The sequence below is a fragment of the Sinohyriopsis cumingii genome, chromosome 18 (assembly GCF_028554795.1).
Source record: "Sinohyriopsis cumingii isolate HCF-2022 chromosome 18, ASM2855479v2, whole genome shotgun sequence".
Taxonomy (NCBI): Eukaryota; Metazoa; Mollusca; class Bivalvia; order Unionida; family Unionidae; genus Sinohyriopsis; species Sinohyriopsis cumingii.
The window spans coordinates 70,937,218-71,081,396 of NC_142978.1; the positions used below are offsets into that span (position 1 = coordinate 70,937,218).

At 36.6% G+C, this 144,179-nt stretch overlaps 1 protein-coding gene, 2 long non-coding RNA genes and 1 pseudogene across 5 annotated transcripts; 3 read left to right on the forward strand and 1 right to left on the reverse strand.

The window, feature by feature from the left end:
- Positions 1-4,935: 4,935 nt before the first annotated feature.
- LOC149776935 (uncharacterized) lies at positions 4,936-7,639 on the reverse strand. The gene is made up of 3 exons (XR_016416141.1): positions 7,501-7,639; positions 6,781-6,877; positions 4,936-5,922 (listed from the first exon to the last, which is right to left on the reverse strand). It is a non-coding gene; the product is annotated as an uncharacterized LOC149776935 (long non-coding RNA).
- A 466-nt stretch (positions 7,640-8,105) lies between these two features.
- On the forward strand, positions 8,106-11,549 carry LOC149776936 (uncharacterized). The gene is made up of 3 exons (XR_016416140.1): positions 8,106-8,244; positions 8,935-9,029; positions 10,993-11,549. It is a non-coding gene; the product is annotated as an uncharacterized LOC149776936 (long non-coding RNA).
- Positions 11,550-30,587: 19,038 nt separating this feature from the next.
- Positions 30,588-31,950, forward strand: LOC149776937 (uncharacterized; annotated as a pseudogene).
- A 19,544-nt stretch (positions 31,951-51,494) lies between these two features.
- On the forward strand, positions 51,495-98,990 carry LOC149776938 (uncharacterized). 3 transcript variants are annotated; one of them, XM_089941657.1, is made up of 6 exons: positions 51,495-51,625; positions 57,453-57,552; positions 77,796-78,249; positions 92,552-92,767; positions 95,063-95,153; positions 97,576-98,990. In XM_089941657.1, exons 4-6 carry the CDS (start codon positions 92,612-92,614, stop codon positions 98,016-98,018), a joined length of 690 nt encoding a protein of 229 aa, XP_089797783.1. In that variant the 5' UTR covers positions 51,495-51,625; positions 57,453-57,552; positions 77,796-78,249; positions 92,552-92,611; the 3' UTR covers positions 98,019-98,990. The 3 variants fall into 3 exon arrangements, with proteins under 3 accessions (XP_089797783.1, XP_089797784.1, XP_089797782.1); XM_089941658.1 differs by lacking the exon at positions 77,796-78,249; XM_089941656.1 differs by lacking the exons at positions 51,495-51,625; positions 57,453-57,552; positions 77,796-78,249 and adding an exon at positions 80,147-80,217.
- Positions 98,991-144,179: the final 45,189 nt, after the last annotated feature.

The following is a 144,179-nucleotide window of genomic DNA, read 5'->3' on the forward strand; positions in this document are numbered from 1 at the left end:
ATCATTGTTTCTAATGCAGTAATTCATAAAACAAAGTTTTAATCTGATGTAAGCCTGGTTTATTTATAGTCTAATAACCACATCTGAAGGTACTGAGAGATACCAAGTAGTCGATAGCCAAAACTTTTGTTATACAAATATTTAACCACAATAATACTGTTGTCTTGATGCTAAACATGCAAGTTAAACAGAGCAGTCAATAGCCAAATATTCACTAACCATTCATTTAGATGAAATTTTATTTATTTCTTAGAGCCATACCCAATGATTATGATGACAGACCTTGCATTCATTGGCCTGGATTAAGAGATTATGAAAATGAACATTACATTAGCTAGCCAGATTTGACTATTTAGACAAAATGAGCTTTGTACAAGTCAAACCTGTTGGTTATGCAGAAGAGACTTTTGTAGCCAGTAGCCAAATTTGGGTTCAGCCTACATTTAGTGGACAGCCAAACTTGGCTAAACATGCACTGAGCCAAAATTTGGTTTCTGCCAAAAAGTTGTACATGTACCTTGTGAAAAAAAGACAATGAAGTGGATAGCCAAATTTGGCTTATCATACAGTTAGCCAGATTTGGTTTCTAAGAGCCATACATGCATGTTATACAAAAAGGCATTGAAGACACTAGCCACATTTTGGCTAAGCATACACAGAGCCACAATTATAGTCTTTTGCCTCGGAGTAATACATGTGGACTGTTAAGATAGAAATTACAGCCAACAGCCAAATTTTCACTAACACACATTTGACCCAAGTTTGGTGCCTGTCTTGGAGCTAAAATTAATGGTTACAAGAGCAACTTCATAGTAGATAGCTAAATTTTGAATAACTATACATTACTTGTGAACTAGCAACACTAAGTATGGTGATATGGATCCTTAGCCAGAATTTGGTTTATTTAAAGCCTGCCTGGCTCCTCCAGCAGACAGTAAAATTATGATATAATTATTTATAGGGATTTAACCAGACATTGGTCAAAAGAATTACAAAGATTCTTATGATAAGCATTTACTACTTTGGGCTAAGCAGAGGCCTGATTTGATTGAAAGGAAAAACTCAGATAAAATTGGAAGCTTAATGTCTGTCAACACCATGCACTAAGCTGACAAGGAAATGATAACAATCACCAGTCAACAATTAATACTATTATGCTGAAAGTTCAAGTAATTGAATCTCAAAAGCATTTGAAAAATATTTTGGAGATCAATTGTCTCTGTATTGGTGATCTGAGAAATTATAGAATTAAAATGGAATAAATATATAAATGCACATGCATTTGTATTACAATTTGTCATGTCAAACCTTGCTAACATGATATAATATAATTCTATGTATTTGTTGTCTATCTCTGTTACTAATGTATAAAAGAAAGCTTTATTGTATAAATCTTTCTTTTTCTTTATGGGGGAGGTAATGTGTTGCTGGAATTGTTTACTGTTATGTTCTGATAGATATAATTTTAGATGAATCATTTATTTAAATAATTCATTGGAATTACAAATCACTCAATAGCGTTTTGGACTAAAACACTGCTTTGGGATTATTGAGTACTCATTCAGAAACATTCTGGATCATATCACTGTGGTTCATCAATATTATTGGTACATCAACTCAAGCCTGGTTCATTAGCACATTTCAAGACTTTGAATTCATTCTGAATATTCTTTACTATTGAATTTGTGATCCAACAGGCTTATTTGGGATTTAATTCACAGTACTGTAAGTTGCTTTTAAAATTTCACTTTGTAACTTAGACAATTAAACTGCTTGTTTTTGAATTTTACAAAACTTTTGCTTTTGTTCTGTTACCTAGTTTAGATCATGCCATCATTAAAGTGTATATATATATATATATATATATATATATATATATATATATATATATATATATATATATATACACACACACACATATGCTGGGTGCTAAAAGCCAAGCCCTAATATTAAAATCACCTGGTCAATAAGAAAACCACTATCCTGAAGTCCCACAAAATAGCCACTAATACCACATTCCCGAAGTCCCACAAAATGGCTAATAAGACCAATCTCTTGAAGTCTGAAAAAATGACAAGTTACCAAACACACCCTTCTTTCAAGTATAAATTGGAAAATATGAAGTAATAAATAATGAATGCTGATTTAATTCAAGGCATTGTATAATAATAACTACATTGAAGTTTCTTGTTCTCAAGGCCTTGATGTTGAAGTGATTCTTACTTCACAACATTTATGACATGAAGTTATTGTGCTATTCTAACAAAGTTTTGTATAAAATTAAAAAAGTTTACATAAGTATACCTTGATTAGCAGAATACTAATTCTGCGCTGATGAAAAGGCACAAACATTTCTATTGTTGTGGTTGGTTAGTAAAACTGTAGCCTGACACAGAACACTGGAAGATTGTTTGAAGTAATATGTCATTGCACACAGCTTATGCAGTAGTATCAGATTTGCTTCCAGGGTACTATCGGTAATAAACTAAAACCAAAATGACCAACATTTTTCAATTACAAAATAATCTCTCTTTTTCAGATTCAAATGCTGGACTGTAGGCGGAAGCTTTCCAGGTTTTTGTATGACAAGTACAAGAATCGCTTCCAGGATTTTAAAGCTGTTTTTCAAGGTCTTCTGAAGCAATTTATCATAGAAGCGAATCCGGATGATATACATTTTTTTCTAGTTGCTTTAGAAGAAGAGAACATGTTACAGGATGAAAAGTTTAAGGTCCTTCTAGAAAGCATCAGGTCTCTTGAAACGGATCAGATTTTCAGCGAGATCAATGCAAAGCTGAGTACAGTGAAGAAAATCTTTGACAGGACATTTGCAATTGCAAGTAAGACAATCTTTATGAAATTCTGCATACCTTCCATAACTACTGAAAAGTGATTACATTTAAAGGTGTATTCATTTAAAAGAGATTACATTTAAGGTGTATTCATTTAAAAGAGATTACATTTAAGGTGTATTCATTTAAAAGAGATTACAGTTTAATGATATATTATTCACTTGGATAGTATTAGCATCCAGCTGTAAACATTATTTACCCTGATATACAAACACAAATTGTGCTTACAGATCAGGGTCTATGCTGATTATTTAAGTAATTATTTTAAGCAAGCATCAGAGACACTGATCTGCTGATATATTATTTAATGGCAGGTCTTGGGCTATAATGACAGTAGTTGGATACATGTTATAACAAACAAAATCAAGTACTGTACCCTAACAGAATCCCCTATCCCATTTTCAAAACAGAACCCATTTACATGTTATGTCTATATCAGAGATTCTTATATTTTCTCTCATGTGAAAATACTGTTCATGTGCATGTTGCAATATTGTAATGTTTTCAGCATTAATGGTTATGTTTAAAATTTTGGGCATCAACTTTTATTCCTGGAGTGAATTCATTTATAGAGACTTTCAAAACATTACAGCAGTTAAACAGAAATTATGTTAAGATCTTAACACCTTATTGTTAATACAGTTGATAATATTATATTTCATATTTTTCAGGTGATATTAAGTATGACGTTTTGATTTTACATTGTGAGGCTGACATATCCAAAGCAAAGGATTTTCAGCAAAAGAAGCTTGGTGTGCTTAGAGGTTTCAATCCCCCAGTAAAGACCATCCTATATGATGAATTTGTTGTACCGGGGACTCGTTTTGTATCTGCATTAGACTATGTGCTTGAAGATTGCAGATTAGTTTTCATAGTTTGTACACAAAAATTCATGCAGCAAAATGCAGCAAAATTTCAGTCAGAAGTTGTAAAGGCTACAGGTTCACGATTCTATCCTGTTTACTTGACAAAGAAAGATCAGAAAAGTGCACCCGTTTGGCTGAAGAAAAGGCCTTCAATTTGGGCCTGGAACAGATCACAATTTTTCTTGATGAAAATTATAAGGAGAGGAAGGAATAGATACCCCTTTACCTCATAGAGTGTATGGCTTTTTATCCCTTCGATATACATGTAGCAAAGTTACCCAGTGCAGTATGCTATAAATAGAATACCTGTTACCTATATGACACCATACACATAGGCCTGCCTGTTAACTGTTAAGCAATGTAGTGTATGTTACATTTAACAGCAGTTTTAACCATTTTGCATTTTTGGTACACATATATTATGTCTGGAAAATTTTTAGAGTAGAATCTAATCGTTACAGTTGTATAATTATTTTTCATGGAAGAATTTTTTATGTACTTTAAAATCTTGAGAGAACTTGTTCACCCTCAAGTCAGTGGAGCCACATTCCCGGCTGTACTTTTTCCATCGTATGCTCTGGAAAAGGATGGAATACGATGGAAAAACATGGAAAACCCTGGAAAACGATGGAAAAATGAAATATTCTGCAGAATTTAGCATGGAAAGCCTGGACATTGTGCATGGAAAATGCTGGACATGCCTGGAAAATGCTGGACATTTTGGACTTTGAAATTTTTCAGCATGGAAAACCCTGGAAAACGATGGACATTTTGGACTTTGATTTTTTTCAGCATGGAAAACCCTGGAAAATGATGGACATTTTGGACTCTGAATTTTTTTCAGCATGGAAAACCCTGGAAAAGCATGGACAGTTTAGACTTAGAATTTTTTGGATAAATTTCAGCATGGAAAACCCTGGAAAAGGATGGACAGTTTGGACTTAGAATTTTTGGGATAAATTTCAGCATGGAAAACCCTGGAAAAGAACTTAGTCAATTTTCAAGATTGGTACAAAGAATTATTTTGAATTACCTAAAGAAAGAGCAATCATGACTAAACTGCGCTGTAACACAGATTTTTGAACTTGAAACTAAACTATTATTTCAAACCTATGATAAATATATACTGAGAAATAGAGGACACAAGTCAAATAAACAAACTAAACCATACACACACACACACTTGACCCCTGCTTTAAAAAAACAAACTACAAGTGTTGAAGTAGTACATCATTTATTGTAAGTACCACATATGTAATTAAATGTTCATTATCAAAAGAACATCACTATACAAAAATGTTGGTGTAACACAAACTATACATGTATGAAAAGATATCCTGAAAAATTAGTTAAATCCTGACCAGAAAATATCTGGTGCATATAAAATCATAAATATGTCCAAATCTGTTCACCACATGAGCTTGACACTACAGTGTATAAGTATGAAATTCTGCTGTGCAGTGGTGAAAGCCATTTTAGTCCTTTTCATGATGATTGGGGAGAACAGTACCATAAATGGCATTTCCAATTTCAACAACAATAATAGGTTCTCGAAGACACTTGATCCTATTTTTGATGATGAAAGGAAGTCTTCTTTCTTGTCAGAGCCAACTTCATTCCAAAGAGATGTTTGCTCATGATTATTAGTTATGTACACCTGTACAGCCCCCAGTTTCACACATTTCTTCTTTATCGGAGTACAATTTTTTGCAGATCTCACAATAAAAATTGTGTTTGAGATACTCCTTACTGAATTCACATTTTTCCTTCAAATCTTTGACAATTGTCAATCCTGTGTTTGCTGAAGGAAGATGCAACTGAATTAAGTCCAAAAAGTCACATATTTAGCATCTGACAAATTATGTCTTGTTGGCAAAGCCCCATGGACAATAACATGTTCAGACTTTGTGATTTCACTACAATATATATCTTGTTATGGGGCTATGACATAAAGTGGGGGATCTGTGACATGGGGTGGGTAAGACTGAGTTGCTTCATTCACCTGATGATACTGTTCATCATCTGAACTTGATTAAAACTCTATACTTTCTTCTGAGTCAGATGAAAAACTCATGTCACTGTCACCATATCTAGTTGGTTCATCTGTTGATATTCTCATTATATTTGAAGATTAGTATTACGTACTGTCACCAATTTCATAATATCCAAGACCAACAGAACTGGATTCACCTAGATCAACAACACTGTAATGAGAAATACAAATTTTAGTGAACATGTATAATTCATATTAAAATCTTAACATTCAAACATTATTGTTTTGTTGTGGGAATTGAATATGTACAGTTAATATTACACTGTTACAGTAGTTTAGTTTAACAAATCCAATGTTAATGCATGCATCATTTAAACATGGGTAATGCAAATATGATACACAATGAATGCATGTAAATGACAAGTAATTGATACACAATAATATACTCAATCATACAAAGTACATGTGATACAACATACACTTCATAAATGTATGTGATGTTTTCAGAAAAACAACTAAAGTTTCATAACGTTTTAGGGCATTATAACAAAAATGAAAGTAAAAATTATATTTAACATTTTAAATAATTAAAAACTGAAGTGTGACAATGCATAACAATAAATTATTATATCTTGTACTGCAAGAATCAATACTGATCAGATATTTCCTGGAATTTCTGTAATTGGCTGATTTGGTTAAATATGGTGTACATTGTGCATATATTGTGTATGGTGTGTTGGATAACCCATACAGAGTGAATGTTCTGTTCAAACACGTACATTGAATATTCTGTTTGTAAATACTGAATGATTTCACCATATACTCAGAATTTGTTGAACTCTGAAAATTCCACTTAGTGTTGTACAGTGAAATTTGTTTATTCCTTAAATTATTGATATGGTAATGAAACTGTGTTTAAGATATGAGCCATGTTAAGCTGTGAATGTACTAGGTAAGAACAAATGTATAAAGAATAATGCTTATCTTCACACAAATAAACATTGTTGTGGGAGACAGCTGCAGACATTATTTAAAATGTAAAAAAACTCTCTATTACTCCTGGAATTACCATTGTTTTCTCTTCCTCCAGTACATGGTGCTTTTAGGAATGGACTTTGTGGAATTAACTTCAAGCTGCTTATATATTTTGTCCTGAACACCAGTACCTGTAATACACAAACAGCATTAAAATGTTTACAGACTGTACAGTCAGACTGATTAAAACATTAACATATCGTTCAAATATCATCTTCATGGTAAAACTTGTGTACATTTTAATCTTGCTAAGATTAATGTGAAATTTTTCAAAATTTCTTTTTCCAGGACTTAAGTTACTTAAGTTATCATTTTACTTATATATGTAGCAGTCTGAAAATTTAGCAGTAACCTAAAGACCTATTTGGACTAGATCTATAAATACTTTAGAAATTCACAACTTTATCATAATACCAGAGCAAACCCTGTTTGGGCTTACATGTATCACTGGAGTTAACATTTCCAAGACTGACAATTACAAGGTTATGGCTGTTAAAATAAAATTCCACAAATTAGGTTGCTTTGAAAGTTATATATACATATATATTGAAAAACAAAAAGACCTACTCTAATTTTAAAACTGGTGCAAAAGGAAACTTGTTTTTCACCTTGTATATCTTTTCACATTTATTTAAATACTTGCTTACAATTTAATTATCAGTCATACATATATAGTGTTGGGCGGTTAATCATATAGTCAGTTTATACTTGGGCAAACGAGATAAAGTCGAGACTCCGTTTATTTCATACTCACCTATAATATTTGGGTGTCCAATTTGTGTTGTCTTTCCATTTGTGTTCCACACCTCGACACGATATTGCCTCTTGGTCGTAAACTTTGTCTTCTAAAACCACTTTACTGTAAACCAATCATTCCCCAACATATCCAAATCACGGCGTTGGTATCCGATGTATAGATATTAACTCTTTAGATAAATCATAAATCAAAAGAGAACAAAATGTCTGATTTTTCTGTCAAGTATTCGCCTTCACGTATCGGAGTCACGTTTTTGTCACGCAGAAATAGCCGAGGTTGTTCCGTATGATGATGGCTGATGAAGCTGACTATGATGGGATATAAAATTATGTGCTTATTTTTTTTAACCAATTACTACATTGAAAAAGCTGGCATATTTCGATTTCATGCGTTAGAACCAAATTTTCTGTAAAAAGAAAAAACAAAAAAAAAAAAACCGTTTCTGTAAACTTTGGTTCCAAATTTGGCACCGTAAAACGCTGTGGATAACCAGTCTAGAATTTGGGCGCAATTTTCGATTGGAGTGTCATTGAAATCGTAAAATATAAAATATCCCAGGATTTTTAGATGACCACTGAACCAGAAATATCACTGGTTATATGGGTGAATGAGGCATAATCTGTATGGCTAATGTACACTCGCCACGAAAAGAAATGAAGGAATATCGCTCGGGAGAGAAAGTGATGGCGGTTTGTCGTGGATTCAAGGGATACCATGAGTGTATTATTGCGAAAATAGCAGGTAAGTCATTACTCAGGCCAGTTGTAGCAAAATTATTTGCACGGCCGCCAAGTATCTTAGCTGCAAAAGACTTCGCGTGACGTAAATTTATTGAAAGCTATTACGAAATATATCCTATGGAACAATTTCTTTTTTTTATGCTGTTTGAAGACTGATAAATTAAACGTCAAACTTGTAAGGATATTGAAAGGTATGTGTTATGTTTTAAGCTTTGTTTACATAATTGGCAACATTTTTTACTTATCCTAATGCACAATGACCAGTCATCTCGTGTCTGTCTTTCAAAAAAGTTGGTACGTGCCGGCCTTGCGAATATAAATTTCCAAATTGTAAATTTCACTTTAAATTTTATTCACCCTTGATATTATTAATGATCTGACTGGTATTTGTATTTTTTACATTTTCATTATTATTTTCCAGACAGTGTGCTATTTGTAGCAATAAGTTATATTTGTTTTAATTAATTTTAGACTGTGACTCGGAAATATACCGGTAGATCTCTTTTCCAATTAATCTTCAATTCAGATTATGGCTTGTTTCTGTCTATCCAATTTATATTCAGCCATTTCAGTAATATTTAATAGTAACTTACTGTATAATTAATAAGAATGTACAGTTGTAAACTGTTGGAAATGATTATCAATTTTCCTCACCAAAAATACTTGTTTAGTTTGTGTCCTTTAATTTCAGAAAAAAGTGGCAAGGCACAGTTATGTAAACAACTTGATGGCGACAGCTTCATTGAAATTCTTCGATCTTTTAATTTTGAATTAAGCAAGCGAGAGGTAATACCACATTTGTTTCAAATTCAAATGTCTAGAACATTAGCTGTAACCTGGAGTCGTGTATATAGATAAGTAAATATATCAGGAACTTAGTGCATATGAATCATCATGGTGAAAATTTGGATGAAATTTTTTTTCACACCCAGCATGAGGCAGAAATATGTCAGATTTTGGATTTTAACAAAGCTGCTAGATAAATATTCAGAATGCTGTACAGCTCTGTTGAATATATTGGCAAGACACTAACTGGGGCAAGAGCCAATAATAAGCACACACAAGGCCACCTCACCAAGACCAGTCCAGAATTCAAATAATTTATGGTATATTTTAAATTATTAACCATGCATTTTAAACTTTGTTAACCTATGACAAAATATATGCCAAATTGTAACAAAATTTTTTTATGAACTAAGGCTGGAACATTATTATGAAATTTAAATGTATCCACAACTACTACTTGAAACATTATAGTGTAGACAGGCAATATTCAAATGGACAATGTAAATCTACTTTCAGTTTAAATGGTATAATCACAACTGCATGTATATGGTAGCCAGTTTGTGTGTGCGTGATTCAGATGTTTAGTAACGTAGCTTTAACAAATGTTTAGTCACATCACTACGATGTCTGCAGTGTGGCAATTTATAGTGATGTCTAGCACTGGGATATCATGCCATAGATGTGTAGCATAATGTCTTCTACCCAGTCACATTATCTTGACACCAGGTTGACCAGTCCTAACACTAACCTTTTAACCGTTTACCTTATAGAGCATAATTACAAAGTGCAGCATGCTATAAATAGAGCACCTGTTACCTATACGACTCCATACGCATAGGCCTGCCTGTTAACTGTTAAGCATTGTAGTGTATTTTATGTTAAACAGCAATTGTAACCATTTTACATTTTTGGTACACATCTATTATGTGTGGAAAAATTTAAGATTAAAAGTCTGATTGTTATAGCTGCGTAAATTTTTTTCACTGAAGAATTTTTTACGTGCTTTAAAATCTTGAGAGGACTCATTCACTGTCATGTCAGTGAGGCCGTGTGACCAATCGTAGCTGCCATTTCTCATACTTGAAATTTACAATTTGTCGTCTGCATCTACATCACTAAGTCATCTGAATTTGATAATTTATGAAAACTAATTGCTGCCTGCATCAATATCAGAGCCTTTACCTAAGTTATTGAATCTTTCGTAGTTCTGATTCTAGTCGTGAAAACTTTCTAAGTACTGAATGAAATCTGCGACCTCCATTTTGGAGAGTGGAGATTATGACCCAGTTACTTTAAATAGCAGATATCGACCAGGGCATAAACAGTGACCACGTGATCCGATGTAATTGTCATTCACAGAAATGAATGTAGTATCTAAATGGGGGTTTTCTCCGAAGGTGGCGCTATGAAAACCAGCTTAAAATGGCTGATGTTTACAGCAGGCGTCAAAAGGCGCTTCCACGTGAATGGAGTAGAGGTGTCAAAAGACGCTTGCATGAGGTAAAGGGTTAATGCTGAGCACCAGGCAAGGCAGCTAATAGTACCATTTTTTTAATAAGTCTTTAGTATGACTCGGTTAAGGGTTCAAACCTGTGACCTCTCACACCAGTAGCAGGCGCTCTAACCACTTAGACTTAGGCCACAGGAGCAGTTAGGTAGCCAGTTTAATTTGTGATGGAAACCACGGGTTTTTAAGCCTATTAAGTTAGTCATCAAGCCAAGTGCCTCATTACAATTACCAACCTCAGGTATTGTAAAATTACTGTAATTGCATGAAATGTTTCAGGCATAACTCATTCTCTCACTCCTCTCTCTCTCTCTCTCTCTATATATATATATATATATATATATATATATATATATATATATATATATATATATATATATATATATATATGGGATTGAAATAAATTTGAAATCTTGCTTGATTCTATTCATTAATATACAATGATTTGTATTTCAGAAATCATGAAGGAGAAGTATAACATTGGGGAGGTGATGGTGAGATAGAAGCTTTGCGATTTGGTTAAACCATCAAGAGTACCATCACTTCCACAGACTCCAGTGGTGACAACAGAAAAATAAGAAATGTGGTTAATGAACTATGAAACAACACGTGTAAAAAAAAATATTTTAAATTTTTTTAATTAAAATTGAGATAGAAATTAATGTGAATTTCTGTTATTTTGTTGTTAAGATTGCTTCAGAATAAATTCAAACTATAACTAGAGTAAGAGAACATATTTTTAGAAACTTGGATGATGTTAAGGAGCCAGTAATCTGGATTTTATGACACACCAGTAGAAGTGTAGCGATATTTATGACAACTTAAGCCATGTTGTCTACTGAATACTAGTGCACAACCTATTAAGCTACCAGTGACAAGTATAGTTTTTAATTTTTGTTTCCTTGTTTAAAAGTTACTAAACATCACAGTCAATACAAGGAGTTGGTTGGGGTAATTTGGATCATGTTCTTCTTGAAATTATCATCAAATAAAAGTTGCATCACTGTTAAAAATCTCGTTTTCATAAAATATTTCAACAATTTTCAGCTAAATTTTAGTGTTGTCCAGGGTTTTCCAGCCTACCCTGGATAAAGACTGGAATATTAGTCCAAATGCTCCAGCATTTTCCATGCTAGAATTGTCCAGGGTTTTCCATCGTTTTCCATGCTAGAATTGTCCAGGGTTTTCCAGCCTACCCTGGACATAGCCTGGAATATAGTCCAAATACTCCAGCGTTTTCCATGCAAGAATTGTCCAGGGTTTTCCAGCCTACCCTGGACAGAGGCTGGAATATTAGTCCAAATACTCCAGCATTTTCCATGCTAGAATTTTCCAGCGTTTTCCATGCTAGAATTGTCCAGGGTTTTCCAGCCTACCCTGGACATAGGCTGGAATATTAGTCCAAATACTCCAGCGTTTTCCATGCTAGAATTTTCCAGCATTTTCCATGCTAGAATTGTCCAGGGTTTTCCAGCCTACCCTGGACATATCCTGGAATAATAGTCCAAATACTCCAGCGTTTTCCATGCTAGAATTGTCCAGCGTTTTCCATGCAAGAATTGTTCAGGGTTTTCCAGCCTACCCTGGACAGAGGCTGGAATATTAGTCCAAATACTCCAGCGTTTTCCATGCTAGAATTTTCCAGCGTTTTCCATCGTTTTTCATGGAATATGATGGACATTCTACAGCCGGGTGACCAGCCAAAGCTGCCATTTCTCATACTCGAAATTTACAAGTTCTTTGTCTGCGTCTACATCACTAAATCATCTGAATTTGACAATTTATAAAAACTAAATGCTGCCTACATCATTATCAGAGCCTTTACCTAAGTTATTGAAGCTTTCATAGTTGTGATTCTAATCGTGAAAGCTTGAGTAAGTACTGAACCAAATCCGCAACCTCCATTTTTGAGAGTGGAGAATACGACCCAGTTACTTTAAATAGCAGATTTCGACCAGAGCATAAACAGCAACCATGTGATCTGACGTAATGGTCATTCACACCAATGATTGTAGTATCTAATAGGTGGTTTTCCCCAAAATGGCTAATGTTTAAAGCAGGCGTCAAAAGGTGCTTCCATGAGAATCGGGTAGAGGCATCATAAGGTGCTTCCATGCAAATGGAGTAGAGGCGTCCAAAGGCGCTTGCATGAGGTAAAGAGATACCTAACATGAGCCATTCATAATATTTATTTAAAATAAACAACACCAGAACTTTTTGTTGTATTTTAATAAGCAATTACACTCTGATATACACCTCTCCCTCAATAACTCATGCATAATGGGGTCCACAAACATAGGCCACGCTATAAGCGAGGACGCAAGTTATTGAGGGACCTCCAAAAATTAAAAAAATCTGCTTATACATCGAGGAAACCGTTGGGGGTTGGGAACTGGGCTGTATAATGAGTGAATCCTCTTTTTGCAATCACGTCGATAATATTTGTTAATAGCTTGCTTTTTCTAATGAAGTAGTTTGTTATTCTGTATAAATAACATTTATTTTCAAAATTTCCAACGTGAAAGATCGTTCAAACTGGTTTCAACAACCATCACAAGTATACGAAAACGTGTATTATGTAACTGCTTTTTCTTTTGTTGATTAGTCTGGTTCCCAGAGTGGAATTAAATAGTATACTAGCAAGTCAGGAGTCAAAGTAGCTTGAAACTAGACTTTCAGTTGATATACCGCCAAACAAGATTCCTTTTTAAAAAAAACTAGCAACATTTGTTTCATGAGTCAATTGCCTATGTTGAAACTCAATTTTATATTGTTAAATTAGTACCATACTGATGTTGTGATTTCACTGAAAGTAAGAGTGAAACTTCTTATCATCCTTGAGGATATCTCTAAGTGCTAGTTCAGAAATTCTCTGAAAATCGCTTGCCCATAATGGTCCATATCTGTGAAATCAAGCTCTTTATTTTACGAAGTATTCGTTTCGCTTGGTTGCCTTGCTATCTTTGATCACAGTTATGAAAGAGTTGGTTAATTTAAGGTAGTTTATGTTACATAGTAAAATTTATAACAGTGTTTGATTGATCAACAGAAGTGAGTTCACCCGACATATGACCGTGGCCACTAGATTTTAAGTATGTAGGATTTATGTACCTTTTAACTTTTGTTTTATATTCCACTTCTTTTATATGATTCAAAAGACATAATTAATACAAAGGAAGCCGTCTTTTAATTCAGTGCCACAATACAACAAATACTTCCGCAAGTCAGTTATAAAAAAAAAGCACTTTATTAGGTTCTCAGAGAAACACTTGCATACATAGCTGTTACGGTAGATTGACACATTTTACACTTAAATGCACATTGCATTATGATGATTATGCTTAAGTGGAACTAAAAGATTGAATTAAAAGACAAATTTCACTTAATAAAAATTATTTAATTGGCATTTAAATATTAATGTACTGCCTACACTAGGCATAAGTGACATTTCATTGATTGAAATTTCCTTGAATATCTTTAAATATGGTGTATTAAGAATGTTGTTTGGGAAAGATAATGTACCAACTATATGACTTCTTATTAAAAGTTGATAATTTAAAAATGTTAATTAAAGTTTCCAGGTCATATCTACCGTTTCAACCATAAAACAATCGATATATCAACGTTTCAGTTACCAATTTTGATCGCAATTTTTTTCAAGTTCAGGAATCAGGGATCATTTTTTGGGGTTTTATTTTCTGATTTAAAAAAAAGGGATTTTCTGGTTTTAAAAAAAAGGAATCCACATGACCCCATGTTATAACCGCATTTGCGAGTTATCAAGGGAGTGGTTTAATCAAATGATCCAAATAGTAATAGTGATTTCACCAAGGTTGATGGAGAAACAGTTGATGTATGGACTTCACATATGCTTTCTTGAAAATTATATTCAAGATTGACTTGTATCAAGAGACTTAAATTTATAGTGAAATTTCAGATATAAGGATATATTTTGGGATTGTATTATTGTGATCCAACAAAATATTGTTGGCACATGACCACTAAATGGGCCACCACAGGCACATCAACACTTCCATTGTTTGATTTAATTTGGATTTCCACAAAAGTTCAGAACTTTAATCATTAGGACTTGCGTCTGTATTTATTTGGGATTTAATTTGCAATACCATGAGTTCCTTTTTTTTTTTAATTTGTACTTTGTATGCTAGGGAAATAAATTATGTTTATTTGTTTTAAGGTCATAAAGTCATAATTTGTCAGATTGGATTCTTACTGACAGCAGGGTTATATTATAAAAGTAAAGATCTTCATATTGTCCTAGGACTAAAGCTCACAATATATAAAAGCAACCAAAGTACAAGAAAATTAAGATTGAAAAAAAATTTCATTAACATTCACAGTCATCAAAATAAGTAAAGCATGAAAGTAAGTCAGTTATACAAAATAAACCCATTTCTAACAAAAAGGAACCATTTACGCCATTTAGTGAGTCTATATTTACCTGGACTTTAATATTGAAGCAACTATGCAAGAAATTTTAAATAAAAGTCCCACAAGGAAACACATTACTAACATTTCCAGAGAAGAACTGGATTCTTTACATATATTATCACAAGATGAAGGAATAATTATTAAAAAGCTGGCATGTTTACCACTATAATAATAACAAATGGTGTGGGGTTGCATTAAAGGGATAAAAAGGCAATTAAATGAAAAACATATTGCACAAAACTTTATGATGATCCTGCTCAGCAAATGAAAGAAACAATTGGCCAGTGTATCAGTGAATATCCAGAAACAAGCTACTCTGTACACAATGAATTTCCCCACAATATGTGTTCCTCAGTTTTACAAAGTACCCAAAACACACAAGGCTTATGATTTTTTACTTCCATTATGGTAACCAGGTAGACTTATAATTTCTGCATATAACTGTAACAATATTGATCATATTTTACAGCCTTGAATGAAATCTCTTCCTTCATATGTCAAAGATGCTGCAGATTTCATTTGTACATTGAAATCAGTTCAGATATTGGAGAAATCTTGAATTATTATAATGGTAAATTTGATTTTGTTTTGTCTGAAATGTTTCCTTTACAGCTGACAAGTTGAAAGAAATGGGGGATAAATGGGTGCATAGGAAGACCCATGAGACACACACTCTGCCTGCCATTCTTGTAAAATTGCTGATGGACAGACAGGTATCTGTTCTGCTGCCTTTGACCTAACAAGGTGTGAGACCTTTCCAGAGCAAACACACCTATAAAAAGAGGAGGGAAAATCCCTCCTCCTCATCTCAGCTCTCAGGTTCCTTCTTTGAGTATCTTGGGACTCAGAAAGGAAAGATAAACTCTTCAGTGCAGAAGGACACTCCTAATCACTGGAGCACATAAGGCCTGTGGACCCTTAAAAGTTGATCCAACCCAGTGAGAGCCTGTTAGAGTCTATTACAGAGGAGGGAATACCTGGGTGGCAAGTGAGTCATGCACCCCCCCCCCATGAGGGAGGAACATTCTCTCCACTCAGAACAGCACTCTCTTCAAGACCAAAACCTGTTGATGCTACAGAGTTGCTAAACTCAGTTCATGTATTGATCATTAGTACAGCTGGATCAGGAAAAACTCAATTGTTGTTGAATATGATTTGGAGGTGGTTGACACAGGGTCATTTGTATGTGCTTGCACTGTTGGCTGAAGATCAGCTGTGTTATGATGTACTCTGGATTTTAATGACGCGATTCAATCATCATTGAGTGGCAAAGCATGCATGGTTGACTTCTTTTCCACAATCGATGAAGCTCCTACCATTGATGACCTTGATTCCTGTGTGAATGATATTGTACACGATGATTCTTGAACACCAAAATTAATCCTGCAAGACTATTTTCACCAAATTGACACAAAACACATATATAACAATATATATAACCCACACATGCCTAGAGTGATCTGTGACTACTGTAACATGTTCATATGGCGTTGATGCACATGGTCCCTAAAACATTCATTGGACTTAGTGTACCACCGACCACGTGTGGGATATGTTTGCTGAGGTCGCAAAGGACCTATATAATTTTTTCACGATAAACATAAATTGGTAAATGAGAAAGCTCTGTTTTCTGCCATAGATGTCGTAGAGGAGTATGGTAAGCAATGCCATAAAAGTACTTGTGAACACACAGGAATTAATTTGTAATGTTATAGCTAGTTGTAAAAGTGTCAGAGATATGTTACAGCCAAGATAAATTGTACAAGAAAATCTCACAATGGGTTTCAAAAAATATTTACACTACTGATTTTACAAACAAATTGTTGCCAGGACCGCGAAAGCCATGGATCAAACAAAGCTAAGTCGCAAAAACCACTGTAGCTATGATGGGAACACGACAATCTGGTCTGATCAGTGCAATTCGAAATAATTCAGAAAAGGTTAGATGGCATGCAAGAGGGTTTCGGAGAAGGACTTGCAAATGTTCTGCAACAAGAACCATCTGAGACAATAATTGTAGGGTTATAGATCATTTGATTTCTCACCAACAGCAGAACCAGGTGATTTGTTATCAACTATTCCCGTGTCACTAGTGTATCTTCATGCCATAATATTCAGTTGACTAATATTGGTTGTAGTCTTGTGGATTTAGATGGGCACATTGTTGATCTCCACAGATTGACCTGACATTTAAATATAATGACTGTCATACATGGACATATAATACCAAGTGTGTGTTGTTAACTCTTGAAACCAGCTTGCATGACGTATTGTAAAACTGGCCTTGGTGATGTTGTCCAGGAATTGTTTGCATGTATGTTTTCCGAAAGTATGTGTGAATGAGGTTGGCTTAAAGTAGCCATTAAATGTTATGATCTCAATTTTCATTTGGCAGCATTCCCATCAGAGTCTTTTCAGGACTGAATAGGGTTTTGGGGGGTCAGTTCAAAAGCTTAGGATAATGATTTAGCTCTTTATTGTGCCACTCCATGTTGTGTCGAAGTTTTCCTAGTTACCTATCTTCGGGCTATCCTTACTTACAAAATGCGAAAGTTGCATGTGAACTTAGGTTGTTGAATTTTTCTGTTTCGGTACTGAACATACATATGGTTTTAAAGAAATGGAAGTATCGAATGTTGGGCATAAATTGCTGTTTTGTTGTTTTGGTTATCTTAATCAGTTTCTGATGGTCATTTGTGGCAATCCCATGTCTAGTAGCAGTTTTCTGTCTGGGACACATTCCTCTTCCCCTCCTCTATCTCCTCCTTCTCTACAGGTTTGTAGTCAAGTTTGTAGTCACCATCTGATTCAGAGCCATTGTCTGGTTCTGGGTCTTCTTTAGTTTGCACTTCTTGGTCAGTCTGCCGGAGTGTTGTGGTGGTGTGAGGGAGAAGCCCTCATCATGTCGGAGTGGTGGTGACTGGAGACTTGTGGAGTGGAAATGGCTTCCTTTATATAGCATGTGTAACAAGACTTCATTGATCTTTAAGGTATCACGGTACCAATTGTTTCTCCATATACCTCAGTGCTAATGTTCTGTGAAATAAATATACTTTCTGTCCTACTTGGGCATGCATGTCACACACTGCCATATAGAACAATGCTAGATTGTCAATTTGACAATGACATAACCAGGTACTCCATTGCATTTAAGAGAGATAACTCTACTGGAACTAGACAGTGGTTAGAGTTATCTAGTCACAACAAGCACATTTTCAGCCATGTGTACCATATTTTAAAAAAATCATAAAAAGTACAAAATATGATCTAGATAGAAATTAACACAAACTCACATGTTGCCAAGAGGCTCAACATTTTTTTTAAGCCAAACAGAAAGTACAACTCTTACATAATGCACCAATCACAGCTAGAGTTGTTCTTTAATTCTGAATACAATGTTCCATACACCTTAAGCTCCGCCCACCTGGACTTGTGCAATTGGTACCGTTATACCTTAAAGAGTACCTCTCAGGCAAGCGTTATGGTGAAAATGCTAATTTATTCACATGAGGCCAAAGGCTTGCAAAAATAATGGTGTTCATCTAATCTACAACTTGGCATTGAAAAGGTCATCTAAAAAATCTTATCACCACCTCTTTAACATGAATGTTGGCATTTACATGTAACCTTTAACTAAAAAAATTCTTGGTAATCATTTAAATATGCAGATATTGAAAAAAACTTGATGCTTCCATGTTTTTTGTAGAGTTACTGCAATGTTTTACAGGATGCAATATATTTATGTTTTGTATGAATGCAACTACTGTATATACTCAAGTCCAAACTGTAGACGAAGATTTGCCATTGATCTCTTTAGGAGTAATCAGTAGAACAAACAACATAGCCCTGATCTGCCAGTGCAATATATGATAGCAGATTAGGGTCAATGCTGTTTATAGTTGGACTTGACATATACATGAGTGTACTCTGTAATCTCCCAGTTTTGTTTGACTGGCTGATGTCAAATCATTGACCAATTGGACATCAGAATCTTTCCTTAGTAAGAGTTAGAGTGTAAGAATTTTTCATGTAATCCAGGGACCAGACATAGAGATTGAGTTTGAGTTTCTACTCTCATCCAATCAAAAGTTACATTTTGATATTAAAGTTGTTTGAGACTGGGTTTTGAAAATATATTAAGCTCAAGCTAAAACTCACTTTAAGACCTAGCTGTATCTAAAATCACATAGTAATGTTTTAATTAAATGGGTGGATTTACCTTGAGGTTATATAGTCTTTGAAAATTAGGTCACTATTTCAGGATTATTTGGCCACTCAGATCTCAGATCATGCAATAATGAAAACCAACAAGACATAAAAGTCTGCGATATTTTGCATGATTGAGTGACCTTATATATTTTTCTTTCTTGTTAAATAGACATGCCTTTATTTTTCAGAGATACTGTGTATGTGTTACATAATGAAGGGTACTTTAGGTATTTTAGAGATCACTACTTTACACGAAGAATCCATTACATTGACGTTTGCAATTAGAAATGAAAACTTACATAAAAAAAGTTTTGAAAGAGACAAAAATAGCAAAGTTCAAACATGGAAGCAATAAAGTAAAGGCAGATATACTTATATCCAGAAATATTTGAAATCCAAAGTTGATGAAAGCAACAAATTGTATACATATATTATCAACACAGAAGAATGGGACTTCAAGCCATGAGAAAGAGGTAAATGTTTTATGTTTTCTGGACAGAAGAAGGAAAACAATGGTCTAGAAACCTCAGCTCTCATGAGTCTTCTCAAGCTCATCTTTACTTGCAATCCATTTAACGGCTGGATGAAAGTAGAGAAGGGCGACGATTTTGGACATACACAAAATCAAGAGAAAGTTCATTATAAGTTTCTGCCCTTTTTAAGTGAGTGTAAACATTTTTTAAAAAAAAGTGATTTTTCAGCTCAATAAAAGTTCTTTCTTTTTAAAATTTGAGTTTGTTTTGAATTCACATCTGTTACTTCATCAATAAATATGCATTATATCTAGAATCAATTAACCAGAAAAGAATGTACTAATAGCTTATAAACATATTTCCTTGCAGAAAGATAAGTGTGCCAAGGAACCTATGATAATGCTTTCTGGCTGCCATAAAGCTTTCCTTATAATCTTCATCTCAGACTCTAAGGATAATAATTCATAATAACTTTAAGTTGTTATGTATATTGAATTTGTATTGTTTGTTCGCTTTTCTCAAGGAATATATCTTGTGTATATTTGATGTTTGTAACTGACCTTAGTCCAAAATCAAATTAGTGGTCTACCTGGCTACTGACATTTGTTTTGTAAAGAACATAATACATGGCTATTTTTGCTCTTTGCAGAAGTTAAAAATAGAAATTGATTTTAAATAAAATGTAATTTATTTGATAGGAAAAGCATGTGATACAACTACTAGTACCAATAATAATTTTAATTCTAATGATAATTAATTGATCCCATATGACAGTGGTATTGGTGATGTCCAATATGCCAGCCATGGCAGTCATCTTGCAAAACTTGTTATTGATAACCCTGCAAACAAATGATCATATCGACAGGGTATTTATACTTACACCTGAAAACTTCTTACGATGTGTAGTTGGTCCCAAACAAAAATAATGCCACACGTACATCCATTATGGCTGATGCATCGGACAGCTTCCAACTCTTGTTATTGCTTCCTCTTCTGAATGGCTGGTCATCTCAACAAGGTGTTTTCATTGAATTATATTTTTATTATGGTAATTAGTTAGTCCTAAATGAAAATGATGCCAATCTGAGGTCCAGTATAGCTTCTATGGTAGCCATCTTGAAAATCATTATCACTATTCCAGAACAGAACGTCATATTGACATGAGGATTTAACGAGAAGACTTATGTTGACGTCTAACTGGTCTAAATGAAAATGGCACTGATTTGACAGCCTCTATAGCCACCATGGCAGTCATCCTGAAAATCATGTTGTGCTCCTCCTAAATGGAAAGTCATATTGACATGGGGTTATACCAGATGACATCTTGTGTCTTGTTTGTCCCATATGGAAATGGTACTGATTTGATCTCAAGTATGTGTTCCACAGAGGCTGTCTCCTTTTAGATGGTTGGTCATATGAACATGAAGTTTTCTAAAAAATATAACTTCTTGTGATATCAGGTTGGTTGTAAATAAAAATATTGTTGATCTGACAGCCAGTAGAGCCACCATGGCAGTCATATGACAACAATAGTATCCCCACTGAAGATCTTGTTTTCAGTACTTCTCCTGTAAAGATGGTGATATCTCCAGGTTTTTTTTACATAAAAATGTCTAATGTCTAGTTTGTTCTAAACGAAAATGGTGCTTATCTTTTATCCAATATGGATGTCACACTCTCGCTATTGCAAAATCATATTGTCTTGAATTCCTGGAAAATTGTGTGGTCCATTTGAACATCAATCCCTTGTAGTGACTACTGTTTATATTTAGAATATTAATATCATGAATATCATGTGATACGAGAGAAATGAGTACAAGATATCTGACAAGTGCACACATGTAGTTGTGATATATAAAATAATCATTTGAACCCTTGATGTGAAAATTATAGCCCCAGGTGGTTTACTATTGAGGTTGGTATTTCATAATCAGAGTACTGCACATATATGATTTATTCTTTCATAACTATAGGGTAGACTCATAAAAGGACATGCAACAAAACGTAAATTTTGCTAAACTGGAGAATAAGTGTTCTCATAAATGATTCTGAATCTCAGACATATTTGCAGTTGGAAGATTAGTATATAAGGTATAGATAGATATAGAGGAGTATGCCTTGCGGCAGACATTTAGCATGATGTCCCACCAAGTCACATTATCCTGACACCAGGCTGACCAGTCCTAACACTAACATAAGTACCTGGCGAGGCAGCTGCTAGTACCATTTTTATAAGTCTTTGGTATGACTCAGCTGGGGATTAAACCAGCGTCCGCCTCAGATGCGGGAGGTCGTGGGTTTGATCCACGGCCGAGTCATACCAAAGACTTACAAAAATGGTACTAACAACTACCTCGCTTGGCACTCGGCATTTACAGGTTAGTGTTAGGACTGGTCGACCTGGTGTCAGAATAATGTGACTGGGTGGGACATCATGCCACATGCCTGGGGCATGATGCCCCAGTGCTAGACATCACTATAAACTGCCACACTGCAGACATCGTAACAATATGACTGAAAAATTGTTAAAAGCTACATTAAAAATCCAAATCACACACACACAACCTCCTTCATCTGAGGCGGACACTCTAACCACTTGGCCGCCAGAGCAGTCAGTTCATGGAGTAACGCCGACTTATGTAACATATCATGTAATATTAAGATCAGTCAGTAACTTAAATAAAACAATGCATATCCTCGAGGCTCTGCAAGATGGGATGGGGCTATGTAAGCATGTGCTTCAGCGACTCAGAAACTTGCATTTATGCATAGTAAACAAGAAATAGTGAAACAATGAATTTCTGCAGAGAACCGTGCTCTGCTACTTTCTGATAAAAGAAAATTAGCAACTGAATATTATGAATTTTTTACTTTTATATGTATTTATCAACTCATCACATATCATCGATAGCAGTTAATCAGTAATAATTCCATCAAATGTTTCCACAAAGCATAATGTTTCATCACCTCAGCATACGTTATGATACAAAAATAACCTAATTTGATGAAAACAATGAAAGAAAGATATAGTGCATAAAACTTTGTGTGCATGTGTGCATGTCTCAAGGTCATTAGGCATTGTCTCTTTTGATTTCAGAGAATTAAAAGTTTCTCTTAATATATTCCGATAAAAAATCGGAATACCTAATTTCTTGCCAATAAACTCAAACACCTATCAAGCACTTTAAACAAACAAAATACATGTATCTTGTACCACTTATTTTGGGACAGTTTATTGTTTTCCAAAAAATATTGATTTTCAGCAGTCAGTTGATCAATCATGTAACTTTTGTCTATCAATATAGCCAAGCCATGTGTTCATGAATGTAGCTTTAATTTTATAATTTTTTTTTCCCTGATTGAAGTTGATAGGGAATTAAGCAATATTGATGTCTGTGTATACATGCTGTCCGTCCATAGACAAGTTGTTTTCCTCAACATACTGTGGTTTGTTCTTCAAATCTGTTACCCGATTATGATATAGTAATGGAGAACTGCTACGCAAATCTAGCCTTCCCAGGATAAAACTTGTTAGCTAAAAAGCTGTTTTCTGCCCACCTAGCTGCAAGTTAGATGTGATCTGCCCTAGCTACATGGCTTGGCGCCAAATCCAGTGAATTCTACATTTACTATGCCTGATTGTACATGATCTCTACAGACAGAAAGTCGTCACAGTCAACATCAAATCATTTTGGAAGTTTTCTTATTTAAAGCAAGTTGAAGGAGTGTTGTCTTCGAAGGGATAAATACTCCATCCTTACATTTCCAACTTTTCAATTCTTCTGGCTTTTCAGTATCATCACTTCGCTATCCTCAAACACTTAGGTGCCCTTGGACAATATACCTGCATGGGTCATAATGACATTCTTTCACACTGCTATAACTGTTTTTAAACAGGTGCAGGTCTGGTGTGTGATATACAAAAGTCGTGCAATATTGCTGTATAATTTCTGCTATGACAGGATACATACAAGGAAACTTTTCTATACTAATCTGGTCTTAGCATCCTTTGTAACTGTTTATGAATGACGCTCTACTGATTTTACCTGTATAGGCTGGTAATTCGGCCTTTCCTACAGGTAACAATGTTTACAAAAGATTTTATTGCATCCACATTTTAAGTATCACTAATGAAGCTTCATTGCATTTTTATGTGCATATATGGTGGATACTATAAAACAAATCCTCAGATATATTGCTGTAAAGTTTCTGCAGCTTTTCATTGCATTGCTTAGTCCTAGTGTCCACTTCATAGTTACTATAGCAATGCTTCGGCTATTTTACTTGCATAAGTTGACTTCTCATACAGGTAACGTTTATTAAAATTTATATTTTTGCCTCCACTTTGTAAGTATTAATAGTGACATTACAATACTATACCTGTATGGGCCACGAGCGCCCTTTTACAAGTAATTGTCAGTGTGTAGCTCTGCACGTACACTCTGAACTTGAAAAGCAGGACATGTGCTATGCTACACCTGCACTATTTTATCTTAAAAATTTAGAACATGGACAAGACCAGACTGACAACCACTCTATGTGTTGCTTACTCTCGTTGTTAGTTTCAGAATACATATCAGACTTGCATATTATGCAAAAGTCAATGAGCAGCCTGACTGGGGATCCTAAAAGAGAAGGAGCAGAAGCGCATTATGAAGGACGAGGGTGTTATCAGTTTGCAACAATGATTAAACACCATATGACTTGCTTATGACCAAGATAGCAAACAACTGTTTCAGTTGCCATCTTGCATATCAGTTTCACTTACCGCCTATGTGGATCAATATCCTGTACCATGTTCCAACCCCCAAAACTGGACAACATCATACCAGCCAAGATGGCCCTATTCCATTACAATGGGATATTCTGCTATGACCACAACTGATCATACAGTATCAGCCGCCAGAGGAATGAGCTTTGTTTAGTTTCATGAACGTGATTTATACTGGCACTCTCATGTATAAGTTATGTAAGGCACTTCCTATATATAATGCCCAGCTCCGTACCCAAATATCCAAGATATGTTGCATCACCTGTTCTCTAGCCTTTGCCACTCAGAATGGATCATCAACATTCATCTCCAGCTACTTTGCAGGTATCACGAAGATGACAGATTCACCACCTTTATCAAAAAGGAGCGAAACTTTAGTCTGTGGTCATACAAGTCCCAAACACCAGTGTTCAGTTGAGATATCCCACAGTCAATCGAGATATTACACTTTTGGGGATGAAAAAACAATCCTCTATATGGATGGATTGGAAGTCTCTTAACGTCAAACAGTTTACAACATCGTGGACATGGGCCCTGTGCTGGATCTAGCATTTGTGGTGATCTTTTCAACAGGTGGAATACAGCTTATCTTCTCAAATCCAGAATCCTACAAGGCAGACTTGGGATTATGTTTCTTGAATGGTTCTGGTCTTAAACACAACTGCCCAGCATAATCTGGCTAATGCTGTAACAGCATCTATGAACTTGCAACTGGTGGAACTAGATGCAGTGCTTCCTACCACAACCTTAACAACCATCATAAGGGCAAGCCAAGATCACAACCTGTATCATCTTATCTCCTCTTTAATGATCGTTTTGACAAAATCCGCAAACAAGCCAACAATGCTCCTCCCTCTCAGTCTCAACTATAGTTGAGGGATTTGCAAGGCAATCAACAAACTGATCACAGGCATGTCCTTAGAACAGATGCCACTTGGAAGCAGCCTTACCGAATTACAATTGTCGAAAGCCACAGTTCTCCCATAGTAGACAATAAGCAGGATGAAAGTGATCATTTTTGCCTGGTGACTCTCCAATAGAGCATCCCTATCTAAAAAAAATCAAACCATTTTCTTGCCTCCCTTTTCACAGATCATGGTAGGGGTAAAACTCCAATATGCTCTGTAATAATTGGGAAAAGATTGGCCATAATGACCTTTGATCCAACAAGTAGTTTCCGAGGGACTCATCGTTTTCAGTGCAGCTCCTCCTTCTTTGTCCAGGGTTCCCTCAGCTACAAATGCAGCACTCTTCACCACGCTATAGACGTAAAGAGTACTCAATCAACTCATTTGCGCCCCTAAGTTCACAATGGACACCACGAAAGGTTCTAAATGTCATCCTGTAGGGTTACCACACAACCACTGTGGACTTGCAAGATGCATAGTTACACGTCCCTATTCACGTGGCTTCGAGGATGTTCCTGCATTTCACCTACAAAGAATACATTCTACCAAAACAAAACAGCAGGTGAGTTATATGTTTGAACAAGACATGATATCCTTTGCTACTCACTTTATTAGCTACAGTTTCCTTGTTAACAAGACCATATCCAACTTCATTCCATCTCAAGCTTTTGGTAATGTAGCAATGGAGTTCAACACTCAATAACGAGAATTGAAATCAATACACGGCTGGCTTCCTTACTTTAATGGGACAATACAACTACCATATCTCAAATGGCAAGGTGGGACCAAGGACTGAGACCTTTGCATTCTTCTTTGTGTTCTTTTACAAGTCCTATTCCAGGCCAGCTAAGTGAATTAACAGACAAAGGGAATGGTCACCTAATCCCTCAATTTTCTCTCAAACATCTGCCAGATGGGATCAGCTGTTGAAGAGCGAATTCACAACAAGATTGAATAAATCTCATTCTTTGTTTCCCTGATCGAAAGGCCTTGGCAGTCTATACACTTTCTATTGATTGGAGCGGCCTTGATGCATGCACTTTCCAGCCAATACCTCGCTGTTTCCAAAGGTGAAACAGAAAGCAAGAGGATCAGATTGTCACTTAGTTCTGATTTCCTGACTCAAAAAGAAGAAAATTATTGGATCAATGACTACATCAATCTGGCAAAAGAAACCTACATGAAAATTGAGATATTTCATCATCTGCTTAAGAAACCACCTCTGTATTGTAATAAACAAACACTCTGGAATGGAGAAATCAATCAAGTGAGGTGGTCCTAAACTCCAAAGGCACACAAAGACAAATGAAAATTTTCACACATCGGTATACTCAGAAACATTTTATACTACTGCAGACATCAAATAGCTAAATTCTCGTTTTAGCTTCTACGGCGAGAAATTGTGTGCACCAAACCTAATTAAAGGATACAATATTACGATCTCTGGCACCGTGCATCATCGTGGAAGAAATTATATTGAGCAAAACAAAGATCTACCCTGATCTTTTAATTCTGAGTATCCACATCCAATGACGTTGGCTCTTTTCCCAAGTGGAATTAATTATGGGTACTAATCTGGGTAAACAATACAACATTTTAACTGCTCTCAAGAACATTCATCTCTCATATACACTACATTAACGAACGTCATGCAGAATCCACGAAATGCAGACTGTCAGTGTATCCGAATTACATGCAGCTCAGACAAGTTGGGTCAGTCTGGCTCATGCTGGCATCTGCATCTGTTGTTAAGAACGGACTCCAGTTCAAGGGGAATCATACTTTTGTAATGTAATTCCTGTATACTCAGAACACTTTATCTCGAGTCATTCAACAGGATCCAGTACGAGTTCTGAGGTGTTACTTAAGAAGGACCGAACCTTTCCGTCAATGGCGATCACGCCACTTCTTAAAGCTCAGGATGAAATATCAGCACATATGCATTCATCCTGGATAAATTGGAGTATTCGTTCGGCATATCAGAAAATAACTACGGACCAAACGAATTTTGTTAGAATCACGGCTCATGAAATTAAGACAGAGGTCACCAACATTGCATTTGGACGAAACAGATTCTAAAGTCCTATTATCCATGCCATGGGATGGAGATCCGAGTTCACTTCTCCAGCTTTTATCTCAGAGATATTTCACCCTCAATGGCTAAACTCGATCTGGTGGGACCTAAAGCCTTGACGCAACAGGCTACCTTCCCGGGTCGTTCGACAGTTTCAGTAGGATGTGGTTTTATGTCTTCTACTGGATTTTGCTAGTGGGAAATTTTCTTCTTTCAATGCCTCTCCCCAACATATAGAATCTACTCTCCATATGAGTTATCTAGAAGCTCTACCACATACTTCATGGGACAGGAGATGGTCTATCTGATGGAAGTGGGTGTATATCCCTCCATTTCCTAAATAATCTCCTACTGAATTATGATCAGGCAACGTATTTGAAGAAGAAATCAATTTTTCTAGAAAATATTTTTCTTCAATAACGTCGTGTATACTCTCTTATACGTTAATCCTCTTTTTCATTGCTACAAAAGCCAATTTATCTTTGATAATATAATTTGGGGTGTATTCTCTAAGTAAAATCAATAATTTGTCGTCAGTGAGTTAGAGTTGCACTTTCAAAAAATTAAGAAGTCAAACTCTAAAGTTAGATAGAAAAAAATAAAACCAGTATAATTTTCAGATATTATTCTTGGGTGAAACATGTAACAAATAAATTGACAAGTTACAATTTGTTCTAATTAAATCAAATAAAATGTACAATGTTGACATTTTAAATTCATTATTTGATAAATACCAGAGTTCAATTGTAAGTCACATACCGGGATAAAAAAAAATCCAGAACCATCTGAGTCAAAATACCCTTAATATGTTAATTCCACATCTCTTACAAATCAATAATGATAGTTAAGTAAACATTTTTGTGATTCACGGTATCATTTAAATGTCACTATCTGATGACATCTGGTTCAAAGTCCCAGAATTCATCCTCATTGTCTGATAAAATTCTAAAATCCTCTTTCGTCGTCTAGACATTGAAAATTGTCGTCCAGTCGTCGTAAATATCGTCCATCTCCGTGTCCTTGTCATCACTGTAAAAATCGGGTGCTCGTTTAGAGACAGAGCTTGAGCCCTGTAAGTAAATGCTGGATCTTATAGTCTTTGAAATCTATTAAATGGTGCAACTGATAAAGTATCAATTATGCGGCAAGGTCACCGAGAGTTCTAATAACCACTCTGTTAATTGGCACTTAACAAGTATCAAACTTAAGTGACAAAACAAAGAGGGTTCTGCCATTACAGACTGTGGAATTACGGTGAAACCTTCACAGGAAGACGTAGAAATCTATCTGGCAGTGAATAAGTGCACATATTAAATCCGTGGTTCGATCAAAAGGATTATCCCTTAAAAACAACGTTTTGATGGTCTTTTAAAAATTTCTGTTTCATGACCTATTTAATCTAAATTACAATTTTGTAAAAACAATTTCATCATTTAAATTATTTATGGAAAATAATGAATTTAACATGCTTCATGTATAATAAAATTATTTGATTTTGATAAACAAGTGTACAAAATATATCTAGCAATCATAAAATTATTCGTCCCATTATGTTTTCAATAACTTTTGATTGGATATTTTGTTCTGAATAAAACAATCTTAAGTTTTTCCATCTAAACATTCTTAGATTGCAATTAAATGTTCAAGACTCGCATTTCCTTAAATTAAGATGTGCTTTACTTACTTTCTGATCAAACTTCATTCTTGTATGAAACAAATTTTTTAACTTGTAAATGAGTCAAGCGGCAAATAAGAGCTTTTGGTCCGATTGGTTAGATAATAAAGTTGTATTCAAGCTGAAATAAAATATACTGTTCTTGCAAAGAAGATAACAAATTCAAAAGGAAAAAGTAGTGAAAGCTGACATACATACAATACATCACACAAAATCTCATTCAGATTGCAATACAGGCTGCAAGTACTGTGAATCCGGAGAAGAAACATCTGAAGAAAGTAAAGCCATTTTTAGTAAGAAGTCCCTAGGTTACCATCATAGTCCAGCTGATATGGATGCTGAATCAGAAACGGATATTTCTCTTGCAGAATTGAAAAGAAAAGCTTCGTAGAGCCAACAGAAGGAATGATGACACTAATTCAGACTCAAACGTTTATGAGGAGATCAGAAAAGTAAACAAAAAATCCAACAATCATGTAACGAAATAGATGAAGATGGTTTCAAGCAGAATGGACAATACATGAGAGTACATGTTGACAATAGAGTTGTGGAACACTGCAACATTATTGCTGCTTTTGGCCAAGTTGAGAAACGCCAACAAATGTCCACAGCAGCAGCTTATATAAACCTGTATATGTTCAGTATATATGACATATTCTGCATCAGTCCTGAAGTTGAAGTTTCGGTAACTTTAGAATCATTGATTTTAAAGAAGGTTGGTCGAACAACAGAAGTAGTTGATTTTTCAAAACTAATGGAATCTTACCTCTAAAATGCGAATAGCACATAAGGAAAGACAAATACAAAATCAGTGACAGTGACTACACTCCATCAAAATGTGATCTTCGTGCTACCACTTCAAATACAAATAATGCAAAAAAGACAGTGATTATGTCCTATTAAATGAAGATGTTTCCAATTCTAACACAGATGACTATATATTGATTGATTACGAAGTAAAAATGGAAATTGGTTGGAAAGAGAAGAAATAAAAAGCCGCAACCGCATATCTCAGATTGAAACTGGAAAAAGCAATGAAGACATAAAAAGACAACCAATGAAAAAAAGTTTTACAAAAATAAGACAAAATGCAGCAGAATAAAGAACAATCCTTTGATTAGCTCTCACAATGATAAACCAACGGAACTATCAAATGCAGGGGATATCGGTGACATATCACACTTTGGAAATAATACAAATATACTGAGATAAAAATGAAAGACAACTCTGGTCTTTCAAAAGCAGTAATATGCTGCATAAACATCACACCATTCTTCTGGGCGAGCTCTAAGCAAGCAATATGATAGAAAGAAAGACGATTGACCCAGATGACAACAGTTTAATGGCTGATGTTTTAGAACATTTGGACCATTATATGTCAACGAATGGTCTGAGAGCTAACATAGATAAGCATCTGGAGAATATTATGCGCTTTGTTACTTTTACGGAGAAGCTTACACGTGAGGAAGAATAAAACAGTTTGATTAAAATGATCAACGCAGTAAAGAAAGATGGACAGTGGAATTCAGATATGTTGGATTTTGTTCCACTGTGCATGGCGAATATCTTGAATCGTCAACCAATCAACCAGATCTGATATCGCCATCCCATACAGAACGAATTGCTATTGCACATATTCAAATAAAGTGTAGAGATCAGTATAATTACGTGTAAAGGAAAGAATTATGCAAGACAAACAAACAAGACTGATGTCCAAATAGCGTGATGTGCAAGACATATTATCAACAATCAGCTGCTACTGATCTAAATGTTCCTGCAGTCGATGAAGTCCAAATAGATGGTATTCACTTGAAGACATATTACCCAAGCTACAGGATGAAATGTGCACACCTTCCAAACATTAACCTATAGGTTACAACAGGATGCTAATTATCAAAGTCCGAATCTAAAGAAGCCTTCTCAAGAAAAGGTCTAGAGAAGTGGTAGGCAAATGTACGTAAACAAAGGAAGTTAAAAGGCGATGATTTTGTTAAGAAGTATGGAAAAACAACTACAAGAACAGTAAAATATGTGGACTGCTAACGTTGCATATTCAAGTAATCAGGACAAATAACATGATCAGCGAATGGAAATTGTGCATACTTACTTGAGTTTAGGTGATTATGAGAAGCAGAGAAGTTTTGTTTGTCGGCATGTGGAGCAGACAGAACCTGAACGAATTTAGGAGAAGAAATGTGTATCAGGCATTTTACACAATTGTTGGTCAGGACAAATTTCATGTGTGCTAAATACTTAATCCTAAGTAAATCAGACATTTGCAATACAATCGTCGAATATGCAATGAGGAGTAAAGAACATTGAATTTTTGCTGGTATAGATGGTGGGAGCTTATACCCTCCCCAGTAAAACACCAGAAACGTTTGTTCATCACCACATCAATAGTTTTGCTACAGCTGAACCGCATTACACAAGAAAAGACACAAAACGGAAATACCTTTCACATGACTTAAATATTAGACGAATGTACTCACTTTACGTACAAAAGTACAAAGAAGCTGGGAAAAATCTCCGTTCAGGAAAAACTTGCACAGAGACATTTTCTTCAATGATTACAAAATGTCGTTTTCCTTCCCAAGAATGACCAGTGTCCAATTTGCAGTGTCTAAGAGTACCTTAAAACAGAAGGAAAATTGGAAGAAATAAACAGAAAGAAATATAATGACTACCAAACTAGAAAGAAAATTCCCCGGTAAGAAAATGAGAAAGACAAGAAAAGCTCCAAATCTGATGCAACTTCACATCTTTTAACATCTGACTTGAAAGCTGTTCTACCTACTCCTTGCTTTGTAGGAGACTTGTATTATAAGTGAAAACTTTACTGCTACAGGTAACATTCTCAATACTTAGAGATGGTAATGCAACTTGCTTTCTTTGCAGTCAAAAACAAGGGGGTAGAAGTTCTTGCGACATTGGGATCTGTCTTATCTTGCATCTAACCTTTCGTACGAGCAGGATTTCAAAGAACAAGAAAGTCACTGATTATTCTGTGGAGGACAAATTCAAAACCAATTTGTATCATGTGTATTGCTAAACTGAATTCGAAAGGTTGAAAACATGACCTGCATTATTCAGAAATTTTTGCTCTCTTTAATGGACTCGGGTGGTAAATCAACATTATCATGGTTGACGATGGCCACAAATAGTGTTCAAAGTACTGTTAATGGTTTATTCACATGGCATATAGCATCACAGCAAGGTGTTTCTGCACGCGACATATATTTGTTGCTTTTCAAAATGCTGAACGAATAAATTCACACATGCACAGTATAATGATATTTGAAAAAAACTGGATTTAGTGAAGTTTCATTAAGGATAAGTGGACAACAAGAACCATCTGAAGATATATTATTGAATTTTGATCAAAATCATGTTGCAAGTGAATATCATCGTTTGATGACATTCATTGGACGTGATCAAAATGTGGATACTGGTTTGCAAATATCACAACTAGATTACACAACTTTATATCCGATCTGTTACTTTTTGCTGGAACACCTGGATTTAGTCAGACAATCTGTCGTTGATATACGCTTTCGAGCTCGTGTGACAACATAAGCTATTGCTAATTACAGTACAATCGCTGCCATCATCTCAGGCAAAACAACGTTAATTGAAGGTTTTGGTGGATGAATGAGAGTTATTGATGCTCCAGTAGAAAACATGTAATTAAATCACTAATGATATTATAATTGCAAATCATCATGTTAGTGTCAGTCTGACTCCTGGACAGATTGAAAATCTACTATCAGTATCAAAAATGAATTCTGGAACAAAAATAACACTAAGAAAGATCAGATCACAGGTGGTCAAAATAAAATATCACTGACTGAACGTCAACTCAAGCACTTCACTAACGCCAAGCGATCAAATACCGGTGTTAAATTTGATCTTTCTCTGGATGCCATTAAAGACGCAGTTAAAACAGGTGGTATATTTCTACTTCTTATAGCTATACCAGCGTTGATAGACCATGCAGCCCCAGCTGTTGCAAAAGCAGCTGCATTTGGCGCGGTTGGAATTGCTGCTGGAATGGCATTCATGAAAGCAACAGGAAAAAGAATAAGAACTTCTAACAAGGGTGAAGTAGTCTAAGGTTACCAGGAACCCCTCATTGGTATGGAAAAGGTCTGAGACTTCCAGGAACACTTCGCTGATTCTTCCTATGTCCAATTTTGATTTACTCGATGCTGCTAAAAAAATATATAACGTTTTAGAGGTGTTTTATGCGTGATCAATTACCAAATCAACCAAACAATATTGACGCAGGTATCATTAATCTCGATGGAAGTTCTGGCCCAGGTACTCATTGGGTTTCATACGCAATTGATCCACGTGTGATTGTTTATTTTGATTCGTATGGATTAGCGCCAACAGTTGAATTTCTGAAATATACAAACACGATAAAAATATTCAAATTTGGTATTCAAAATTACCAATATAAACAATAACAGATCCGCCAATATGTGGCCGTGAATTAAATGCTTTACTCGACGATGTATCATCATCAACAATATTATCCAGAACGTCGTGCACGATTATACAAGTGGACGGTATAACAATCCATCGTTGTTTCAAACAGATCTGACAATATAATGGTTGATATTTACGGCAGACCTTCTTCTCAACAAAAACGAAAAACGAACGGAATTACTCATGAAAATGTAAGTAAACAGATTAGTGATGAAATATCTGAATTATTAAATCTTGCAAATGTAGATCCAAACAAAGTGGTTGTATTTCAAGATAAGCAAGGAAAATTAAAAACAAGTAAACGGACGCTGCCATAACTTTCACTTTCACAAACATTACAGTCACTAACACTGCTTTCATTTTCACGATCAGACATAATCTTTCTCAACTGCCTCACACGTGTGTTTATAATGTTTTTGTTTCTTATTCGCGAGCAAATTCTGATCTATTTTTTTTTCTCAATCACGCGGGAAAGTGATGCGAATTTTTTAACTTCTGATCCTTTGACCGAAGCCAAGGATTGGAACATAGTTTGTTGGTTGATCTTAATGAACCCGTATTCTGCTGGCAGTGTATATCTATCTTCAAATTTTCGTTGCTATATTGATTCAAAATCGCAAATAATTGTTTCAGGATTTAGTTCATCTGATATTTATATACCGCCATGTTTGATTTTTTAATTGCAGGGATAAAAGCGTTAATATTTTCGTAGTTCATTATATTATAAATATATGTTTCTATTATATTTCTCAGCCAACACGGCATAATGCAATTGTGTATTATAGCGCAAACACAACCCCTAGATTACTAAATGAACGTTTTACTTACCTGTTCATTCCCACGAACACACTTCCAGAATCACTGGGAGAGAGAAATTCTGGTGTCTTTTATAATCATGAATAACGCTTATGCAGAATGTTCACAAAAAAATCACGTGATTGAGTCATTCTGGAACTCAGGTTATTCTGCCAATCAGTTATTCTGGAACTCAGTTATTCTGGAACTCAATTATTCTGGAACACATGTTATTCTTGAACTCAGGTTATTCTAAAACTCAATCACGTGACCCAGTTAGTCTGGAAGTGCATTCGGGAGTGAACAAGTTGTTGTTGTTGTTGTTGTAGGGTTTAACGCCATTTTCAGCACAAGATAGGCTATATATGGCGGCCAGTATTAATGGTGGAGGAAGAACCCGGGAAAACCCCATAAAGGACCACCGACCCACGAGAAGCTACTGAGAAACTTTCTCACATACCCACATTGGCCGAATCCTAGACTCGAACTCACGCAGACAGAGGTGAGATGGCAGTGATCCGTAACGGAAAACGCTTTATACCGCTCGGCCACTTGGGGCCCCGATTTAACAAGTAAGTAAAACATTTTCTTGCACTGTGTGTGTTAATTGCCACACATTATTGTATTAATGATGACAAAAATAATCTCAATTAGTCATATAAATAGTATGGAGTAACAAGCCCGATAACTACATAATTACTCTACCGGAGATAGCTTTGCTTGACAGACTTATCTCCCTTCATCTGTTTATGTCTAACATAATCGGGAGCTACTGAAATGTTTAAAAAAAATCTAATTGATACGCAGTAACAAGCAGGGTAACTACTTAATCTACCGGAGAAATCTTAGTTCTCTCCCTTCATCTGTTTGTATCTAACACAATCGGGAGATACTGAAATCGTATTTTTTGTTTATATTTCTTCGAAAATGCTGATCTGATAATATTGTCTATGACATATTGCACCAAACGTGGGTGAATATCAAAATGTCTGCCAGCTGCATTTATAGAAGTAAATATTATTTCTTCGCCAGTTTCTGTATTTACAGATGTAACCACACTAATTTTTTTCATTTCCCTGTATCTCCAAATTTGTAATTTTGACTTTGTGTAACAGCTTGTAAATTATCAAAGGAATTATTGAGATTACTGTCGTTGACCATCTTCGATTACTCCGTGATAACACTCGCAGACGAATTTATGGCAGAAATTATTTTTCTTCCCCAGCAGAAAATTTGAATTAACCAGCCTTTATGACAGAACCGACGGTTTTTTTCAGTCGACAGTGCCTGATTACACCATCTCGAGATGCCTCATAATTCTTGATGATGGGATGTTTTAAAAACTCCATTTTATGTAAAAAAAATTGTCTAAGTAATTATTTTGATAAATCTGGCGAGATAGTCTTTTGCATTTTTTATAACTGTCAATATTGTCTGTGTTATTTTTTTAAATCATAATGTCTTTTCAGCTCTCTGTATTTTTTACCACTACGTTGCACACACAACTGCGTTTTCCCTCTAACCCCAACACCACACTTTAAACACGGATTCGGTCCTAAACTCCCTCTTCGTACACTTTGTAATTGAAGTCCACAAAATCCGTTTTCGCAGGTTTTGTTACAGGAAGTTGTAGAACCTATCATTAACCACCTGCATTTATTATTTGTTTGAACCTTCTAAATCTAGATTCGACCTTGACAGAATAACCCCTGACCCAGGTAGAGGAATTTTAGCTAGTCCATCAAATAATAATTAATTAAAAGTGTTCGTTATGCTAAGGAAGATGGTGCATCTCATGTGAGGTCAACATTTAGAATCATGCACAATAACGAAGTCATCGATGCCACAATGAACGACCAATGAGCGGCGACGATTATTAATTATCTCGACAATCAAAGATATTTTTCAGAGTAACATTTATTAAAGAAGTCGACGATACTTGGATTGTCAGTGACAAACGAGACTCTGTTCGATTACAGCAAGGTATTGGCGATACTGTAAAATTAAATAAAAATTCCAAACAAGAAATGTTGACTGGTATTGGCAAACCGTATTATAAAAGAGCGTATCCTGTGACCGCCATTATTTATGCAATATATCAGCTGAATGATAAACCCAGCGTTCATCATCTCAAACCAATGAAAATTTCGAAAATAAATTCTGTAGCCGAACGAGTAATGGAACGTTTTACAAACGCGATACGTGGAAATGGTTTAACGGATGTAAGACGTAAAAAATAAGTAGGCAGAATCAGTCAAGGATAAAGGAACTAAAATAAATGATGTTGCTAAATTAGGAAAGAATTCAAGATTCATAATAAAAGTAAGAACAATAACAGAAGAGATTTTGTACGAATCGAAATAGAAATCGAAAGGAGCTTCGATTGAAATTATTGATCATAATGCGCATGCGTAGACTAATGCTATAACAATATATCCACGAAATCGAACTTTTCAAATTTACAACGGTGATATGTTTGATTTTATTAACGAAATAAGTAAGAATGATCCAGTATCAGTATAGTTATTTCAGAGTTCCGATGATGGAAACTATGATCAGTTTGAACGACCTAATGGAGATATTTCTCGTACAACATCGCTCCACAAAGAAATGAAAGATCTTGAGTCAAAGTACAACAACGACCACGAAAAGTTACTCAGTAATTATTTTACGATTCCATCAATCGCTGATTCATTTTGCTAGCGAGAGATTTTTCTGGAAGCCAACGAGGTTTGATTTTCTCGATGATATAATATCGAGTTATGTCGAATATGGACATGGTGGATTATGGAAAACCAGAAACGATTATAAAGATGCTATTTTGGTTGATATGGTTGCATGCTATTCCGGAACCTTTCTTGAAATGGGAGAGTGTTCGAAATATTATGAGCGATTTGGACATCCAACACACGAGATAACCAGAGTTTCGCTAAATGGATCCTTACCAGATTTAGACCTGACTGGATTCGCTTGTATCGAGTCATTTAAGTTTGCCGAAGATCTTCATCCGAGTTGTTATGTCTGGTTTGGCAAACATTTTTCAGAAAAAATGTGGGCACCAACTGTATTATTACGGTATATGCTCGATGTAAAAATACTATTATCGTTAATAGTAAGTGAATCAATTATATCATATAGTCCGCAGAAACAAGTTTGGTTACCACAGCAAAAGAAATATTCTGATGATGAAAGTCCTGATGTAACCGATTTTGAAAATAAAAACGCAAAAGATCTTGGCAGAACTATAACTGGCTAATTTTGCCCAAGGAGGATCATATGATCATAAACGACATTGTATAAGATTAATTGTAGATGTTGCTGAACTAGATTTTATTATTACTGATACAACGAAGAGAAATATATTTGTAAGTCGAGAAACAGTTTTCTTGCCAAATGGAGCTAAATTAGGTACAATTATGAATTATATTGATGGTGATTCACGCAGTTTTCTCATTTAAGATCTTCAATGCTCGCGTATGTTTCGATAAATTTATTATCGATGATAAACATATTTCCAGATACTGCGGTTCGAGTCACTACAGGTTCATTTTATATCAATAAAAACCATAGAGCAAATGGAGAATAAAACAAGAAAAGATACTTAGTAATTCTGAATCTACCGACGTTGAAATCAAAAATATTTATTACAAAAATAATCATATATCGAAACTGTCATCAGCACCATCCGTGTATGATCCTATAGCTAGACATACGACAGTTTATCTCAATGGGCCTGGAGTTCTGGTAAAACAACACGTGCGATTGAATTTTTTCGTCAGAGTTCTTCAAAGTATGTTGATATGGTTATTTTAACACCTACACACAGATTCGCCAGAGAAATGAACGAATGAGGAGTTAAACCTTGTACTTATCACATCTTTTTTCAGTGAAGAGAGATACATGGACTCCTGATCGAATGGGTGAGAAATATATTCTAAAGATTATTGTTTGGGATGAAATATGTACAGTGCCACTAGAAACACTAAAAACATTTCTTGATTGGTTGTTGACAAAAAATACTGCTGTAATAATGTACGGCGATCATGGTCAACCATCGCCTTTTGCTTGATTGTTTCCACATAAATGGCTAAAAAAGTTCGTCGATTATTTTGAAATGACCGATGATCATAGAGCGCTTGATCCAGAATTAAGAGAGATTAAGAACTTTAATCAGACGACAACCAAATAAAATTCAGTGTGAAATAATGCGGGAGATAATTTCAGAAATACATATAAACAATTTTTGAAATTTATGGAGACCAGATGATTTGATAGTTGCAAGTAGAAAGATAGCTCGTGATACACTTCAACAACAATTATGTATGTTACATAAAGAAAAAATTTCAAATATACCTGTACCATTGTGTTATCGACCAGCAGATACGCGACGACAAACAATTGAAGTTGATATACCAGAATCTTCAAAGAAACAAAATCTTGTGTTAAATGATGTTGTTTTAGTTCCTGACAGTGTTGTTGAGGGCACGTTAACACCTGACGGAGTGAGGGACAAAACTCCGTGGATTCTAAGATATGCTATAACGATTCACTCGTCGCAAGGATTAACTATTTCTGAAACTAATATTTGGATTATTGATGATCGCATTCAATGGTCAAATTTAGTTTATCTCTCAGTGTCTCAAGTCTGAATATCTCAGCTGCGGAGGGTTATCATATTGTGGCAGTATTGAAATAATAATCCAAGACAATTTACCGTACACAGAATTAATAGTAGTCTTGGTCACATACGCGAAAATGTGATGCTGACCTGCCTTACCCTTCCCTTAGATACCGTCTTCTGGCAAACATCGCACTAGCGACAGAACCTCGCTACGTCGCTATTGACACCAGGTCAATATAATTCTCCTAATACCCTATCTGTTGTTTTCTTCATACCTAAATGACCCACCATACTCGACTCGTGCGCAACCTTCAACACATGGGACCTGAATTTCTGGGGACCACTAGTTGCAAGAACTTCCTATCAAGTGAAGAGTTTTACCTGTACATTAAACCTTTTCGACGTAGAAATTTAGAGGAACCCCCGTTCTTACACTTCTTCATGGTTCCAGATAATGCTAAAGATGCGTCACGTTCTTGTTCATTCAAAAATTCTGCGCGGGAGATATCGGTAATGGCTTCCGGTACTTTTAATTTACGTAGCAGTTTTATATCCTCCTTTACCTGAGCTCTGGTTTGCACTGCTTGCATGATCAGGAATTGCCAATCATAAGTTCATAGATCGGGTTGGCAATGCACAACGCATCCACGGTCCTGGTTGAAAAAGGTGTTTCGATATCTATCCTTTCAATAGGGACGTGGTCGATTGTTTGGTCCAGTAGCATACAAGGCGATTTAAGCCCAAGCAATTGGTCATCGCGGACGAGGCTCAGTTTCACGACTACATTAGTGCAACGTGTGTCTCGTAAAACGGTTACTTCTTGTCCGTTGACAGTGCCATTTGCGCTCGGTACCCTTGCCTCGGGGAAAATACACGTGCCGATCAATTGGGTAGCATAGCAACTGAACTCTGCATGCACCACTGGCTCGTACACTGCTTCCCGCTTAGCCTGCTGAAAATATCGAGTTTTCCATCTACCTACCGTCTGCCTCCAATTGCCATCGTGACTCTCTGGACTGGTCCCTTCCACTCAGGACAATTGGGGGAGATATGTCCCAACTCCTTGCAAGTGAAATACTGCTTGTCCTTATGTCTTCCTTTGTTATCCCTACCAGGTTCTTCAGGTTCCTTGGGTTTTTGGTCCTTGACCTGATTCCCAGCTTTGCTGTCTCTCGAGATGACATTCTGAGAACCACTCCAACCTTCAGCCAATAAATCCACCTGTGCGGCCATGTCATATATATTTGTGAAGGACTTTTTCCTCAAGAACAAATATAACATCTTGCCACAAGCTGTCAATAGTTTGTCCCGAAGCAAGAAATCAATAAGACCCCCAAATGTCCCAACGACTTTATCACATTCCACCCATCACAGCAAGTAATTGTACGTCCTACTAATTGAGTGAATGTCTAGCCTCCCTCGGGTTTGCTATACTTAAACTTCTTGCGAAACACTTGCTCGATTAGACTGTATTTCTTCAGAAGTGCTTGTTTCAATGTGATGTAATTCAGTGAATCGGCCGCGGATAAACGCGAATACACGTGGAATGCTTTACCATTGAACAACACGCTAAGATGAAGTGACCAACCGTCTTTTTTCCATATTTGTACAGTGGTGTACATTTCAAACCTGTTTAGATAACTATCCATGTTATCTTTGTCAGTTTAGAATCATGTTCCCCCTCCCTTTTAGTTTGCAATAGCTCAGAATATCTTTGATACTCCCTCACCCTATTTCTATCTTCTATTTATCAAGCTTCTAACCTCACTCGTGTTTCCCTTTCTAACTTCCTATCCTCTACTTCTTTAAGTAGTTCTATCTTCTCCCTTTCTGCTTCCCTTTCCCATCATATCCTTTCATTTTCGGCCTGTTTTTCTAATTCTATCTTCTCCTTCTCTAATTCTATCTTCTCCTTCTCGGCTTGCTTTTCTAATTCTATCTCTTCCTTTTTAAAAGCCATTTTTCTTTCTTCGGCTTCCCTTTCTATCTCTAGTTTCTCCCTTTCTGCCCTCTTTTCTTTTTCTATTAACTCCCTCTTGGGTTCCATTTCTATTTCTCTCTGATCCCTTTCCTTAGCCTGTTTTTCACGAACAAAATTTCTAAGGGACTCTCCCTCATAGCCAAACTGTTTCCCCAGTTCTACAAGTTCTTTCATTTATGATATTTCAAACATGACCAACTTAAAGTGCAGTATTATGCAGAAAATGCGTAATTACTATAATTTCAACGAACTGTATTTTCCATCTCGGAAGGCAACAAAAACATGAAATGTGTACAAAAAATAAAATTAATATTATATGATTACTTAACCTCACTGTCTTGTCAAGAGCGTCTGAAACACACAAAAGATCATACAAGAATAATGAAACCATAATTTCAGTTCTCCATTAAATTTAAATGATCCCCCTTCTGACTCCATTTGTAACATGAAAAGGGGGTGGGATTTCGGACTTACAACAGAACGCCTTTGATGGTGATACAAATACAATGTTTAATGACGAATGACTTGAATGAAAAAAGAATTATGATTAATACGTGTGTATAATATCCAAATATTGGATCATTTAACATAATCCACGTGAACTAAATAATGAAAATACAAATAGATGACCTTACACAGTACAAGGACAAAGGGTGAATGATTCACAGTGATTTCACAATGAAAGAATGGTGTGTTTTACTCAAATATTAAAACCTGTGGTATTTTACTCGTGTAGTAAAAATGTGTTCACTCAAACAGTGAAAATGATGAAAACAAAGGGACAGATTTACAAAATATCTTTACAGTCCCAAAAACACACTGGGTATTACAAACCCCAAAGATTAGTCCACGGCTAAAATATTACATGTATGGAATTATACACTCCATCACCAGCACACTTGGCTAGCAGACACACTGGTCAATCAAGCAGTCAGTATTACACGTTGGTCAATCAAGCAATCAGTGCCCACCAATCTCGATCAGCAACGCCCGATCACCTGCTACTTGACCAGCAACACTGTTTACTCAGCTCCACGGCTGCTATGGTTCAGCTTCACATCTGTTATGGTCAACTTCAATGTTAGCTCTTCCGATCACTCTGATACTCTGATAACTCTGGTCACTTCAATCAGCTATACAACAGCTGCGACTCCAATCACTCTGGTCAGCTAAAGATACATCTAACACCATGTACTATGCATGACAGGAACATATACTATAAAACGTAATGACGTTATATAACGTAAGCTACACAGATTACATTATCGGCACAATAATTACAACAAAAAAAACACAGGGGCCCCGAGTTGCCGAGTGGTCTAAAGCGCTCTCCGTTACGGATCACTGCTATCTCACCTCTGTCTGCGTGGGTTCAAGTCTAGGATTCGGCTAATGTGGGTATGTGAGAAAGCTTGCCAGTAGCTTTTCGTGAGTCGGTGGTTCTTCCTGGGGTTTTCCTGTGTTATTTCTCCACCTATGCATAGAAAAATGGCGTTAAAGCCCACAACAGCAACAACAACAAAATAGCACACAAGTTCAGAAGTGAACCTAATCGTGCCTGACAAGAATCCTACGTTACTAAACGTAATATAATATAATATAAATCTCTTGCTAAGTCACAAACAAACATCGAAAATATTTGCATGATAAGTTGAAGCTACATGGAAAATATTTTAAAAAAAACTAAACGTGGTAGTACAATAGTGATAACTTCTACACAAGAAATTAATAACTTACATACCTCTACAGCTGAAGATATGCAAGTCCTTAAAGTAGATCGCTCATTGACAAGACGTTCCGTAATGTAAAGATTTTGACCCATGGTGAGGTATTTATACAAAGACGATGCCACAATACATCGTCTGTGTGCTGGAAGTATTTGATTCTTCCCATCGAAATCATTTTGCCCGTGTGGCATAGGATGAACCGAACTTACTATTTCGAAATGTTTGTGCAGTATGTATAAATCAGCCTCGGGTATCGTTGTACACAAAAAACGAAACCCGAGTACATTTAATAAATAAAAGGATTTATACAATTCCGTGACAATGGAGGTCTTTAGTTCACAATCCTAACAAATATATATATATATATATATATATATATATATATATATATATATATATATATATATATATATATATATATATATATATATATAAGCTTTGCTGATGATGAGAATGTTTTAGAAGATGAGAAAAAAATATACCAGGATGTCGAGGAGAAGACTGAAGATGCATTAGAGAGTGTAGCTAAGGTAAATTATTAGAATGTAAGATCTTTCATACATCATATAATGGTATTAATCATGTGTTTAGTCAGCTGCATAATTTACCTGGATAGCAGAAAAACGAAGATGCTGTGTAGCAAGGAAAGACAGTTGCACTCAAGGCTACGATAGGCAGCACTGAGCTATGGTTGTATCAAATTTCAAGCAAAACAGAAATTGAACTGTTTAGATTTCATTATTAAACTGTACAGTTATATATAACATGCATTTAAGCTGTGAACAAGAGTTATTTAAGTTTTTTTTACCCTTTTCCTTTTAGCTCAATTAGACTTTAAAGTGTGCTTAAACAAATAGAATTTTTCCTAGTACTTTTGACATTCTTTACAAATATAATGATATAGAAATGATCAAATTTAGCCCTGTAATCATTGCCCGAAGCAAAATAAAACGGTTCAGATTCTTCATCTGATATAAATCTAGGTTTTAACTTTTATAACTTAAATTATTATGAAACTTTTATTCATCTTTGCCTTTCATATCTCTTACATATTTTAATATCCACGGGAGTAAATTGAGTCTCTTGAAATATCTCATCCTTATTTTGATATTCAGAGACGTAAATTGTATCAGCTGAAATATTTTGTGCATCTTTGATATCCACAGAAATAAACTGTGTCACTTGAAATACAACATATACTGACTGATGCACTTGGTTATAAGTCAAGTCCAATAGAAAACAGCATAGACACAGCTCTACCATCACATAATGCACTGGCAGATCTGGGTCTCTGTGGTTTGTTAGGAGTATTAAGTAAAACAAATACCACATACTCAATCTGTTGGTACATTCTGTGACCACAGATCAGGATCTTTGATGTTTGTAGTTGGACTCGACTTATCAGCAAATATATGTGACTGATTTAATTGAGTTAAAGCAGAGATTATTTCATTTAATGTTGTTGTGTAAATATAAAATGAATCATATTTGCAAGGAAATTATTCTGCATCATCACGGTCATGTTATCCAAATTATGTATTGTTATGGTCATACTATCCGGAATCTGTATTAGTATAAACATGGTCACATTTTAGACTGGATTCTTCATAGACGTGATGATAACATTCTACGGTCCTCCCTGGTATCCCATGACCTGGCATCAGATCACCTCTGCATTATATGCCATCTTGACATATCAGTCCCCAACCCTCCACTTTTATCTGCTACTAAGAGAAATCTCCATATGATAAATAAAACCAAACTAATGCATGATATCCAAGCTAACCTAACAACTTGCTTACCTCCTACCGCAGAACAACTCGATAACTGCCTGCGTTCATTGCTTGACAAACATGCCCCAGCTACCAAGTGCCGAGTATCAATTTAAAAGTGTTCTCCATGGTATAGCAGTGTTAGGGGCCAGCTTCGCACTTCTAAAAGAGACCGCCGTAAAGCTGAGAGGCTTTGGCTTTCCACCAGACTCAATATTCATAAGCAAATCTATGAAGCCGCTAAGAAGAATGTTACAAATTTAGTCCATGCAGCGAAATCAGCCTACTATATTACTAAGATCATGGAAAGTTCCAGCTGCAAAGAGCTCTTCAAGATTACTAACAAGCTAATGTCAAGGAACAAATCTACACCACTTCCAACTACCTTCTCTCCAGTCGACCTTCCGGACATGTTTGCAAATTTCTTCCGTGACAAAGTACAAACCATTAGAGATAAGCTTGACACCACAATTTCAATTGACTCGTCGTCACCATACAGTTGGGATACAGGATTTGAGCGGCAACCATTAGCAGCATTTGAACCTGTCTCTATGGATTTCGTACGTACAATCCTGATGAAGAGTGCACCAAAGTCATGTGAACTTGATCCAGTTCAACATCACTGCTGCTTGAATGCTTAGATCCAGTACTGCCTTCACTAATTGATGTTATTAATACCTCTCTCTCATCCGGGGAATTCCCATCATTATTCAATACAGCCACTGTAAAGCCTCTGCTGAAGAAACCTACACTAGACCATAATTATTTAAAGAACTACCGCCCAGTTTCTAATCTCCCATGCATATAAAAAAAATCTTGGGAAAGTTTGTTCTATCCCAGCTTGTATCTCATCTAAATTCAAACAGTCTTTTTAGCAATGTACAATCTGCATATCACCCTTGCCACAGTACTGAAACTACTCTTCTAAAGGTAGTTAATGACATTCTCTCTGTATTGGATAGCGGAAAGATTACAGTCCTCACCCTCCTTGATTTGTCTGCAGCATTTGACACAATACACCATGATATATTACTTCACCGTCTCCAGCATGTATTTGGCATTCATGATACAGCCTTACTGTGGTTCAAGTCCTACTAGGTAAACAGGACACAAATTGTGTCTGCAAATGGAATACACTCCAGCCCAGTTGATATATGTTGTGGTGTTCCACAGGGGTCTGTTCTTGGACCTGTTCTTTTCATTCTGTACACTCGGTCGCTCTAAAGTGTCATAGATCATCATCCAGTGTCTCACCAATTGTACGCTGATGACACCCAAATATACAAATCTAGCCACCCAACTGAAGTTGATGCTACCATCCAAGGTGTAGAGAGGTGCATTCTGATGTGAAATCATCGATGACATGTGACAAGCTGCAGATGAATGATGATAAAACTGAGGCCATTCCGATCACAACATAAAGACTTTCTCATTCACATCCTTTACCTCAAACAATAAATATCAGCACCACCAACATTAAATTCACACAATCAGAACGAAACCTAGGTGTTATTCTGGACATTACTCTCACATTGCACCAACATGTCATAAACATATGCAAGGCTGCATATCTTGAGCTGAGATGCATCAACTCAGTTCGCAAATATCTTTCAGCTGATGCCACTAAAACGCTTGTGTGTTCATTAGTACTTTCAAGACTGGACTATTGTAACTCAATTCTGTCTGGTTCATCTCAATATCTGCTCCAGAAACTTCAAAAAGTTCAAAACACAGCTGCTCGGATCATACTTAGAGTACCCTGATCAGAGCACATCTCCCCGCTGCTAAGTACCCTACACTGGCTATCCATTCGATCCAGAATCAAACACAAAATTTGTTCTCTGTGCTACGTTTCACTGTCGGACTATAGTCCAACATGCCTATCTGACCTCACCTATGTGTACACACCAGCAAGATACTTACGCTCCTCTTCTGACAAAGTCATATGGACAGCATTCTTTTGCACACCAGGGCCCAGCAACGTGGAATGAATTGCCTACTGAACTTCGACACAATGACACAGTGATCACATTCAAGAGGGGTCTCAAAATTCACTTATTTCGACTGCAAGAACAAACTTAAAGACCTAATAATGTTTTCTACCTTAAATATTCTCAGTATGTTTTTTTTTAATGTTTTCTAATTTCATGGTGTTTGTTTTTGTAATCATATCATTATATGTTTTTTATCTTATAGGTGTTGTCTAATGTTGTAAAACGCTTATAGTTTCTAAAGATTAGGTGCTATACAAAGTCCTCATTATTATTATTATGATTATTATCCATTCTTGCCGTCTTCTTTCACTCAACGCCCTTTTGTCTTCGTGCTTCCTAAGCACCGGTATAATAAAAACTCTTTTGTCCAGATTTTTTATGTTGTTATTGCTATAACACATCCTAATTGTCATGTGTTTGAATTTCAACCACAAGAGAAATGGTAATTGTTGTGTGTTTGAATTCAACCAAGAACAAATATTAACTGCCATGTATTTGAATTTCGACCAAGAACAAATGGTAATTGTCATGTATTTAAATTTCAACCAAAGACAAATGGTAATTGTTACATGTTTGAATTTCAAACAAGGATAAATGGTAATTGTCAGGGCCGGCGCCAGACGATCTGGCGCCTTGGGCAAGGTTAGATTCTGGCCCCCCCCCCAGGGAAATATCAATTTCAAAATTTATAAACATAATGTACATTTGTCTTTTCATACCCAACAAACATATAAGACTGAATCTACCCGATTATTTGTCCCTGTATGAAATAAGCCAGGATAAAAAAAACGACCCTCAAGAAAACTGAAATTTATTTATTTTTCAAAACTGTTGTTGATTTGGAGAAATGCGCCCACTGAAATCTGAGCACCCTAGGAAGCTGCCTAGTTTGCCTATATGGTAGCACTGGCCCTGGTAATTGTCATGTGTTTGAATTTCAACCAAAGAAAAATGGTATATTATTGTGTGTTTGAATTCAACCAAGAACAAATATTAAACTGTCATTGTTTGAATTTTATCCAGGGACAAAAAATGGTAATTGTTACATGTTTAAATTTCAGCCAAAGAAAAATGGTAATTTTCATATGTTTGAATTTCAGCCAGAGACAAATGGTAATTGTCATATGTTTGAATTTCAACGAAAAACATATGGTAATTGTTGTCTGTTTAAATTTCAACCAGGATTAAATGTTAACTGTCATGTGTTTGAAATTTATCTGAGGACAAATGGTAATTGTCATGTAGTTTGAATTTCAAGCAAAGACATATGGAATTTTGAAACTGTGATATAATACCTTCTGTTTACTGTTCCAGCTTACCATATATTTTCACTTCCAAGTCCAAATGCAAACTGTACAGACCCAGATCTTTTGCAATGGCAGATCTGGGTCTATGTTGTTCACAGCTGGACTGAAGTTACAAACAAGCATATATGTGGTATATTGTGATCAGTGGTTGTGATGACTAATGTTACAAAAGGTACTAGAATTGATATCAAATTAAATTTTTATTTATACAGGAATGTTTTGTTTTTGCCTCAACAGATATTAAAAATAGTTATATATATATATATATATATATATATATATATATATATATATATATATATATATATATATATATATATATATATATATATATATATATAATAACAGATATTTAAGTGTTAGAAGAGTTTTTAAATTACACTTAAATTAGCTGGTGGCTACAGTTTTGTTCCTGTGATTCTTTAGTATGAGTCTGCAATGCCAGCTCTGGAATTCTACCTTTGCATTGGATTCTGAACTTAAATTATAGCTACACTCACACCAAATTTCTATGAACCTTCATTATTTTCAAAACCACCAATGCTATAGTTTTGAATTCCAAAATTGTTGGCTGTTACATTGTACTTTGAATGTTTATAAGTGAAGTTTCCCATGTTGTCCTTGATCAGATAAATGTCAATAACATTTTGAACTAATTACTTACTCCTGTCACCTGTAGCAACATCTGATGCAGTGGAGGCCTTTAATAGCTTACTTCTTTTATTAATCCTCTCAATTCTACTTACTATCAGTAAGCTCATTAGTCATATTCATGCCACCTGTCATTGCCAACCAACAATGAAATTTTACATTTTAATGTGACCTTTAGGCAACATGTTACGATTATTGCAGTCCTGTTTCTTTTAGATGTTCCCTAGACTAAATGAAGGCCCATGAAGTCATAGCTTAAGAGGTTCAACTGTATGTTGATTAGACATGACTCACATAAAATTGTATCCCTTTTCAAAATGTGAAAGGCACATAGACTTGTCTACTGAACTGAAAGAAAATCAGAATTGTACAAATGTGCAGTGTTATAAATGCACCACAAGAACTATGAAGAAGGTAAAGCAGCAAGCCTCCAAGAAATCATGTACAATAATGAAGAAATCAAATACTTAGAAGTGACATTCAGCTGCATCTATGGCAGCACACATTTAAATCTAGTTTATTAGAGACAATAGATACACACATTTAAATCTAGTTTATTGGAAACAAAACAACACATGTCAGTTTCAAATTAAAAAACTCCGCTAATGTACACATTTGCTGTTATAATGAACTCATTTTCTAAAGCAAAATGATCAAAAGCTGTAGTTTGCATTACAAAAACATATGTTAAGATTTGTTCATTGAAACAATGCCAGCAACTTACAACTGTATATTAAGAGAACACAATTTCTGTCATCATGCTGATCAAAGTCTGTTTCTTTGCTTATCTGTCTGTCCATAGTTATATATATGTATCTGTTAATTTATATAATATTTTGACATATTTTGACAATAGTAATAACTGTCAATATTCTTATGATTTATAATTAATTGCTGTTGAAATCACTGAAGTGTAAAAATAAGATATTGTTCTAGTTGTAGAGATTACAATGATATCAAATAAGTATTGCCACCTCTAACCTAATTACATGTAGTGAATGACTCAGCACAGTCAGTGAATCCAAACTTTACTTGGAATTTTATGGATTTTAACCTAATTTTATATTGATAATACTTCAGAAGTGTTCTTCTTTCATTGTTGCCATTTGGAGAATTTATGACCCTTGATTGCCCATCCTCCTACTTTCATTTCTGCAGCTAAACTTTACAAAGGATTAATGGATTTCAACCATTGTTGGCATGTAGCTTTATGTTATTGAAATATAAATGACTTTGACTTCCAGTATTCAGCCACATCATTTACAGGATTTACCTGTCCTCCTGACATTGGTTTCATTAGCATAAAGGTTTTGCATTGCTTTAGAAAGACCCTTCGAGTTCAGCCAGTTTTGTCATACATCTTTATAAATAGTGAGATCTTGAATGAGTTGAATTTCCAGCATTCCACATCATTATTTAAAAGAGTTATGACCCATTATTGCCTGTCATTCTGACTTTGATTTTAATGGCACTGCTTCATGTTGATTGGATTTCCAGCTTTCCACATCATCATTTAGAAGAGTTATGGTCCCTAAATGCCCATTCTCCTAATGATGTTTCACAACATAAATTAATCTGGTTAATGCCCTGCCAGCAGATTGTAATGAGTAATGCCCTTTGTGATGCACACATAACTAATAACTCCAATTTTTTTAATATAAACATATTTGTAATAACACTCTGCAGTGGGCAATATTATCAAATAAAAATTTCACAATTGTAAACTTTTGCTATCCACTTGTTTCTTGTGTAATATGTGAGAAGAAGAAGAAAACTGGGAACATAACTGTTTCGCAGTTGTAGATAAAAGATGACATCGGAAGGATAGAAAATGTTCTTATATTTAACCAGAAATCCAGGAGCAACATTACTTTTCGACTGAACATTTCATTTAAGTAATACCATGTTATTTACTGATTTTGTAGCAACCGAAGTTTTACAGTAGATACAAAACAACAAATGATATGATGGACACTTATACATCAGTCAATGTCTAAACGCTAATAAAATATCTGATACAGTCCAAAGCTTTTATTATGCTATATTTATGTATTACTTGGCTTGGGCAACTTTACAGACACCACAGACACATATTTGCTGCCAAATATCATTGTTAGAATAAACAGGATAGACTCTGTTCTTTTGGCACATGTATAACACCAGGCATCAGTTTACTTCATTTATCAAAATTTCATCTTGAAAACATATTTATGTTTTTTAAGCTATGATAGAACAATACTGGGATTTTTTCATGCAGTATGAAAAAGGTTTAAAAATGACATTATATTATTTAAATTGTACACTATTGATTCTTGCTGTTCTTGAGAAACAAAAGTTGAAATTTCCTAAAATATGAGAAACACCATGTAATTTCATAAGGGTAAAACAAGGCTCAGTAAAGGTGAATTCAATGTACAATGGAGTTATTTTAAGCTCTGGTGTCTGTTCTGTGAAAACTGTATAAATTTTAAATCTTAAATTGAGGGATGTGTTTAAGATGTTAAATGAAACTGCAATCTGTTCTGTCTGTCTATTCATGAGTACCAGTAAATGCAGACTATTTAAGGAAGCTATGCAATGCTGTAGAACTCAACAGTTGTTATGCATGAGTAAATACAGTCTATTTTAGGAAGCAGTGCAATGGGACAAAAAACTATAACAGTTGATTGGCTCAGGCATCTAGCTTTTATTTCTACACCTGCACTGTTTGCAGCAGGGACCTCTTCTCTCTCTGTCTCTGTCTCTGTCTCTCTCTCTCTCTGTATTCAAAGGCGTTTGTTAGCACAGATGAGTACAGAAAACTTAAAATAAAGAAGTGAAACTTGATAGGCATGTTTGTATGCATATATAGATGACAATAAAACAACTCATTTTCTAATATTCCTCCTTTGTATTATTTTATGATATTATGGTAATGCTTTTATTTTATCCAGTTTTTTTTAAATCAGCATTTGGATAGACATTGTGAGCACATGCAGGCAAAAATACAAAAGCACGTACAGTAGAAACAAATATGACTGTGATTATATCATGATTCACTATGGTCACTTAGAGTTTACATTTGCCTTAAGTTTACAGGTCAGAACTGACACAGATTTTGAGAAGATGCGATAGCTTGTTGTAGAGGATATATGCAGATCCAGGGCATATGAATCATCATATGAAACCAGCATGAAGAAATAGCAAAGGTCAGTAGTCAAAAGGAGGTAATTCCTTACATATTGGGATTATGGATAGGAATGACTTTAAATTCTCATGTATGTCATAGGACTTTCTTACAGGGTGCAAAGTTGCACTTACTGTCAAACCATTTTAGAGTGGTGTTATTTTGATCACTCTCAACCATCCTTCTGTCCAGTCTGTACATCCCAGGAACATAATTTTGCAAAAGGTATTCAATATTGACAAATTTTTATATAAATTCTGACATGATTTTCTAAAATGGGTAGGGGTGTTGGTAGGATTTGGAATGTATCCGATTCTGACTACAACAAAAATCTCTCTTTTCTTCAGGTTCAGTTTTATTATATGACACTTGAAGGAATTTCAACTTTTAAATGATTTATACAAAAATCGCAGGAAATAAGGAGTTTAAAGATAGGCTTCAAAACTTCTTTGCTGTCCTTCATAATTGAAGCAAAACCTGATGATTTTAAATTCCTTCTAGTAGTTTTAGAAGAAAAGGAAATGTTCCAGGCAGAAAATTTGGATGCCCTTCTGCAGCTCATTGAGCCATTACAAACGGAAAGAGACTTCAGACCCATCAAGTTAATAATGATGGAAAGGAAGAAAAGATTGGAGAGGACATCATCAATAGCATGTAGGACCATCTTTATGGAATTTTAAATAAATACAATCTGTGAAAAGTAATTACCAAACTGCTTCAACAATTAATGACCAGTGAGCAGGAAGAGAGATGTCGTTCCCTGAGAAACATGGGTAATTATCGCCTCAGTGAAAGATATTTACACCACCTTGTTGACACTGATCACTGGGCCAGAATGACGGAAGAACAATGGGATAAAAAAAAATAACAAGATTTCTCACTGACTGCGGTAAAGACCATCCAGATATAATGTACTCAATAGATGGCAGCAGAACTGCAACCAGAACTCCTTCTGCAGGTCGGAAGCCAAACCAGATTCGAAGAAAGCGGGCAGAAAGGTCTTGAACACCATCCAGTAAGCCAAGTATGAAATGCAAACTGTAAAGTGCAGTCTGTATAAAGTAATTATATAGCCACACCAGGTGCCGACTGTCATCACATGATATGATACTCAGATGAATTTTAGCTAATATTCGGACAAAATATCAACAAAATATGGTGCATGGACACTCGTGAAAAAGAATAAAATTAAAAACATCACTACCATTAATAATGACGTCTGAAGAAAAAAGAAAATTTAAAACCAAAACAAGAATAAAAAAATAAAAACGAGAGACAATATTTTACATAAATACTCGTGTTTAAATTAAAAATATGTATGCCATTTTGAAAGAAATCTACAAAATAAAGATTTTAGAAGAATTTTTCGCATTATATTTTCAAATTATATTCTGGGTGGTTGCACTAGCATTAATATAACTTCCATAGCAAACTAAATGGAAAATTTGTTTTTAACTTTTTGTCTAGAACATCTCAGTTTTACTTAAACTTGGCTGGAATATTGTTAGGACATGCAATATCAAAATTACTCTCTTAGCAGCCAGGTGGGAAAGCTATTTTTGACTTTTCTCTAAAATAGGTACATGTATGTCTTTAACTGCAATCATGTGAAAAAATCTATTTTTAACCACTAGTGTTTAGTTCTTACCAATGGTCTAGTGAGCTCATGATGGAGCCTTTTATCCATTGTCCATTAAACATCATGCATTTTTTGTCATCCATTCATCAACACTTGCTTGTGAAAACTAAATGCTTCATTTCTGATCAGATTTGGTATGTAAGCTTACATGATCAAGAAATCAGTTGAGTTTGATTATGAGTGACATCCAGACGTCTGATAGACTGAGCTTGTGAACACACTAGAGGCCATATTTCTGATCTGATTTGGTATTTAACTTTACCTTAATACCACAGATGAATTTGGTTTATGAGCAACATCCATGCATATTATTATGGCAGTTTGTAATCTGATTGGTTGAGCCTGTGAACACTTTAGACTCAGGCAGTATTTCTGATCAGTCATTTTGATCATTTGTTATTTAAGCTTATATCATCAGGATTTTTGCTGAGTTTTTTTATGAATGGGAGATTAATGATGTGATGTTGCATCTGATGGTTTCAGTTTGTGAGCAGCCTATAGGCCATATTTCTGCTCAATTTGACTAAATTTAGTTTGTAAACTTATATCATTGTGATCTCATATATTTATGATTACGTATGGCACCCACAGATATTAATTAGTTGTTCATGCATAGGATTATCTGATCTTCTGAATCCTCTGGGGGATATGTTTCTGATCAGATTTAGTTTTTAAGATCAAATCGGAAAGAGAAGGTCTGGAGAAGAAACAGATCTGCGACTGTTGAGGTGATATGTCTGATTAGATCTTGAATTGATTTTGGTACGTAAGATCATAAAGATTTTGGGTGAGTTAAATTATGAGTGATATCCATGCATATTTGTATCTGATTGAAAGAGATTGTGAGGACGTTTTTCTGATTTGGTCAGATTTGGTATGTATGCTTATGTTGATCTTAGATATGTATGATTATGAGTGACATCCATCCAATATTAATGATATTATTTTGAATCTGATTGGCTGATCTGTTGAATATTCAAGAGACCATATTTCTGATCAGAACTTGATTTTGTATGTGAGCTTCTATCATCAAGATTTCAGATGAGTTTGATTATTAATGAAATCAAAGCATATCAGCAAAAATCTAGGCTGATCCAATGGTGGGAATCCTACCCACATTCTTCTGGTTAGGAGTCCAGCGCTTCAAACAAGCAGTTCCCTTGGCTGGAGATCTCAGTTGTTTCCAAGTCTTGACAATCCCAGAAGTGATCAAAGAATTTTTTTTAGACACAGGCCCAAAGCTAGTGACTTAAAAAATCACAAGTTTTGACTCAAATTCCACGAGCCCTGATTCCAATTTCCATATGTCCAAAATTTTTTCTTTTTTAATATTATTTGTCATACAACATTGCAATTACTACACTGCAAATATGAAAAGTAAAACCAAATCATATTAAATTGTCTTGTATGTTTATTTGGAGCTCAAAATATGTCACATAAAGCAGTTTCCTCCAGGTCCCGAGGTCAGCCATTGTCTTGATTTATACAGTCGCTGTTTACACTTTTGAAGTTGTTCGAAAGTGCCTCTTAATATGTTTCAGCAGTATTTCATTACACTAGTGTAAGCTTGAACAAGAGACAGCTGAAAATTAAACTTTAACTTGAAACATCTTGCACAAAGCAATTGCAATTTACATAAGGAAAACCATTAAAAAAAATCAAAATACTTACTCAATGTTTATGCCTTGCCAAAATCATTTTTAGTCTGTCATTCCTTTTTATCTCAACTCCACCAAAGTACTGCTGATTATTATTCAAGGACTCAAAAGCAAACATGACCACATTTGATCCCATTATAATTTATAGTACCTAAAACATCCTGCATTTGGCCTATACTTTTTAAAATGCAACAATAAAGTAATCACTGAACAGCTTTTCGTGCATACATGCTAGCCATAATCCCTTTATGCGGCCACACATCATTGCATTGGTTACACAATTGTTAGAACAGTTCTGGTACCCACTAGACTGGTTCTGGCTGGTTTCTGTACTGCACATAAATATCATAACCTGTAGATTCTGAATCACATGTATCATCAAGCCACAAAGTTTTCAGCTTTTAATAGAAGTTTGAAGTAGACCATCTTCAGAAGGGTAAAGGCATAGTTGGGGATAAAATATTTATAATTTCTAGTTATTCAGCACCTTGAAAATAAATTTGTGCAATTCATCAGTGTGGTCAAATTAGTTTTTTTGGCAAGCCTGATGGGTACCTCACATAGAATACTGGGGTGGGGGGACCTGATCTGATATTAGTGGGTCCCAGGAGTCAGGCTATCAGATTTGTTTTAGCACTGCTCAGGAATCCATGCTGACTGCACAGATTTAACTCTCATTATGTGGTCATTTAGCTTATGTACTTTTAACAATTTCAAAGTTAAGAACCTAGAAAGGAGATACATAACACAAGCATTAATAGACAATGTAGTATATATTCTAAGATTTTCTTTCCCTCAACAGTTTCAATATGCATGTGAATTTTCATTCACAGCTTGACACCTGTCAACTGTTCAGAAGCAATATCAGACCCACTTGGGCCTCTTGTTATAAAATTTGGTAGGAATGTTTCTTAAAACATGCTCAAATCAAAATCAGTGATGAGTATTATGCCTACTTTGTCGTAATACTTTACTTAGCATGCTACTTTGGTAGCAACACAATATAAACCATAAGTATTATACATGTTGTGATATAGGGATCATGACAGAGACTCCTATTTTGTTTGTTTGTCTTTGCCTGTAGTGCCTCATTTTTATTGAGTGTATTGATCCCTCACCTGTCAAATGGAAGCCTTTTTGTGAACTGAAGATCAGCATGTGCATATGGAAGATAGATACTTCAAAATTTAGGTTATGGATGTGGTACTATGATTAAATGATCATGGTTGGGTATTTGTCAATGTGAAAATTTTACCTAATCACTCACAAAGTAAATAAAGTCCAAAGGACTTTATGTAAACCTTGTGAGTGATTAGGTAAAATTTACACATCGATAAATACCCAACCATGATCATTTAATCCTTATGATTACAATTTACTAACTTTCTAACATCAGATCAGCAGATTTAATCAACAAAACATTCACTTTTGTGTACAGGAAAGTTTTCTTTCATTAGCCTCTTAATTGGGATAAAATACATAACCCTATCTTCGCTAGCTAAGATTCATTGATTCTTTATACAGTGATATGGGGTAGAATGTCATAGTGGGTCATGCCAGTGATATATTGTTATGATCATTATTTTAATATTAAAAAAATGGTTCTTGCGGTTAAACCAGGAATATTCCCTTTTTTTTTCGAAAATTACGCTTGTTATGGCACATGTTGCTATAGCAACATGATTATTTCCTACACATTTCAATCTTTCAAAAGCAAAATCAGGTCCATTTTTAGTGATATCCCTTGGTTGACATATGACCCTGACCTTTAATAACCGCTGCTGTAATCTGTTGTTGAGGTGAAATGCAATAATTTCTGAAGATTGGCTTCTAAAGCCTGCCATATGCCTTTGGCAAAAGGGGTGAGTGTTGGAGTGCAGAAATGTCTGTGCAATTACATTGTTTTAACTTCTAATGGTCTTTTTTAATCTGTGGCTTGTCATTTTTTATTGGTAATCACAGGAGTGGGTTGGTGGGATCTTGTTGTTATTATGAAGGTGTAAGGCGTTGATATAGATAAAACTTCACGATTCAGATGATCTGGAAACAGGGAAACAAAAGTAGTTTGCAGAATTTATTGATGTGTAAAAAAATCCAGATCTGAGTATCACATGACTGTTTACATCCAATCAAAACATAGAAAATGCAGTCAATTCATAAAAAATGGAATTATTAGTGCATAAATCAGAGCCAACTGCAAACTACATAGACCCAGATCTACCAGCATATTATTCAATGGCAGATCAGGATCTATGTCATTTGCAGATGGACCTTTAACGTATAAGTGAATCATGTTTACTGGTATATGTTATTTTGCTACAGATTTGTACTTTTTCATGCGTGTGTTCATGGTGAACTTTGAGAAATAATTTACAATCGAAATGTTTGAATTAGTTGAACTTAACTCTTTTGATAAGTGAACATGGGAGTTAAGATAGATGTTTTAAAAAAATTTATCCAAGAAAAATCCAATCAGTCCAATCAGTTTTAATTTATAGAACATTAACTTCCAAATATAAATCCATCTTACTGTAGATACCTTTCATTGGCAGTTGATGATTGCAACTTTACAGTTATAGCAGTGGAACCTGTTGGAATGGGAAACATGTTGGCCAAAATATACAGTCTAATAAATGGAGCCACTGAGAAAAAGTAAGATTCCATACCTCCAGAATCTTCACGTACTGTTCTTGATTCCTTAGATTCTCTGCCATCAATAAAGGGCAACTACTTGGTTATATTTGGAGTGATCGGTAGAACAAGCAGCATAGATTCTGATATTCTGGTGCATTATGCAACAGCAGATCAAGGTGTATGTTATTTGCAGTTAAACTTGACTTATAAGTGAGTATCTAGAGTAAATTAGCCATGTGTTACTAAGGAATTTTGAGATTGTATCTTTAGTAAAAGTATCTTAAAAATTTTTATACCATCCATGCCATCTGGACAAATTTATAGTTATTAGCTAAACTGCTCAAAGATCAAAATAACTTAATTATTATGTCCTTTCATCCCTCTTCCAGCATGCATCCATCCATCTGTAATCACTACTGCTCCTAAACTACATAAAGGATTACCTGGAATCTTTACACACAACATTCATCCTAAGGTTTAGTTTTTCATGAATGAAAATGACCCATTTGGACAGGCAATATGGCATCTTGAAAATCTTGTCTTACAGATGGTGATATCAGCATGGAGTTTTCATTAAAAGACTTGCTTTGTTTTTTAAACATTTTTTATTGCATATATTAGTTTGTAAGACTACTTGTGTTTGGTTGATTTTAATAAAAATGGTGCTGATACAGTATTGATATGATTACCAGTGTTCATCTTAAAAATCTTGTTATTCTGCCACTCCACCTGAACAGATAGTTTCATTAACATAGAGCTTACGCTCTTTGTCTTTTTATGATGTTTTGTTTGTCCTTATTTGAAGTGCATATGGTTACTATATAATGACCATACACACTACATACATACATGCCAACCATTACACTTTTGGCGTAATCATTACGCTTTTTTTCACTAAGTTACACCTTACGCGTAAATGTATTTGGATTACGTGTTTTTGGTGTATCCCACTCCCCAAAAAATTAATAATTTGTTTTCTCATTTTTATTAAGATCCCTTTAATCTTTCAGACTGTATTCTAGAAAAGATGACTTTTACATAACTACAACATAAGAGTACGCTTGTCCATAGACTTGCATGCACTTTCCTAACAGTATTATGTTCTATTTATAGCATCTGCCCTATTTCCAAGAAATATGCTGGTTTCTACTTTCAAACTTTTGACCTCGGTTTCTATTTATAGCAGCTGTATGGCTTAGTTAGGAGAGAACAGACTGGTTTTCTAATTTATAATCTTTGCTCGCAGAGTCTTTGTTCTAATTCATATCTGGTACAGAATCAGTCTGTAGGTATTTGGAGCTAAAAGTTGAGTCAGATTTATTCTAGTCAGTGTGTTATAATGTTAGTGAAAAAATGTTTTTCAAATGATTTCACAGATGGATTAGAAAAAGACGAAAAACCGATTCAAAGATGAATACATGAATTACACAATACAGCATTGCATTCTAGGGCAGCTTCACGTCCATTGCAGGCTGTGTGGAAAAGATTTTAATATTGGTCTTGGTGGTAAAACCAAGAAACCTTGAATTAGCTCATTTTACTCCAGTACTGAGGTAACTTCTTTTTTACAGGAGAACTAAATTGTGGACACAAATTTTATAAATGTAGAGGCTACCCCTAGCAGTAGAAGACTATGTTGGTCCTTTGTTCAAATAGATGTTTTCTGATACCAAAATTGCAGAAAATATGCATGTGCAAGAACAAAATCATCTAATATTGTTAGGTGTTTAGCTGAAGATAATTAACTTAAAATTGCAGAAGCCATGGAAATTGGGCCATCTAGTATTGCAACAGACAGGAGCAGTGATTATGATGACAAAACGTTTTGCCCAATCTGTGTAAGAGACTTTGACAATGAAAAGGGCAAAGTCAGTGCTCTTCTCTCATTACCAGACTTAACAGTAGATTCCACCAGAGAAAACTTTTTTTATTTGCTTAATAATGCTTTGAATAAACATAAGTTGGCAGAACTGTATGGGATTTTCAGCTGATAATGCATCAGTGATGACTGGAATTCATAAAGGAGTTGCATTCTGTATTTTGAAAAATGTCTCCATCAGTGTACATATCAGGTTGTCCATGTCATATGATGCACCTTGCTGCAGGAAAGACTGCTGATAAATTAGGAGAACTCCTGAAGTATCAAGTTGGCATTCTAACTGTGACAATGTACTTCATGTGGACAGTGTTGATGTGCAATGGCACCTTCCCAGCTAAAAGACCCAGTAACTGGAATATATATATTTCCACTTGTTTGTCAGGTTATGAAAAGAATAATATTGATTCTTTACCATTCTAATGCTCACTCAGAGAGATTGTTCAGTATTGTTAACAAAAATAAAACTGAATTCAGATCTAGGTTCTGTCACCCAGCACTTACTGCTCTACTGGTGTGCAAAACATTAATTATCTCAGCTGGTACAAAGTGTTTTGAAATGCAATATGAGAGTCTGTTACTTTTTAAAGCTCAGATATAAAAAATTGAAGCAGTAATTGATGTTAAAAGACCAGAGGGGTAAATAAATCATTTTGTATATATGCTCATTGAATTTTATTATGTTATATGTGGATTTACTCTTTTTGTCCACTTGGATTACGCTTTTTCCTTGCCAGGGGTTGGCATGTATGCACATATTCTATTCATATGCTATTATGCTAGCTATATATGAGTCATAGAAGCACTTGTGAATTATTTATAATATGTCACTGGATCTAGCACAGTGGATAATCGTTAATTTAAACAGTCAGTACTTTGGGATTATGTGAATATATTCAAGGACTTGAACATTTAATTAATTTCATCTGATTATGTGAAACTTTCCAGGACTTTAGTGATATTCTACATTCTCGTGATTTCATTGAATTAAAACATATTAAGAACTATTAAATTCAGTGGTGTTATCACAATAGCACGTAAGTACTTTAGAAGCTTCGTTTGGAATTCCTTTGAATTGTTTCCGGATTAGTGAGAAATTGATAGTACAATTTAGTATCACATTCTAGGAATTTGTATACCATAAGTTATTTTAATTCTTTCACTTTGTTTGATTTTATATTTTGGAAAACTTTAATGCTTGTTTGGTTTTACCTGGCCTTGTTACTTAAAAGTTTACGCCCCTAGATGTAACAATACATACATGTTGTCATAAAATTATGGCCATTGTGGCCATTTTGAAAATCTTGCAACTATTTATCCTGAACAGATGGTCATATCTCCATGGGGTTTTCACTTAATACTTCTTATGGTATGTAGTTGATCCTGAATTGAAATGGCTGCCAATCAGATGTGGATAGAGTTGTATGACCAAGCATGCCAGGATTTAGAATGTCATGGATAGCAAATGATAGAAATGTGGGAACATGAGTGATAAGTGTTTCAAAACCAATGTAGAATTTATATGTATCTTTGCTGTCATGGTGGCAATCTTGAAAATGTTGTTTCAATACTCTTTAATGGATGGTTGTCTTAACATGGGGATTTTATTCAAATACTTCTCACTATACGTAGTTAGTCCTAAATGAACATGATGCTGATGTGACCTCTCAGAATTGTGAACAATCTTGTTACAGCTACTAATACTTCTCCAGAATGACCATTTTCTGTTTTAATTCCATAATTGCAATATAAAATACATGTTCTTATATTAAAATAATGCTGATCCAACCTCAAATGGCTGCCTTAATGGCTATTCTGAAAATCATTATATGGCTATTTCTCTTGAATGGATAGTCAGCTTGACATTAGGTTTTCTCTTAAACACTTTAACAATATGAAGTTGGTTATGAGTGAAAATAGTGCTCATCTGACCTTCAACCTGGCACCATAGTGACCATCAAAAAAATCTGGTATCACTACTCTTGTATGAATATTGACATTGACATGTGTTTGTTTGTTTTTTTTTAAATTGCAATATATATATTATGGTAATTATCTAATTATGCACATGTTGAGAAATCTTCATGCTCCCACATTTTTATGAGTTTTTGCCTTTTTGTATGTTACAGATTATTGTGAATGTAACTGCTCTCATAGTTATACATGTTGCCCGGTCATTGCACTTGCACTATCAGAAGAGTTATGAATTTGACTTTGAAAAAATCTTCATCATCGGGGTAGGGAGTGAGATGAGGTAGAGAGAGTGGTATATTTTTATGTTAGCAAATTGCTGACCATTCCTCCAATTGTATTTCCTCTTCTGTTTAGGTTGAAATTCCAATTTGAATTAGGTTGAAATTCCAGTTTGATTTCCACTTACTGCAGCTTCCACACCTTCTTTAAATCCCCAGTGGGATGGGGCGTTAATGACAGTAAAACAACACAAAAGTTAGTTATTTGCAGAGATTTACCCAGATGACTGGTGAAACTGGTTCAGCTGTTCTGGAACAGAAAGTGGAAATAGGTTTCCATAAGTAGTATTGATGAGTGGGATATTGCAGCCAAAACTCTATTTTGTATTAGGACGACAGCATAATTCTTACCTTCCCAGACCCCCCGTGTTAGTCTAAACAAAATATGAAAACAACTTTGTTGAGGCAACAGTGTAGATTTCATTATTGATTTACCACATGAGGATCTATCATTGAATCATCATCGTCATCAGACAAAATAGAGTTTGGCTTACAAACACCCACTACTGCAGTTTATATTATATTTGTTCACACAAAATTTTATTATACCTAACATTCACATAAAATTTACTGTAGTAACCAATCTAAAAAAATCCACCTTGCTAAAGTCAACATCAGACATTTTATATCCTAATGCAAATGTATTGATCCGATCAGAGGAGTATCTTTTATCATCAAAATTAATCAAACCAGATTTTATAACATCAGTTTCAGTTTTATGACAATTTGATCTTATTACCATCTTCTAAACATAACCAGAAAATCTGTCTATTGCAGCCTTATAATTATCGAATCCTGTCACCTTACCAGTTACATTTCTTTTGACTCCTTTGGCTTGTATTTTAACTTTATTATCAGCTAATTTTAGACAGTACATTTTACTACGCAATCTGATAAACTCTAAGATAGGAAACAAATTTCCTTAAATTTTTCTAATACTTTTTATTATCATCACAGTGAAATCCACTGTTTTTGGGATAATCTGAAAGATCAAACAGCTCTTGGTTGTCATAAAAGTCTTCATAAATAGCATCAGATTTTATCTTATACATGAGCGAGTCAGTATCTGTAAATATTGGCTCTACATTAGGCCACTTATCTTTAACAAAATCGTAATGAAATTGGTACATCAGCATCTTTGATATTTCAAGTAGTGCCATTCCAACATAAACGGGCTTGTTTAACTTTAAGTTTGTCTTTCTTCGCTGAATGGCTACCAAGTTTTCATTAAATATTTTCATATCGACAAAATCATCAGATGCTACAAGTTTATTTCGACGTTCCATGTTATTGACGATCTCAATATTGATTCACTTTCTGGGATTTTCCATGGTCTTGCCAAATTCTGTTTTTGCAGCTGCTCATCATGCTGTGTTTGAGTTAATATAACCTTTTCATCCACGGTGATTGATTAAATTTTTAGCACACTATGAACTTTTCTTAGAACAAGTCCATGATCGACTGCTTGCTTTTTGTAATGCAAAACATATCTCCATTTGTCAAGCAGATTAGGAACTAATTTTTGAACAACAGATTTACCCTTTGAATAATTTCTCTGTTCATCAGATAATAAACTGATATTTATTATTAGCCCTGGCATATTTTTTTTTGTTATGATGCTTTTTCCACCAGGAATTCCCTGCTTGATGAAACAGAACATATCTGGGTCTGTTATCAGTTCTAGCTTTATTTTGCTTTGTTTCAGTAATAAGTCTCAGCTTAATCTGGGTGCCAAATAATATGAAGCTGGGTCAAGTCCGTAGTTATCAGCACTGACATTTCAGAAATTTTCTGATGTATCTGCGAGCAACAATACATCTGTGATAAGATATAAATCATTTTAATCTCCTAAGTGTTTGCAGCCGAACGAGTCCCATATCGATTTAGCATAAGCATAATCATCATCACTAATGCTCTCAAGATTTAACAGAGAATAAAACTTATCTTTGTCAGGTAAACTTGTTTCATCAAATTTATGCCAGTTATCAAGATACTCATAAGGAAAAATTTCCTTTCATGTCAATAAACTGCCAGCACTTTCACCGAAATGTTCTGTCAAATTATCAAACTTACCTCAGCCTTTTACAAGCTCGTCTAGTGATGCTGCTATAAACTGCAGACTATCAATAAATCTTATCTTGCCTAGTGTCACTGACATATACTTTTCAGTGTTATTTGGGATGCACTTTATGTTTATCATTGTTGTTACTTTTTAGGCAGTTTATTATACCTTTATTACTAAATGCTTCATCTACAATATAAGGCATCATATCCTCAGAAATTGTGAAAAACAACAGGAACGAAATCTGGTGCAGTATATTTTAAATTACATTTGTTATGTGCTGGACTGTGATACTTTACAGTAATATAGGAGTGACCTTTTACTTGATTTGCAGTAAAAGTGCCCCCTCACAAATATGGCATATTTCTGCTGTGGCAAATTCTTGTTTTATTGTTAGAGGTTTCATTTTTTTTATCTTAGTAACATCAGGATAAAATCAGTTTCATTGATAAGGTTCTTCATAAGCCAAACAGCAGGATTTGCGCCATGATAAATCTTTATTGATTTTGATAGACGTTTATCAGCAGCACAGACAACTTTATACACTACTTTGCAAGGAATATGTTTTTAAATTTTTCTTGTAGAAGATTTATCAGGGTTATTTTCTGCTCCTAGCACTGGAAGTAATAGACTCAAAATCTGCATAAATTATAAAAGGCACTTTCATCTTATGTCTGTAATTTGTAAATTGTAATATTTTTTCATCTTCACCAGGCATAGATATCCACTGTACATTAGAGCTGTATTCAAGATGTTGATTGAGAACCATCTGTGATTTATAGCCATGCAAGCCTTTGAAACAGAAATATTTCTTTTTCTTACGCTTGTTATACTAGCCTCTGACTAGCCTGTTAAAGTTCTTGATCCACGCATAATGATTTTTGTAAAACAATAAATTTATTGTTCTTTGTGATGCACGATCATTGATATATCTTGGATATAGCTTTTGTTCATCATCGACACCAAATACATTAATACCTCCTGTTAACAGCTGTTTATTTTGTTTTTCAAACTGTGGAATTTGATATTCAGAAACAGGAAAGACAATCCTGGTAAAGTTTAGATTGTTAACTTGACTAATATAATTCAGTACTCGATAGGGATGATCTCATGCAGGAAATAATGCTGATAATACTGCCCATTGGAAACATTTTTTATCATAATTTTTACATTAATACAACATTTTGAGTTTTTTATTTTATTTGGCAGCTAGACATATGAGCTACCTCACAGTGAATTATATTTCATAGTGTGAAATAGTATTTCTGTTATTTTATCAAATTTCCAGCCCAATCCTGGTGCTGTGTACTTATCGATTTTTTTTCCATATTTCCTGAAATATTTAATCAGACATTAAATCTATCCCAGTTAAAATTCAATGAGATTTTGATGTGATATAAGGATTAGCCAATTCCTTGCATTGCTGAGCAGCATGCTGCTCTGATGTAGGCATCTGATTGATGAGCCTATCAACTTGCTGCTGTGATCCCAGAGATTTATTTAGCTTAGAAAGCTGAACATGAAACTGAACTATAATCTTTAGACCCTTGTGCATAGGAAGCTCAGATTTAATTGTTGGCAGAAGCTGATGATATAAATTTTTAGCAGAGAAATTTGCTAGCATACGTTTATCATCAAATCTCCAGTTGTTATCAAACCCCAAAAATACAGTTTCATTTACTTGGTTGATATCCTTCCATCAAGAATAAACATCTCTTTGCGATAGCACTGAATTTCAGCGTCCTATATCTTTAGTTTTATATTTCTCTGATAGTGCGATATGAAAATGTCAGTTAGAAAACAAATTGCTACTATTATAACATGAACAGAATTATGGTTAGTGAAATTAAACCAACGGTTAGCGAGGAGGAGATATTCTCTGTTCATCAGAAGTACAACTGCTATGCAGGAAACATGCTTGGAGTGGTGATTAATCTTTTAACTAAAGTTTCATTTGGGATTAGAACTCCAGCTGGTTATAGGATAAAAGTGAAATCGGAGGATGATGCTTAATATACCAAGATGTTTATCAAGGACTTTATTTACACTGTTTTATGATGATATTCCAACGGAGATGCGAGTCTATCAGGTACATGGAAGTGTAACAGACAATAACATCGCCATCCTGTCATTACAAGATGAACTGCAACATCATCCTGTTTTTGAGCTGTACGAGGCCAAAGACAGAGGTATGATAAAATATATTAAAACAAAGAAAGTTTTATGAATAATAATGGTTACTTGAGTGTAGGTGTTAGAAGAAGTAATACTAATCAAGTTAAATATTGTTATAGGTTCGTGTTTGAGGTATTTAATGGTTTGATTCCTAGTGGCTTAGTTATTGACCAAAGACCAACCGATAACAATTTGGAGAACTTGGACCTTGTTACACAACAAGAGAAAACTAGACAAGGAAAAGTAAGGTTTAATCTTAAACAACCTGTAAGACGTGTTACTTCAACTATTATTTAAACTAAATAAGAAATTTCATTTTCTTCTATAACAGCAGCTTCAAAGTATTTTAGTGTTCATTCACAATCAATCAGATTTGTTGGAGATGGCATTACAAAATCGGCCTTCTCAAAAACGTGATGTCAAAACCTTCTTTCAAAGCGAATCACCTGCTATTTAAAATGTTTGCGATGTCACTATTTGTCAAGCAGTAATTGAGATATTTATTTAAGTGAGATATTTATTTAAGGTTTCTTTGTTGTATTCGACAAAGATCTTTCCATGTCGAAGTATATCATCAAGTTCTATGCTGGTGAGCAAGATCAACATATTCTTTTCTCTTTTTGCCTTGAGCTACGACATTAACATGACCACAGAACATATTTCTTACAGCCTCTTCTAGTTGATAGAATTTACAACATTACCTTGAGTAGCAAATCTATTCATATTTGATAATTAACATAAAATTACAGTTTGTTCACATATCAATTTTCATAATATTTCTTTGATCTTCCCTTGTCAAACAGCAGTGAACCCATTTCATGAACATCTCTGTCATATCGAACAAATATTTTTATATATTTCTCAAGTTCTGATACTTAAGAGATCTGTCAGTAACACATCAAACTGAGAGTAAGGATTGTATTCAGTGATAAAATTCAGATACTTTTTTTCTGTTTTTTGATTACTCATAAACAGCTTGACAGTGTCGAATAAGAAGATCCTATTAGCTCTTATGATTCTTCTTATTTCATCTGGGATTTTATTACAGTAATTAAATAAATATCTTATGTATAAGATGTCGTAAACAAATTTCTTGTTCGCATAAAGGTCAGCGTTTTACTCTGATATTGATTGTGATACAGAACATCAGGATTCTTTGAATTCCAATACTATCAACAGTCATGCAAAACCTCACTGCTAGAAATCTTAAATACTGCAGTGCATAAGGATTCGTAGGATCAGAGTTTTACACTCTGAATTAGATCTAAAAATGTATTTGTTTCCTGTCATTGAGGATAATTTTGCAGATGAGCCAGGTATAGTACATCAAGATGAACATGTTTACATCACAGCAAAATCACAATATAATGTAAAATATCACCTCACTAAAAAGGTTAAAAAGTTTAATTTTACTGTCTCAGAACATCAGATATTCTGGGAGTTGTTAAAGCTGTATATGAATCATGGACAGTTAGAAGTTTATGGCTGTCAAAAAATTATAAAATTTAATTTACTGTTTTTTAAGTTTTTTAACCTGATGGGAGAGTGTGAGCACTCCGCTTTACACTCCATGAGAAGATAACATTTGATTTTATATCATTGTTTAGGCCAGTGAAATTAAGTCTGTCATTTTGAAATACGAAAAAATTTATAGTGACTGGATCAAAGATTTTTTATTTCAGTAGTTGGTATCCAGCTAGTAGAACTGTCTCCATAACCTCTCCTTTTGACCAAACTTCTCTTACTTTTTCTTGTTATTACTTTCTCAATGATGCATAAATCCTTGTTTGTCCGCTGCAGCTCCTGATTTTAAAAACGTCTGGTAATTTCTTCTCCCCAAAAACTCCGCTCCATGATCGGTCCATACTTTATTTGGTTTTCTTTCTGTGTTGATTATAATACCTCACATTGCATTAGTTATAGTGTCTCCAGTTTTATCTGCAGCAGGTACACTAAACGCATATTGCTAAAAATATCAACTTCATCAGATACCTTTTGTTGTCATTGTGCTGTGAAATATTTGACATATCAGCGAGATCTATTGCCCATATGTCATCAGCTGAATTTGTGATAACCCTTCATCAAGCAGACTTTAGTTTTTTAGGTTTGTGAAGTTCATGTGCTTGAGTACTCTGCACTCCATTGTCATAAAGTACATTTTTACCAAGCCGGGGCTTTCCAAGCCCGAGATAATATTTTGCTCCAGTGATACCTTGTACTAGCTTACGATCAGTTCACTCTCTTATTCCACTAGGTTTGATATTATTTAGCTCATCAAGCATAATACAGTCACAACCAGATTTATCATTTTTGTTGACACAGTAACTTATGTCATGATTCATTGCGATTCATCAACCTGATTATACGGTTCGTGACCTGGGATTCGATTATCATTTTCATCAAGTTTATCGAGCGGATTCCAAGGCCCTGTGTACTTGCGAAAAGGCAGTATCCATCCTTTACTGGGTTTCAGTAATTTACCAATTAACTTGTGAATATATAGGCTGGATCTGATTACAGCTCATTGATTACAACACTAACTATAAGTTACTGTTTAAATTTGCTCTGTACAGAGGTTGTAGTCAGCTTTACATTTTCATGATTTGCTTTGCATTTTTGTTATAATTTAATCGTTGACTAAAATAGTATCAGGAATTCTTTGCATCCCCTGATCTCCAGGTATTAGCAAATCACGTTTAAGAAACATGCATTTTTTCCTGCCACAGATATCACATATACTTTTCAGCATTAGTCTGTTATTTTTAGTGGTTTTCGTGGTTTCGTTTGTATTTTCCATTTTACTTCTGCACTTAAGGCATTACGTGGTCATTTTTATATTTGCTTGTTAGATAAAATTGCAATTTTGTCATTTTCCAGGCTTTTCCTCTAGCTGACTGTGCCATTTTGCTTGATAAACATTACATAGTAATATCCACAGGATAGCTGAAGTTGATTAGAAGAGTAATTGATTTTTTTTTGTACTTGGACAACAGCACGTACTGTTTGATAATATCACTTGGAGGTAGACCAAACGAATCAAAATAGATGTTTTTATAAAGTGCTACCCAATGCATACCAGATCCATCATTGAAATTTTGAGTATTTATAGCACAGTTTTGATTTGTCAGTAGAGATCATCGCTCTCCAGGTCAAAGTGATTGGACCGCTGGTGGTCTGAGCTCATCTTTAGAAAATAGTCCTTGTAATCTGCTGATATCTTTCAGTTTATCTAAAATCTTTCAGTGTCTGGTACCAGGTAGCATTAGTCCTCTCATATGTCCTATCCCCAGCAGATTGGGAAGTAGACTTAAAGCTATTCCTGCTAGCAATGGACCTATGAATCCACCTTGGACTGCTTTCCGGTTCTTCTTTGCTGTTCTCTTTTTCTTAGTAGTTTTACGTTTCGTTGCTGTTTTTTGTTTCCCAGGCATTTTTTTATTATATTGGTTAATCACTAGATTACTATTTGATTCCATCACCGGACACAGCTTTTTTGGTCTCCCTGTTCATCTCCCCTGAAGCAGCAGCTATCCTCAGCATGCCTAGTACTGGTAATAATTTGAGTGGTGCCATTTTTGCAATAATTGCTAGTGTAGGTCCCAGAAATCCTCCATGGATCGGTTGCGATCTGGCCATTGCAGTAACTTGCACTGTTGATAACCTTAAGATAAAATGTTTCTGCAGTCATATTTTATTCATTTGCCACTGTGTTAGCATTAGTTTTGCTGGCAGAACGCCAGCACTCGGCGTTCAAAAATCTATCTTCAGTGAAACAGACTGTTGTTTAATAATAGCTTGTGTTAATGTTTTAACTTGTACCGGTCGGCGATAAGTTCACTTCATGTATAATATATTTCATTTTATATCATCTTTCTTTTGTCTGATAAAGTTTATACCACAGTCATTCTGCCGCTTGTCAGGTAATCAGTTCATTCTGACGCTTGTTAGGGGAGCAATGCATTCCACTGCCTGCTGAAAAATGCAGAGCATTTCAAGTGCAAAGCACCTGCTAGTCATTCTTGCTAGAAAATCAATACATTCTACTGCCTGCTGGAAAATTATACTGCTCACATTTAGACTTGGACAGTCATTCTACCTTTTCTAGAATCTGTCATTAAGAATCTATCAGATACATTTAGCGCATAAACATAATAATTAACAACTGGCATTTGTCCAAGTGTCCATATAACTTCTATATCTGACATTGATCCAATAGTTCGTTCGCTATGCTTACTGACATCAAAGTGAAATATTGCATAAAGTGTTCTAAACTCTTCAATTGAAATTTGAGATCTGCTATCAGCATCTTGATATATTTGCATAGTTTCCACTCTGTCAGCTCATGTTGCAGCATCAGCTGCAAAATTACATTTGATCGCTCATTCTGGATACTGCTTTGAATTTATTCTGACAAATATTCATCTAACATCAGGACTATCAAATACGGAATTGTTTTGAAGCTGACTTCCATGTCTGTTCTGTCCTTGAAATACAATGAATACATGCCTTGGTAACTGCTCGCTTGGCACTGTTGTTATATGCCATGTGTTATTGATCGAATTTGAATTGCGGTTTCATAAACTTTGTTCTGCACAAAATACACTTTTTTGGTGAATGCTGTTAGCATTGTCTCAAGTCCTATTGATTTATCCATCGACAGAATGACACATGGCATCGAAAATACCAATTGTGAAATTACAAACTGAAAATTATTATCAGCTTCAGCAGGATTAGCTGGACCAATAAGACAATCGCTTTGATCTGCTTGGTCAAGTATAAGTATGTTTGATACCACAAAATACCTTATTGTAGTCCCTGCAAAATCCAAATATTTTGCTAAGCAGATGCATCATAGTTATTTGATTTGATCTTTCTGTAAATTTTAGTTGTTTAGCATAACCTTCATTGTGATCTTTATTTCCAATATTTATTATATTTGTTATCCTTTTTAATATGGCTAACATTGCAGTTCTATCAGCATCAGCAGCACGTACAGTAATTCCAAGAAAATTACAAGCTGCTGTCAGAGAAGTCCTTGTTGCATCTACATCTGCATCTGCAGCTATTGCAGTAATTCCAAGAGATAAGGCGTTTGCAATAAGAAAATCTCTTACTATAACTGCTCTGCCAGCAGCATCAGTTCCAGCTGCAGTTTCATTAAAATAAGTAAATTCATTTGAAATAACATCTCCAGTTCCAGTATCTTTTAACCTCATCATATTTGTTGCAACAGATCTCAAGTAGTCATTGCTGAACTAAACTACGTTAAGAATAGTGCTTGCAGTTTGTAAATGCTTAGAAATATCTTCTTCAGTTTGATTAGCTTGTTCATATCTGGCGCTTCTAAACAAACTCCAGCCATTTACAAGTGTCACTTGTGTACCAGCTGCAGTATCTGCAGGTGGATTATCAGTTGTTCTGATTCTACCTTGTACTTCAAGTTCAGCTTTATGTGGCAACAGAAACACATCTTCGTCTCCTGTATTAAAAGTTTGTATGCCTGTTTTGTTAGGTTTGTTTGAAATTTCGTCGAGATACTAAATGTATTCAAATTTCTGTTGAGTTATCTGTTAGTATTTCCTTGGTCAAGTCAAGATAATTATACTTTTTATTAATAATTATTAGACAAAATTGTGAACTGTTCTACAGTTCAGGTTGTAAAAGCCCCACTAGAATGCCACAATATCTGGTTAAGTGCTAGTACTCTGACGTCATGTTTTAGTTACTAATTTTCTAATACTTTCTTCACTTGGTGGAAATAATAGTTTTTTGTCACTTTTGTCAATGCCGCAGTAGTTTCTGATGGTGGTGATATTTTAGAAATTCCTTGTTTTATATCCCCTTCGCTTGCGATAGGTGCACTCAATGGTCTACCCTTAATTTTATCAACAATCTTCTGTCCAGCAGCTGTACCTATTGCATAGGAGGCTCCAATGGCAAAAGCTTTTGATGCATCTAACACAGTAGGTGCTATTTTATTTGCAATTCCAGGTAGATTTTAGAGATCATATTATCGAAGAAACCTCCTACGATATTTCCACGATAAATTTTTAACTGTTTCATTTTGTTATACAAAACTGCTTGATAAAATTTATACTTGTCAGCTAGCTGACTGAGCAGAGCTCAATGCGATCTCAAGTGCAGATAATATGTTACAGTTTTGTTTTTGAGATTTAGTTGCTGGCCGTATTGACCAGTCAGTGTCATCTTGATAGGAGATATTGGATCTTCAACACTAACAGGATAGTATATTATATGACTTGGATTTACTTGCATTAATAAACCTGGTGGTATCTTAGGGAAAAAGAATAAATAGTTTGACCTTTACAACCACGTGCCATAAACGACCAACTGGCAATCGAGCAGTTCACTAAAATCGAATTTACTTCTGTTATATCCACTGGTGACTCACCCTCGTATAAAATTGAAGCACTTTGCGATTCAGAATCATACTGTTTTTGAGCAAAACCTAACAATGGCCTGATGCTAATGGTGGTACTGAAATCAAGAAGAAAATTGTTTTTCAAAGTTATTCTGGCACGCAGTGTGTTATAGTTTGAAATGAGATCAAAATTGTCTGATACAGATTCAGCTTTAGTTGTAATCATTAACTTTATTGCTTTCTTTAGATCTGTAATGTTAAAAGCGCCCTGCGATATCTTAACAGAAGTCCAAGCTGGGCCAGCAGGCTGGATCGATTGAAATGTGAAATCGTCATTAAGATTAGTTCTGATATTTGCCATTGAGTGCAAAGCAGTAGCTGAAACTAAACCTATTTCAAATTGCGATCCCGAGTCCAGCTGAGTTGGTGGATTATAAATAACAGAAAAGTTTGCACTGTCTGCCATAGTCTGTGATGAATCAAGCAGTAATGTAGTTAATAACATTTTTATTTTATCTGACAGATAAAACTGCACTGCTGGCAGTTTGTGCTTTGCTGTTAGTGAATCAAATCTATGTAAAATGTAATATTTGTCAGATGTTAGGTAACCATTTGATCTGAGATTATCTAAAATATCCACAATTTTGTTGTCAATTTCTGTGCTCGTATTTCTGGCTTCCTTTGATGCTATTAATAGCATCAACCAGTTAACTAATTCAGCGTTCGAGTTAAAGATCTTCAGACCATAGGCTATTTTCTTTCTTATTGTTGATCAAGTTTTTTAGCTATGTTTTCTAATGTTCTGTAATTAAATCTTTTTGTTTTGATTTTTATGTTAAGTATAACATCATATATATTAGCAATAATACCTTCTCTGTACATATCAAATTAGTTTCGTGCTTCATTGTAATTATTAAATTCTCTGATCTTATCAAAAGCCACTTTATTTTTTTCTTTGAATTCCTAGTTTTTTTTAATGTGATTATCTACCTCATTGCCTCGCCACTAATTTTTTTTCTATCATCAAGCTTTATTTTATTTGCACCAAAAAATGTCTCAGAATTTTTTAACTCGATAATGTATACTAATATTTAGTTTCTCCTATTAATTTATTGATCGTTTCCCGAAAAATAGCCACCTATTCTTCACCATCTCTAGCCTACTTTTCAACTTTTTGTAATACCACAATTTGTCGTGCAGCTGGATCTCCTATTTTTTTTCAATAATTTGGTCAGCAAATTGTTTTTGCTCCTCTTCAACAATACCTCATAATCCTTTCTCTGATAACTTTTTAAGATCTTCTGGTAATGCTACAGAAATATCAGGTTGTTTGCCAACTGCATCTTCAGTTACTGGTCTAGAAAGCCTAGCATTTTCTTCTGCAGTTTGCTGTTGTCCTCTTTGTTCCTGTTCGACTTTTTTCTTGAACGCTGCTCTTATTACAGCAAATTTCTTTAGAACTTCTATTTATTTTGCATCCATTTTTATAAGTATCTGTTAGATTATTTTTCAGTCGAAAAACTTGTCTATTTCAAATCTGAACATACGATTTTGATCTCTTGCTATTTATCAAACAAGAAACTTTATCAAACAAAAAGAAGTTGTGTCTGCCATTACCAGTAGCGTTATGATACAGCTCACCAAATTTTTCTTTTAATACACCTCGGCATTGCTGTCGGGCTATATTGTTTTACATCGATATTGTCTAGTCCAACGAATAGAATAAAACAACCTGTAATTCTCCAGATCAATCAATCCACATTATAAAACCCTTGTGCCAAATAGACTGCATTACATTTTCTGTTGTGCAATAATGAAAAATAAGATTTTATCTTTTCCTTCTCTGCATTGCTTAGTGGGATGTCATCAAAAACAATTATTTTATGTTCTTCTGAATCTAGCTTAGCAACTGGAATTAAATCTTCAGGTTGTTTTATGATAAAAATATCATCACCGGTGCCAAGTTCATTTTTAGCTTTTTATTGTATTTGCTAAGCAGCTCATATTTCTCCTGCTGCGGATTGATCTCACATTATCTCGAAAAATCTGGAGATACAATGACTGCTAACTTAAATATGTCAGGTCAGCGAGTGCTAGACCTTGAGACAACATATCCACCAATGAATGCCGATAACTCACAAGCAGTAAGTTTTGGCCAACTTAGCACGGTCAGTAATGGTAAGATATCGTTGTCGGGTGGAAAGATGACCGGAAATATCAACATGAGTGGAAGAAAAATAGTGAATTTGCAAACTAAATACCCCCCCCCCCCGCTAACATAAATAGCTTGCAAGCAGCAAGCTATGCACAACTTAGCGTGGTCGACATAACAAGTTGCCACTAGTGTGTGGGACGATGGCTGGAAATATAGATATGGGAGGAAAGTTCATATTTAATACACAACTTGATAACAACATTGACCATTAATGATTTTGTAACAAATATAAAGTTTGTCAAAGACAACTTTGTGATAAAATCTGGCGACATTATGGTGGGAATCTGGACATGGGATTGAACAAGATAACTATGGCAATTCCATCAGCAACATCAGATGTAACAAATAAAACTTGCGCCAACCATATGATGGCTTGAAATATTACATCATGAGTAGCAAAATCCGGTGATACGATGACAGGTACATTAAACATGGGCTGGAATAAAATAACAACAACTTATAATCCTGTTGCCCCATTTGATCGTACAAGAAAAGTGTACGTGGATGCTGAAAAAGTGCAGCATGAGCTAGAACAATTACTGCTGCAGATGCCAATGATCTTAAAAAAAATCCAGAGGCACAGTTACAGCTGTGATCGATATTTTTGCCAACAAATTAACTTCTACATATGTACCTGTTTCTGCATTTGATTTTATTAATAAATAGTATGTGGATAGTGTTACCCAGTCTGCTTGCAGTTGGTGGTAGTACAAAACAAGCTAAAAATAGTGTCAATCATATTCCACATCTAGCTGGGAAAAAATCGTTGGGTTTTATTGCAACAGCATCAAGTTATTATTGGGAGAATAAATCCAAGTTATGTGTTTGCGTTTAACAACCCTCAATCTGATGAGTTAGAGTGGGTCACAGAAGGAGAAACAAGTGACATTTGGATCAAAATAAAGTGTCCAGCAGCCATTGCGATTTGGAAATTTCAACTACAAGGTTGATCAGATTATAATATCAAAAAAATTCTTAAATGGAAATTAGAAGGATCGAATGATGATTCGACATGGACTATGCTGTATAGTATATTACTTGGTAGTACCGGTAGTTACGTTTCTCAGCAATTTATACTTGATCCTGCAGTAACCACAAACAAGTACTCGTATTTCTGGATTTTTGTTTCCAGAGCAGGTCATTTTCCAGGTTTGTCAATGTTTCAGATATATACACTTGATGACCTAGTATCGGTCATTGCGATTTTAATGTGTTTGTAATCTATAATGTGATAATGAGCTAAAGAAATGTGTTGATAAATCTATTGTCTCACATGGAAATTTTATAAAGCTGCTAGAACCTGGCTCTAGCATCAGTGGTAAGATTAATCTGTACTTGTTCTGTCATGATGATGAGAGTTATATGATAGCAAAAGTTGAGATTTTAAAAATGTCTCTACAAGTGGCTGTGTAAAAAATATAATACACTTGTGAATAACCAAGCCATAAAAGAATAGCAAAAGGAAGTACCTGCAACCAGTTTGAATGATGCTTGATATTTCTTAAATCTTGGGTAATTTTTTTTTTGTTGATATTTTTATTTTTCCATTGTGTTTGAACACACTCCCCCCCCCCCATTGAATCGCTAAGTGCAAAACAAAATTTTAGAGATTCAGAGGGCTGTCCAGGCTGATTTTCAATTTTGTAAATTTGTAATCAAGCACACACACACCCCTAAATGAAACCCCGGGTGCTTTAAAATTAACACCCATTTTGAGGTTTGGAGGGGCCAGGCAAATTTTGCACCTTTTTTTTATTAATTTTATCTTACAAGTTTACAATTACCCATTTAAGTACATGTATATCTCATCTTTTTCAATGCATTGCAGGTTCCCTCCATTATAATAGGATCTGTCGCAGATCCTGACAATATGTCAATCGCGTTTTTTTCTGGAGTCCAACGCATGAAATCATTTCACTTGTCGATTGAAAGTTTGTCTGTCTGTATGCTTTAACAACTCGGCTGCTGATCTCTTTAGAGCATGTGTTGTGAAATATACAATTATCAATTTTTTTTATTACCTGTAAATCCCAGTGAGTTATTAATAGTGCATAGGAATTTAACATTCAGACGTGTAACCTGATTTGGAAGAACCCTGCATGTTAGGTATAGTAAATTTTGTGTGAATAAAACCACTAGTATTGATAAGTGGGCTTTTCTAAGCCAAACTATATTTTGTCTGACGATGATGATGATTTAGTGATAGATCCCTCAAGTCAGGTAATCAATAATGAAATCAATGCTGTTGCCTCAAGAAAGTTTTTTTTCTACTTTGTTTAGATTAATATGGGCGGCTGGCGGGGTAAAAATTATGCTGTCGTCCTAATACAAAATAGAGTTTTGGCTGAGATACCCCACTTAGCAATACTACTTCCATATGCATGCTGTACAAGCCATACCATCACTAGAAGAGCCACCATGGACACTCTGTCGAATTGGCTGTACATTTTAATGCAATGGGCAGTTGAAATAGGTGGGAAATGGGAATTCCTCTGGGGTTGAAGGCAAGACAAATGTGATATCAAGTTAAATTCCTAACAATAAATGACATGTCCTTCTTGCAAATAAACTAAATAAGGCAGATTTTTTTTTCAGCTGTCAGTATTGTTTTGTTTACTCAAATCTAATGAAGTTATTGTACAGCAATGAAAGTATATTATTCCTTAATTGTTTCTTTAAAGGAGGTCTGTATTTCTCTGTTTTATAGAAGGAACATACCTTCTTCAACTAATTTTTCATTAAACGTTCTTTTTAAAAAAAACAGCTTTCATTATTGTATGTGCTCTTACACATGCATAGATGTTCTGTCATAATTCCATTCTCTCCCATAAGCACTTATAAAATGGCATATTTTTGCACATCTGCAAAACCCCTGAGAAACTGAAAACTGAATTTGTTCTTGTCATCCAGGGATCAGGCATAGAGATTATGTACCTAACAGCTTGAGTTTGAGTTTCCACTCTCATCTAGTCAAAAGCAACCTTTCAAAAGTTAAGTCCTTTGAGATTGGTTCGTGAAAATATATCGAGCTCAGGCTGAGACTTGGAATTTTAAGGCCTAACCGGATCTAAAATCACACAGTAATTTTTTTATTAAATGCTAAATAAACTTGATAGATGGAATCCTGTTCAGGCAAAATAGTCTTTGACAATTAGGCCACAATTTTGTGACTTCTTTGACATTCATATATTTTAGCATGTGACAATAAAAGGCAACAAGACATAGAGGTCTGTGATTTTTTCAAAAGATTGCATAGCCTTTTGTATTTGTCTGCATCTTGCTGCATCTTTATCTTACAGGGATTCCAAGCCTTTGTTTGACTCTGAAGGATACTTCAGATATCTTCGATTGGGGAGATCACTACTTTACATGAAGGAGGCATTGCATGAGCCTCTGAAATCAGAAATAGAAAAGTTACATAAAGAGCTTTTGGAAAACACAAAAAATAAAAACTTGTTCAAAAGTAAAGATGATGAGACAAAGAAAAAATCATTATGTGATTATATACAAAGCAAATATTGTGATCACCAAAATGGTAGTATTTGCAAAAGTAATTTAAATATACAAAGATGGGAGTCCATGTCATGGGAAACAGCAAAACCCTTTATGCAATCTGGACAGATGGAGAAAAACAAAGGTCCAGAATTCACAAATGTTATGGGCATTCTCAGACTCATCTCTGGCTGCAAGCAGTTTAAAGACTGGCTGGAAGGAGAGATAGATGGCACTACTGGACGTTCATGAATTGATGAGGTAATTCACTGTTATCTGCCCTTAGTCTGTTAATGAGTGTAAAGCTTTTTAGAAACATGCATGCTCATTAAAAAGTTTTTCATTTGATTCTGTATGAATATACATGTTCTTACGCAGACAGATTTGATCAGCAACTCATTAAAAAAATGTCTACAATAACTTAAAAACATGGGTATTACAAATTTCCTTGCATAAAAGGTTTTTAAAATAAGAAGATGGTCAAGGAACCTATGCTACTGATTGCCTTAAGGCTGTCTATATAGTCCTCACTTGAGAGGCATGGAGTATAACTTGCTGTACTTCTTGTGTCAAGTCTGGTTTGTAAATTCTGAAAATCTGAACTTTCAGCTAAATTATTTGAGATATTGGTAATGTATCTTGTAGTTTTCTGCCATATGTTTATCTTCATGCCATTTTCAGAACCTCTCTTTATTCTGTTATTTTTTATGGTCATCAGACTTGAGCTCTACTGGCTATTAACCAAAGATATTATGGGATGGCCTGTTGTCTGTCATCCAATGTTCACCTCACTGTTTGTACATTAGTTTGTGATCGCTACTCATCCTGAACTACTTGGAGGATTGCTATGAAACTTTACACACACATTAATCCCAAAATCTAGTTGGTCCTAAATGAAAATTGTTCCGCTCAGACACCCAATCTTGAAATCTTATCATCACTACTTTTCCTATCATATCTGAATGGACATGGTCATATCAGAATGGACATGGTCATATCAGAATGGACATGGTTATATCTGAATGGACATGGTCATATCAGAATGGACATGGTCCCTGAAAGACTTCTTGTGATAAGTAGTATCTTTATATGGCTTTTAGATTTCAGTTACTGATCTGGGTCAAAGTCTTCTTTACCACTTCCATAACATGTGAGTATAGTACTTACACATGCAAGCCCACTTTGAGCCTCGTATGGTTGTAACACATTAGAACCATTATTTCTATATCTTTGAAAGTGAATGAGTAAGGTATGTATTTTTTATACATATATTTCCTTTTGCTATTTTATTGCAGTTTTCTCTCTTTGACAAAAACTTCATTGAAACAAGGCAGCAAGGTACAAAATAGCATGAAGGGCAGACATTGCTTTTTTCTCTCTCTCTTCAAAACAAAACTGGAAAAAGCATGTTAGCATCAGTGATGCAATTTCCCAATTGCTGGTAATCTGGAATAGCATACAGTGATACCATTAATATTCATGAAATTAGAAGCTACTAGTGAAAAGACAAAGCCATGTTATTGATCTTGTCTCGTCTTATACTCCACATCGGCTTATATAAGATGAAGAATGGAAAATTTGTTAAAATAATAAATTCAACTTATACTCCACTTCAACTTATAGGGCACCAAAATATAGTAATTGCATGACTGGTAGACCTTGTCCACAAATTACAGACAGGTGCAAGAATTACACGCACATTTAACCAACTACCTTTCTTCACTTTTACAAATGTCTTACAGTTATGGAAAATATCTGCCTGTTGAATATTTACATCTCCATGCCTGGGGAATATTTATATATCAGCGATTAAAAGAAAATGGGGGCCCCGAGTGACAGAGTGGTCTAAAGCGCTCTCTGTTACGGATCACTGCTTTCTCACCTCTGTCTTTGTGGGTTTGAGTCTAGGATTCAGCCAATGTGGGTATGTGAGAAAGCTTGCCATTAGCTTCTCGTGGGTCGGTGGTTCTTCCCAGGGTTTTCCCGGGTTCTTCCTCCACCATTAATACTGGCCGCCATGCATAGCCTATCATGTGCTGAAAAATGGCGTTAAACCCCACAACAACAACAACAAAAGAAAATGATGTCATGTATTTATTTATAACTTATTTTCAGTTGGCCAATGAGAAGGTAGTATTCCATTCAGGGCGTTGTTTTTGCATATTAAGCGTGCGTGATCAGGTACATGTCGAGTGGTACTGTGGGAAAATGATTTGGCATTCCTTAAAAGTATGATACTAAGTAAAACTTTTGATAGGGATACACAGTCAAATGCTTGAGCTAAACATCTGTCCAAATTTATTACGCTACATGAAATGTGGCTTGAAATAAAAGACTTTATTCTTAAATGGGTCACGTGAGAATGGAGAGAAGTGTCCTCCCTTGTAGTTATTATATAGTACATGTATGACAGGTCAATTTTAAGCAACGATACGAGCCCCTGTGCCCTACTCAGTCCAGTCAATACCCTGTCCCACTTGTTTTGTGATGTACCTAGCATTGTTAAAATTAACGGTTTTCTATGAGATAGTAGTATTATAGTTAATATTCTTATTTCTATTATGGTCTGCCTCTTAATGGAGAGAGAGAAAAAGAAAGAAACATTTTTTAAAAGGTATCAAGGTTAAAAAGTTTAACATTATTATAGAATTTATCATTTTCATAAGACAAAAGATGGGAGATGAGGTGAGTGGCCTAGGGAGGGCATGGGGGAGTGGCTCCCGCACTGCGCACTGGCTGGAATCCTCCCATAGTGGAGGATAAGCCAGTTCCATCCCCCATCCGTCCCATGCCTCTGCTCTTATCTGTATGTATTCAATTGCCTAACAGGCAGCCATATTTTTAATTGAAACTCTGTGCCTACATTTAATAATGTGATGAACAGTATACAACTTACACTTAGGGGTTGTCCATAAAGGAAGTCTGCAGATAACACCTGTTTTCCTACCCCCTCCCCTTGTCCACTTTTGTCTGCATACCTGTTTTCCTAAAAAAAAAAACCTTCCCCTGCTGTGGACATCCACATCTAGCATTATACACTGCTTTATGGTCTGGCAGTGTAATAGCTGGTGCTCTCAAAATACAACACTCACTGATCTCATCACAAGATGTAGCTCAAAACAAAGAAAAAATTAAACAGAAAGTTTTTTCTTTAATAAGTCTTTATTTAGAACATACAACTAAAGTTGTCATCTCACAAAAACCTAAATTTGATAGACTGTCAATGTCTTACTCCATTTCAACAAACGCAGACTGCAGCCAGTCAAATAAGTTGCGAACAACTGGCAGACCGTCATCACTACTTTCAGTTGTGGAAGTTGATGATGCAGTTGACAGAATAGCACTAACAGATTCAGGCTCCACAGCGCCTACATCTGCCACTTCAGCTTGTGTGCTCACTGTTGCAAGTACAGCGCTGGCCACACTGATTACAAATGCGCATCTCAAGATCAGCAGTAACCAACGGACAGTAGAAATCAAATGGCATCCTCAGGAAGTCATGTAGATGTAAAAGAGCCAGTCATTGATAAACCAATCCAAACGTTCCACTGTTGCTGCCAACTGGTGCGTAGGTAATCCCTTTATCTGTGCAGTAGTGTGGAACAGGTGGAGGTAAAAATCGTTCAGGAAACATATCATTGTAGTTAGTGTGATGCTGACCACAGCATGATTCACTGTTGCACTTCACAATCTCCAAGCAATACTGCAACTGTTAATTGAATGTGACGACTTGTCCACTCATCTGACGGTGGACTGATGTCCAGTTTTCCTGCATCACATGTTACAAAAGATGCTACCACATCAAAAACAATCAATAACTGTTGAGCTCCAGATTTCTGCCAACACTTTACCGGCTTTCTGGAAATTGGCCCTTCCCAACTCTACATCACATCTCTTGCCATTGCTGTCCAAATGAGATCCATAATGACTGTGAGGCAGAATCAATCCTGATAGATCACATGACAGAGGAGCCATGCGTTGTTTGACAGTGTTGTAGGTAGAGTGCCCTGGTGCATGGAACGCAACAAAAATTGCATCCAGGTTGTTGTAATGGAAGGCTCGATAGTGCGGCTAGTGTTTTCGGAAATTGAGGGTTCTCATCTGGACCACCATCTGCTGTTATGACCACAGTCGGCTTCACTGATCCATTAATACACATAACAGGCAGAAAAGCAGGAAGTTGTTTGAGTTCTTCTAAATCAGCAGCGTGAGTCATTGCTGTGCTACTGTCATGCTTCCCACTACGAATGAAGACAGTGTTCTCCCATAGCGACAGTCAGATCTTTCAAGCAGCAGATTGTAGTTGCTGCAAAATGAGCATCTATGTGATTGCACCTTTCACTGTTTTCTGCCTTAAGCAGCTCGACAGGCACTGTGGTCATGTGATGCTTACCCTCAGTCATCACTGAAATACATGGAAGTAGACGTAGATATGTTCCTGCTCGACTGATGATGAAATCATATTGGACAAGGGCTTCATGCAAGTCATCCAACGTTTTGCAGCTACTAAGCTCCTCAGATCATCGCCACAGATCAGCAGCTGCTCCACATGAAATAATGTCCATGATTGTCTTTAGCAACTGTGGTTGGTCATCTTCTAAGCGGGGCCTTCCTACTTTTTGCAGACAGAACTTTTTGAGTTGCTGGCCAATGACTGGATCTTCTGTTTGGTGTGCTCGTTCAGCTGCCAGACGTTTTAACTTTTTCTCCATCTTCACCTTTATGCTGCTGAGTTCATCAGACTTTGTTTTCATATCAGCTGCCCACATTCCAGTGTTTTTTACCTGCAGAAGACTATCCATTTGTGCGATGACAGATTCTAACTCATTGCTTGCTGCATCTTGTGCTGGTGTAGAGCGTTGGTTTTTTTTCTTCACTAGACTTGCTGCTGCTGTTGTTTGCATCTCGGTATCCGTCTCTCTTGCTGTTACGTCAGCACAAGATGCCTCTTCCACCTATGACCAAACGTCATTATTTATTATCACCACAGTTGACGGAAGTTCCTGAGATGACGTGGTTAGCGTCAAAGTAGTTGAATCTGATGCTTGGCTTAGACTTGCAGCACGGGCCCACATGCTCATCAGACTACTTTTTCTTTCTGCTGCTCTTGCATGCCAAACTCGAATCAAGTTTTTTTACTTCTTCTTCATTTTGTTCCACTGCTCCTGTGCACGTTTATATGCCAGATCTGCCTTCAGATCCAGGTGTGCAGCAATGAAAGCATCCTTAAAGTCACTATGCAGTTTATAATGCACATCCATTATTAGCATCGTTAGTATACAGAGTGTAATGTTATTTGTTATTGAAGAATAACTCTAGAAGGCGTTCTATAGTATTTATTATATACAAGACATCAATACAGCTTGGAAGGGGAGTAAAGTCTGTCCTGAGTGTCCGTTTCCCATGGAACTTAAACCCTAGTGAATGTATAACATAAACCAGCTGTTGGTGTGTATCAGTTCTAGTCCAGTGTGGAATGTCTGATTACTTTTACTGTCAAGTGATATTTCAAAGCTAATTAGATTAAGGCTTACACTACACAGAGTATTCTTATGTTATGTGTTTAGGCTGTAATAAACAGTAACACAGAAAGAGTGAAAACAATAAGCTTTGTAAAATTTAACAAAATAATTTATTTCCCTGGAAAAATTCTGTAAAAATGAAAAAAATAAGAACTTATGGTACCGTTTCAAGAATCAAATCCAAAAATAATCCAAGAATAATCCAAAAATAATCCAAGAAGTCCTAGTAATAAAATGTTCTAATAATTTCAAGTTCGAATCCCAACGAAGAATCCAAGATTGATGACGATGATGTATGCTGTAGTCTGTACTGCTTTTTTTTATATCTACAGTTCCTTTTAGAAATACAATAATGACACTCCGGTGTTGGAAATCCGAATAAAACTTCACTAAATGTCTTTGTTCAAGAATCCTGTTTGAGCACACAAATATTTCCAGGAAAAAGAATTAATCCTTTTTAAATCCAAATTATCTGAAGAAATTATAACTCAAAAATCTGGCTACAACAAAAGAACACAACTTGATACCAAGCCCGAAAACTGGGATTTCTCTTTCTCTAAAACAAAGGTCATATCGTATTCTAAGACGCAGTTTCGAAATTCCCCAAATTGCGAAATGAAAAGGGGATCGGGTCACGTGATAGTGTTTACTTATTTAAAAATATCACATACACAGAATATGGCCTTGATTAGACGAATTATTTTACTCTGAGAATAAAATTGTTAAAAATTGTTAGCTTCTTAAACCACGTGGTCCCATCATGACCTTGACAACAACCAGTCATTTTAAAATAAAAACAGAACTTTTTCGTGTGGCTGCTACTAATCTTGAGTCAAGGTCAGGATCTAGGTCAACACCTAGTGTTTATGAAAGAATGATTAAGGTCAACCAGTTTTCTTGAAAAAATATCATTTCCAGTGAATAAATTTACATTATAATAGCATATTATAGAATAAAAAATGTAAAACTGACAAACAATTAAATTAAAATAAATGTGAATTAAATCAGATATGTGTACAATATTCATAAATAATTTGTAGTATTAACTGGAAAAATATAGATCTTAAAAACTCTATTAAACAGTATGTTGCCTATGTCACTGATTAACACACGTGTGCAGAAGGCAGCTGGAGTTGATGGTTTCAGATGTGCTGTGCGTAGCAGCAGTGTAGTGGTGGCTACTGCAGCCAGCTGCCTGCTTTAAGGCCAACCCATTCATATATCCACCATGCCTGCCAATTCTGCTTGTCGGGTAATTCTGCATAACGATACGTCATTGCTGTAAACATTGGATCACATGTTATTTTGGTTCAAAAATCCATTTTGTATCAAGAAAGAACGATCATACTTTAATCAAGGACAGTGATATTCATAGAGTGTACAAAAATATCCCACATTTAGACTTGAAATGCACATGAAAATGTGATTTCTAAATGTCAACATGAACCACTCTATGACCTTCTTGAACCTATAACCCAGAAAATCAGATTTACTATTAATCTTTTAGAATCATACAAATAAATACATTATTTAAAAGATGGAAATGTAAACCTTAAACAATTCTGCATCTTAATCCAAGTTTCCCATTTTGCAAGAAGTTGTTCCACACGTACAAAATCGTCTGCTACCCAACATATGAATTTGACACTAGAACAAAATGCAAGGGCGTATTGTCTGTTTCAAAATTCTTTAGCAAATTTTCACCATAAACAAGCCGTTGTAAACACATTACATCCTATTCATTGTTATTTCTCTTCCACATACACAGTATTAGCTTATTTTTTTAAAATAAAATGTTGAACTTTACTAATTTTTTACAGGATCGGTTTAGTTTGCTTAATAGCTCTTGCCATTTATTGGCATTGTTACGTTGAATTTTGTCAAACTAGTTATAAACCTGACCTAATTACTCTACCGAAGTGCTGAAAGAAGCAGTCCAAAGTAATATATTTCATTTCTGTAGCCAGATAGATAAACATTACAACTTCTCAAAGCTGTGCGCAGAATAGGTCGACCTTTCGTGAGTTATGAAAATACAGGGGTGGTATCCAGTGTGTCCAAAATTAAAATTAGTATGAACAGAATATTCTGGTGACAATTGCCTCTTTTAAAATGGTAAGCATTGCAATATTTTATTGTCGTCAATTGGTCGAATTCGGTATGTTTTGCTTCAGTATTGGAGACAAAAACCTTAAGTACGCAGAAATGCCTGATAGCATTGTATTCTGTGGCACAAATCGTACAAATTAAAATTAACAAATAATTTATACTTAGTGATTACCCATTAAGGATATCCGCAAAACATACTGGAATACACGCAGTAGGCTTAAAGCAGCTGTTCAACACAGAAGATTATAACAAAAAGATCCACAAGGTCCTTTATACCCCCTCCCTCCTTGTCCGCAGTTGTCCATACTTTAACACACACCCCCACACCCCATCTTTGCGGACGTCCTTTATGGACAACCCCTTATAATATTTAAAATTTCGATAAATGTGTGCAGGTGACGAGGTTATTGTGTAGGGGTAAGGAGCCGGACTCTTGCCCTGCATAATGCTGGAATCTCACCCTAATGGGTGATAAACCAGGATCCATCCCTCACCCGTCCTCCCCCTCTCACTTTGCACATTAACACCCTTCAAAGGGGAATCCATGATGATTGCCCCTCCAATTCCCAATTAACAGTATTTCCGTTTTATTGTGATTTATTCAAGTGTTGAAACGAGTCTCCATTTCTATTAAAAACATTTCAAGTCATCCGCATGGAGAAGGGTTTTAAATTCCCTCTCCATGTTGGGAATACTTATACCTTCTATGATATTATTTGTTAAGATATTTTTATTGAGCGCTTCAATCGCTAACATGTATAGGAGCATGGACAGAGGGCACCCCTGCCTCAATGATCTTTCTACAGCTATGTCTCTCGTCAGTGTCCCATTAACTACTACTCTAGATGAAATTCCATTATACATGGCTTGGATCCAGCTGATACAATTCAAGCTGAATCCACATTTATTTAGGACTTTGATAATAAAGCCATGCTCTATCCAATCAAAAGCTTTTTCCTGATTGAATAGCAGCATGGCTTATCTCTCCCCCCTCTGCTTGAGCAAATCAGTGATGGAGCCAATGGAGAGAGTGTTGTTTAAAATATTTTTCCCTTGACCGCCTCAACTTTGGTTGGGGTCTACTAATAATCTCATACATGTACTTAATCTATTCATTAGTATCTTACTAAGTATTTTATTTTCGGTATTAAGTAAGGTGATAGGACGCCAGTTTCCAATAGCCTCCCACTCACATTTCCCTTTATAGATCAGGGTAATAATCCCTTTTTTCATGGATTGGTCATTTCTCTTTTAAAGAGAATATTGTTAAATAAAAGTTCCAATATAGGGCATAATTGTTCTTGGAACTTTATATAAAAGTCAGTTGTTAGTCCATCGGGTCCTGGCATCTTACCTAGTGATGAATCTGTCGCACTTATTCTTGCCTCATCTATAATTCTATTGAGTTTTATGTTGTTAATGTATTGATCCATTACATTTAGATCAGTATTTTGGGAGGTATATAATTTATTATAATAATTTTGAACTTCATTGAGTATTTCTTTTTTATTAGATATCACTTGATTGTTTATTTTTAGTTTGTCAGTCTTTTTATTCTTCCCTCTTTTCAGTTCAAGTCTTCTGTATATTCCTCTTCCTTTTGCATATAAATCGTCGAATTTCCCAGCTCTAATTTTAATGCCTTCTGTAATGTTTCTTTGTAGTTTGTCATATTCAGCTTCTTTTTATCCTCCTTGGTTTTATTCTCTTTCTTTTGTACTGCTTTATAATTTTTAAAGATCCAATCTTTGTGTATTCTCTTTACTGTACTGTGATATTCCGACATACTTTTAGTTAATTCTTTTAGTCTTTCCCATTCAAGGAAAATATATGGTTGTTTGTTTTGTATGAATTCATTTAGATAGTACTGAACAGAGCTCACATAATCATTACTTTTCAGTTTCCATACGCCTTGACCCCACTCAGTCAGATTTTTAGTGCGTAAATTAATTGCAACTGGTTTATAATCAGAGATGTGCTCTGACAAAATTGTACATGAATCAGTATTCCCTGAACACATCTCTGATATATAAAATTTATAAATCCTGCTCCCTTTAGATTGTGCATACACGTGTGTATTCTACTTTATCTATATATATATAAATCTGAATATATCTAGTAAATTATTTTTGTTTTTTAAAGGTTTTAATATATGGGCTGGCAGCCAAATCTGCATGCGACATCTCTCCATATCTGTCTAGATAGGTGTCAACCCAGTTAAAATTGCTGCATGTATAAGGCAATTTTCTAGTACGCATTTTTGTAAATATGTAGTTAAAAAGGTTTTTTAAAAATATCTTTTTTTATATATTCCTTCTTGAGGAAACATAGACATTTATTATGTTCCAGTTCTTTATTTTTACATGTAAATAGCAAGCTTTTAGTTTAAAAGGCGTATACTCTACTTCTGGATTTAATCCCTTGGCTTTCCGACTAATTATTGAGGCTACCTCCAGATTTAATCTCTGAGGTACGCTCATTTACAAATACTAAAGCTTTTAGATTTTTTCTAGTTTTTGTATTGTTGCATTAGACATTGTGAGTTTCTTGTACAAGTATGATATTGTAATTTTGAGATATACGGATTAATTCATCTGTTTTCCCATTAATACTGTTAATTTTAACGGTAAGAATTTTGAGGTTTAATCCCTCCAGTTTTGTTCTTTCCAGGGTGTTAGTGTTCATTTAGTTATTTTTGATAGTTATTGTTCAAATAATGTTATATGTGAATATATGTTTTATAGGCCTTCTTGGCCCTATATTGTTCCAAACTAATAGTTTTTTTTGTGGTGTTCTCCCCATGTCAGGGTGACGGCCCTTCTTTTTGGTTCTAGTTTGTCTTGATCCCCTTTCAGGGAGACCTTCTGTATTGCGTGTGCAACACGCTCGTCAGGTTCTTTATTTGATTTTATGAATTCATATATTTCTTTTTCCGTAGGAATTCAGGAAGTGGACTGTGTCCTTTTCCTCTTGCAGTGGTTCTTGGGGGTAGAGGTCTAGGGTCTACCCATTTCCTCGTCCCCTTTACCTTTCTCCCCTGGAACCGTGCCTGAGGTGGAGGATTCTGTTTGAATGGGACTCGCACCCAGACCTGTGGACACATTGCCCTTTTTGGGGGGTTTGTTTACACTCTCATTTATTGTTACTTGTGAAGTGAAACTAGTCTCAATTATCTCGTAGAAGATAGTAATAGTGTTTTCCACTAGAATAGTGTCCTTCTGTTTTAGCTTTTCCTTCCTCTCTTCTTCCCGTTGTTTTCTTAGTCTTTCTTCCTTAGCCCTTCTCTTTTCTGCTGAGCTTGTTTGCTCATAACTCAGCCATAGGTCTGAGTTTGCAATTGGGTCTGTACTGGGCAATTAGGCCCCGACAGTCACTTCAGTTTGTGCATCTGGCACTTGTGGTTGTTGTTCCAGATCTGGAACTCCCTGAACTTCCTTTTCTATTAGCTCTTGCAATTTGTTTACTTGAGTTGCATATAATGGCTTAGAAGTCAGGTTCGGGCATTCCCTGGGCAGGTGGCAACTTTTCCCACAGTGGTTACACGATATGTGGTACTGGCACCCCCCTGTACCAGGTTTTGACAATGAAGCCCATTACATATACAGATGGGGGTAGCTTCTTGGAGAATACGTACTCCAGTTAGAATGGAGGGGAAGCCCCAGAAGGTTGCCATTTTATCTCTAATTAATTAGGTTCCTAACTTCTTAGCTAGCTTATTTTTCAGTTCTATGCTCGGAACTTCTAGTGGTAGTCCCAAACAGTGGACTTCAGTGAATTTATCACGTAGCATTCTAGTAATTGGTGGTGGAACCCCAATTTGATTTTGTGGCCTTTGGTTTCCATAATGGAATTATTGGCATATATGGGAATGTTTTCTTTGGGGAAGAGGAAATATTTTCCTCTTCCTCCATTCTGCATCCCCTTGATGTCCTTGACCCTTGTTCCCTTTGCGACCATAATACTGCAATATTTCAGCAGGCCTTGGGCAATCTTTTACAGGATCCCTGAAAGGTCAAGAACCTGGCATCCTTTCTCTCAGTATGTTGTCAAGGTGCTCCCTTCTTCATTTGTCTTAAGGTCAGTTGAGAAATAAAATCCGATCCTTTTCCCCTTCTCTGGCTTAGATTGCATTACTGCAATGTCAATTTAAGTAAATTTGAACAAATTTAGACAATGTTTAAGAATTATCACAATATAAACAATGGTTAGGTAGTACAAAGTTATACTACCTGGCACAGAGTTTCCAAATAAATTGCAATATCCTAAGTAATAGAAAATAAATTCCAAGGCTCAGCTAGCATGGGTACATGGGAAAGCCTGCCAGTAGCTTCTCGTGGGTCGGTGGTTCTTCCCTGGGTTTTCCAGGGTTCTTCCTCCACAGTAGTTAAACTGGCCGCCATGTATAACCTATGTTGTGCTGAAAAATGATGTTAATCCCTAGAACAACAAAAACAACAGCAAGAAAATAAATTTGTTGGCAATCGCTTGTTGCCACTTGGCTTTTATGAAGATCGTTCACTCTTTCTAAGCACCTTTACTCCCACTTCACTCCTTTACTTCCCGTTGCTTGCTTGGGTGGCATGATTGCTATCTTTACTCCCCACTCGCTTGTTTAGGTGGCATTGTACTGTACCCATGATAAAGTTGCACTGTTGACAGTATATAATTCTGATTGAGATTTTTTCCATTTGCTTTGTATTTATACACAGCAATCGGTACTTCAAAGGTAATCACTTTTTTCTGAAGTTTCAGCAAAACTATATTATTGGTACATTTTTTAAAAAAACATGGATTAGCCATCATTCAATTAATTTTTAGCTGTTTCTTCGCGTCTTCGGAAGTCGGTCATTTGTAGGTATAGTCTGGATGCATGACTAAGTCTATCAAAGCATACAGTACTCGAGCCAGATGTCAACATAAGCGGATTATGAAATTATGATGTAACAATACACTGTAAAGATGGGTTTGTCAATACAAACAAAGGATTTGTTTAAGTAACGTATAGATTCCAGTGCATTGTGTATCCAAGTTTGTGGCTTTCGTTCGTGGTCCCTTTGAATTTCTCCACTCCAAATCCATGATCATATGTACAAATTAAACAGCTATTAAGGTTGTCGCCAAAAAAATCACCAGATGGTATATTTTGTTGCCAATAAGGGAAAATAATCGCAATTTGCGACATTGGCAAATCCCAGGACAACCCCTACAGCATACATACTGTACATATATTTTATTTATATCACATACAAATACATATATTTGCCCTTTGAACAGAGCTAAGATTCCTGCAGGCAGCTGTGTATTGACTGAGTGAATAAACTCCTCACATCCCCAAGTGTGTCTGCTACAAAATGTAGTTCTATGCCTTTTCCTCAGATGCAGGAGGTTGTGGGTTCGATCCCCAGCAAAGTCATACCGAAGACTTATAAAAATGGTACTAACAGCTGCCTCTCTTGGCACTCAGCATTAAGAGGTTAGTGTTAGGACTGGTCGCCCTGGTGTCAGGATAATGTGACTGGGTGCGACATCATGCTACATGTCTGCAGCATGATGCCCCAGTGCTAGACATCACTATAAGCTGTCACACTGCAGATATCATAGCGATATGACAGAAAAATTGTTAAAGCTATGTTAAAAATCCAAATCACACACTCAGTGCCTTTTGTGGCTGTTCACAATCACATTTGCATACTGATAAGTTGATTGTTTTCTTTTTTCTTTTTTCTTTTTCTTCACATTGATTAAATCAATATAATACACATTTATGATTTAAACATGAAAGATGGTTTTAATAATAAAAGTAGAGCACTACAACACTAGGTTTAGCTACCCCATTCATACAAATGCTAAGCCATTCACCTACCAGCTTATAGAAATTAATGTGGAATAGAAACTAAGTGAAATGATAAACCATCAAGAGGTAATTAAAATATTTTAATATATTTAAAGTTGATTTAAATCATTATTCTGCTTTAGTAACAGTACCACCGACCATAAACTCTCTCTCTCTATCTCTCTCTGGTTTGTTTGACTTTAAAACTCTCTCTCTCTCTCTCTCTCTCTCTCTCTCTCATCCTTTGGTCAGTTTGACTTAACTTTTACCGTCATTCATAAGTCCAGAGATATCGTGGGATGACACAAACAAAAATCCTCTACGTTTGTCATTTCATAGATTTTAGCCTGTATTTTGCTACGTTGGTCCAGAGAGATAGAGAGAGAGAGGCCTTTGAACATTTTCATATTTAATTAATAATTATCAAATTTTAGAACATTATAGTATGTTTAAGAAACAACAACAAAACTTTAAATACATCACAGTATGTGTACCACGTAACCGAGAAATTTACTCTATAATGTTGACAAAGTTTGCAACTTTGTACCATTGATATAAACGCTTTAGATAAATCCTAAGGAAATTGCACACATATCGTTACAACGAACCATATTCTTGTAGGTTACTTGGTGTAATTTTTATTTCTAGGTTTTAATCCAGCCCAAATTCCTTTTCTCTCTCACTCCACATTTCTGCATTGTTTGTCCCTTATGCATGAGAGAGGAGGAGAAACAAAAAGCAGGAAGGATTGTGATGAAAATGTGTACCATATTAAATTCATTTAAAAAACAATTATTAATACTTTTTATCATTATTTTCATACTTCACTAATGATTAATCTGTGGAAATTCATAATTGATCTAGAATCAACTGCAGACAGTCACTAGAATGTTTATATATGTGTATTATTGCGCCATGGGTGGATTACAATTTGGTATATCAAATTGCTTTATACCAGCACTTTAAATGCCATGTCATTTTTAATGTATGTGGGATGTGTGTGTGTATATATATATATATATATATATATATATATATATATATATATATATATATATATATATATATATATATATATGTATATATATATATATTACAGGTTTTGGACCTTCGCCATGCTGTAGCACATTCTTATAATTTGTGCTGCTCTGAAGTGCAAATGGAAAAGGGAATTGGACAGATAACAAATCTTATGAAGCATATCCAGCAAAATTTCAAAAGCTTTGTTGCTGGAGGGAGAATTTCAGAAGATGAAAAAAGAATATACCAAAATGCAGAGAAGAAGATACAAGAAGCATTCAGCAAGATAGATCAGGTAAAATAGTACAGTTTAAGGTCTTTAACATTCTGTAATGATCTTAGTCATGTGTTTTGCCATTGGTCAACTTACCTTGATGGCAGAAAAACATTATGCTGTGTAGCAAGGAAAGACAGTTTGGTAGGCAGTACAGTTGTGGATGTCCCAAATTTCAGGCAAGAAAGAAATTAGGTTTTGTTTGCTAAGTTTGAAAGATTGAACTCTATATTTATATATAAGAGAACATTATACCTAATTGAACAAGAGTTATTTAACCTATTTTTTATTGTTGCTATTAGCTAGATAGATTAGATTTTAAGTGTGGTTGAAAAATTGGTTTTGTATTTGTACTACTTGTGATCTTTACAAATATAATGATATAGAAATAGCCATACAATGGAAAAGTTAGCACCAAAAAAGCCCTGTAAACATTCATCAAAGTAAATAAAAATGTGCAGATTCTTTAACTGTGTTAGAGTAAAACTATAGAAATATGAGATTTACGAATGAAAAAATGAAACTGTAAAGCCATATTTTCCAAAATCCCCGATCCAGCAGAAATAATATATGTCATATTGTTTATATTGTCTGTTTAAAATTATGCCTATTTCAATGGAATTTTCTCCTATCTTTTTTGTGCCTTGTTTAAAATATTCATTACTGTTTTGTTTGTCATTGTTTTGTTTACTGTTGTGTATATAATACAATTCTTGCCTTTTTGGAGATTATATGAGGAATTGTCCAGCTGAGGTTTCTGCCATGTTACAAAGGATTCTGCCTGAAGGCAGCATAATATATTTTGGCTGGATGATTTGTAATATTTGAGTACAAGGAGAAGAAACTTAGGGATTATGTCCCTTTCAGTCATTGATAAAAGATGCCAGAAGCATAGATGTTTTTCTTGTATGTAACCAGAAGTAGTATTACTAAGTGACTGAGCAATTCATTCAAGAAATACCAAGTGTTTACTGATTTTGTTGCTACCAAAGGTTTACAGTATATGTTATATATTAGTTGTGGTCTAAGCCATTAACAAATAAATGATGCCATCCAAATGTTTTAATATACTGTTATTGTTTATGTACAAGGCTTGGACAACTTGAAAGGCACCACAGACACATTTGCTGCCAGGTATCATTGGTAGAATGGACAGGATTGATATTACTAAATTTCTTAGAATTTCTTGCTAAGATCAGATTTTTGTTTTGGTACATATAAAAGATACGAGAAGGGTTAAACATGGCTTTAAGGTATTTCAGTTACACACTACCGAGTCATTCGTGAAAAGTTGAGAAATCCCTAAACTTCGAGAAGAACGATATAATGGCAGTATTTTAATCTCTATTTTCAAAGAGTGTAAAAGCTCTTAAATAGTGGAATGAATTTAAGATGTTAAATGAAACTGAAACCATAGCAGCTGAGTGGCTTAGAGATCTAGCTTTTATTTTTACACTTGCACTGCATGGACCTCTTGTTTGACTGTGTGTGTGTGATTTAGATTTTTAATGTAGCTTTAACCATTTTTCAGTCATATCGCTATCATGTCTGCAGTGTGCCAGTTTAAACTGATGTCTAGCACTGGGGCATCATGCCGTAGACATGTAGCATGATGTCCCACCCAGTCACATTATTCTGACACCAGGACAACCAATCCTAACACTAACATCTTAATGCTGAGCGCCTAGTGAGGCAGCTGTTAGTACCATTTTTGTAAGTCTTTATTTGACTCGGCTGGGGTTTAAACCCACGACCTCCCGCATCCGGGGTGAATGCTCTAACCACTTGGCCACTGGAGCGGTCTTGAATCGCTGTCTGCCTATTCAAAAAAGCTTGTTAGTACAATTGAGCACAAAAGAAAAAAAAATTTGATTGGCATGTTTGTATGCATCTGTAGGTGACAATATTTTATTTTAATGCCATTAAACAATTGATTTTCAAATATTTCTCCTTTGTATCATTTTTCAGAAAATGAATTTTTAAATTGAAAATTTTATTTCCACATGATTAAAAAAAATCTTACTTTCACATGATTACAGAATTATATGAATTCTCAATGTTTTTATACTTATGCAGATGATCTGATTCAATGTTCATGCCATAACAACGTTTTTATTTTATACAGTTTTATTTATTAACATTTGCGATAGACACTATGAGCACATCTATGCATGCACTCATAAATATACAGAGCTGTGGTTACATCATGATTCAGTATGGTCACATACTGCTTCACATTGTGTTTAAAGGACAGGACAGACAAAGCTGTGATTATGATTCACCATGATCACTTATGTTTTTCATTTTTCTTTACAGGTCAGGACAGACACAGATTTTGAGAAGATGCGAGAGCTTGTTGCAAAGGATATATGTAGTTCAAAGGCTTGTGAATCATCACATGAAGCTTGTAAGTGTAAAGAAGTAGCGAAAGTCATTAGTAACAAAAAAGTAACATTTATATATTCAGATATATTTTGTTGTTCACAAATTATATATATATATATATATATATATATGTATGTATGTATAGTCCTTACATACTTGGATTAATGGCAAGGATTGGCACTAAAATGTTATGCAGATCACTGTATTTGCTAAACTATGCAAAGCTGCACTTACTATCCCAACGTTTCAGTTTAAAGTGGTAGTAATTGGGGTCACTCATCCACCCTCTGTTCCGTCTGTACATCATTAACATAATTGTACAAGAACTAGTCAGGACAGACAATTTTGTGGGAATGTTTTATATGCATGAGTACAAGACCTGATTCAGTTGTTATGCCATTAACGCAGTTTGTCCTTTTTTAAGAATTTTTGACATTTTTGTAATTTGACTTTATATTCAAACCTTGTAAGCATGATTTATCAAAAACAAGTTATAGTAGTGTAGACAAATGAAACTAGTATGTCAGACTTGTCTGTGTATATAAGTATATAAGCTGGTTAGGTTTTCTTGTCAGTATAGAAATTTGTCCGTATTTTTATATAAGTTTTTAACTTAGACTTTTGTTCAAAACTGTATTAGTACAGTTGCACAAAAAGCACTTGACACAGACAAATGATAGTTTGCAGTTACATTTGTATGCATATATTGACTAAAGCAGTGTTTCATATTTTTTCAGTTTGTGAAATTGTTCACTGTGGTGGTAAACACCACTCTAGTTAAAGTTATTTCCTTTATTATCTTATGGTGGTAAATACCACTCTAGTAAAGATATTGCCCTTAGTGACTTGTGGTGGTGAACATCACTTTAGTTAAAGTTATTGACCCTATTGAATTGTGGTGGCAAACACCACTCTAGTTAGAGTTATTGCCCCTACTGACTTGAACCTGAATGCAATGTTACACAGTCATGTGACTGCAGCTAGTATTACTGTTATTGATAGATTACTGTAACAGTGGGCATATCTGCTTATCATCTACTTGTGATATGATATTGACTGAGCACTGTATTCCTGTAATTCACATGCCCCAACTGCTTGCAGCGGAGCCATTTTGATTTGACCAGTCTCCCTACAGGCCTGCCCAACCATCCCAGGGAGCTTGTTAGCAAGATTGCATAAAAGCAACTTGATGTAGACAAATGAAATTTGAAAGGCATGTTGTATGGTTATGTATATGACCTGATTGGATTTTCTTGTCATTAAAGCAATTTTTCTTTTTTACTTCCATAAAGTTTTAAACCTATTTGTTGAAAACATTGCTACCATAATGGGGCAAAGACTATGTGAGACAGACATATGAAATTTAGTGGGCAGTACGTTTTATTCAACTACATTAGTTGTTTTTAAAAGAAATTTTAAAATAATTTAGACTTGAAGTTTGTATGCTGCAACAGGGATGAAAATATGCATTGTACAAACATAAATTTATGTTTTCTACATCTTTATCTACACCTGGATATGATACGCTATTTTATCTCCCTGACTGAAGCTGCGGTGGGGATATTATGATAACAAAATGTCCATAGCTTGTGTCCATCCATCTGTCCATAGACAAGGTGTTTTTCACAATGTAACTTTTGTTATCCGTGGTCTGTTTTTCTAAATCCTCATGTAGCTTGCCATTAGGTTGAGGAAGAAGTATGTTGATTTTGGGGTCTGCTATTTCTTAGGTTGTAGAAGCTGAACATGTGATTTTCCTTTTTGCATGATGGTAAAGTTTCGCCTAATTTTCATCTTACTTCGAAAATAGAATATACTTGGGCAGGGGCAGTGCCCTTGATGCTGAGAGATGAAGTCATTGTTTCTGGAACCAGCATTGTAATGGTTTTGGTATCTGCTCAGTAAGTACGGTTTCCTGAATTCAGTTTTAATTCAATTTTGTAGTCTGCACTTAAGCAGAGGCATCATCATGTTAATTGTTGAGCCATGAAAGGACAAGGTCACTGAAGTTAAAACTGTAATTTTGTTTTACACATGATAAGTTCTCTTTTCTAATATTTCCTAAACTAAGCTTCATAGTTGCATTACACTTAAGAAAGGGCAGTTTGTTGTCATTATCAGAAAATCTAGATCATGACTCCATGCTTGACATCTTATCATGATCGTGACAACTCAGTGTCTAGTAATCAAGATCAAATTACTATGATAATAAAAATATATTTATTGCTGTTCATCTCAATGTTATTTTATTTATTGTTAGCATTTTCAACTGTATGGTTATACATGTATTTGAAATTATGAGTACGTCAGCATTTATTACAAATTTAAATTCAAATACACAAAGGATGTTGCCATGACTTTCAAACAAAATATTACAGCTTTCAAATGGAAATTACGTTAAAATCTAAGATCTTTTTGTCAGTATCTATTTTCATACCTTTCAGCTGCTACTGTATATGATGTCATCATTTTACACTGTGAAGCTGACACAGGTAATGCAATCAACTTCCGACAAAATCATCTTGACACCCTTCCAGATCTCCAGCCCCCAGCAAAGACCATCATTTATGATGACTATTTCGTAGCAGGTACTGGTTATTTAGAACCACTAGAACGTATCCTTGCAGAATGCAGATTGGTTTTCATCCTGCATTCAGAAGCATTTAAGCAGGACCATCTGGCACAATTTCAGGCAGAAGTAGTCAAATATACCTGTTTGCAGATAAATGAAGGTAAAAGATTTGTCCCTGTTTACCTTACTCAACAAGATTTAGAAAGTGCACCCAAATGGATGAAATCAGTGGCTTCACTTGATGTCTGGAAGCCTTATTTTCCAAATCGCTTGCAGAATACACTAAAGCAGGGAAGGAAGAATTACCTGACATGATAATTAATGAAAATAAACAACACCATAAAAGGTGTTTACATGTTGGTGTTGTTAAAGTAATTAGCTTGTATATAAAATACATTTTGGCTTCATCTGAAATTGTGGATTGATAAAAAGACTTGTGGTAAAACAGTTAAAGAATGGACTTATGGAAGATGTTTTGAAAATTGTATTCTAGATTACGTTTTATAAAAGTGACAGCTTTTAAATTGACAATACTCATCAGGAATGACGCAGCAGTGGCAGAATTGTTACATCTCTGTTTAAAAGCATTTTCATCCATATGCCATTATATTTTGTAATTGATATTTGAAAAATAAAATCATGTTTCCTTTGACAATTTTTGTATATATATTGTTAAGATATTTTGTCCATCAAATTTCATGACAAATAGTTTGCTGTATTTTATTTATGGATTACTTTAGTCAATAAATAAAACCACTGTTCATTTCTGTCTTATGGACAGGAAAACAAGAACATAAAATGTATGATGGAACTGTTGCATCACATGTTAAATGCCTGATTACCTTTTCATTTTGTACATACATTTACATGTATATTATTAATATTTTTATCATTAAGATCATAATTCCCAGTGGACGGAGAAATATTCATGTTCTAAAGGGGGAAAGCTAGGGTGTTTGTGATGTGTTTAATGACCTATTCAAAAGATGTGAATAGAGTAGAACCTGTCCTGACAGATTACACCTTCTGCTAAAAGATAATGGTCTCTCAAGACAGGTGGTTACAGATCTAAAACTACACAAATAAGCAGTCTATTGAGAATCTGGTCTTTTAAGACAGATGGCTGCTAACAGTAATCTTTCAGGACATGTTTTACTGTATTCTGCATTTTTGATTCACCATTCTTTGTACCATGTCTTCACACATTATTTTGTACCAGTAGCTTTCCATTGGACTTTCTATTTACAAGTTTTATAATGTACTATTTTAATAAAATATTTAAATTTGTAGAGTTCTTTCATTTTTAGACCAACAAAATTTACCCTTCATTATACTACCAAATTATCTTCTAACCCATCAAATCCTAGATATGATATGGTCTTTAGGCCCAAATACCAAACTTTGTAGAGTCAGAAACCAAATCTGATTCCACCTTTTGGCATGCAATTTCATCCCCTTTTAAAAAAACTGATATTATCAGTTATGGAAATACTACAAAATTCTGCATTCCAAAATCACCACCATGATTATAAAAATTCCTCAAAATATTTGGTCTTTATGAATTCCAAAATTCATCAACATATCCACATTTTCAAAGTAAGTTAAGTGAAATGAGAGCCTTCTATCATGACCATACATCCCTGTTTACGTATGATTCAAAACTTGTGGACAACGTTGGAGCTGCCATTGCAAAACTCTATGATACCACCTCAAGTCTGTTACCAGATAAAGCCTCCAGTTTTACTGCAGGCATTGTAACTGGGGTAAAATGTTTGACATACGTGTACACTGAAACCTCTCAAAAATTAAATCATCTTGTTGCAAAACCTGAAAATTTGCGAAATCTGAAGGAAAAAAAACATTTTTGTCCCAAAATTTACAGAAACTTGATTACTTGTACAGTCTGGAAAAAGAACCTTTATGATTATTTACTACCAGATAAAGATAAATTCCTGAACTTTCTTAGGATATGTGGTTTATACAACAAATTTGGATCATATGTTTTAGGCATTTTATGCTTTCTACCTTTATCTTATTTTAAATACATTTTAGGAAATTTTAATATTATCTTTTATATTTTATAGTATTTTCATGTTTACATTTATTTGGAAGGGTTTTATCTTCCTAACGTAATTGTGCAATTCTACGTTTTTACAACTTTACATTTAATTGGCAATGTGTAGGCATTATTGTGCTGATTATTGTCTTTAAATGCTGATACGTACATACATGCATATCTTTCATTCTGCTTTCTAACATCTTTAGCTGCTTCTATATTTTAGTACATCATGATTGCATTTATTTGGAAGGATTTTATTTCCTAGAGTTATTTTTATGCCAGCCTTTAGAACTTGACTTTTATCATCATCATATAGGCAGTATTGTGCTGATGCACTACATTTACTAATACTAAAAACAGGATGAGTCCTGCCAAAATCAGTTTAGTTTGAGCACTGTGTTGTGACTTGGCAAGGTACTTGATTCTCAGTATCTTAATTGGCACAAACTTTCATGTGTTGATGCATTGTCATTATACACAAATCATTCAATCAATCAACCAACCACTTTGCTTTATACTTTATGTGTCTTTTACCACAGCTGCATGTTGTTGTCATTGTTGTTTGTAACTCAAGCAAAGATGAATTTTCAACATGTAATTGGCAAAGAAGCTGCCTTATCACAAGCTTGGCATATTATTTTCTGCAAATACATTATTTACCAGTTTGATGAAAGTTTTTGAAACCATTTTGAGAAGTCAGAATTAGCTTTTGCTAGGGTTGATACCTCAGAAAGAATTGTATTATTGCAGGAAAATGGCAGCCCAATCCTTTACTGTAAACTTTGTCCAAATCTTGGGACACATTTTTGCCATGTGTTTTGTTCATTCACACTATGGTATCTTTGTAATCAGTGTCAAAACTGACAGACTTGTCCAGTAACACGAGTTAGACATGAAGTAAGATATTAATGGTGACCATAACAGTGATATCCTGCAGCTATTTCTTTTTCTCCACAAGGAAATTTAAACTAAAACATTACCAGTTTCCATTCTGGCAATAAGAAATTGCAGAACATTATTCAAGTAAACACTGAAGCAGTGAGAATTCTTAGCCTCACATTTTGTCCTGTTTCATTTAGGAAATAACAACATTGGCTATAAACGAGATATCAGGCAAATACAAGGAAAGAAAATCATGGGCATATAAAACGTGCTTAAAATGTTCATCATGTTGTTATAAAATAGATTAATAACTCAATACATAAAACAAGTTCCTAAATTTATTGTTTTGCCTGCAATGATGTAACTGCAGCCTTCATAACACATGATTAAACAACCCTTGTGACCTTGACCAGATCTTTGAACAACTCATTCCTATACTATGTGACAAAACTGATAATGGTACATGTGTGGAAACAGAAGATACATTCCCTTTATACAGCTCTTAACAGTGTACCCCCCCCAAAAAAAAAAAATAAACAAGTTTTCTGTGTGACCTTGACCTCTGATGTCTGAATCCATCATTCTTAGGGATGTGCTATGTACACTGTTGAATCCGGTTAGTAGTTTAATGCCTATCAATGGACATATCATATATTTTTTTTTCCCTAAGAATGTTAGAAACTAAACACTGACCTTGACCTTCACACCAGTAGTAATATTTATATCTGATGGTAAACACCTTTACTTTTATGTCCATTCATCCATGGCAATGATAGATCGCACTGCCATATCACAAGCCAGATGGTTGGACATCTGGAAATTGTGACTGTTATGTCTCAATTTTCCAAGATTTGACACCGGGAAAACAAACCTACAGTTGAAAAAAAACTATATGTTTCACAATCTAAAGTTGTTTTAAACTTTATAGTCTAAGAGACACCAAGCTTTTACAAAATTACAACTCCTTGCACTTTTATTACAATATGTACTGTTATTTTATTTTGGGCTTAGAAACCATAAAAAAAATATAGATAAATGGTTTTCAAAAGAGAACATAACACATTGTGCCTTGGGTTTATAATGATTTTGTTTCCTCATCAGTACTAAAAAAATCAGAAAAATATACACAGAAAATTTGGTTGAGATGAAACAAGCAGTGAACCACTGTTTTGTAATTATGATCCTTCAATACATCATATGGGAAAGCTGTGCCCATCCTGGCCAATTGCCAATGACCATTAAGCAACATATTTACAACTTGACTATTGTAGCCATTGAAGCCAATGATGCTATTATTGCCACACACAGATAGACTGGTGTGCATTCCGTATGTAGGTAGTTGTTTATTCTATGACTGAATTCAACTGGTTCATGATTAGATATAAATGAGCTTAAATATTCTTGCCCAATCTCTCACATTTTTCCTCGTCAGTTTAGAGTTGTCTCCATGGTCAGGTGTCTACTTAACAAGGTAGGAAACCGAACTTGATTGAAAAAATGCATATATGTGTGCAACAAGAAAGTGAACTTTAAGATACAAATATAATGCTCTTATAACACTCATTTTGTTCTTTATTACTTGCACTTGGGATATGGAAGAAGCCTATTTTTGGAATCAAGATGTCCAAAGTCAAAGTCACTGACTAGAAGAAGAATAGATTTTGCTCAATAGCTTTAGCACTGCATTACAAACTTTGAACAAACCATGTCAATCTCTTACAATTGGATTGAAGAAATATACCAATTTGGGGTTAAAGGTCAAGATCACTGTGACAAATATAAATTGTTCCTGCACTTTACCTTGTGGATAGTTGGTGCTTTAAACAATGAAGAAGCCTATTGATCATGGGGTCAAAGATCAAGGTTACTGTAGCTGTAGATGACAGAATTCAAGAAAGTTTTAGGTTATTTATCTGCATAAGAATGAAGATGAAGAAAGAAAGAAGAAATGCTACTTTCTTAATCAATGATCTGCATGGACCATAGTTTTTTTTCCTCATAAATCTGCTGGGTTCCTGACTGTTTTCTTGGAATTGCTACTGCTTTAGGAGACATTGGAGGATGTAGGAATTGGAACAAAGTCCTGTCCACACTTCAGTTACAAATAGAGTGCAACACATCTGCCTGTAGACAGGGTGGGAATAACACAGGTTGATAAAGTTACAGCCTTAGGCCCTCATATATTGTATACTAAAGGAGACAGCTTAGTGACAGTATATCATTAATCCAGCTCTGCCAGTAGGATGTACCTATACAACGGTTGGGAGGGTGTATCCACATTGTGATCGGTAAGTATTATCAAAGAAATATTCTACTCCAAAAAGTGGCTTCTTCTTCAAATACTTGATCCAATCATAATACCTTAGGAGAATAGGTGGAGAAAGTTATGTCCACTTAGCCAGGAGAAGCCCCATCTCCTGCCTCCCAGGATATGTGAGGTCAACTGAAGAAACATATTTAAAGGCTGGATTAGTGACTCCATTTGATCAGACGCGGGTGAGAGGGAAAATCCCACCCATCCAGTGGAAGTTGATAGGCCACGTGCCGGAGATGCTGTTGAATGGTGTCAGAGTGTAGCAAGTCTTGCAGCTGCTATAGTTCCCACCAGGTCAGACTGAGTCTTTTGGGATGAAAGATCTCGGATACAATGTCGTATCTGCTCTCCATCCCACAGCTTCTATAATGTCTGTTATGGAACATTTTAATGCTATGCTCGTGGCGACTGCCATAACCTCATAAGACGAAATGCACAGTAACTTCATTTGATCTTGGATCAGTTATCTGTACACAGAGCGAATAATTCACGGTATTCTGGATGACTGAGCCTGACCTGAGATATTGACCTATCCGTATTCCGAGGTAGAAATAAGCGAGAACTTCAAAACCCTCACTTGGTCCCCTATATGACCCCAAAGCGAAATGCTTTACAGCAACAGAGGTTTGACCACCAATGACTGATTACCCAAGAATGCAAGCCAGTTCTTAGAAATGAAACTGAGACCATCATGAGTGAAATCGAACCATCGCCAAAGAAATGTAGATAGTTCAGATTGACCAATAATGCCTATATTACATTGATTCTGTCTGCTATTGCTAGAGCGACTAAGAAGAATAGGTTTTATAAGAGAGATGAGCCAACAATTCACCATATCGTGTTTCAAACGGGCCCTTATTCAGCTACGTCTGAACCTATGGTAGATTCCATCTGGCACACAAATCCAAGGTCTTCGGTCATGATAAGGCTTGCCAGTAAGTTGGAGAGGTCTGTCCTTCGTCCTATATACTCCATTCCATGATGCCAGAGTGTACTTGATTGTGGAGTGGTAACCTTTTATAGTTATAGCTGCCAACTTCTTTACCTCGAAAAGCCATAAAAAACAAAGTAAGATGCTTTAAGCGGCATGATGTGTTCACACTCGCAAAACTAATAGAACTCGCTCATCCGAACAATTTTGTCCAGAACTTGTTCTGCGATATAATTGCTTCTGCGGGCTTGGGTGGTCTAGATGTGCGGGATCAACAGCTCTAGATTTAGATTAAACACCTGAGTAGTGAAGGGGGATATTATAGGGTCTATGGGACTTATCATTAAAAATACCCTTGGGACAATATAGGGTCTATGTAAATTTAACATGGAGAAAAATCGTGGGACAATATAGGGTCTATGGGAATTAACATGGCCAAAAACCTATGGGACTGTATAGGGTCTATGTATATTTAACATGGCCAAAAACCCTTGGGACTGTATAGGGTCTATGTAAAATTGAAACAGAGAGGGTTTCTATTTTTTTTTTTTTTTTAAAAAAAATAAAAAAAGGGGTAGGCAATGGAAAGGCTATCTCTTTTCGAGAAATATGGCTGGCCCTGAAAAGGGCCTTTGGGTTTTTTCTTCTTCTTTTAACTTCTTAACTTTTTCCACCATCCTCTTATTTTGTCCATCATTCCTTTCTTCTTTTTCTTTTCTGTTTCCGGCATCCAGTCCGGGTGACCCATGGCTCGGAACTTGGCCTGTATTTTCATCCAGTTGTTATTCAGTTGGTCGAATTCTAATTTTTTCTTCTTATTCTGTTCTTCCTTTCTTTCTTTAGTCCACCTTTCCTTTATGTTCTCTACTTCTTGGGTCAGCACTCGTTTCATAAGTTCCTCGGCTTTTATAAGTTGGTCAACACCCCATTTCACAAAAGACCACTCACTCCAAACTAAGATATCTTGTAGGAAGCATCTTACTAATGTTGTATTATCTAGAGCTTCCTTCAAGCTACCTACTCTTACATAGGGAGGGTTAATTAATCCTCTTATTTTCTTCACTTCTTCTTGTAACATACCGTCAAGGAGATCCATAGCTAGTTTCAGACTCCTCACTTGTCTGGTCACAAAATCCCTTGTAACTGGATATTTCCATTCCTTTTCTACTCTTTCTACAACATATACTCCATCTGCTATCCAGTAATAACAGTGTCTCAAGTTGTTGAACAGGTCAGATACAGCTACCATTTTCTTTCCGTTATTCCGTAGAATGGTGCGAACGACCAACACTGTGGGTTCTTATAGTGAAAGCGCGGACGTGATGGAAAACATCCCCCTAAAAACATAAAATGGATCTTACCTAGATCATAACCAAACAACGCGCGGACGTGAAGGAAAACATCCCCCTACTTTTTCATTTCATATAATATAACCCAAACTATACTCTCCACATTTGCTAAGAAACAATAAAGAAACCCATAATCTACTATTCGCACAAACATACCTTTACTCTTACAAACACAAACACACAAACACATACCCTCACACGATCTTAAAAAAGAGTTAGTGTTTATATACACACTACTCTACCTACACACATTGGCAAATTAATAGTTATTTCTTTTCTAGAGTATTGGGTAGCCCTTAAAAGGGCTGTTTTTTTGAACTCCTGATGCACCTATCTAATGGTTGCACCTTCCTGGCCTGGCGCCACACATGCATCTTCTTCCCCAGTCTTCTTTCACCTTTCTTCTGGGGAGCGCAGAGGGAGGATGATTCGCTTCAACACCCCAATCCTCTGTCTCGGGAATATTGAACGACATCCTCTCTTCTCTTTTCTTTTCCTCTTCTTCCCTCTCTCTTCTCTCCTCCTCTTCTTTTTTCATTCTTGCTTCTTCTATGATAGCCTCCGCTGATAGTTCGTTTACTATGCGCCTGGCATATTCCAGGTGCATCTGGAGTTCTAACAGTTTCACTATTCTGCTATTCATTCTTCTGGCTGTGTTGATCAATCAACAAGGGTAGCTAGACTGCCCAGCGAGTTTCAATTTATAGTGAAAGCGCGGACGTGATGGAAAACATCCCCTAATAACATAAAATTGATCTTACCTAGATCATGACCCAAAACAACGCGCGGACCTAAAAGAAACACTCACTCACTTTTTTATGCTACCCATCACTATTGTAAAATTTTTATAAATCACTTCAATAGACTATCCACATACGCAAAGCAATCCAATCTAACCCAAAATATACACCTCTAACAGCCAAAAAAACAAACATCATTTTAATCTACTATCCATACCAACTTACTTAACCACTTACTAACACAAACACACAAACACATACACTTCCACTATTAATAAAGAGTTAGTGTTTATTTTCACACTACTCTACCTACACACATTGGCAAATTGATCGTTATTTCTTTTCTAGAGTATTGGGTAGCCCTGAAAAGGGCTGTTTTTTTTGTTTGCTATGGCATTCTTTTTTTAGTTTCTAAGAATGCGATGTCCTCTGAGGATAGACTTTCTGGCGATAGGTCTGCTTCTTCGGAAAGAGAAGAAGAACTCTTTGGTGTCGATACGGCAATCGACAAAGCTTCTGTCAGCTTCAGGTTGCTGCTGCTGCTGTTGTTGTTGCTGTTGTTGCTGTTGTTGCTGCTGTTGCTGCTGTCTCTGAAGTCTGTACTTCTCTGTCCATTCTTCTTTCTCCCTGTTCATTTCTTCTCTGAAGAGCTCTTCTATCAGGTCTTCAGTGATTTTTAACATTCTCACATTCTCTATTTCTTCTGGCTTCGGTATCAGACTGTGTCTGACCCTATGCAAATTCACGTAGGCTTCGTTGAGCTTAGCTAGTTTGGAGCACATCTTCATAGGAGGATGAGTCGACAATGGATGGTTAGACTGGGAACAAACCGGTTCTTAAAGTCAAAGCGCGGACGTGAAGGAAAACATCCCCCACACGGTTTTTCGAGCCGCAACGTTCATGAGAGGGATAGTAAGAAATGAAAGAGCATCAATCCAACATTCTTATAGCTAAACAAAAGACAAAAGCATTTTTTTCAAAACACAACATTTTTTATTCAAAAAATCACTTAATACTAAACAACAACTCTAACATTTTTAACAATAATCCAACATGATAACATCAAACATTTTTTTCAAATCACAAACATTTTTTTCTCAATTAACAATCTACTTAGAACAGGGCTGACAACGTTGTGAATGAAATTGTGATTTCCACTGTTGGAAATCATTAGGCCATTGATGGACACTACGTTTCCTAGCTTGAGACAAAAGATAAGCATAATGGTCACAAAACCATCGATCTACTTTCACATCGTTTCTAGCAGAAGAACGAGGATCAAAATGAGTCACTAAATGTTCTAAGGAATAGCCCAGGCTGCGATGATGCAGAAAATACACATAGTATTGTCCACACACCAAGGAATCTGTGCCTTGTAATTTCACATTATTGAATCGGGTGGTTTGAGCATTTCTTCTCATAAAGTCGATGATATCGTCTTCCAAAGGGGGCAATCCGTACGAATCGAAATATTCCACACATCCTTCTTGAGGAAAGTAGACGGCTACCCAGTGGGTTCCTGGGAGATGACTGTCGTCCGTGTTGATCACGTAAGCTTGATGGTCTTTAGGTTTGCGATGAGGAAGTTCATCTTTAGCACAGACGACAGGATTCCAAGAAGCCGTATACGAACTGTGGTTCAAAAGGTAATAAAGTTCCCAGGTATCCATGTTTTGTGTGTGCTTTTTTTCTTCTTCACAGGTAATAATAAGTCGTCAATTCGATCCTGACTTTTTGCTTGAAAATGACTGACGAATAAACGGTTATTCGTTCTGTTTCCTCACTCTGATTCAGGAGAGCTTCTATACGATGGATCTCTTGAGTGGTTAATGGTGGACAAGAATGTTCACGCAAGTCTTTATACCACTGGTGCAACACGTCTTTGTTCGAGATGAGACTCCAAGCTTCGTCCAGATACTCGTCCAATTTTTCTTCTTGACTTAACATCAGGCATTTATCGTGTTGAATTTGACTGGGATGATCGTTTTGACATCCATAGCAATTTTTTTTTGATCAATTCCGTCATTTTGTCGACCAAGTGTTTGGCAAAACAGCAGACTAAATGGGCTTCTTGTTCTGGCCATCTCGATTTCATCATGATCACTTCTTCTTTTTCCATGGTCTCCTCACATTCCATCTTTAAAGTTTCTCCACTAGGTAAAGAGGGATAACAGTCTTCCATGGCTTCTAATAATCTAGAATGACTTCTCTCAAACTGTTGATTTCTATGGTATTATCGAATTCGGCATACAGGATGACGTTCACTGTTGCTGGTAGTTCTTTTGCAAACTGAAGTTCCACACGAATCTGGCCTGATTTTATAGGGTGGAAATGTCCCTCGTCGCTGCCTTGGTCTGGAGTGAAATCGAAAGCCCACAAAGCATAGCCTCCTGCGTAATCTTCGTACTCAATGCCGTGACTGGTGTTGGTTCCTAACTGGCCGGTGGCTTCGTACAGGGACAAGTACGATCTCAAGTAATTTTTGTTGGCAAAGTCAGGTTCGAAAGGTCGGGTACACAAGGTCTTGCCATCGCGACTGACTTCGATTTTCTTCACGTCGAAGTGTTTAAAGTTGAAAGGATTTTCTTTGAAGGCTCCGTTGAAGGCTGAATTCGAGACCATACCAAGGATTAAACGCTTGGGTAACTGTCCTTGAAACAGATGATCCTCGATCATAGAATGCTGTCCAGCAGAAATGGTGAACGTTTTCACTTCCACACGTCGGATGGGATACTTGGCAGTCGTTCTGCTCAACGTTTGACTGATGTCGTTACCCACTTTGGGTAACACTTCCACGCGTCGTACGTAGAGCTTGGCCACTATGATTGTGCTTTTAGGAATGCCAGTCTTATCAGGATCAGCCTGCAAATGGAAAGCGGCACTGCTGCGATTCAGTCTCAAGCGAACATTGACCCCGTTCAGCAAATATTTCTCTTGCAACCACATGTCCAAATGCAAACGATCCATCAGTTCTAAACTCTTCTTGTCTAAGATTTTCTCTTCTCTTGCCTCAAAGCCGGAATTGGTTCCATCTATTGTGTCGAACTTGTTCGCTGTGTCAGGTACCCACAGCACACAGGCATTGAGATGACTATCCTTGGCATCTGTTCCGTACGTCAAGAGATTTTCCAGGTAGGCACGGTAAGGGTAAGTATCCATGCTGCTGCTGACTAGTTTGTTATTCAAGTACAAATCCACTGAGCTGAACAAGGAATGCATGAAATTGTTGACGGGAGCTATATTCTCAGTGTCTTCTACTCCATTACCATCCTTATCTAGAACTTGGACTTTTAAGTACAAGTAACTGCTATTCAGATCGATGTAATCTTCGGGCTGTCCTTTGATTTCAAACTCGATGGGAGCGGAATCGGTCAATGAAGAGACGGGGTGAAATTCCACCCATTGGGATTCTTGCATCGTCATCATCGTGGGGGGCATGGCAAACAGATCCAGTTCCGTCTTGGAACAGGCGCAAGACTCTCGGTGCATCATTTTTCTGTTCTGTTCTTTCTCAATAATCGAAAACGTCTAAGTCTCGAACGGTTCTTCTTCTTTTCTTGATCTTTCTCGCTTGAAGTCTGGTGAAAGGGTGTTTTCTTCGTCGTCTCTTTCTGCCTTGTCCTTGCTGAATGCCTGACTCGGTAGCGTGCAGGGCATTTATAGGTGTGTCTCGTCGGCCCAAAATGTCTTTGCCCGTTTGCAGCAAGACATTTTTGCCTGCCCTCATGAAGGCTTCTTTAGGGTTTTGTTTGTCGATGATGACATTTTGGAGAAATTCTTTGCCTTGCGTCAGTGCCGCATCTTTCAAGGCGTGCAATCCGCGTGTCACCATCGGTTTCAACACCGGGGCCACCGAACGAAAGGCCGATTTTAACATGTCTCCTAAACCGTGTCCTCGCTGTCGAGCAACCCCTCGGTACACTGGATACATGACTTACGAGTCGTGAGAGAACCGTTTTCGAAAATGGAGTTTCACCGTGACTTTTCCTTTGGTGAATGGAATATTTTGTCCCAAATCTCCTTTTATAGCAATGTTGACCGTGTCCAAATACGACTTGCTGACAGGCAAATAATGAGGATGGACAAATTCGCGGTGGATGTGGTAAGTGTTCCCACCTTCCTCGTCAGTGACCATGGCAGAATTTACTTTGAAAGGAATGACACGCAGTAATGGTACGGAGGTGTGTCCCACCACGTTGTACTCCACCACATCGGAGTACACGAAGATCAAATTCAGTCCTTGGTTCAGTTCTACCGGGTAACGAAAATACCTTGCAAAATGCATGTCGTTGTCAATGTCTGCCATTTTAATCTTTTTGGTGTCCTTATCCGTGACCATTTTGAGGTCTCCACCCAAAATGTCATACAATCCAGGGCAAAATTTAATACGTATACTTTTTTCCTCACTTTCAAATCTGATGAGTAGACGGTGAGACAGTTTGTGGTACTCGATGGTGACACGTTTTTTCGCTGTGGTCAGAACTTTGTCAAAGGTTGCATAGAATTTGTCAGCGATGGCTTCCACCAGATGTTGACCACTAAAATAATGGCCTGAGTTAATTTTAAAGTGATAAACGAAAAGAGGAGGAGAAGAAGAGTCACTGCTGCGGGGTAATAGCTCCTTTGCAGAATGTGAGTTATGTTGAGGACTGCCCGTCATGGTTTGCTGCAGTGCTGGGTCCAAAATTTCGACGTCAAAAGTGTTCTGAGTTTCAGTGATGTTTTTGATTTGTGTAGGGTGAATCATTTCTACTAAAGCCACTTCCCAATGGGCTTCGTGATCTAACGGGATGGCTTGAGGTAATTTAGCCGTGTAACAGCACAACGTGTTGTGGGGAAACACCTCCATGGAACTGTCACTGGGTAAGGTTAAGTAAAATTGGTTTTCGTGACTCATAATTCTAGAGTTCTGTGGCTGTCCGAGGGGTTAGTGGATGTCAGAGGCGTGTCTCCGCCCAAAATGGGGTTCTGATTGTGATTGGAGTGGTGACTGGCACTGGACACAACGTTCCCGTTCGAGGAGAATTTCAGGGAGGGATTGGGAAGCAGGTAACCGATGCAACTGCTCAATAAAATGGTCCACAATTGTTTGTCTCCTTGTTGCAAACTCAAATTGGCAATGGCTGCCCCAATGACATAATACACCACGAAGATTTGGCAGAAAAAGACGATTTGCGTTTTAGGCACACGTTCTCCACACCACACCCACAAGGGTTGTTTTTGTAAATCTTGCACAGAAGAACTAGGTGAAGAAGGACTGGTCGACGTAGCTGCGTCTGCTGTGTGAAAGGGCATGATGGTCACTTCTTCTTTTTATAGTCGATGACTTGCGAAGCGTCGATCCAAGAATCGAAACTGGGTGGATATCCTTTCCAACGTACTTTGACTTCTTTGACACGTCGTTTGCCCACTTTACGGGTTCTGCGTTCAAGAATGCTTTCGATGTCGTACACGTCGTCTTCTTTTTTGGTGACACGTTGTAACTCGGGCAAATAAAACGTTCCTTTGAGTACTTCTCCGTTCATGTCTTCCAAGTTATAGACGGCAGGATGACGGCCATGCACTCGTCCAGTGACGCGAAACAATTCGGTCGTCCAGTTAGGTAAGTAACCTTTGTCGAAAGTGCGTTTGGTTTTGCCAATGCGCACCCAATCTCCTACGGCCAACTCTCCACTTTTCTTGGGGACAGCCCTCGTCGGGGACGTACCGAACAGGCGCTCAAACACCAGCACTTCGTTGTCGGGAGTCACGTCTTGCGGGGCACGTCCGATGCTTCGATGGTAAGATTGGTTGTACGCTTGCACCAGGTGCGGTAAGATGTCGATGTACTTCAGAGTGTGGTGATGGGTAAAATATTTCCACATGCGTTCTTTCAAAGTGCGTTGAAAACGTTCCACGATGCTGGCTTTGGTTTCGGGATTCTCGGTGGTAAAAAAATGAATGTCACGTTTCTTTAATTCTTTTTGGAAAGCTTGGTTCAGAAATTCGGTGCCTTTGTCCGTTTGCCATCGAAGAGGGTGACGACCGCTTTGTTTCAACACCCGTTGCAGGGCTCGCACTAACTCGTTGCTAGATTTGGAAGTCAAGGGCACGACCCAGGCAAATTTGGAAAAGACGTCGATGACACAAAACAAATATTTGTAACCACGATTGTAGCTGGCCAAATGAGAGACATCGGCTAAATCGGCTTGCCATTGATGATCGATGCCTTCCACTCGGGTGCGACTTCTGGCAAACTTGCGTCGAATGGGTTTGTGTAAAGTGTAGGTAGCTTGTTCTTGTAACCATCGTTGCACTTGAGGTAAACGGAGACTTTTCAGTCGCGTTTTGGCAGCACGATACAATTTTTGAACTCCTGCGTAACCTGCAGGATGCGAGGGATCGTAGTAAATGCTGGCTAAGACTTTTTCCATTTTTTATTTTGTGTTGGTGTGTTAATAAGTCACCCACTCTTCGGTGATGCTACTTTGGGTGGGTCGAAAGGGTGGTTTGGAAACGGATTTACGTGTCCGATGGGCTACGGGAGTAGAAGTCGAAGGTAGTGATGGTGGCGGTGGTGGAGGTGGCAATGGAATGGCTTTGGTTTTCTTTTCTTTTTTCGCTTCTGGTTTCCCTTCTTTCTTTTTCACTTCTGTCGAAGGAGGCGTGGACATCATCTTTTTAACCCAAGCTTTCATTTCTTCTCGTTGGGGTGTGGGGGACGGGGTCAACAAGGATGCTGCAATCTTACTCGAAATGGGAGCTGCTGACGGTGTTTGAAACACTTCGCGCATCTCTTCTTCCTCAGGTCTTTGTGGGGTAGCATCTCTGGTGACCCTTGGGGATGGAAGTGGTGGTGGTGGTGGTGGTGGTGGTAATGATGATGATGGTGCTGGACTTTTCATCAAGGTCTTAAAATCTTTTAGAGTGGGTAAAGCTGTTTCGTCTAAAGCTTTCTGGTGAAAGAGTTGCAGTCGTTGCAAGAGTTGACCGTATTTTTGCAATTTTTCTGTTTCGGACAAATCTTGGCGATCCATCAAGGATTGCAATTCGTGTTGTAACTGGGACATCTCGCTCAAATTGGGATTGGGAGGTAAATGCGGGGTGCGCTGTTCTTGCCACCGATGGTATTCCATCCATCGTTTGTAAGGCACTAAAGCTAGTTTTCGTCCTTCCATGGGGTTGTCAGGGGTGAATTCTGAGATCTTGGGACTTCCGAGGGCCTTTTTATCTTGCTCCCACCAGTCCTCCCAACATGGTTCCCAAGACTCCTTTCAGTATGGGGCCTAACAAGAGAGGTAAAATGCCTCCACGTTGGACCAACATCTTCTTTTTTTGACGAATGGGAATTTTCTTTTGAACCATTTTCCGAAGAACGTGACGATGTTTGCCTAAGCATTGTTTCTGGTGTTTGGACAAAGGGATCGTGCCTTTCAAAACGTTCAAACAACATTCGCACACGGTATCGATGACCTCTTTGGAGGCCGTTTGAATGAGTTTTTTTCGTAGGGGTGGAGAAGCTTTGGACAGGACAGATAACATGTCCCCATGTTTGGCTAAACGTGGTGGTAGTCCTCTCCTTTTCTTTCCTTGGGGTTTTCTGGAGGGTGACATCTTTGCTTGTGGGTTCCGGGACATTCACCAAACAGACACTAACGTCGATGACTTAACACACACCCTTTTATCTTTTTTTTTTTGGGACTATCGCTTTGTCATAAAGGTGACAATGTTTTTCCCAAAATCGCCAAGGAATCCTCCCCTTTGTTGACGCCTCTTTTTCTTGGAACGACTGTGTCTTTTCTTAGGGTAACGTCGATGCTTGGCTAAGCGCTTTGTCGGATGACGCGTCTGCCTTTGTCTCTTTCTTTTGTGGCTTCTTGGAGGTGACATCTTTTACAAGTTCACTGATACCCCGACTTGGTCACAGGTCTTTTTATACTGGAACGCGTCGCCACTGATTGTCTTTACGTCGTATCAGTTTGAGGACAGGCATGACACGTCGTGCAGGGGTACGTAACGGACTAAATCGAGCCAGTTCTTGCTTGGACAAATCCAGTAAACTTTGTAACATGCCCGATCTTTCATGGACTTTGATTTTGGGAGAAGGTACTTTGTGAGCAGCAGCCACTGCCGCTAAATTGGAGGGTCCTGCCACTGGGGAAGTTCTTTTGGGGGTCATCAACGGAGAAGTTCTTGGTGTGATCAACGTCTCCAAGTACTCTTCAGTTCCTGGTGACATCAACGGAGAAGTGGACAAACGTGAGGCTGCCGGAGACGCAGTCACCGCTGTGGCAGGTCGTGGGTTGCGAGTGTAAGGTTGCGTCCTGGCCGAAGTGCCTCTCTTGCGACTAGTTTTCTTCTGTGGACTTTTCTTTTTCTGAGGACTTTTTCTCTGTTTCTTTTTCTGGGGGCTTCTTTTCTTTTTCCGGGGTGGTGTCCGGTAAGAGGAGGGTCCTGCCACTGGAGAAGTTATTCTTCTTGGGGACCTGGTCTTTTTCTTTTTCTTCTTGGGGCTTCGTTGGACTTTTGTCTTGGGGATAACTTTGGGGGCATTAGAATCCCATCTTAAGAGTGAGCGAATGATGACCCCTCCTAGAGTACCGCTCCCTCCAGGTTTCAAAATGATTTGTTTTTTGGTTTGAGTGTCGATGCGGGGATCGGCCAGTTGGACCAAAGCAACTTTGTTTCGATCGAAAAAGCGTTGGGTTTGATGAGGAATCTGAATGATTCCTTGGAGTATTTGACGTGCCGTCACCGTGAACCATCGTAAGACTTCTTTGAGACTAGCTTCTAAGACACGAGCTCGTGTTTGTGGATTTTTTTCTCGACTGATGCCATACAAGGCACGAATCAATTTGACGGGAAGATGCGACTGAAGGGACGTCATGTTCACACTGTGTGAGACAGACGAAAAAGGGTCTGAGGTTTTTATAGATTTTTTTTCATGGGGAGTGAAATGAAGTCGAGGACGGAGACGTGTACAGGACAGGCCCTCCGTCTTGGCACCAGTGGTGAAACAAGTGGGTACGAAATCGCAAATCCTCGGGAGTCGTAGGTTTCAAATCGACGAGTAAATAGGCGTGTGGCGTTTGAGTGGCATCGTCGTACGCCTGAGTCAGCCAAGGCGTTCCTAACTGTTTGGCTAAGACTTGCACTTGCGATTTATCTCGAGGGCTTTTAAACAAGACCACGTAATGCGCATTGAGACTGATGGTGCGATGGGCTTTACTTTGTTGAAACAAATTTTGGGTGATGTAAACGACACTGGCATTACGGTGATGCCCTTTGCGCGTGAACCACAATTTAATTTCTTCTTCGTCTTCTCCTAACATGTCGTCGAAAATGACCAAATGGGTTTGACGGGAGTCAGAGACGATGCCGTCGTCTTCTTTAGGAATGCCTTCCACAAACACGATGGAATCGCCTTGACTTTCTCGCAAGAGGCTGTACGCCGATTGCCACTCTTTGTAACACCACACGATCCGTTGAGGTGCCGATCGATCAAATGATGTTTATGTTCGATCAAACGTTTGACGAATTCGGTTTTGCCAGAACCGCTAGGTCCAGCAATGAGCATGTTAAAGGGATGGCGAAGATACAAAGCCTCCCAACTGGCACGATCTAAGTGTTCGTCGATGACTTTGACAGTGGAGGAAGAGGGAGCAGAGACAGTAGAGGTAGCCATGGTGTGAAAAATGTCACTTGTGACACGAAAACAAACAAGACAAGAGTTTATATACTTTTTCAGAACACGTTTATTGAATGTTTTTTTTTTAAACATGAATACGAAAGACAAAAATACATAAAAGCCAAAGGCTTAAGTACAAGGATAAAAGGCACATGATAACGATGAACGTGGAATAAACACAAGTGTCTGTACAACAACATGTTTTGGGTAATGTTCTAACCAGTTCTATAGTAGGGGGTAAGGTCACACAAGTGTCCTCCCGAAAGGGTCTTTCAGGTCTGTCCACGACAGTCCTGTCCTGGGTGACGGGTTCTTCTGGCACCGTCACTAACACGGGTTGAAAAGTAACTTTTTTCCTTGAACAACTCTCGTGCATACTAGGCCACTTCTTGGGTCCAAGCCTCAAAACCCCATTCTTTCCAGGCACGGACATCTGTCCAATGGGGATGTAAGTCACAAGCTACACACACATGGTCATACACGTCTTGGGTAGCTAAAAGTTGACGAATCTTTTTTTCCTGTTGAGGTCGAGAAGTATCCAGATGAAAACGCAAGGCTTTGAGCAAAAGGAGTTTTTCGTGACCATTTAAGGCCATGGGGGTATGGTAAGTACTGATCGTAAAGAGTCCACAAAGAATCGGCTGGTAAACGAAATCCCAGAAAACAAGTCACTAAGACACACACCACTTGTCGTCCCAAATTGAATGGATAAAATTCTTGTAATAATTGATGGTAATGATCCACGGTTTGAATATGGTCATTGAGTTCCTTCCACGGAATCTGTTGGATTACATACGACATAAGTCGTGGCATAACAGCCTGTTTTTATAGTCTCTTTGTTTCGAAAAGAATACACGTACTTTCTAGCCAGTGATGTTCGTTTTCCAGTTGGGAATGTAAATCTTGCATACTGTAACCTGAACTTCAGATTTCGATTAGAAGTTTCCTCTTCCGCTAAGTAGATTCCACGTAACAAATGTTGGTAATCCTTTACCTCGTCTTCCTCAATGGGTTGCTCTAGGTGAATCTCGAAGTAACCAAAATGATCAACACGTGAATCATCGGGGGCCTGGAAGTATTGAACAAGGTCTGACCACTGAAACAATTTCTGACGAATCAGTTCTCTTATACCATTCAGATACCAGTGGTTAAAGATCTGGTGACGTAACGGATGCAATTGTTCTTTACGTTTGACTTGTATTTTGACCAGCTCTCGGTAAATGCATTCTCTCAATTCCACAGGCAAGGCACGAATGTTCTCTAGCAAAGTATCCATGAATAGGTCATACTAAATCCTCTTTGGTCTGACACAAGAAATGTACTCTTTGCACAAACATGGTTTCACTTCAGTGTCGAATTTAAATCGTTGAGTCACTAATCTACACATTACAATTCGTTCAGAAGTTTCCTCTTTCACTAAGTTGACATTGTGTTCAAGATGTTGGTAATTCGTTAACTCTTCCTCTGGAATTCGATGCAGTACGTTTACAATGATGTAACTACAATCGTCCATACCAAACCAATCCTTTTTAAAACTAGAGGATCGTTGATCAATGTCTGTCCGATGGAACACTTTCAATTGAATCAATCCTTGTATAGCCTTCAGGTACCAGTGGTTCAAACACCGGTGACGTAACGGATGCAATTGTTCTTTACGTTTCACTTGTATTTTGACCAGCTCTCGGTAAATCCTTTCTCTCAACTCCACAGGCAAAGCACGAATGTTCTCTTGTAAAGTATTCATGAATAGGTCAGTCCGTACAATTCACAAAAGTAATCCACATAGTGAGTAATTTCTGACCACTGCCATTCAGGGTAACGTCCAAGAATGTCACTGAACTCTTTTGATGTAAACGGTCTAAAGCGATACAATAGGAGGAATGCACCCTTGACCCAAAGAAATCTAACACACTGGTTGACTTTTTTCACTTTCCTCTTATGAATTTCTCGACACAAAAGTTCTACAGTGACCCATTGAGATTTCACTCTGGCAAACCCCTGCCAAACTTCCTTGTAAATCTTCTCTTGTAGTTCTTTAGGTAATGATTCAATATCGTTTTTGAAATGAAGTTTAAATACTGGTCTCGGTGATGTCCAACATTTGACTCCTAGCCAATCTGGTTTCTTCTTCGTCAACGACATGGTAAGTTACTTCAATGTCTCGGTCCCACTAAGGGTAAGTAATGACAATTCGGTGACCATCGAGCATGTTCAACGTAGGCCGAATCTTGCGGTTCCCAGTGGTGAAGTGACACACCGCAACTGAAGCACTTGACTTTATCTCCTTCGCCCAAGTAGAAGAATCCGGCTCTGGCTAATTCTTCGGGGGTCGGTCCTCCCAGATACTTAGGCCATTTTCCTTTGAACGATTGAAGACGATTTTCAAAGTCGCAGTATTCCGACAAACGCACAGGAAACGAATATTCGTCTTTCACAGGTTCGTTTCGATGAAGGTTGAGTGACATGGGTAGGAGTTTGCTCAGGGCTGGATGACATCCGTAGGGGGGTAGACGTGAAGGTGAACATTCCCCTTTAAAACGAAACCCAGTAAAATGTCCAAGAGGACGAGCGGCATCGCTTTCGCATCCCTCAGGTTTGACACGCACAGCATCACTTTCCATGAGAGGGGCAGTGAGAACAAAGTTCCCATGATGCTTTACGGCATCGCTCAGGTCACAAGGTACAGCATCGTATCCATCGCAAGGCTCACAATCGCACTCGTCTGCAAACTCCGTTACGCAATTACAATGGTAACCACATGGACAATCGCAGTTTCCTTCCGGACATTTTCCGTCGCAATGCATGGGTCTTATCCATCCAATATTAGTCACACTAGAGGAAGATACAACTTTTTTACAATCCCCAAACTGGAACGATGCCTCTTTCAAAGTATTCATCTTGTTCGCTCGGTCTTGGTAGTCACAATGAACTATCGATCTTGCCTAGGGTTCCTTTTTTATATACAGACCAATACCGACGTGACCGTACGGTAAGGTGAAATGATTGGGAAGTCGCACTCGCTTCTGGTATACAATTTGATAGACTTTTTCCAAGGGTCGACTGACGATGTGGTGAGTGGGTAAACGTACAATCTTGTTCGGTTGATAGGTGGTCACTTTAAAGTTTCCATCCTCTCCCGATTGCAAGGCTTCTTTCAATACCCCAAAGTTGACCACACGACTGGTACGATAATTCAGAGTCAGTCCTTTCACTTTGCACGTCGTGTGCACTTCTCCTTGTTTGTCACGGTATTCGTAGCCGTAATTTTTGGGACCGCCACTGACGAAACTTAGAATCTTGTCGTCGGGATGCTCGTCTGTCCAGGCTCCTAAACGGTCTCCTTCGATGTTAGGGTGATGTTGAATCGGGTGATGGATGTAAATGCAACTGTCCGTGTCAAAGTACAGGACGCGTTCTTCTAACAGTTCTAAAGCTTCGTACAATTTTAAGCGAGCATGGGCTGTCACGTAAGCCGCAATGATGACATTTCCAAAAGGGTCGTCTTGTACAAAGTCCAGATCTTCTTCGTAATTGACCAAGATCAAATTCTCTCGAACGACGTCCACGTGTTTCATGTATTTGGTTTTGTCGTGAATCATCTGGAAGTAGCGGGAAGGTTCTGTCAAATATTCCGTCTTGGGTAAACACGGTCGTTGTGCCATTTTACCCCACAAGCAATTTAACATCACTTTGGCAAACGATCGCCTGCCTTCGTTTTTCTCGATGTGGTCTAAGGTGATGCCTTCTTGTTCGTAGTATTTCTCTTTGAATTTTATTTGGTCTTCGGGAGTGTGACACCAGGAAGGATAGCCGCTGACTTCTTGCTTCAGTTTCAAAAAGGCATCCACGTAGTCTGCGAAAATGCCTTTCTGCGTGGGGTCACCCTTGTGGTACTGTTGTGTCTTGGGAAAGTGACAAATTTCGTACACTTCTAACAGTTGGTATCCCATGTCCAGAGCTTTGAACAATTCCACGCTGACCCAGGTTCCCGTCAAGGCACGTTCTTCCTGGCTGTGATGGCAAGGTTGGTCTTGGCTGCACGTTTCGGCACAAGTACGGCACAAGGGAAACATCAGTTTGCCTTGACAATGGTGAGGTAAGACGGGATGGTATAGGTTCGTAGGAGGCAAAACTTTGCACTTGATCAAGCCTTCGTATTGTCGAATGTTGACCAGGTCGATGTGTTCCGTCAGCAATTGCGGGTGCCCTACAGGAAAGCGACAATATTTGCACACGTAGGGATACAGCGAACACACGTCCAAGTATTTGATTTCTTCTCCTTTCTCTTCGTCGGCTTGGTACAGCAAACAGGTGGCATTGGTCCTTCCTCCGTACAAACTATCCCTCGGGTTCAGCGGGTCCATGAACTGGTAACTTTCCACGAGGCGTTTAAACTCGGGATCGGTTTTCATACGGTGATCGTACTCGTGTTCCCACATTTCCACCACTTGGTATCCTTGCTGTTCTAACTTTAGGCGCCGCTGACAAGTGTACTGGTACAAGTCTTCCATGGTTCGTTGCAAAAACTGATTTTTAGTGCCACGGTCAGGGTAACAAACAGGACATCCGTGAAATAAGCAACCGTTAAACTCGTACACGATCTTGGGGTTTTCTAAGTCCCAGCCATCGACCGAATGCGTTCCGATGGTCTTTTCGCCCCCTCCGTTGCGGGCATGCTGAATCCACTTGTCTTCCTTGTCGCACAAGTAATGTAACCAACGTAGTGCTTTGACCGAGTATTGACGTTTGACAAAGTGGGTCGTTTGAGGGCTAATGACAGCCACGGTGTTTTCAGACATGAATCGTTGTCGATACACTAGGGAACACGCTTTGGCAATGGTGCAAGCTTCTTTCAAAGGATCAACCCCTCCGTGTTCCATGAACAGTTCTCGAAATTTTCCACAGCAACGCCGTAAAATGTCCACGTCGGAACGACAATACTTTAGCATTTCTTCCTGAAAGTCGAAAGGGTCCGAGGCGTGAGCCTGGTACCAAGCGTAGAAAGCTTCTCGTTGTTCGGTACGCATGTTGTCGGGGTCGTAATAGTGAGCCTCGGGTAAATGGGGTAGAACGGCGTGTTGATTGGCTTCCGTATTGAAAAAGTGTGGAAAGTACCCTTTAGCCATTTCTGTCATTCCAAACGTTTTAGGCATTCGACTCAAAGGCATGGCCAAATAGATCATCGAATCTTTAAACTGTACTTGTCCCACTTGCATGAAAATGATTTTGGCTCCGTTCAAAGTCACTTTAGGACGCTCGGTGCCTTGTTCCGTATAGTACCTCAAAAGAAACTGTCCATCGTATCCGGAGAAATTGTGAGCCATCACCGTGGCATGACGATGACAATCTCCGTAACGTTCGATGTCCTCTTGGCTCCACGTCTTGTCGACGGGGTCTAAGACCCATTGGGCAAAATCGGCTAGCGTGTTCGGTCCCCGAAAGATTTTTTCACGCCCTCCAGGAATCTTGCTGCAGTGAGGGCAATGACTGAAGATAGGTTCTTGAATGCACTTCTCGCACGCTCGATGAGCCACGCAGAAATTAGGAATGTGAATGCCGGTTTCTTGCATGCATTCGAAATCGAAAAAGATGAAATTGCCTTTCTTCTTGTGACCGTCCTCTTTCTCTGGTGGGGGTTGGTATTTTTGCACGTAAGATTGGTGTTCCAAGTCCACGATGTGGTGACAAATGTGACATTTTTTCTTTCCTGAACATACGTGTGCCTTGGTATTATTGGTACGTATGACTTGTTCACACGTAGGGCACAATCTCAGGAGTTGACAAGCACATTTCTTCTGTGAACCTTGCGTTTTCAGATGTTGTTGGTAACAGGTAAGGCTGACAAACGTGCGCAGACAAGTTGAACAAGGCACTGGTTCTTCGCTCAGACAGGGTGAAGAGGCCAAACATCCTGAGCATTTCGATCCACAATGCTTGTGTTGCTCTCGATTATTATAACCATGGTCACATTTCTCACAGTAATAACCGTATCCCAGGAATCCGGTGATACTGGTAATGGTATCGAAATGGTCATCGTGATGATAAACGTGAATGTATTTTCCGTCCTTAAAATCTTGCCCTCGAAACAACAGAGACCCGCGCACTTCTTGAGGGTACACTTTCAAGGTGTATCGTGGAGCTAGGGCATCTTGCAATTTTTGCATCTCAGGAATGCCACAGGGTGTGTCTTTGGACATGCCAGCTTGTCGTAACAGGAGTTCTGCTTCACTTCGTTGTTTGGCTCGGTCCGATTGTCGAATGTTCTCCCAGTCTCTTTTCCATTCTACCGTGTCGTTCTTGTTGGCATAGGTTCGTCCCACCACGATGGCACGGGCTAAACACATCTGGTCATGAGGATTGTGAATTTGGACAAGACTACGCTTAATGCTGCGAAGGTCGTTCACCAATAACATCTTTTTGCGTCCGGTCCCTTGAGGAGGAGAGACGTGGGTCATGTCCAATGTGGCTTTTCCATCGGTGATGTCAAACTGGTCATTAGATTGTTGCACGTGTTGAATCTTGTCCATGACTTTGGAAGCGGTCAATTCTGCAGGGGTGCTAAACTCGATCCAAACAGGGGATTTCAAATCGTCGTGTTGTATGGAAAGTCTCAAGCGATCGTCTTCTTTGGGTTGACATTGTCGCTTGAGTGCAGTGAGCAGAGAATCCCACACTCCGGTGATGAACCCTTCTGCTTTCTCTAACGGTACTTCGGACTTAAAATCTTTAAACTTCACCGTGTATTTGTAAGCCGTGGTTCTAAATTTTCTAGAGGAGCGCTTTTCCGTCTCTCGAATGGAATAGTATTTTTCAGGGTTGACTAAGGGTGGTGAACTTGGTTTAGAGGTTTCAAATTCTGGTTCACTCATGTCCTCTTCAAAATCACTGGCATGAATTTGTGCCAAGATTTCAGCCCTGGTACGAGGCGATAGATCACGTTTCTGCCTCTTACTTTCTTCTTCTTTCTTCTCGAATGAATTAGATCGTTTCATCTTGAAAGCAAAAAGTCAAATGACTCAAGTTCAAACACCATGAGCTACTTTATAGTCATAGCAGACCAGCGTATATAAAAGGGTGTGTGTCTTGTCCTTTCACTATTCATTTCACTCTCAAACCGAGGAGAACGATGGAAGAGACTACCCAGATGCAACGTTTCGTCAGAGCTTTGCGAGGGGTCATTAGAAAATTCTCTTCAGACCAGCCGACGGACTACTCTCCTTCCTTTAGAGATAAAAGTCAAGATACTTGCTATATCTGTCAGAAGAAAGGGCATTGGTCTTCAGAGTGTCCAGACCGTCAAAAAAGAACAAAAACAGGGACTAAAAAAGACAAAGTCAAGATACCTGTTATTATTGTAAAGAAAAAGGACATTGGTCTCCAGATTGCCCAAAAAAGAAACAAGAGGAGTCAGAAGAAAAGAAGGATTCTTCAGAAGAAGAGAGGGATTCTTCGGAAGAAGAGAGGGATTCTTCAGAGGAAGAAGAGGAAGAAAGAAGACAATTCTATTTACAAGAGGCAAAGAAACAGGAGAAGAAGAAAAGAAGAAGGGAAGAAAATGAGGAAAAGACGGTGAAGAAATTTAAAAAACAGAGAGACTAAACAAGGAGAAAGAAGAAGTCAATGAACTTTTTATTAAAGTGTTGTGTTGTGAATTGTGAATTGGATTGTAAAAAATGGATAAAAGAATAAATGAATGATATAAGGTAAGTGTCTTTGAGTTTTGATTTTAAAATAAGAACGTACACTCACGCACTCATACACAGACACGTACTATAAGGGTAAAATGGGTGGGGTTTATTTTTGAGTTATTGGCAAATTGAAATTGTATTTCTTTTCGAGAAATGTGGGTGGCCCTGAAAAGGGCCTTTTTCTTCATGGTGAAGGGGTGAGTTTAAGCAATCAACTTTAACTGCCTTATGCCTTTGCCACGGCCAAGGCCTACTTCTGGACTGCGTAATGTTGATGATGATGATAATGATTGGTTGAAATCACTAAGGGTGGTACGGTAGGCTTAGTCACAGGGTTGACGTGTTTAGCTCGGGAAGGTCGTATTCTCTTCGGTCGCGATAAAGAAGTCTGATACATTTGTTTCAGACTTCTTAACTCCGCTAAAATGTCCAACAGTACCGTGACCGTTTGATTTTCACCCTCTTGTTTCTTTGCTGTTACTTCTTCTTGCTGTTGTTGCTGTTGTTTTTTTCTTACCTCTTCTTCTTGTTGCTGTTGCTGTAGGAGAAAAGCCTGTTCCGCTTCCTTTTGTCGTTGTATAAATTTCTCCAATTCTTCTTTCTGTCTCTGTCTAAAATGCTCCACTTGCGGTAATGAAGAAGGTAACGAAGGTTCCGGAACAAATTCTTGCGAGGAGAGAAAATCCACAAAATCCCAATTCACCTCTTCTGAAAGTAAGTCCGAGTTCCCTTGGGCAGTTTCCCCTGCTGGTGCACCCCAATGGATCGTTTTCTGAGTTTCCGTCATGTCGAATCACTGTCGCATAGATTGACTGCACACAAGCGCTAGCGAATCTATATTGACTACGTGACGTCACAGACTGCTCTCTTCGGATTGGATGAGGGCTGACTGAATTTTGTAACGCGTGTTCGGATTGGTGAATGAACTCAATCCGTTTCAATCCTTCCTGTACCTATAAATAAGCGCCGTTCAATGCATTGATTCACCTGTTCTCGTCACTTCAAGATGTGGACTACAGTTGAGTCATCCACCCTTGTGTCTTCCATGATGTTTCGGACAGACTTGCTCATGTATGTCCGATCGAAGTGGACCGTTGTCCACAGGACAAACACCAGCCTGTGGATACGTAGGATCTACGTCGAAAGACAAGGATGCCTGAAAAGAGTGCTGATGTACGGACCAACAGTAAGACGCAGCCTAAGGACAAGAAGAAGACCAATGCGGTGCCATTTATGTTTATGAATACATTAACATAAACCCAAAGGCCCTTTTCAGGGCCAATCCATATTTCTCGAAAAGAGATAGCCTTTCCATTGCCTACCCCTTTTTTATTTTTTTTAAAAAAAAAAAAATAGAAACCCTCCCTGTTTCAATTTTACATAGACCCTATACAGTCCCAAGGGTTTTTGGCCATGTTAAATATACATAGACCCTATACAGTCCCATAGGTTTTTGGCCATGTTAATTCCCATAGACCCTATATTGTCCCACGATTTTTCTCCATGTTAAATTTACATAGACCCTATATTGTCCCAAGGGTATTTTTAATGATAAGTCCCATAGACCCTATAATATCCCCCTTCACTACTCACCTGCCACCGGGGTTGTTTGAGCAGGTGCGGAAAGACCCCAATTTTTCCTGGGATTTCCGCTGAGAGATTTAACAAGTAATTTATCCATCATTTCCAACTTGAGGGGAGCTCTCATGAATAGGCCACACTCCGATTTCTTCGGATTTTTTAGGATCTTAAGAATTAGAAGTGTTGGTGGATAAGTGTATGCGTCCATACCGTTCTCTGTATGCGGAGAGAGCTTCGACTGTTAAGGCCTTCTAATCTGGAACTGGAGAGATAAAGGTTGGGCTTTTGCCTTCACAGTGAGGCAAATTATTCCATGAGTGGTTGGAGAGATAAAGGTTGTGCTTTTGCACTTCACATTGTAGTAAATAGCTCCACAAGTGGTTGGAGAGATAAAGGTTGGGCTTTTACAATCCACATTGTGGCAAATAGCTCTACGAGTGGTCGGCTCAGTTAACGGGTACGGATTCGGCTGAATAATGATGGGTTCACCGACCATCTGGTTTGGATTAGCTGATTTGGATTGGACGAGTCCGCCAACACGTTCAGTCTGGCCTAGATGAGACGGACTTGAATGTGGATTTGTCGTTGATGTCACCACCTGAGAAAATGCCAAACTAGGAGGCAAAACAATCTCGAACATAGTGTGAGTTTGGTTTAAAGCCTTGGTTTCCTCAATTTCAAATGTCCTCAAGACAACAGTTATTATCAGCTGGATGCGTCTTCCATTAGCTAATACCATGAATAACTTTCATATAATCAAGCTAAGGATCACATAATCACGAAATTCTTGAACAACTGGAATAATCCCGAGCCTATCCCTATGTGAGCTCAACCCAGCAGGGCCAGAGTAAATAGAAATGCTTTCTTCGAATCCTTACCATTCTGAGCATCGTTTTAATAGGTACTGGGGTACAGTACCACCAGAAACTACAACTCTCCTAGGACCCGGCAGAGATGGTCGCAGAAAGGTTCGCTTTAATGACTCTTGCTACAGATGTGGAGACTCTACTCATATTGAGCGCAGATGTCGGCATGCGTTTAAACTAGAATGTTACTCTTTCTGTGTCTAAGTCATAAAGCAAAGAACCGCGTGTATCAATTCAATTATAACTTCCTTTGTAACTATGAATATGAATACGGTTTTAGGACTACTGCTGTGAATATCAGATTATGGAGAGTCAACCTACTTTCCCACAATTATTATGAGTATGTATTTCGCTTTTAATCTCTAGGAAATTGATAAACATAAGTCGGTCTTGTGGAGGCCACTACCGTCTGGTTTCCTGAAACGATGGCAGGGAGTATGAATTCCATCCATCTGTGAAGGCATCCGCACTAATCGTGATCTCAGAGGCATGTACTATAAGGGAACACCCAGCGTAAGTCTAGCATAGTTCTCCCATTTTCTAAAATGTGTCCTTATATAATCGGAAACAAGAACTATTTGCTCCAGTGTGCAAAGCATCGATTGTCATTATGACAATATTGTAACATGCCAGGGATCTAAAAGCAGTAGAAGTTCACCTCAAGACCGAGCGAAAAAACAATGTCGAAAACAGTTTTGCTTAAAGTCGTTCTTTCCCATATTTTCAATGATATCAACCAGTAGTTATTGTCAAGTGAAGGGGTCTTCTATGCACTGCTATCACGCATAACTTTCTTGTAATAAAACCTAGGACCACACATTCACGAGATTCTTGACCAACAGGAATAATCCTGAGCCTGTTTCTTTGCAAGTTCAATTCAGCACAACCCGAGTCAACATAAATGCTCTTTCCTACTCTACATCATTCTGGGCAACGTTTTAATGGATATTGGGGGCACGCGACTATTATCCAAGGACCTATGGAGATGGTCACAGCATATTCCGCTCGAATGGCCCTTGCTACAGACGTGGAGAGGCTAATCACGCTAAGCGCAGATGTCGACATGCGTTTCGACTAGAATGTTACTCTTGTGGTGGTTAAGACCAAAAGGCAAAGAGCCATGTGTCTTAATGTAATTACAATAGCTTCCCAAAAGACTTGAATAGAGTTTTTAGGAATATTACTATTATGTCAGATTAAGGAGAATCGGCCTGTTTTCCCACAATTGCTGCGAAGTCTTGAACTCTCTTCTGTGTAGGTCTTGTGAAAATAACCAGTTCATGTGCTCTACCCAATGATATTGTTCATAGTATAAAATGTAGTCATAATAGCTCCCCCTGAATCTCATCATTTTATCTAAGGTCTGAAAGCTAGTCTTATGTAAATAATCATGTCTTTATTTGTTCTTATCTCTAAGCATGTTGTAGATAAGGTACAGAGTTCACTTTCCAACGTAGATTTTAAGTTTGAGGATGTATGTCTTGTAATAACTTTGTTGAAGAAATTATGAAGGTACATGATGATGCAATAGATAAACCTGGTATAAATATAACTAATAATATACATCATTTACTTTCTAAAATTGACTAAACCCGATTTAGTTCTTTATGTCTTAACGACTGGCATGATATAATTGGTCTTTGTGAAACCTTACTCAAGTTAGAAAACTGATAACAACTGCAGTCCTATTTTAGTGCGATGTTTCAAAACTACGCCTGCAATAAAAGACAGGCTTGACACAAATGGTGGAGGATTGGTTATCTATCTACCTACCTATCTACCTATCTATCTATCTATCTATCTACCTCTCTATCTATCTACCTACCTATCTATCTATATACCTACCTTCCTAGCCATCTATCTATTTATCTATATATCTACCTATCTACCTACCTGTCTATATACCTATCTATCTACCTATCTATATCTATCTATCTTTCTATCTATCTATTTATCTATCAGAAAATGTTCATTATGTCATAACACATGAAATAGAGACTAACAATGTTGAATCTGTCTGGCTTGAGTTTCATCTTCAACACGGAAAGACTTCCTAATATACTTTATGTATAGACATCCTAATGCTAAAGTTCGTCTTAGATAATGGATTGAGAGCGAAATACACAATGCCACGACTTACAACAGTGATATTATCTTACTGAGTGATTTCAATTTCCATGCCCTTAATTGTGCATACCAAACCAGTGGCTAGATGTGATTACTGCATGCCGTGTTGTTAAATTGGTTCAGCAGCCAACACGTGTAACAGCCTCCAGTATCTAACGTATTGATAATATATATGGTATTTACCCTTTATTTGTTATGAAAGTTGATTGTATCTTCATATGCAGCAGCAGAGAGGGTGAACAGACCACTTAAGGGAGTGGTCACCCTTGTGTTTGGACCAAAAAAAATAGTGACCCTTCATAGAGGTCAATACCACGTCTACAATTATTGTTTGTCCCAAACAGAATTGTAGACGAACCCTCTCTGCTGCTATCCATGTTGTAAAATAAATTTTAAGTTTGATGAATATTTTTCTTTTCATCTGAATCATGGGAATCTTCATCTGTTTCATCTTTATTTGTTCTATGTTTCAAGTAATATTCAAGTTCTGATGGTGGTTTTTCTATTTTTGGATTTATGTTCTTTCTGTGTTTATAATATATCATCAAACTTCTGTATCGATTTCCACCGCAATTTTTGCAAATCTGATATAATCCTCTAACGCCGTTGTTACATCCAACACAACTTCGTGGACCAGCATGAAGGTTTTTCTTTATAAGATAATTATGTTTCTTGTAATATTCTCCACGGCATTTTTTATCAGGTTCCTTGACGCAGCCACGCACAGTTGTTCATTATATTAATGATATCTTTTTAATTAAATTTACCCAAATATTTTATCAAGACCCACACGATATCTTGTTCTTGGATCATGTAAATTTATTGTTATAAATCCATGCGGAGTAGCTTGCGCTCGTGAGAAGAAATTTTTGAATTTAATTATATCCATGTCACCACCACACCAAGTTTGATGAATATTTCTAAGTGTGTGTGTGTCTACGCCATTAAACACAACTAAAATGTTGCAGTTGTCTCTGATCACTTTCGGAATTTGTGTATATCGTTGAGTAACATAGATCACGTCTGTATTTTTATGTCTCCCTCGGGAAAATATTCTGGCTGGATTTGATTGTTTATCTAGCATCACATCGTCGTATACAACTAAATTATTAATAAATCCGTCTATGGAATCTACGGATGGTGCTTCATCAAACTCTATAACATCATTACCTTCATCCAGATCTTTTAACATCGCTACAATCCCATCTCGAGTAATAATTGCATCTTAATCATTCTGATGGAATTTGGTAGCGCAGGATGGTTCTCGCTGCCGTTGAATAAATAATCTAACTACAGTCGCAATGGCAACAATGGGGGTTGTGCATTTTATTTAATATCCTATTATATCTTAAAAAATTCATCATCGAGGTGTCCGCGATCATGAGGGAACTTTCATAAATATGTTTCGGACAACAATTATTTTTCATGATGATAAATATTCTTCTAATGTTGGTATCGGTCGATTTCTTCTCGTAAGATACTCAACGAGTAATCGATATCTTGTTCCGCCGCAATCTATACATAACGGAATTTTACCACGGACGCCTTTACCACAACTAATGCATCTCCGAGGACCTCGCGAGTTATTTGATTTTCTTGATATTTTTTTATGATCACCACAAAAATCACCACGACAGTTTTTTCCGCATAATTCTGTTGATCCTTGAAGAAGCCAAGCACATTTGTTGACCATCTTATATTTAAGATCCTATATATTTAATGGGAGATTAAAAATAACAATCAATTAAAGATATGGATATTAAGTATAATGAGCGAAAAAAAGTACGAGACAGAAATCAGCGGTAATACTATTAGTATTACAGACAAAAGTTTAAATTATTGTTGTCCCGAGAATGATCCAACATTCATAATAGAAACTCTATTCGACAATGTCACTGACTTTGACGCAAAAATCCTATCAGAGAGAAATTATCTCATGCTGCGTGATTATTACAGCATATTTCCCATATGTTCGTTAGATCAGTGTGTTTCAACAACAACCAAAAATTTAGCCATTGAATCATTCTAGAGTGGAGCTCATGAAAACTACTACTTACCAGGAATTATTATTCAGCACTTCAAAAACTTCTACGTGTTCGCGTCTGATGATGATTTTGAATCCATCGCGGATAAATTCGCCAATCAAACATCAGTCACAGAAATCATACCGAAATTTCGCAACAGATATCCAGTGTTTGATATCGATTCGTTTTACAAACTCCATCGAGAACGTATCAATAAATACGACAAACAAGGAACGATAACAGAATCAGACGAAAAATTATCCACGGAGGAGATCATCGAATATTTTGCCAGATTATGCTGCTGTGATCGTGACAAAATTTACTTGTTCTCGACAACGCGAGGATATCATATACTGTGCAAATGTCAGCCCGTATCATTCGAGCAACATCAAAAATTAATAAATCACTCAAAGGAAGATAATCCCACATGGAAGATTGATCTCCAGGCGGGATTGCACAAAATAAAATTAGCCGGAACAAAATCCAACAAAATCAATTCAGTATGTAAAAAATTAATATCCGGTCAACCATCAACGTATCGAGATTTACTGGCCTGTCCAACTTCCACTCAGCCACGCGAGATTAAATATATCAAACCACGAGAAGAACCCGGCGAATTTTCAAACGAGATACCCCAGCAAGATCTCGAAAAAATATCAACCGCGTTAACTGGTGAATCAGATCAACTGATCGCCGTTACATCATCGATACGAAACAGACTAACAATACAGCGACGTCCGGGTCATTATTGTAATATTTGTCAGCGACGCCACGGCTGGAATGAGATTCATGATCACATCGAGGACAAATGCGACAATTGTCTCGTTTATGTCCACAGCGATTGTTACATTGTAGTCTGTCCACGAAGTAACGGAAAAATAACTGTCCCTAATAATTATGATCAGCAAATCGAGAATTATCTTGCAGGATCACCAAATGCTGCAATTGATGCCGTCGTACAATCCATGTCGGTGCATCAACGTAATCGGAATTACATAAAATATCTGATGATGTCAAAATACAGGAAACAAACTCATCCTGGAATTTTTATCGATAAAACACCCGATCATACATACACAAACAAACCACTACACGAAGCCGGACTAGGCTGTAAAGGTTTCAGCGGCGATTATATTGATGGTTCCGCATGTGGCATGGGAAAATCTGTCGCAGCGATATCATCGATAAATGCAGATCAATCCGTGTTATATTTGTCATATCGAAAAACATTCACACAAAAAATAAAATCAGATTATAATTTCGAATCCTACCAAGATATCATCGGTGATATTGTCATTGACAAACACAGAAAAGTAATTGTCCAGTGGGAATCATTGATACGTGTATGTGGCGTTCCAGATGTAATTATCGTCGATGAGTTACATGGATTAATGCGGCAATGCTTCTCAACAAACGACAGACGAATGTTCGAGAAATTTGCTGGCCTAATCGCGATGGCACCACGTGTTATAGTTGCCGATGCCGACGCGAACAATGATGATCTTGTGCTATTTCGTGATAAACTATCGCGGCATGAAATGAAATTCATCATGAATGATTACCAGCCCCATCATGGAAAGAAATTCATCGTGGAAAATTCACACAAGGACAATTATCTCAAACTACTTGAACATTTATCACGAGGAAACCGAGCTGTTATATTCACACATAACAAAATTAACGGTAATTATTCCGTCGAAGGATTAGCTAGGCAACTGCAGCATCTCAAATATCGAGTAAAATATTACCACGCAGACACAAACACGAAAGAAAAATCCGACGATTTCTCCGATATAATCAACGCGCTCAACGACATTGACGTTGTAATATTCAATCACACACTGGAAGCCGGCGTCAGTATCATCGATGATAGATTCAAAACATTGTTTATATTCTCGTCCGAGCTAGGATCCATCGAAGCGACCAAACAGTCCATACATCGATTCAGGTGTGTCGATCAGCTCCATTATTCCGCATCAGCAACACGATCACGCAGAAATCTTCCTCTGACTCGCGAGGACATCATTACAACTATCATAAATAACGAGAAAAATCTCACCGAGAAAGAAAAATCATTCAGAACGCCCAATCCAGGAGAACTCACCACGCCATACGGCTACGCGTTTATCAGCTACATCATCGACGAGAATAATTCGAGATGTTACTTCACACCGCGACTGATTGAACTAATGAGACGAACCGGATATGAAATAATCCAAACACAACCGGACGAGTATGATATCTGGCTGAAGAAAACGAGATCCAAGAAAATCACCAAAGATGATATCAACGATGATCCAGCCGTAGATGATTTTCTCAAAACGTCAATCGGGGCGAGAATAAAATATTCCATGAGATATCCCGACGATTATAATCCGAAGAATGACGAAGATCATCCAGATCAGAATAATCCCGCCGGGAATGACGAAAATAATCCCGCCGAGAACAACGAGAACAATCCCGCCGAGGACCATCCGAAATTTTACCGATACGACCCTCGAGAAGATCTCGAGCCGTATCAGAAGAAATTAAGATACATAAATTATTTATTCCAATGCGACTGTGCCAAACTAAGCGAGGACAAAATCGAATATCTCCACAGAAAATCCCCACATCTGAAACGAGCACAACAAGTAATCGTTAACAAATTCAACAACGGCGATATCACAGAAATGTTTAGATCTGATAGATTATCATCGCGAGAACAATTAACGATAATCAGAGATGTCCTTGAAATGTTCTTGTTGCCCGATATTGTTCCTGACAATTTATCAGTGACGTCAGTGACCATTGACAGAAAAAGACCGATATCGAGCATCAGTGAAGCAATGACCGACCTGGACAACGTAGAAAAGTATAATAAATTTATCAAACATTTCTCGACAATACTCCCCGACTCACCAAGATTAGGATCAACAAAACTAACTACGAAAGATATCATTGAGAAAATAAAATTAATTTACAAAAATTTCGGCGCGGAGATGAAATCGAATGATCGTATTAATTCCAATCGAGGCGATTACACGTTAAATTATCCTGTTTGGCCGGAACCAGATTTCATCAACAATGACACGTGGAGAAATACAATAAATCCCGATGGTTTTCTTGGAGGTAGTGATGTCTATGTTATTGATGACCATACCAAGTGGTTGAAATATCATGTATGGATCGTTAACAGATGGATATATATTTTGTACGACTTTCAACAGCGGCAAGTATGATCATCCATTGTTGATATCGACGAGAATAATTATCGATGTTGTTCATTGTTGTCCCAGAATAAATTCAGATAAAAAAATATCGATATTGTTTATGCGAAAAATCAAACAAAAAAATATCGATGTTGTTCATTGTTGTCCCAGAATAAAATATTTATCGATGTTGTTCATTGTTGTCCCAGAATAAAATATTTATCGATGTTGTTCATGCGAAAAATAATTATCGATGTTGTATATTTCAACGTTCATTGATATTCCGTCAATCAGCAATTCAGACCCTGTATTGTTGCTGTTGAAAGTCGTACATTTCATATATATATATATATATATTTTGTACGACTTTCAACAGCGGCAGATATCGAGCATCAATGAAGCAATGACCCCACTCGCAAGATGATGTGAAATAAATTTAATACCCGAGTGGCCTTTCAAGGAACATCTGAAATTATATGGATCGATCCTCAAGGATGAAAACATTAATTTTTTTCACCACATGTCAGTCAATGCGGAAGTCCCAAAACTTGATGACGTCATACATTCGGACTTTATCATGGAAGTACATATACTGAAGACCTCAACGAAGAAAGATATTCATCGATCTCATCATTGTCAAATTTGATCTACGGTGTTGTGATGAAATATCCTAATTATTTCAGTACGACGATGACATTCCTGGTAAAACATCTGATTTGTCGACGTGCGTGTGATTTAATGGCCGATGTGATTCAGATTTTACTGAAACAGCATTATGTGATTTATACTCATTGTGTGATTCAACATTATTATGTGATTCAGACTTTACTGAAACAGTATTATGTGATTCAACATTATTATGTGATTCAGATTATACTGAAACAGCATTATGTGATTTATACTCATTGTGTGATTCAGATTTTACTGAAACAGCATTATGTGATTTATACTCATTGTGTGATTCAACATTATTATGTGATTCAGATTTTACTGAAACAGCATTATGTGATTTATACTCATTGTGTGATTCAGATTATACTGAAACAGCATTATGTGATTCAGACTTTATTATGTGATTCAGATTTTACTGAAACAGCATTATGTGATTCAGACTTTGTTATGTGATTCAGATTTTACTGAAACAGCATTATGTGATTCAGACTTTATTATGTGATTCAGACTTTACTGAAACATTATTATGTGATTTATACTCATTGTGTGATTCAGACTTTACTGAAACATTATTATGTGATTCAATATTATTATGTGATTTATACTCATTGTGTGATTTATACTCATTGTGTGATTCAGACTTTACTGAAACTTTATTATGTGATTTATACTCATTGTGTGATTTATACTCATTGTGTGATTTATACTCATTGTGTGATTCAGACTTTACTGAAACATTATTATGTGATTTATGCTCATTGTGTGATTTATACTCATTGTGTGATTCAGACTTTACTGAAACATTATTATGTGATTTATGCTCATTGTGTGATTTATACTCATTGTGTGATTCAGATTATACTGAAATATTATTATGTGATTCAGACTTTACTGAAACAGTATTATGTGATTTATACTCATTGTGTGATTTATACTCATTGTGTGATTCAGATTATACTGAAATATTATTATGTGATTCAGACTTTACTGAAACATTATTATGTGATTTATACTCATTGTGTGATTCAGATTATACTGAAACATTATTATGTAATTCAGACTTTACTGAAACATTATTATGTGATTCAGATTTACTGAAACATTATTATCTGATTCAACATTATTATGTGATTCAGACTTTACTGAAACAGTATTATGTGATTCAGACTTTACTGAAACATTATTATGTGATTCAGACTTTACTGAAACAGTATTATGTTTGACATTATTATGTGATTCAGACTTTACTGAAACATTATTATGTGATTCAACATTATTATGTGATTCAGACTTTACTGAAACAGTATTATGTGATTCAACTTTATTATGTGATTCAGATTTTACTGAAACAGTATTATGTTTGACATGATTTTGCGATTGAACGGATTTGACATTTTCATGTTTGACATTTTCATGTGTTTTGATATTTTCATGTGGTTTGACATTATTATGTGATTCAGACTTTACTGAAACAGTATTATGTGATTCAACATTATTATGTGATTCTTGTTGATTTTTACTCCAAATTTCATATAATCGCGAGCGAGAATATAATGCGCGGTTGAATAATTTTAATTCGGCCGCAGTTGGTAAGAAAATTCCTGGTCGGTTCGAATATATCAAACCGAAATTGATTATTTCGGGCATTTATCGACAATAACACAATGAAACGTTCTGAATATTTCAATGAAGTCTGTTCGGTAAAATCACATAATAATATTTCAATGAAGTCTGTTCGGTAAATTCTGAGCAACAGAAAAAATTGGATGAGATGACTCGTGAATATAACGCGCGGTTTTCTCCCCTGTAGTTGATAAAATTTATAACGATATAATTTTAGGTCGATTATTCCGGGCGTTTGTCGGTGAAGATTGTTTTCTCGCATGATATTTATCCTTGAGATGTATTCGCGCCAGCTCATCGCGGTTAAGCGGCCGTACTGTAGATTTTTGTGAAAAACCAGCACAACGTCGATCGGAAATACATAATGCAGTAATGCCGCCTGGTAATATTCTATGAGATATTTTAGCAGTAACAGGTTTGTTGTTAATAAATCGATCATCAGATGTATCAACTATCCGTTTCTTGGGCATATTATATAGATTTAATTTCACTAAATAACGCTGACGGGCGGAATTAAAATTATTCAACCGCGCATTATATTCTCGCTCGCGATTATATGAAATTTGGAGTAAAAATCAACAAGAATCACATAATAATGTTGAATCACATAATACTGTTTCAGTAAAGTCTGAATCACATAATAATGTCAAACCACATGAAAATGTCAAAACACATGAAAATGTCAAACATGAAAATGTCAAATCCGTTCAATCGCAAAATCATGTCAAACATAATACTGTTTCAGTAAAATCTGAATCACATAATAATGTTGAATCACATAATAATGTTTCAGTAAAGTCTGAATCACATAATACTGTTTCAGTAAAGTCTGAATCACATAATAATGTTGAATCAGATAATAATGTTTCAGTAAAGTCTGAATCACATAATAATGTTTCAGTAAAGTCTGAATCACATAATAATGTTTCAGTATAATCTGAATCACACAATGAGTATAAATCACATAATAATGTTTCAGTAAAGTCTGAATCACATAATAATGTTTCAGTAAAGTCTGAATCACATAATAATGTTTCAGTAAAGTCTGAATCACATAATAATGTTTCAGTAAAGTCTGAATCACATAATACTGTTTCAGTAAAGTCTGAATCACAAAATGAGTATAAATCACATAATACTGTTTCAGTAAAGTCTGAATCACATAATAATATTTCAGTATAATCTGAATCACACAATGAGTATAAATCACACAATGAGCATAAATCACATAATAATGTTTCAGTAAAGTCTGAATCACACAATGAGTATAAATCACACAATGAGTATAAATCACATAATAATATTGAATCACATAATAATGTTTCAGTAAAGTCTGAATCACACAATGAGTATAAATCACATGATACTGTTTCAGTAAAGTCTGAATCACACAATGAGTATAAATCACATAATACTGTTTCAGTAAAGTCTGAATCACACAATGAGTATAAATCACATAATAATGTTTCAGTAAAGTCTGAATCACATAATAAAGTCTGAATCACATAATGCTGTTTCAGATAAATCTGAATCACATAATAAAGTCTGAATCACATAATGCTGTTTCAGTATAATCTGAATCACACAATGAATATAAATCACATAATGCTGTTTCAGTAAAATCTGAATCACATAATAATGTTGAATCACACAATGAGTATAAATCACATAATGCTGTTTCAGTAAAATCTGAATCACACAATGAGTATAAATCACATAATGCTGTTTCAGTAAAATCTGAATCACACAATGAGTATAAATCACATAATGCTGTTTCAGTATAATCTGAATCACATAATAATGTTGAATCACATAATACTGTTTCAGTAAAGTCTGAATCACATAATAATGTTGAATCACACAATGAGTATAAATCACATAATGCTGTTTCAGTAAAATCTGAATCACATCGGCCATTAAATCACACGCACGTCGACAAATCAGATGTTTTACCAGGAATGTCATCGTCGTACTGAAATAATTAGGATATTTCATCACAACACCGTAGATCAAATTTGACAATGATGAGATCGATGAATATCTTTCTTCGTTGAGGTCTTCAGTATATGTACTTCCATGATAAAGTCCGAATGTATGACGTCATCAAGTTTTGGGACTTCCGTATTGACTGACATGTGGTGAAAAAAATTAATGTTTTCATCCTTGAGGATCGATCCATATAATTTCAGATGTTCCTTGAAAGGCCACTCGGGTATTAAATTTATTTCACATCATCTTGCGAGTGGGGTCATTGCTTCATTGATGCTCGATATCTGCCGCTGTTGAAAGTCGTACAAAATATATATATATATATATATGAAATGTACGACTTTCAACAGCAACAATACAGGGTCTGAATTGCTGATTGACGGAATATCAATGAACGTTGAAATATACAACATCGATAATTATTTTTCGCATGAACAACATCGATAAATATTTTATTCTGGGACAACAATGAACAACATCGATAAATATTTTATTCTGGGACAACAATGAACAACATCGATATTTTTTGTTTGATTTTTCGCATAAACAATATCGATATTTTTTTATCTGAATTTATTCTGGGACAACAATGAACAACATCGATAATTATTCTCGTCGATATCAACAATGGATGATCATACTTACCGCTGTTGAAAGTCGTACAAAATATATATATATATGAAATGTACGACTTTCAACAGCAACAATACAGGGTCTGATACTTCGTGTCATCAGATCCATCTGTTAACGATCCATACATGATATTTCAACCACTTGGTATGGTCATCAATGACATAGACATCACTACCTCCAAGAAAACCATCGGGATTTATTGTATTTCTCCACGTATCATTGTTGATGAAATCTGGTTCCGGCCAAACAGGATAATTTAACGTGTAATCGCCTCGATTGGAGTTAATACGATCATTCGATTTCATCTCCGCGCCGAAATTTTTGTAAATTAATTTTATTTTCTCAATGATATCTTTCGTAGTTAGTTTTGTTGATCCTAATCTTCGTGAGTCGGGGAATATTGTCGAGAAATGTTTGATAAATTTATTATACTTTTCTACGTTGTCCAGGTCGGTCATTGCTTCACTGATGCTCGATATCGGTCTTTTTCTGTCAATGGTCACTGACGTCACTGATAAATTGTCAGGAACAATATCGGGCAACAAGAACATTTCAAGGACATCTCTGATTATCGTTAATTGTTCTCGCGATGATAATCTATCAGATCTAAACATTTCTGTGATATCGCCGTTGTTGAATTTGTTAACGATTACTTGTTGTGCTCGTTTCAGATGTGGGGATTTTCTGTGGAGATATTCGATTTTGTCCTCGCTTAGTTTGGCACAGTCGCATTGGAATAAATAATTTATGTATCTTAATTTCTTCTGATACGGCTCGAGATCTTCTCGAGGGTCGTATCGGTAAAATTTCGGATGGTCCTCGGCGGGATTGTTCTCGTTGTTCTCGGCGGGATTATTTTCGTCATTCCCGGCGGGATTATTCTGATCTGGATGATCTTCGTCATTCTTCGGATTATAATCGTCGGGATATCTCATGGAATATTTTATTCTCGCCCCGATTGACGTTTTGAGAAAATCATCTACGGCTGGATCATCGTTGATATCATCTTTGGTGATTTTCTTGGATCTCGTTTTCTTCAGCCAGACATCATACTCGTCCGGTTGTGTTTGGATTATTTCATATCCGGTTCGTCTCATTAGTTCAATCAGTCGCGGCGTGAAGTAACATCTCGAATTATTCTCGTCGATGATGTAGCTGATGAACGCGTAGCCGTATGGCGTGGTGAGTTCTCCTGGATTGGGCATTCTGAATGATTTTTCTTTCTCGGTGAGATTTTTCTCGTTGTTTATGATTGTTGCAATGATGTCCTCGCGAGTCAGAGGAAGATTTCTGCGTGGTCGTGTTATTGTTGAATAATGAATTTCATCAATGCATCTGAATCGGTGAATGGATTGTTTGGTCGCTTCGACGGATCCTAATTCAGAGGAAAAAACGAATAATGTTTTGAATCTATCATCGATGATACTGACACCTGCTTCTAGTGTGTGATTAAATATTACAACATCAACATCATTAAGCGCGTTAATTATATCGGAGAAATCTTCGGACTTTTCCTTCGTATTTGTATCTGCGTGATAATATTTTACGCGATATTTAAGATGCTGTAATTGCTTAGCTAATCCTTCAACAGAATAATCACCGTTAATTTTGTTATGCGTGAATATAACAACTCGTTTTCCTCGTGATAAGTGTTCAAGTAGTTTGAGATAATTATCCTTGTGTGAATTTTCTACGATAAATTTCTTTCCATGATCCGGCTGGTAATCATTCATGACAAATTTCATTTCATGCCGCGATAGTTTATCACGAAATAATACAAGATCATCATTGTTCACGTCGGCATCGGCAACTATAACACGTGGTGCCATTGTGATTAGGCCAGCAAATTTCTCGAATATACGTCTGTCGTTTGTTGAGAAACATTGTCGCATTAATCCATGTAACTCATCGACGATAATTACATCTGGAACGCCACATACACGTATCAATGATTCCCACTGGACAATTACTTTTCTGTGTTTGGCAATGACAATATCGCCGATGATATCCTGGTAGGATTCGAAATTATAATCTGATTTTATTTTTTGTGTGAATGTTTTTCGATATGACAGATACAACACGGAATGATCCGCGTTGATCGATGATATCGTTGCGACAGATTTTCCCATGCCACATGCGGAACCATCAATATAATCGCCGCTGAAACCTTTACAGCCTAGTCCGGCTTCGTGTAGTGGTTTATTCGTGTATGTGTAATCGGGTGTTTTATCGATAAAAATTCCAGGATGAGTTTGTTTTTTGTATTTTGACATCATCAGATATTTTATGTAATTCCGATTGCGTTGATGCACCGACATGGATTGTACGACGGCATCAATTGCAGCATTTGGTGATCCTGCAAGATAATTCTCGATTTGCTGATCATAATTATTCGGGACGGTTATTTTTCCGTTACTTCGTGGACAGACTACAATGTAACAATCGCTGTGGACATAAACGAGGCAATTGTCGCATTTGTCCTCGATGTGATCATGAATCTCATTCCAGCCATGGCGTCGCTGACAAATATTACAATAATGACCCGGACGTGGCTGTATTGTTAGTCTGTTTCGTATCGATGATGCAACGGAGAGCAGCTGATCTGATTCACCAGTTAGCGCGGTCGATATTTTTCGAGATCTTGCTGAGATATCTCGTTTGAAAACTCGCAGGATTCTTCACGTGATTTAATATATTTAATCTCGCGTGGCTGAATGGAAGTGGGACAGACCAATAAATCTCGATACGTAGATATTTGGCCGGATATTAATCTTTTACAGACTGAGTTGATTTTGTTGGATTTTGTTCCAGCTAATTTTATGCTGTGCAATCCCGCCTGGAGATCAATCTTCCATGTGGGATTATCTTTCTTTGACTGGTTTATCAATTCCTGATGTTGCTCGAATGATACGGGCTGACATTTGCACAGTATATGATATCCTCGCGTTGTCGAGAACAAGTAAATTTTATCACGGCCGCAGCCGCATAATCTGGAGAAATATTCGATAATTTCGTCAGTGGATAATTTTTCATCTGATTCTGTTATTATTCCTTGTTTGTCGTGTTTATTGATACGTTCTCGATGGAGCACGTAGAATGAATCGATGTCAAACACGGGATATCTGCACCGAAATTTTGGTATGATTTCCGTTACTGATGTTTGATTGGCGAATTTATCCACGACGGATTCAAAATCATCATCAGACGCAAATACGTAGAAGTTTTTGAAGTGCTGGATGATAATTCCTGGTAAGTAATAGTTTTCATGAGCGCCAGTCTGGAATGATTCAATGGCTGATTTTTTCGTTGTTGTTGAAACACACTGATCTAACGAACATATGGGAAATATGCTGTAATAATCACGCAGCATGAGATAATTTCTCTCTGATAGGATTTTTGCGTCAAAGTCAGTGACATTGTCGAATAGAGTTTCTATTATGAATGTTGGATCATTCTCGGGACAACAATAATTTAAACTTTTGTCTGTAATACTAATAGTATTACCGCTGATTTCTGTCTCGTACTTTTTTTCGCTCATTATACTTAATATCCATATCTTTAATTGATTGTTATTTTTAATCTCCCATTAAATATATAGGATCTTAAATATAAGATGGTCAACAAATGTGCTTGGCTTCTTCAAGGATCAACAGAATTATGCGGAAAAAACTGTCGTGGTGATTTTTGTGGTGATCATAAAAAAATATCAAGAAAATCAAATAACTCGCGAGGTCCTCAGAGATGCATTAGTTGTGGTAAAGGCGTCCGTGGTAAAATTCCGTTATGTATAGATTGCGGCGGAACAAGATATCGATTACTCGTTGAGTATCTTACGAGAAGAAATCGACCGATACCAACATTAGAAGAATATTTTTCATCATGAAAAATAATTGTTGTCCGAAACATATTTATGAAAGTTCCCTCATGATCGCGGACACCTCGATGATGATCGCGGACACCTCGATGATGAATTTTTTAAGATATAATAGGATATTAAATAAAATGCACAACCCCCATTGTTGCCATTGCGACTGTAGTTAGATTATTTATTCAACGGCAGCGAGAACCATCCTGCGCTACCAAATTCCATCAGAATGATTAAGATGCAATTATTACTCGAGATGGGATTGTAGCGATGTTAAAAGATCTGGATGAAGGTAATGATGTTATAGAGTTTGATGAAGCACCATCCGTAGATTCCATAGACGGATTTATTAATAATTTAGTTGTATACGACGATGTGATGCTAGATAAACAATCAAATCCAGCCAGAATATTTTCCCGAGGGAGACATAAAAATACAGACGTGATCTATGTTACTCAACGATATACACAAATTCCGAAAGTGATCAGAGACAACTGCAACATTTTAGTTGTGTTTAATGGCGTAGACACACACACACTTAGAAATATTCATCAAACTTGGTGTGGTGGTGACATGGATATAATTAAATTCAAAAATTTCTTCTCACGAGCGCAAGCTACTCCGCATGGATTTATAACAATAAATTTACATGATCCAAGAACAAGATATCGTGTGGGTCTTGATAAAATATTTGGGTAAATTTAATTAAAAAGATATCATTAATATAATGAACAACTGTGCGTGGCTGCGTCAAGGAACCTGATAAAAAATGCCGTGGAGAATATTACAAGAAACATAATTATCTTATAAAGAAAAACCTTCATGCTGGTCCACGAAGTTGTGTTGGATGTAACAACGGCGTTAGAGGATTATATCAGATTTGCAAAAATTGCGGTGGAAATCGATACAGAAGTTTGATGATATATTATAAACACAGAAAGAACATAAATCCAAAAATAGAAAAACCACCATCAGAACTTGAATATTACTTGAAACATAGAACAAATAAAGATGAAACAGATGAAGATTCCCATGATTCAGATGAAAAGAAAAATATTCATCAAACTTAAAATTTATTTTACAACATGGATAGCAGCAGAGAGGGTTCGTCTACAATTCTGTTTGGGACAAACAATAATTGTAGACGTGGTATTGACCTCTATGAAGGGTCACTATTTTTTTTGGTCCAAACACAAGGGTGACCACTCCCTTAAGTGGTCTGTTCACCCTCTCTGCTGCTTATGCAATAAGTAATCAATGTCAAATAAGTATCATAAGGTCTAGAGTTTGTTATCAATCAAATTAGGTCCGCCGTGGCTTTCAGAATCCCCTGAAGAGATAGTGCCGAACAGACCGTGACGTTCTCTCGAACACTCTTGTTGTGAGGGACAGTACCATGTAATCGTTTAGAAAGGAACACGATCCGTCTCTGCACTTGTGAGGAAATTCATCCCACTTTAAACCCGGGATAAAGCACAGACAAGTCACTGTCATTCGATAGAGTAACAGGTCTTTAAGGTAATCTCAGAACTTAATGTATCAATTCAATCATCGATATACTAGACGATGGACATCCCCAACGATCTTAAGTAACCTGCGATCACCCTTGTAAAGGCTCTGGGTGAAGAAGCCAGACCGAAGAAAGTGCCCGAAATTTAAATACCTCCATGTCAAGACAGAATCGCAGTGTGACGAAAATACATGGATTTGTAGGTAAGCATCTGGAGGTCTTTGGAAAATGCCCAGTAGTTTATCTGTGTAGCGTCCCTGTCTGAAGCTAAAGTCTCCATTTTGAAGTTCTCGTTTCCAATATACGTTTAACGCAAAAAGATCTATGATATATCTCTTTAGTCCAATAAGATCCAGAATAGAATCACGGGTTTTGAGTGTTTAGCATCTTCTCAACTGTCCATTCCAGCTGTGTGCTCCCCTGTCTCAATCTTGTAGGAACAGTGTTCAGATTCGAACAACCTGTTTTTGTTTGGATGCGATGGCTTGCCGCCGCATTGAATGAAATTCACAGACCCGAAGCACCGACATATCTGAATGATTCTCCAAAGTGTAGATAGAGTTAACACATCGGAACCTTGGCTAGCGAAGATGCGCTGTCCTGTGTTCTTTTACTTCTGACCGGTGATCGGTCCCCGGTGCTTGGTGACCAGTGTCTCAACCCAGTGTTTTATGTTAAGCGTCCTAAAATCGGGGTACATGTACGGTGTTATGACCCTATGATCATAAGCAACAGAAAGAAGCAAAACCAACAAGTTTTGTAAAG

What these genes read in the sequence shown, in the direction of transcription:
- LOC149776938 (XM_089941656.1), top strand. Translation starts at nt 80,197, where the DNA reads ATGATTTGGCATTCCTTAAAA. An exon ending in TGATTTGGCATTCCTTAAAA is followed by an intron (nt 80,218 to 92,551) that starts GTATGATACTAA and finishes TATATATTACAG; the next exon opens with GTTTTGGACCTTCGCCATGC. An exon ending in CATTCAGCAAGATAGATCAG is followed by an intron (nt 92,768 to 95,062) that starts GTAAAATAGTAC and finishes TTTTCTTTACAG; the next exon opens with GTCAGGACAGACACAGATTT.